The sequence below is a fragment of the Elaeis guineensis genome, chromosome 8, assembly GCF_000442705.2.
Source record: "Elaeis guineensis isolate ETL-2024a chromosome 8, EG11, whole genome shotgun sequence".
NCBI classification, from domain to species: Eukaryota; Viridiplantae; Streptophyta; class Magnoliopsida; order Arecales; family Arecaceae; genus Elaeis; species Elaeis guineensis.
Genome location: NC_026000.2, coordinates 68807030 through 68951208, shown reverse-complemented (window position 1 = coordinate 68951208; position 144179 = coordinate 68807030). Strand labels below are relative to the sequence as shown.

Sequence of the window (144179 nt, the reverse complement as noted above, 5' to 3'; positions counted from 1 at the left end):
GGATTGCGCTTCCTAGGATGTGTGCGCATCCTTTTCGGCCTTGGCAGCTGCTCCCTGACCTCCATCAGCACTTGGGTTTTCGAGGCATTGAGGGGGGCATAGTTGCGGAACCTTCCTGGGGGAGAACCTCGTCGAGCCCGACGATCCGGGCTTCCCTGCCTGCATACCCGGGGAGGAGTATGGGCATGCTTGTGCCCGAGAGGAGTTCGAGAATGCGGTCGAGCTTCTCTCGGCCCTTTTTCGACTGCGGGCTTACTCGAGGTTCCCGCCTGTCGCTCCCTCGCGGTCTCCTCATCCTTCATTTTGAAGGCTTCTTTCGCTCGAGCGTACCCTTCGGCCCGAGCCAATAGGTCAGCAAAATCCCTAGGGTACTTCTTCTCTAGGGAGAACAAAAGGTCATTCTTCTGAAGGCCGCCCTTCAGAGCGGCCATCGCTACCGACTGGTCCAAGTTTCGGACCTCCAAGCGGCAACATTGAAACGGTTGATGTAGGCTCGAATGGACTCCCCCTCCCTCTGCTTGATGTTGATGAGGGACTCCGAACCCTTTCGAGGATGCGGTTGCTAACGAAGTGAGCCACAAACTGGTGGCTCATCTGATCAAAGAAAAAAATGGTACCCAGCTTCAGCGCCGAGTACCAGTTTCTCACCGCGCCCTTCAAAGTGGATGGAAAGGCTCGGCACAGGATGGCGTCGGGCGTGCCATGAAGCAGCATCATTGTCCGAAAGGCCTCCAGGTGGTCAACCGGGTCTGAGGTCCCGTCATAGCTTTCAAACTGGGGGAGCTTGAAGTTTGGCGGGATTGGCTCCTGCATGATCATTTGAGAAAAGGGAGGGTCAGTACAAATATCCTCACCATAAGCGGGGGGAGCGTGGCGGAGTTCTTCGATCCGTCGGTTCATCTCCTGGAGCCTCCGGTCCAGGAAATCCTCTCGACTACGGGTCTCGAGGGTCCTCTGGCAGAATGGGAGTAGAGATCTCCCAGGGATGGAATCGTGATCCGACTGAGGGCTCTCCACCCTCGGATTCATCTTTCCGGGAAAGACGGGGCTGCTGGCCCAAGTGGCCCGCCCCACTACCAGATTCTGGTGTTCCGGTGATGCTCTTTTCGATCGCGCCGATGCCTGCGGCTGTTGCTGCTGTTGCATGGTCTACACAGCTTCAGTAAGACCTCTGACCTACTGTACCAGTAAGTCAAACTATTTCGCACCAACCACCGTAGCTAGGGGAGGGGGAAGAGGCTGGAAAACTGGAGGTGAGGTCGGAGCCTGAGATCTGGCCGCGTAGGCCGTGGATCGTCGCATGGATGCTCTACGGGGAGGCATCGGGCGAAGACTGAGTGGAGGAAGGAGGAGAGGATGCCAGAGAAGACAACTGGAGGCGGTCCCGTTGAGCGCTCCTTTAAGAACAAGGGTACTGTGAAGGTTCAGCCCCTTCCTCTAGCACCAATCCTGTTGGTGCAAAAATCCACCTGCATCGGAGAAGCTGGAGTCAAGGGAGTCACGGTCGCCATCGGGACCTGCAAAAGAAGTCTAAACCGGAGGTGGGGTTGCTCTGGCAAGACCCTCCGATGCTCAAGTCAGTTCTCTGCCTCAACAAGAATGGAGTGCTCGAACGGAAATTTTAGCAGTGTTTCTAGGTAAGAAATGAGAGCTTAGAAAATAACGTATCTGGGGTCCCCCTTTTATAGGCGGAGGGAGAAGCAGATTGATAGCGACGTTTGTAACCGTCTGGCAGTGGGCCACCCTTGGTCAGGAGGAGTTTATTGCGAGGAGTAGTGGAGTGGAATCATGGCTATCACCAGGACACGCCACATGGAGTCTGTCACGGGGAGTGGGGCGGCGTCCGTTGTCGCGACTTGCCAGAGGATGGAGGAATCGTGTGGTATCCGTCGCAGGAAGTGGAGCAGAGTCATGGTCGTTACTGCGGCTCGCCAGGGAATGATGGAGTTGTGCCGAATCCATCGCAGAAAGTGGGGCAGAGTCCTGACCGTTGCTGGGGCCTGCTAGAGGGTCCAGGCCTGTCGGTCGAAGTCTGGCTCCGGCTCCCGTAGGAGTCTGGATGGGGTCTGCCTGCAGCTGGGGTCGGAGATGAGATCTGGCTCCCGTAAGAGTCCGGTCAAAGTCTACCTGCAATTAAAGTCAGGGATGAAGTCTGGCTCCCTTAGGAATCCGGATGAAGCTTACTAGCAATCGAGGTCGAGGATGGAGCCCGACTCCTGTGGGAATCCGGGCGAAGCCTTCCAGCAATTGAGGTTGGGGATGAAGTCCGGCTCCCGTAGGAGTCCGGACGAAGTTTGCCTGCAGCTGGAGTCAGAGACGAGATCTGGCTCCTGTAGGAGTCCGATCGAAGTCTACCTGCAATTAAAGTCAGGGACGAAGTTCGATTCCCTTAGGAGTCCGGATGAAGCTTACCAGCAGTCGAGGTCGAGGATGGAGCTCGGCTTCCGTGGGAGTCCGGGCGAAGCCTTCCAGCAATTGAGGTTGGGGATGAAGTCCGGCTCCCGTAGGAGTCCAGACGAAGTCTGCCTGCAGCTGGAGTCGGAGATGAGATCTGGCTCCCGTAGGAGTCCGGTCGAAGTCTACCTGCAATTAAAGTCAGGGACGAAGTCCGGCTCCCTTAGGAGTCTGGACGAAGCTTACCAGCAGTCGAGGTCAAGGATGGAGCCTGACTCCCGTGGGAGTCTGGGCGAAGCCTTCCAGCAATTGAGGTTGCGGACAAAGTCCGGCTCCCGTAGGAGTCCGGACGAAGTTTGCCTGTAGCTGGAGTCGGAGATGAGATCTAGCTCCCGTAGGAGTTCGGTCGAAGTCTACCTGCAATTAAAGTCTGGGATGAAGTCCGGCTCCCTTAGGAGTCCGGACGAAGCTTACCAGCAGTCGAGGTCAAGGACGGAGCTTAGCTCCCGTGGGAGTCCGGGCGAAGCCTTCCAGCAATTGAGGTTGGAGATGAAGTCCGGCTACCGTAGGAGTCCGGACGAAGTCTGCCTGCAGCTGGAGTCAGAGACGAGATCTGGCTCCCGTAGGAGTCCGGTCGAAGTCTACCTGCAATTAAAGTCAGGGACGAAGTCCGACTCCCTTAGGAGTCCGGACGAAGCTTACCAGCAGTCGAGGTCGAGGACGGAGCCCGACTCCCGTGGGAGTCTGGGCGAAGCCTTCCAGCAATTGAGTTTGGGGATGAAGTCTGGCTCCCGTAGGAGTCCGGACGAAGTCTGCCTGCAGCTCGAGTCAGAGACGAGATCTGGCTCCCGTAGCAGTCCGATCGAAGTCTGCCTACAATTAAAGTCAGGGCCGAAGTCCGGCTCCCTTAGGAGTCCGGACGAAGCTTACCAGTAGTCGAGGTTGAGGACGGAGCCCAGCTCCTGTGGGAGTTCGGGCGAAGCTTTCCAGCAATTGAGGTTGGGGATGAAGTCTGGCTCCTGTAGGAGTCCAGACGAAGTCTGCCTGCAGCTAGAGTCGGAGACGAGATCTTGCTCCCGTAGGAGTCTGGTCGAAGTCTACCTGCAATTAAAGTCAGGGACGAAGTCCGGCTCCCTTAAGAGTCCGGACGAAGCTTACCAGCAATCGAGGTCGAGGATGGAGCCCGGCTCCCGTGGGAGTCCGGATGAAGCTTTCCAGCAATTGAGGTTGGGGATGAAGTCCGACTCCCGTAGGAGTCCGAGTCTATCATTGGTGAAGTTCAGGCGTTGGCGAGGTTCGAGATAGTTTGAATTGGAGTTGAACCTGTTTGGAAGGAGTTTGGAAGGGATTCGGGGAGCAGTCGATGGTCGTAGAAGATCGGCTGGCGGTAGAGCTCAGTGAGTGCTTGGGGTGGCTTGATAGATGACCGGGGGAGCTCATGTTGAAGGAGTTCGGGTCGTGCAGTGGGAGTTCGTCCGTCGGGGGAATTCAGCCAGCACCATAGAAATTTGGCTGTTGGAGAAGTTCGGAAAGATACCATTTGCAGTCGAAAGCCGGAGGAGTCCTGGGAGGGCCAATCCCGTTAAGAACTTCGGCTGAGGGTATTTTATACCCAACAATAACTAAGTCATAGCCTCCCATTAAGTGAGTGATAATGAGTCCATTAGTTTAATAATCATTGGAGGCCCAAAGGCCTGTTGCTTATTGACTAATAAAATTATCATTCATGATATGATAATTTGGTTTGAGTCTTTCTGATGGTGGTCAGGTTGGCCAGCCAAAGTCGGGCCTGATCATTTATTGGTTCGATTCACCAAATCAAATCATGTTGATGGTTGGACCTAACCAGATCTTTTCAGTGGAGGCCAAAGCCTACTGATTAGGTTCTGGGGTAAAATCAATTACTAGAAGTTGTTTAGAGAAACAACTGGTTATGAACCTACCCATAGATGCACATGGGTTGACCAACCAAAGTTGGGCTCGTGTGTAGTCTGTGTGGATTCTAATACCCACTAAAAAATTAATGTAATTTTTCGAACTAGAGGTTGAGGCTACTAGTTTGTAAAAATACTGGGAGAAACTTTAGACTAAAGTCCAAGTCTTTAGTATTTATAATTTATGTACTAATAGAGGTCTGGTTTTCCTTTATGCAGCTATGGCCACTACCTATCCCTCCGATCATTATTAGATAATGACAAGCTCATGGGACCTAATTTTGATAGCTGGTATCGAAAATTAAAAATTATCCTTAAGCATAAGCGGATCTTTTATGTAGTAACGGATCCAGCACCTGAGGAGCCAGCCCCGAACGTTAGAGGGACGGTCCGAGACACTTATCAAAAGTGGCTCAATGACCGCACCACCGTTCGGTGCATTATGCTGGCGGCAATGAATGATGAGTTCAGCCGCAGGTTCGAGAACGCCCAGCCACAGGAGATGCTTCAAATGTTGAACGACTCCTTTGGCACGCCTGACAACGTTGAAAGGCATAAAACTAGTTGTGCCATTTTCAATGCTCGAATGAGGGATGGAGCCTCAGTCACTGATCATGTACTATACATGATCGAAATGATTGAGCACCTAACTAAACTGGGCTTTCCCCTGCACGAGCAACTCGGTAAGGATGCGATCCTTAATTCATTGTCCAAGTCCTTCCTCCCCTTCCTTACTCATTTTCGAATGACAAAGCCTGCAGTGAACTACCACGGTTTGTTGGGGTTGCTGCAGAACTTTGAGAAGGATCACCAGCTCCATAAGGAGTCGGTGAATGTTGTGGGAGGGTCTTCTTCTGGTCATCGACCCTTTAAGAAAGGGAAGAAGAAGAACAAGAAGAAGAAGAATAAGAAGGTGCAGCTGCATACTGGGACATCTGCACAGGGTCAGACCAAGAAGCGCAAGCCCGACCAGAGCCAGGCGGAGTGCTTCTTTTGCAAGAAGCAGGGGCACTGGAAGAGGAACTATCCTCTATACATTGCTTCCCTGGACCCGAACAGGTTGAAGAAGAAGCAAGATACTTATATGATAACATCTTGCAACTTTTTCATTTATGATACTACTGCCTGGGTATTGGATACCGGAAGCCCTTATCATATTTGCAATTCAATGCAGGGTCTGCAGGTCAGTAGGAGATTTGATGAAGGCGAGAGATTCCTGACGTTGGAGATGGAAGCAAAGTTCCAATTCTAGCATTAGGAATCATGAACCTTGTAATCAATTCTCGAAATGTAATTCTAAGTAAATATCACTATTGTCCAAGATTTTTATTAAATATTATTTCTGTAGGCCTTTTGGCCATGAACGGTTATCAATTTTTAATAAAAAAAAATATTTGTAATATCATTTTGAATGGTGTTACAATGTTTGTTGGACAACTTAATAATAGAATTTACTTTCTATCACAACCTATTAATGTGGTTCAAACCTCTGGTAAATGCCCTAGAATAGATAATGTGTCAGAAGTCTACCTTTGGCACTGTAGGCTAGGTCATATCAATAAGAACAGGATAAACAGGTTGGCTCAAGAAGGAATTCTTGAAGTAGGTGATTGTGAATCACTTCCAACCTGTGAGTCCTGTCTTCTTGGTAAAATGATCAAATCATCTTTTACTGGAAAAGGTGAGCGAGCCAGTGAACTCTTGGGTTTGGTACATTCTGATGTATGTGGACCCATGAGCTCAAGTGTAAGAGGTGGATATTTCTACTTCATAACCTTCATAGACGACCTATCGAGGTATGGGTATGTCTATTTAATGAAGCATAAATCCGAGTCATTTGAAATGTTTAAACTATTCTGAAATGAGGTAGAAAAATAAACTGAAAAGTATATTAAAACACTTCGATCTGATCTAGGAGGTGAATACCTTTCCAATGAGTTTCTGACATATCTTGGGAAGAATGGGATTCTCTCTCAATGGACTCCTCCTAGAACACCACAGCATAATGGTGTATCTGAAAGGAGGAATCAGACCTTGTTGGACATGATTCGATCCATGATGAGGTTTGCTGGTTTGTCGATCTCCCTCTGGGGATATGCACTCAAATCAGCTTGTTACCTTCTAAATAGAGTTCTGAGTAAGTCTATAACCAAAATGCCATATGAGATATGGATAGGACGTAAGTCAGTACTCTCGCATCTTAGGGTTTGGGGGTGTCCGGCTTATGTTAAACCTTTAATTACGGACAAGTTAGGACCTAGGTCTGACAAGTGTAATTTTATAGGGTATCCAAAAGAGACCAAAGGGTATTACTTCTACCTTGCTGATGAGCAAAAAGTGTTTGTCAGCCTTAAGGCAATCTTTTTGGAAAAGAAGTTCCTTGGTAAAGGGATTGTTGCCTCTAAGGTTGAACTTGACGAAGTTCGGAAGGTGAAAAAATTGATACAAGTTGCTGAACCTGAACCGGATTTGGTTAGATCAGATCCGGAGCCCATTGTTCAAGCACCCTTAAGGCGATCTGGTAGAGTACCACGTCAACCGGAGAGATACTATGGTTTCTTGGTCCGGGACAGCGATCCTATCGAACTTGATGAAAATGATGAGGATCCGATCACCTACATGGATGCAATGCAGAGACCTGACTCTGAGAAATGGCTGGAGGCCATGAAATTCGAAATGGAGTCCATGAAGGTCAACGATGTGTGGACATTGGTTGACCCACCTGAAGGAGTAAAACCCATAGGGTGTAAGTAGGTCTTCAAGAGGAAGAGAGGCACAGACGGAAAGGTGAAAACCTATAAAGCCCATCTAGTTGTCAAGGGATATCGTCAATGTTATGGTATAGACTATGACGAGACGTTTTCTCCTATGGCAATGCTCAAATCCATTCGGATTATGCTTGCGATAGCTGTCCATCTAGACTATGAAATCTGGCAGATGGATGTGAAGACAGCTTTCCTAAATGAAGAGCTGGATGAAGAGGTGTATATGATACAACCAGAAGGATTCACATCCACAGATGAGTCTAAGGTGTGCAGGCTACAGAGGTCCATTTATGGACTTAAGCAAGCATCACGGAGTTGAAACATACATTTTGATAAGACGATCAAGATGTATGGCTTCGTTAAGAACGAAGAAGAGCCATGCATTTATAAGTGGGCTAATGATCTAGTAGTAGTATTTCTTGTATTGTATGCGGATGACATTCTCTTAATCGGGAATGATGTCCCTGCATTACAGGAATAAAGATTTGGCTGTCGTCACAGTTCTCCATGAAGGATCTGGAAGAAGCTTCCTTCATCCTAGGGATGAGGATCTATAGGGATAGATCTAAAAGGTTGCTTGGTTTATCTTAGTTCACGTACATTGATACTATGCTGAAGAGATTCAGCATGGAGAATTCTAAGAAAGGCTATTTTCCGATAGGCCATGGAATTTCTCTCTCGAAGAGAGATTGTCTGACAACACCTCAAGAGAGAAAACGTATGGGTAGGATTCCATATGCTTCGGCAGTGGGATCTATCATGTACGTCATGACATGTACACGACCAGATGTGGCATACTCACTAGGGATAGTGAGTAGATACCAATCTGATCCAAGAGAGAATCACTGAAAGATTGTTAAAATCATCCTGAAGTATTTAAGAAATACTAAGGACCAGTGGCTTGTTTATGATGAATTAGACTTGAGACTTATAGGGTTTACAGACTCTAGTTTTCAGTCTGATCATGATGACAACAAAAGTGTATCGGGATTTATTTTTACCCTTAATGGTGAGGCTATCTGCTAGAAAAGTTTCAAGCAGCACACAGTGGCTGATTCAGTTTGTGAGGCAGAGTATGTCACTGCATCAGATGCTGTCAAAGAAGCGGTGTGGCTGAAAAAATTCATCACCGAGCTCGGAGTAGCACCCTTCCTTGTTGGTCCAGTTCTGCTCTACTGTGACAGCTCTGGAGCCATTGCTCAGGCGAAGGAACCAAAGGCACACCAACGGACAAAGCATATTTTGCGCCGCTACCATCTCATCCGAGAAATTATGGATCGAGGTGACATCGATCTTCAGAAGATCGACGAAAAGAAGAACCTGGCCAACCCATTCACTAAAGCCATTGCAGTGAAGGAGTTCGATAACTACAATTTGAAGATGGGTATTAATACTGCACCGATTGGCTTTAGGCCAAGTGGGAGATTGTTGGGAATAGTGTCCCAAAGCTAATCGTTAGTCTGTACATGAATTATGAATTAATAAAAATTATTTTTATATTTTTTCATCATAAAATATTTCATCTTCTAATGAACTCCTATGTTGTGGTGAAGTCCTTAGAACTATTTAGACTCGACAAAAGAGGATTTGTCGTTTAGTCCTTAAATCTGTTCACGACCAAATGATACGTTGTTACCAAGGACGACAATGTTTATCAAGCATAGGTCGTTGTGTGCCATAAGGTTAGTTGTCCTCTTAACCAATGAGTGTGGAGACACTCGTATGGCATACAGGTGAGATGTAAGGGTACATCTGCACTGAATGTGACCGACTCCGGAGTTATTTCTATTGTCAAGATTTGCTCTGATGGAATATGGGTATAAATATCCCTCCAACCTGAGACTGCCACGGTGACTTGCAAGCAACTCACTGCACTTAGGCACTGGACTACCTGAATTTCTAATTCAGTGACGGAAGGCTGCTGGGTGTAGTCAAGTACTTGACTTGTCAGTGCGTGTGTTAAGATGGGATTGACCACTCTAGTTCAGGAGCTGTGTACAGTCGTGTTTCAATTTAGCAAAACCTAGGCCAGGGTAGTCCTTGTGAGGAGTCACAAGACTATTTGAGTTGAGCACGATTCGGATGATCTGATCAGGGTTGTGTTGCCCAGCTATGCAACCCAAGAGGGGGGGGTGAATTGGGTTTCTAAAAAATTTTAAGCCCAACAGATTACTTATGAAGATCAAAACAAAGACTTTAATTCAATATTAATTACCTAAAGCCGGAATGCAAGAATATAATAAAGAAATAAAGTGAAGAGATAAAGCACACCACAAACACAAGGATTTATAGTGGTTTGATGCTAACCTTGCACCTACATCCACTCCTCAAGATCCTACTTGGGAATTTCAATCCACTATCCTTTGTATTCAACCCGAATACAAAACGTTGGAAACTCCGACACTAGCTATCCCAAGCTAGAACACTTGTTTTCCGGGTACAAATAAACCCAAAACACTCCGATTTCAGGTTCGGATCAACCTTTCCTTGTTTTGGAAATCCTCCAAAAACAAGAACAAAAACTCACAAAGAGTTAAAAAATTTAGAGCACAGATTAATACAATAACAGCTCCTTTAAATGAGCGAATATAACAATAAAAGCTTTACTCAAATGAAGAACCCCTTTTTCAGAATTTTTCAAAGTGGATGAACGCTTGAATGCTTGAGAAGAGGTTGATTATTGATTGAAGATCTCTTGAAAGCTTTGAACGATCTCTAGATCAAGGTTGAAACAATAGGCGTGAAGAATTCTCTCCTTGAAAGATCTTGCTTTTCTCTTTCACAATCTCTCTGGTATATTGTGGATCCTCTCTCTTTTTTTTTTTGGATTTTTCGTTGATCTCAGGCTTTTTCTTACAAATTTCGGATCCTTTCTTCTGTTCTTCTCTCTTTCTCTGCTCATTTGATTTCACATTTGATCCGCTATTTAATCTGCAATTTCTTTCACCATTTAAAGCATTTTGTAGCATTAGAAGCAAGAGAAAACAATTTAGGTAGATAAAGAGCCGTTAGAGGATTTTTAGGAAGCATAAATGGCAATTAAAATGGGCAAAAAAATAGTCGTTGCTGACATTTCCCGTCGCAGGGGTCGACTCATGAGTCGACTCATGCTTCAGGGGTCGACTCATGAGTCGACCTCTGTTGCAAAAACCAGAGAATGCGTTTCTGGAAATTCTTGGCTCAAATTAGCAGGGGTCGACTCATGAGTCAACTCATGCCTTGTGGGTCGACTCATGGGTCGACTCACAGGTCATGCCAAGCCAGAAAACTAGCGTGCCAAGGAGAATTTTTGCGTGCCAATCAGCTCACAGTGCCATGAGTTGACTCATGAGTCGACTCATGCACTTCAAACCTTCATAACTTCAAAAATATAAGTCCAAACACAATAAAATTTTCACCAATAGATTTCAAATCATTTGTTCTACCAAATGGTACTATCAAATCAGGATTTTAATGAAATTATAATTTTGCCCTTGAAGAGCATAAGGACTTTTTCATTTTAAAATTATTTATATCCCTTCAATCTGCTTTATAATCATCAAAATCAATCTAGGAGCAACAATCTCTCCCTTTTTGATGATGACAAAACATTTGAACAAAAATATTTATGTTAATGCATTAATTTCAAAAGAATCCATTATAGGTGTATATGCTTGAAAAGAGTATGATTCTTTTGGCATGTAATATAAATGCAAAAATAGTTTGTCCATTTTCTTAAAGATTTGAAAAGGGTATTAGATCATTTTGAGTTTAAAATATATCAGAGCAAGAAAAGATAAATAACTTTTGCAATGTATCAGAGCAAGAAAAATAATTTTTACAATGATATCAGAAAAGATTTTACAATGTATCAGAGCAAAAAAAAAATTTATAATATATCAGAGAAAATTTCACACTGTATTAGAGCAAATGTCAGAGAAAATTTCACACTGTATCAGAGCAAATGTTATAATATATCAGAGAAACTTTCTCACTGTATCAGATCAAATTTTATCATGTATCAGAGCAAGTTAAAAGAAATTGTAGGGTGTATCAGAGTAAAACAAATTTCTTAAGATGTATCAAGGTGAATAAAATTTCAAAAGATGTATCAGAGCAAGTTTGAATTTCGAAATATATCAGAGCATATATAAAAAAATACTTATTTGCATTGTACTTATGATTTTGCTTTTGATGGATGATTTTTTTGTTTAAGTTCTGTCTGATACCAAATTTCGATACCAATTTTCTCAAAGTTTTGTTTAATCTTTCAATCCTTGTTTTCATTTAATTTCTCCAATATTTGTTTCCTAATATATATATATTTTTTTTAATCTTCCAATTTTTGTTTAATTTCTCAAGTTTGGTTTAATCTTCCAATCTTTGTTTTTGTTTAATTTCTCCCCCTTTTTTAATTTCTCATAATTTAGGGTTTTGCTATCTAATTTTAATTTTTGTTTTTGTTTAATTTTTCCCCCTTTTTGACATCATCAAACATAGTTAACTCTTCCTTTTTCTGAAATATTCTTTAATTTCTTCCTCTTTAGAGTTTTTCACAGATGTTTGCTCCCCCTTAATATAGCAATTATCAACAGCAAACAACAACAAGGAGAAAACAATATTTCAAGAAGAAAATATATAACCAAAATATGATCATTACAAAGAGGTAGAAATATAGGTAAAAGATGATTCCATTAATATCATAATTATTTCAATACATAGTTCTTAAAATAAAATTCAACCAGCTAATTGTCAATACATGGCCTCAAGGTATAGATCATAGAACAAGATACTAACTCCTAGGACCTAGTAAAGATCAAGATAAGTCAATGATCGGAGTCATCAGATATAGGGTGAGGAGATGATGGATCAGAAGTGCGTCCTCTACCCCGTCTGCCTCTGGCACGAGTAGGAGAACGAGATGAACTGGGTGGCTGAGAACGCTGAGATGCTAGGGACTGAACAGAAAGGGTGAGTCTAATAGAATCAAGTACGTTCAGTGCTCTGGAAACAGATTGAAGTAGAGCAGTGAACTGGATGGTAGCATGCTCACTCGATCCTCGGATTTCTTTCCTCAGTAATTGATATCCACCTTCTAGAGCTCCTCTGAGCCTGCCAGCCTCTGCTGTGAGGTCTGTGACCTCAATAGTAGACTCCTGTGGCTGGGGATGGGCCAATGCAAGGACTTGCCCCTGCAAGTCAAGAACTCTGCCAGTCAGTCTCCAGACTGTGTCCTCAAGCTGCTGGATCCTGATGGACTGATCTGAAATCATCTGAAATACAGTGGAGATATGGGGAGTAATGGTCTGATCAGAAGAGGTAGCTCCAGGTGCAAAAGAAGTACTACTCCACTGGCTAGACAGCAAAGAAGCCACACGCTGTGATATATGCTCGATCTGATCATCAGCCAGTCTGAACTCTGAATGAGGTGCTCTGCTCTCTGGCTGATACACTGGTGTGGGCATCCTAGTAAACTCAGAAGGGCCAGCCTCAGTATCAGGAATGAACTGGGTATCTGGTGAAGCTACCCTGAAGTCATGTACAGGAGAAGATGGACCTTCTTCTTCTACTCTGCCTTTAGTTCTGTCTTCAGCTCTTGTTTCAGCTCTATCCTCAGTTCTTTCTTCAGAGCCCTTGATCCAACCACCAACAGTCTTTGTAATTCCCATTCGGTGCAGGCTGTGTTGGTTGAAAGTGTCCACATGTGAGAGCTTGGTAGGAGCCTCCCCTTCACAACTAACTCCAAACCTCCTAAATACTCTAGTAAGAGCCATACCATAAGGCAAGTGTGCCTTGGATCTGTTCAAAGTTTCTCTCATGGCCTCTATCATAAGTGCGAGGAGGTTTAGGGGGGTCTGAGTGATGATATGAAACATGACACAAACATCTCTGCCGGAAAGTAAGCATGTCTACCACTCCTAGGAAAGAAGAGTTTTGTTACAATTTGATGCAGGACCCTCATCTCAATGGATAATAGCTTTGCTTCCAATTTGTTTAAACTTCCTGAAAAAGCTTCTCCTAAGATAATTCTGATCCCTTCTTCTTTAATTGGGAGTTCCATATATGAGTATCCTTCACTAGGCAACTGAAGTATATCTCCCAATATCCTAGAATCCAGGCAGATATCAATTCCCTTGACTGTTGAAGTCACTGACCCGTTTCCATAATTTAGGTTCTGGTAGAACTCTCTAACTAGATCAACATAGGTGACTTCCTTAAGGGAGCAGTAAAGTTCCCATCCTTGATTTTTGATCTTGGTAGCAAAAGTAAAGCCTTCTTTCTCAAAGAACCGAAAATCTATATTTTTCCCGGTTTCTACTTTTCTATCAGAAAGAAGATTTACACTGGGGCTTATGAAGGATTGAGAGAGACCTTGAGCAGGTACTGAAACTGGAGTGGGAACACTAGAAGACTGAGCATGCCTTTTCTTTCGGACAACTTCTTTAGGCTCACGGATTGATTTCCTTCTTTGGGGAAGCTTCATCTTTGGAGCCATATCCAATAAAATAGCAGACAAGAAGACTTGAATTGAGAGGAGGAGGGATCACAAGAGAGTAAAGAGGAATTTTAGTGGAGAAAAGAAGTGGATTTTGAAAGTTCGGTGAAGTGCTAGGGCACGTTCAAACCGCGCCAAGCAAAGCGAGAAAGCACAGAAAATCCTTTTGAAGGAGGCGATTTTTGGTGGAGAGTAGGAGGGAGAATTGCCTCAGAATTGATCCTTGGATTTGGAGCAAGAAGAGTTGGAGAAGATGGCTTTTGGAAGAAGAATGATGGGAAGATGAGTCGTCTCACAAACAGTAACCCTTATAAAAACAATGAACCCGTTGAAAGTTGGTGGGATTTACAAGTTTGCCATTGAGTCGACTCATGGGGGTCGACTCATGAAGTTCAGAAATTCAGGAAAAATGCAAATAAATTCCAAAAAAATTTGAAATTTTGAGTGAAGGAATTTTGCTCAATGATAAGTTTTTAGAGTGATAAATCTGAGCTTTTGGGACCAGGATAGTTGTTGAAAATTGAGCTCTAAGAGTTTTTGACATCTATTCTTTGGAAATTGAGAAATTTCAGACAAATGGATCTAGAATTCCTAGATTTCTCCTAATTTCACAGAATCTATCCTCACTGAGGGCCTTTGTAAAGATATCAGCTAATTAATTTTCAGTGCAAACATATTCAAGAATTATATTTTTGTTTTGAACATGTTCTCTTATGAAATGATGTCTTATTTCAATATGTTTAGATCTTGAGTGTTGAATTAGATTTTTAGATAGATTTATGGCACTTGTATTATCATATTTTATTGGTGTTTCATTAAGTTTGATTCCAAAATCTTCGAGTTATTTCTTAATCAACAAGATTTGAGCACAACAACTTCCGGCTGCAATGTATTCGGCCTCAGCCGTAGACAGTGCCACCGAATTTTTTTTCTTGCTAAACCATGAGATTAGATTTACTCCAAAAATTGGCAAGTTTCACTTGTGCTTTTTCTATCTAATTTACATCCAGCAAAATCAGCATCAGAATATCCTAACAAATTAATTTGTGAGTCCTTAGAGTACCATAACCCTATAGTTTGTGTACCATTTAAGTATCTAAGGATTCTTTTAACAGCATTCAAATGAGATTTCTTAGGATTAGATTGATATCTTGCACATAAGCAAACACTAAACATGATATCAGGCCTACTTGCAGTTAAATACAATAATGAACCAATTATACCTCTGTAGTATTTTAAGTCTACGCTTTTACCTTCATCATCCTTGTCAAGCTTACTTGAGGGACTCATTGGTGTGCCAATTGGTTTGCAGTTCTCCATTCCAAATCTTTTGAGTAGTTCCTTGGTGTACTTGCTTTGGGTGATGGAGATTCCCTCTTTTGATTGTTTGATTTGGAGTCCGAGAAAGAAAGTGAGTTCTCCCATCATGCTCATCTCGAACTCTCCCTGCATAAGCTTAGCAAAGTCTTGACAAAGGGATTCATTAGTAGACCCAAAAATTATGTCATCAACATAAATTTGTATAATTAGCATATCATTTTGGTTTCTTTTAATAAATAGGGTTGTATCTACATTGCCTCTTGAGAAACCATTATTTAGTAGAAATTTGCTTAGCCTTTCATACCATACTCTAGGTGCTTGTTTTAGTCCATATAAAGCTTTATTTAATCTAAAGACATGATTGGAAAAAGTATGATTTTCAAATCCAGGGGGTTGTTCTACATATACTTCTTCAGAAATATATCCATTTAAAAATGCACTTTTAACATCCATTTGAAATAACTTAAAATTCATAAAGCAAGCATATGCAAGTAGAAGTCTAATAGCTTCTAATCTAGCAACAGGTGCAAAGGTTTCATCAAAATCAATTCCTTCTTCTTGATTATATCCCTTAGCAACCAGTCTTGCTTTATTTCTAATTAATTTCCATGCTCATCTAATTTGTTTCTAAAGACCCATTTTGTTCCAATTATTGAGTAATCTTTATGTCTTGATACTAAGGTCCAAACATTATTTCTTTCAAATTGATTAAGTTCCTCTTGCATAGCATTAATCCAGTTATAATCATTTTCAGCTTCTTCAAAAGTTTTAGGTTCAAGTTGAGATACAAATGCACAATGATTAAGTACATCTCTAAGTGAAGAACGTGTTTTTACCCCATGCATAGGATCACCAATTATTAACTCCTTAGGGTGGTTGTGAACATACCTCCATTTTTTGGGTAAGTCATTTGTACCTTGAGGTTGTTCTTGAATTTCTTCACCTCTTTCATTTTGTTCGTCTTCTTGATCCTTGTCTTTTGGAGTTGCTGAGTCTTTCAGAGTGATCTCCTTCATACTTTCTATTAGTGGCTCTGCATCATCAACACCCTCATTCTTCCTTGAAGGAAGATCGTTAGATTCATCAAAAATAACATGTATGGACTCCTCAACTACTAAAGTTCTTTTGTTGAACACTCTAAATGTTTTACTAGTGGAGGAGTAACCTAGAAAGATTGCTTCATCTGATTTTGCATCAAATTTATCAAGTTTTTATTTGTCATTATTTAATACAAAACATCGACAACCAAAAATATGAAAATATGCAATATTTATTTTCTTCCTTTCCAAAGTTCATAGGGGGTTTTCTTTAAAAATTGTCTAATTAAAGCATGATTTAAAATATAACATGCTGTGTTAATAGCTTCTGCCCAAAAATATCTTGGAAGGTTGCTTTCACAAAGCATGGTACGGGCCATTTCTTCTAAGGTTCTGTTTTTCCTTTCTACTACCCCATTCTGTTGGGGTGTCCTAGGAGCAGAGAAGTTATGGCCAATTCCATTTTCATCACAAAAATTTTCAAAGTCATGATTTTCAAATTCTGTTTCATGATCACTTCTAATATTTTGAATTGAAAACCTTTTTCATTAGTGACTTTTTGATGAAATTTAGTGAAAATTTGAAAAGTTTCATTTTTGTGAGCTAAAAAGAAAACCCAAGTAAAACGAGAGTAATCATCAATTATTACAAATCCATATCGTTTTCCTCCTAGACTAGTGATTCTAGTTGGTCCAAATAAATCCATATGTAAGAGCTCTAATGGTCTAGAAGTTGAAACAGTGTTTTTGGATTTAAATGATACTCTAGTTTGTTTACCTAATTGGCATGCATCACAAATTCTATCCTTTTCAAAATTCAGTTTTGGCAAACTGAGAACTAAATCCTTTTTAATTAATTTTGAAAGAGAATGCATGCTAATATGTGCAAGTCTACGATGCCACAGCCAACTAGTCTCATTTATTTTAGCATTTAAAGAAACTAGGCATTGCATGTCTAATTTAGTTAAATCATTCAAGTCTACCATATAAACATTGCCATGCCTATGTCCTATAAATTTAATGCCATCGTTAATAGGACTCGTCACAATGCAAACAGATGATTCAAAACTTACTTTATATCCTTTATCACAGAATTGACTAATGCTAAGTAAGTTATGCTTTAAACCTTTAACTAATAAAACATTCTCAATATATTTGGAGGGAGTGATACCAATGTTACCTATCCCGATGATCTTTCCTTTGCCATTATCTCCAAAGGTGACCATCCCTCCATCCTTAGCATCAAGCGTGATGAATTGTGATTCATCACCAGTCATGTGTCTCGAGCATCCGCTGTCAAGATACCATTTCCTGTTTCCTTCTTGGGATGCTAGACACACCTGCAAGCAAAGGTCACGTTTCTGTCTTAGGTACCCAAGCTTTCTTGGATCCTTTCAGGTTAGTCAGAATGGTTCCTTTTGGAACCCATATTTTCTTTGTGTTTGCATATTTGTTAATAAGACATGTGTATGATTTATGTCCAATTCTTCCACATTTAAAATAAGTAATATTTGTAGACTTGTTACTTGAATAATTTACATAAATATCCTTCAGAAATTTTTGTTTCTTCAGGGGTTTATAACCAAGTCCAGCCTTATCATATATAGCTTTCTGATTTTCAAGGATCATATTTAGTTTGTTTGAACTTAAGGTGAACTTATCTACTATAGATTTCAGCTTGTTCATTTCATCCTTTAAGTTTTGATTTTCTTGAATCAAGGTGAATTTTTCAATTGAAAGATTTTCAGTTTGTTTCACTAAGGACTGATTTTCCAATTTCAGCTCTTTGTTTTTCTTCCCTAGTTTCTTTAATTCATCAATTGAATCATAGAATGCTTCATGCAATTCTTCAAAAGTAAATTCACTAATGGATTCAGAAGTTACCTCATTTTCATGTGCCATCAGGCACAGGTTGGCTTGTTCTGTTGAGGTTTCCTCGTCGGAGCTTGAGTCATCACTCGCACTCCAGGTCGCCATCATTGCCTTCTTTTTGAACTTCTTTGGACCTTTCTTCAATTGTGGACATTCGGATCTGAAATGTCCTGGCTTCTTGCACTCGTAGCATATAGGGGGTTGATCTTTCTCCTTTTCTTTGCTTTGATCCCCTTTTGTGAATTTCTTTCTCATCCCCTGTTTCCTTTTTCTTAGAAACTTCTTAAATTTTCGAGTGATGAGAGCCATCTCTTCATCCTGATCTTCATCTTCAGAGTCATCCGTTTCATAATCAGGCGAAGTTGTGGATTTGAGGGCAATGGTTCTTTTTTTTTTGACTTCATCCTCTTGATGTTGCTTCATGCTAAGTTCATGAGTCATCAAGGATCCAAGAAGCTCTTCTAGAGGTAGAGTGTTCAAGTCCTTTGCTTCTTGGATGGCAGTCACCTTGGCTTCCCAAGTTCTTGGCAGTGACCTGAGAATCTTCCTTACAAGTTCACTGTTAGTATAAGATTTGCCAAGACTCTTTAAACCATTGATTATATCAGTAAAACGAGTAAACATAGCAGTTATGGACTCATCATGCTCTATTTTGAACAATTCATATTTATGTACAAGCATGTTTATTTTAGACTCTTTTACTTGATTTGTTCCCTCATGGGTGACTTCTAACCTATTCCATATTTCTTTAGCAGATGCACAAGTAGAAATGCGATTAAATTCACTAGCATCTAGTGCACAATAAAGAATATTCATGGCTTTGGCATTTAATTGTGCCAATTTCTTGTCAACCTCATCCCATTCTTTCTCGGGTTTGGTTTACTCCTCACCATCTATAATCTTGGTGGGTGTGTGAGGACCATTCACTATGATACTCCACATATCATAGTCGAGTGCTTGTATAAAAATCTTCATCCGAGCTTTCCAATAGGTGTAATTAGACCCATTGAAAAGTGGAGGTCGGTTTGTTGATTGCCCCTCGGTTAGAGAAATACCGACATGGGTTGCCATAGATCTTTGGCTCTTTGATTGTTAGATCAAAGAAGGGATAGAGCACCGGCTCTGATACCACTTGTTGCCCAGCTATGCAACCCAAGAGGGGGGGTGAATTGGATTTCTAAAAAATTTTAAGCCCAACAGATTACTTATGAAGATCAAAACAAAGACTTTAATTCAATATTAATTACCTAAAGCCGGAATGCAAGAATATAATAAAGAAATAAAGTGAAGAGATAAAGCACACCACAAACACAAAGATTTATAGTGGTTCGGTGCTAACCTTGCACCTACATCCACTCCCCAAGATCCTACTTGAAAATTTCAATCCACTATCCTTTGTATTCAACCCGAATACAAAACGTCGGAAACTCCGACACTAGCTATCCCAAGCTAGAACACTTGTTTCTCGGGTACAAGTAAACCCAAAACACTCCGATTTCAGGTTCGGATCAACCTTTCCTTGTTTTAGAAATCCTCCAAAAACAAGAACAAAAACTCATAAAGAGTTAGAAAATTTAGAGCACAGATTAATACAATAACAGCTCCTTTAAATGAGCGAATATAACAATAAAAGCTTTACTCAAATAAAGAACCCTTTTTCGGAATTTTCAAAGTGGATGAACGCTTGAATGCTTGAGAAGAGGTTGATTGTTGATTGAAGATCTCTTGAAAGCTTTGAACGATCTCTAGATCAAGGTTGAAACAATAGGCGTGAAGAATTCTCTCCTTGAAAGATCTTGCTTTTCTCTTTCACAATCTCTCTGGTATATTGTGGATCCTCTCTCTTTTTTTTTTTGGATTTTTCGTTGATCTCAGGCTTTTTCTTGCAAATTTCGGATCCTTTCTTCTGTTCTTCTCTCTTTCTCTGCTCATTTGATTTCACGTTTGATCCGCTATTTAATCTACAATTTCTTTCACCATTTAAAGTATTTTGTAGCATTAGAAGCAAGAGAAAACAATTTAGGTAGATAAAGAGCCGTTAGAGGATTTTTAGGAAGCATAAATGGCAATTAAAACGGGCAAAAAAATAGCCGTTGCTGATATTTCCCGTCGCAGGGGTCGACTCATGAGTCGACTCATGCTTCAGGGGTCGACTCATGAGTCGACCTCTGTTGCAAAAACCAGAGAATGCGTTTCTGGAAATTCTTGGCTCAAATTAGCAGGGATCGACTCATGAGTCGACTCATGCCTTGTGGGTCGACTCATGGGTCGACTCACAGGTCGTGCCAAGCCAGAAAACTAGCGTGCCAAGGAGAATTTTTGCGTGCCAATCAGCTCACAGTGCCATGAGTTGACTCATGAGTCGACTCATGCACTTCAAACCTTCATAACTTCAAAAATATAAGTCCAAACACAATGAAATTTTCACCAATAGATTTCAAATCATTTGTTCTACCAAATGGTACTATCAAATCAGGATTTTAGTGAAATTATAATTTTGCCCTTGAAGAGCATAAGGACTTTTTCATTTTAAAATTATTTATATCCCTTCAATCTGCTTTGTAATCATCAAAATCAATCTAGGAGCAACAGGTTGACAGTTTAACCCTGAGTCATCCTAAACACAGAGGTCAAAAGGATGAATTATACAGTAACCATATTCACGTAGGTTCTGAGTATTGCGATTGCGACCATTCGACCTATCCAGTTGTCGGGTACCATTGCTAGATGGTCACATCGATTAGTACAGGAATTGATTCTTGTGCTACCGGCTTAGGTTTGAACCTGTGGGGTCACACACATTAGAGGTTCTTATCTGATCTGATGGCTGATGTAGAATCCTACATGTTTGGGACTCAGTGATCGAGAATCAGGATTCTTTGATCATGAGTTTTACACATTATGGGTACCGGGATCTAGAGTCCCACTGGTTTGGATTTTTCGATGAGGTTTACATATTGATGAATTATGATACCTGATTGCCCATCAAATTTGGACTCATTATTTATGAGAGATTTAATTAGTGATTTGATCATTAATTAACTCAATTTGATTGAGTAATTATTTTTGGATCAAGTCTAATTGAATTGGATTCAGTTGGGTTTGACCCGATTAGGTTAAGAATTGACCTAATCATCGAGATGGTTTGGTCCCTGATTTGATCAGGGGTTGGGCTTAGTCAATTTTTGATTTGATTAAGATTTTATTAAGCCTAATTAAGCCTAATTAAGTTGGATTTAAATTAGTCTAATTGGACCTAACTTATTTAGTTCAATTAGGTTGGTTTAAATAATTAAACCACCTTGACCCAATCTCCATGCGCCACCTCACTTCTATTGCACCCATTTGGATTCATGAGAAGGAACTTCTCATGAATTTTTTCCTCACATCAAGCCCTCTCCACACCTCACTTTAATGCATCAAATGGATGGATAAGAATGATTGGTTGGCCATTCAAATTCAAAATAAAGTTTGAATTTGAATGGGCAATCAATCTTTGCACCTTATCCTTTTTTTTATGCCCTATTTATTACATGAGAAAAGGTTTCTCATGAAATCACTCCATGCATAATTTAAGCTACACCTCACACCTTTAGTGGATAAGGGATGAGTTGGTGTCCATTTGAATTCAAAATTTGATTTAAATTCAAATGTGCAATTACTCATCTTTATCTTTTCTTTTGGATAAGACGTTTGACGTTGTTATAAAAGGAGGAGAAGAGTGGGGTGTGCAAGAAGAAGTTTTTTGAAGAAAAATTTTGGGGCGTGAAAAGTCTTGTGCGTGAGAAAGAAGTCCATATCCTTCCAAGAGAAAAAAAAAAAAAAGAAAGAAAAGTTGGTGCAAGGTTTTCGGTGAGTTCCTTAGAGTTTTAGCCTAGGGTTCGGAAAGTGAGAAAGTAAGCTACGAGTATCGTGAACCCACAAAATCTCAGAGAGATCTTCAATATCCTCTCAAGCATATTTGTTGATGATCTGAAGCATCCAAAGAATCGACAGACATCGATCGAAGAAGTTCGATCAGCATCCACCATCAAAAGGACTCTATAATGAGCTAGCACTCATGAGGAGTCGATCAGATCGGGAGCTTCGTGTGGACGATCCACAGAGGTCAGACACACTGTGTGGCTACATCGCGACAATCAGACTCTTCCGATGGTGATCAGATTGCGGTGATCTACTACCCGCACAAAGGTATTGTGTTCTGAACACATTACAGTAAAGTATTTACTGTTCGAATTTGAATTTTAAATTTAAATGAATACATGCTATATATCATATTTAGATCCTAGTATAGGATAAATTCATGTTAATTAATTAGATTAATTAATATTTTTTCACTATAAAATCATAATTTTGAAAAAATTTTAAAATTACCATTTTACCCCTGCACTGAATTTTTCTCACATGTACCTCTTCCCCTAGGTTAGAGTCGATCTTCACCACATGCTTCTCATTCCCATCATTCAAAGGAATTAAGACAAGATCTTCAATTGGCTTACCTCGTTCTTCAGTAAGGTCGTCGCAGGTGTCCAATCCATCAATCGGATAGGGGTCGGACTGACCATTTCTTTGAAGGGCTATATTGTAGAAGTTTCTTGCCTGGACTTGATCTCCTCTGACCACTCTGACTCCTTGGCTAGTAGGAAATTTCAGCTTCAAGTGATAGGTCGATACCACAGCTCGGAGGTCGTTGAGGCTAGGTTGGCCGAGTATTGCATTGTAGGCAGATAGTGCCCTTACTACCAGAAAATCTACTTGCGCTCTTGATTGCTTTGGGTACTGGCCTGCAACCACGGTTAAAGTTATTACCCCTTCCACTGGCATAGCATCGCTAGTGAACACTACCAACGGAGAGTTTATCGGCCCCAATCGACCATCCGAAATGGATATTTTCGAGAATGCATCGTAAAACAGAATATCAACAGAGCTTCCACTATCAACAAGAATGCGGCGTACATCATAGTCAGCAATATTTAAAGAAACTACAACCACATCATTATGGGAGAATTGAATCTTCCGGACATCTTCTTCAGTAAAGGTTATAGACTCTTCAGTCCTCTATCGCTTGGGCGGTACAGTCGATCCACTGGCTGCTCCCCATCGGGGTCCTCCAGAGATGGTGCTGATGATCCCGGTTGGAGGCCGATCTTCAGGCTGTTCCTTCCTCCTTGGCGGCTCTGGCTGTGGTAGGGCCCTCGACCGATCCTCCCTACCTTCAGGTCAGTGTCGGATGAATCTATCGAGCCAACCTCGTCAGATGAGCTCCTCGATCCGTCGGTTCATCTCTTTGAATCTTTGATTCAGGAGGTCCTCTCGACTGCGAGTCTCGAGGGTCTTCTGGTAGAACGGAGGTAGGGATCCTCCGCTGGTGGAATCGTGATCGGACGGAGGGCTCTCCGCCTTCTGCTTCTCCTTTCTAGGGAAGATAGAATGACTGGCCCAAGTGGCCCGCCCGGTCGTCAGATTTTGGAACTCCGACAATGCTCCTTCCAGCCGCACTGATGCCTGCGGCTGCTGCGGCATGGCCTGCACTGCTTCGGTGAGGCCCCTGACCTGCTGGACCAGTAAGTCAAACTGCTCCATGCCGATTGCCGTTACCGGAGAAGGAGGAACCTGAAAAACTAGAGATAAGGCCGGAGCTTACGAGGCTCATTGAGATCTGACCGCAGAGGCCATGGATCGCCTGGTGGATGCCTTTTGGAATGGCATCAGGTGGAGATCTGGCAGGAGAAGAAGGAAAAAATATCAAAGAAGATGACCGAAGACAGTCCCGTTGAGTACTCTTTTAAGAACAAGGGTACTGAGAAGACACAGCCCCTTCCTCTAGCGTCAATTCTGTTGGTGCAGAATTTTGCTGACGTCGGAGAAGCTGGAGTCGAGGGGATCGCATAGGGAAGTCTAAACCAGAGTTGGGGGTGCTCCGGTAAGACCCTCCGACGCTCAAGTCAGTACTTTGCCTCAACAGAAATGGAGCACTCAAATAAAATTTTAGCAGAGTTTCGAGATAGAGTTTAGAGCTTAGAGAAGAACATATCTGGGGTCTCCTTTTTATAGATGAAGAGCGTAACTGATTGACAGCGACATTTGTAACTGCCTGGTAGTGGACCATTCAGGGCCATGCGGAGTTTGTTATGGAGAGTAGTGGCATCAGGGGGCCATTTAGGGCCACATGGAGTTTGTTATGGAGAGTGGAGTGGTGTCCGTTGTCGCAACTTACCAAATAGTGGTGGAGCCATGTGGAATCCGTTACAGAGAGTGGAGTAGGGTAGTGGCCATTGTCGTGACTTGCCAGAGAGTTCAGGCCTAATGGCTGAAGCTTGACTGGGACGTCTGATGGAGCAGAATGGCTCTCTATCTCAGCAATCCAGGAGAAGCTCGAATATTTTCGAGGTTGCTGACGAGTCTACTGTTGTTGGATGCCTTGGGCGCTGATGCTACAGGTGGGAGTCATCTGTTGTAGAAGCTCGGACGGAAACTTTCTGTTGGTGAAGTCCGGTAGAAGTTTGATTGCCAGAGAAGTCCGTCTGGGATTTGCCTGATGTGGAAGCTCGTCTGAAGATTGTCCGTCGGAGAGGTCCAATTTCATAAGGAATCCAGTAGGGGGTCATCTGACAGTGGAGTTCGGATGGCGTTGTGGAGGTTTATCCGCTGGAGGAGTCTTGAGGGCACTGTGGAAGGTCGAACGTTGGAGGAGTCCGAGATTCAATTCAGTTGTAGAAGTTCGGACGGAGTCCGGATGAAGTCCGCTTATTATAGAAGCTCGGATGAAGACTGGTTGCCGTGGAAGCTCGGATAGAGACTTCTTATTGTGGAAGCCCCACTGCTGGAGAAGCTCGGTCATTAACGAAGTTCGAAAGAAGTTCGGAGTAGAGATCCGGCTGGTGAAGCCTGTCCGTCGTAGAAGTTTGTCTGGAATCCGGCTCTTGTAGGAGCTCAGATGAAATTCGAAAGGCGGTCGACCATCGTAGAAACTTGGACGGAGTCTGGTTACTATAGAAGTTCCGCTGTTGGAGAAGCTCGGACATTGACGAAGTCCGAAAGAAGTTTGGAGTAAAGTCGTTCGTGGCCGGAAGAAGTCTGGAAGAGATTCGGAGAATAGTCGATCACCATAGAAAATCAGCTGATAGTGAAGCTCGGAAAGCATTTGGAGCAGTCTGATATATGAATGGAAGATCTCATCATCGGAGAAGTCCGGATGGTATTATAGAAGCTCGGACGGTCGAGGAAGTTCAGAAAGACGCCACACAAGGTTGGAAACCGGAAGAGCCCTGGAAGGGTCGGCCTTTTACAAACTTCGGGTGGGGGTATTTTATACCCAGCAAATAGTAAATAACATTATAAATAGATGGATCATGATCATCTCTAGCATCTCGAATTTGTAATCACTCAGTCCAAATAGTTATGCATTATCTGTATGGGCTGTGGCAATTAATCTTAGATAATGCAGAATGCTAACTACACATGACATTATGTTTTTTCTTTTTTTTTTTTCAAAATAGATGCAAGTATAGCAAGTTAAAATGCACTATTCATCTAAATAAAATGGTAAAAGAAAAAATAGTAGGCTAATCCCGCTTATTGTCATACTACAAATCAACATTTTATACATTGCAAGCAAATTTTTTTTTTTTGATAAAGATTGCAAGCAAAATGTTGGAGGAAGATATATTCTCATGGTGAAATTCTTTGTGCACCCCTCACGATGTAGAAAATTTGATATGAAGTACATCGCTTCATCCTATTGGACTATATGATCGTCGCTTTTCAATACATATTTAATATCTATTTAATACTTACAGTTCTATTTTTTCATTTAAGATTTTAAATGATAAAAAGATTTATTTTTTTTTGAAAAAATTATGACATTCTGTACTGATATTATGGTATTCTGCATTGAAATTATGACTTTCTGTACAGAATGTCATAATTTTTTCACGAAATATCATAAAGAGGAAAAGATATTTTCATTATTGAAAAATTTTTATTATTAAAAAATTTTAAATTTTTAATGATAAAAATATATTTTCTTCTTTATGATATTCTGTGAATTTTTTAGTAATAAAAATATATTTTTCTCTTTAGGACATCCCGTGAAAAAATTATGACATCCCATGTAAAAAATCATAATTTCAATACAGAATACCATAATATCAGTACAGAATGTCATAATTTTTTCAAAAAAAAATATTTTTATTATTTAAAATTTTAAATAAAAAAATAAAATTTTAAATTTTAAATATATTTTAAAAAATAATAATTATAAATTCAGATGGTGTATAAATAATTTATCTGTTCTGTTGTTTTCGCATCGTAAAAGCCCCACATGTATGTTCTCTTGTTTTCAGATTCTAAAAGCTCGACATAATAACAAAAAATAACAAAGATAGTATCAGCGACTTTCCGAGGTTGATGTCCTTGACGAGATTATCAAACGATCACGATACGATAACATCACGACAAAACACCCAGTGACGGCGGTCTTCCGTGCCGCTTTTATTGACCACTTCTTTTCTACTCCAATGATGCTTTGACCGAGACTTTTCTGGGTTCGCGGATCTGGAGTTTTTATTTTTTATTTTTTTTGATACAGGCATAAAGAAATTCCAACCGGGAATGAAACTTATAAACTCCTCCATCATTTCATTTCTTCCAGCAGACAGGCATATAACTTCTGAGAGGGACCCGAAAAGATCCCCATTTCCTACGGCTCTTCCTTCCTCCAGTTGAGATTCCGCAATTTGGTCGTCCTCCTCCTTTATCTACAGAGAGAGAAAGGAGTTGCGAACACTGCCTCCCAATTCTATGGGTTCAGGAGAGATGATGGAGAACGATCGCATCAATCATGGTGCTGATATGAACGCTAGAAACTCTCTGGAAACGGGAATCCAAAAGCTCGATGCTGGAGCTCTCTTTGTTCTCAAGTCCAAAGGTGCTTCTCACAAACCATCATATTCTCCTCCTCTAATCCCTCGGTATTCTGCTTATATAGTCTTCTCGACCTTCCTGCTCTTTTCAATTGTTGGCCACAAGCATGCAGACTTTGTATATAGTTTTGATGCGAGTGAACAGTTTTGGGTTAAAGAAACATCACAATTATTGCTGGGGATTCTCTGATCAAATTAATTTGCGATCCTTGGAAATTTTATTAGGTTGTCAATCCGTTTAGTGACCACCAGAATCCATAAGGTTATGCTATATCAGTCTTCACAGATATTGGCCAGTTCTCCTCGATACTCCTCATCCTTTTAGAGATGGATACCAAACAATAAATAGAAGAGCAAGGGAGTCATCTTTGTTGTCAATTTTATTTATTTCTTCACTTATGATTCAGAATTTTCATATAATAACTTTATGCGATGTCTATATGATGGCTCTGCTCTTTTTCTTGAGATAGAGAGAGAGAGGAGGCCAAAAATATTGGTCATAACTTTGCTGCCCCCAATTATTAGTGGTACCAGCAACAATATTAAGTGGATATGGGGTTCCCACCACTTTAGCAACATTCAGCTTTCTATTTATAACTTTGCTTTCTATTTTTACATCTGAAGAAAAAAAAAAAAAAATGACATGATAAGCTACGTATGCCTAATTGCTTATGCAAGAAGACTATTGCGAATGTGTCACATGGGACAGGTTCATGGTTGCACTGTGGCTACCATCTGACGACTTCAATTGTGGCGCCCGCTCTGCTCAGCCTGCCGTTTGCTTTCGCATCGTTGGGTTGGGCGCCCGGTGTGCTCTGCCTAACGATCGGAGCTGCAGTGACCTTCTACTCCTACAACCTCCTCTCCTTGGTCCTCGAACACCAGGCCCAGCTCGGTCGGCGCCAACTACGTTTCAGGGACATGGCTAATGATATTCTTGGTAACGAGTCTCACCATATATATAACGTAGAAGATTGAATGTTGCCATATTGGCTAATTTTTAAGCTTGTTGGCCGGACGATTTAGCCTAGTTTCTAGCATGATTGCATTAAACAATAGCCACAAAAAACGGCCGATTAGATGATAGTTAATTATTAATATTGATTTTTTTTGTTGGAAAAGTTTATTAATTAAAGCCTTATCTCTACTAGTTGACTGTAGTTGGATGCATAGGTGTTTGGACGGTTCATCACACTTGCATGCATGCATCTAGCTCGATTGATTGTGGACATGTGCGAGCATAAGCTAGAGGAACTATGTTGGACGTGTCTTTACAGCCAGATTGACTTTTAAGATTGCTTATAGAAGACTACCTACGATGATCTCATATCTTTACATTTTTCTCTCTTACCTACAATTTTGTCTCCTTTGCTACTATATATCCCCGTATTTTATTTAATTTAGAAAGGATATTTTCAAGTAAATGGTGGAGATGATCAAGTTAAGACTTCTACATGCTTGTGCCATGCTAGGGATGAGTGTAGCTAAGCCATGGATTAGTTGTATCCTGGAAGGATTAAAGCCAACGACCTTGCACAAGATGGGCAATAATTTTCTTACCACAATGCCTAACATGCCCCAAATCTGGGTTCCACTGTATTTATTCCCTTTTGAATTGTAAATTATTTTAAAACTATCTGTAATTAATCAATATTTGGTATCTATGAATGATTTTAGTTATATAAATTTTTATTTTTCTAATTTATTTACAAATTCCTTAAAAATCTGAGAGCATTATTAGTTTAAAACAATTTATATGCTTTTTGAAAATCATGTTAGTTTAAGTTTTTGTATTCTTAGGTTTTCATTTACATATATATAAATTTAATCCTCTTTGCATATGTCAATTATATTGTTATATATTTCTCCATAAATCTAGTATTAGATTTTTTTTTTTTTTTAAAGAATCAGTTTCAACCAGTTTTCTAATCTACGAACCTCACCGGATTTCAAATTACTACTATTTTACACTGTTTTACATACAAATAAGCACCTCTATTTTGTAGCAAACTTAATAATCTCAAATAGACACCTGCAACTTCAGTTATCTTGCAAACTCAAACAATACATTCTAGAATTTTAATTAGCAGAAATTTATTTCTGATAAATACTTTCTGCATCATGGTAAGCACACCAATGATTTAGTAAATATCCATATTAGTATCCTAGAATTTCGATAATCAGTAAACTATTCTGAACAAAACTTTATGCACCTTAATGAACACTAGATATATTTTGATAAACAGAGGAGCTTAAAGCTCATTTATAGCAATTATTTGCAATCATTTAATATTACTTTTCATCATCTTATTTGCTAATGTTTTTTGAATGCTATTCAAAACCCAAAAACATTAAAAAATAGTAACTTAAAGGATTAAAACTTTTGACCCCTTAATTTCAATCTTAATTACAAGTTATTAAATGTTACACAAACATTTTATTTGATATTGACCATAAACATTGAAATACAATCTTTACTAAGGAAAATTAGCACAATTGTTGATGTTCAAACTAAGACTTGTGATCTAATTGTGCAGATAATCATATCTTCAATTCTTTTAGATATGGTTGTCCATGATTATTGAAACTCAACAAATCTTAACAATTCAATGGATCTTTCTCTAAGAGATGGCAGAGCCAAAAGAGATATTTGTTAACTATACTAGGATTAATATAGCCCTTCTACACCATCTAGTTCAAATCTAAATTCATATTAACTCAAGACTTTCTTAAGAAAAATCTTGTGTAACTTCCACCTCAATCATCTAATTCCAGCTATAAAATCTATTGCCGCAAGACTCCGGAGAGGTACTGATGTGGTTGGAGCTGGACATCACTTGAGATCTACGATGCTAAAGAGTACCTACAAAGAAAGCCTATACTCATCGAGGGTATTCCAGTAGGAAATCCTCCGATGCTTAAATTAGCCGAAGCTTTAGAAACAATAGAGAGAAAAAGAAGTGAGAGTTAAGGAGTGGAGAGAGTTCTCTTTCCTCCTCCATTTTAGGCTTGCCCTAATCTTGACTTGTGCTTGCTTGCCTACTTGAGGGTCCCCTAGTATCTCTTTTGTATAGAGATTGAGCCCATAGGCCGTTAGCTAAAAGTTGTAGGTCTATTAGGCCTAGCTCTATAGGCCGTTGGGCCACGTTTTGGCCTTTTATTAAGGGAGGGATCTTTCCAAGTTCCTTTAAATTGAGATTGTTAATCATGGATGTCAAGCATAGGTTTCACCTGTGTGGCTAGTCAAATTAGTGGGCTTGGGTCCATAGCTGGTGTGACTTCACCATATCATCTTGGGTGCATCTTGATGGAGAATTGATCCCGATTGGTGGGTCTCTCTCCCATAATATATACCCCCCACTTTTGAGTTCGAAGTGATCTTTGGGCTTCAAGTGAAGGAAGTAGTTGCCTTGGTAGTTAAACCATCGACCTGCTTTCTTCTTGGATGTATTCACATTACTGCTCTTGGAAAAAACTCCTGGGAAGTAATGATGCATTATTCCATGACTTGCGGTGCCTTTATTAGGGAGTGAGCTCGATGGATCGCAGGATGATGCTTTCGAGAGAAGAAATCTAAAATTTACTACTGGATCCATCTAGACCTGCCATGTGACAAGTTATGGCAAGTTTCGAGGTTTTGCGAGTTGTCTCATGCGACTCGATTAGTTAAGGATGCATGAAGAGCCGCAAGGTCTATCACTTCAAGGCTAGCCAAATAGCAAGATCCAGTGATTTCATGACCAAATCCACATTGTTGATGGTTTGTGTAAATAGACCATCCATTTGATGGGATTTCTTGCCATGCAGCTACCAGTCACTCTTTTGTCATGGTAGTCTTCAGAGGAAGATTGATCCTTTTCTTCTCTTGTAGCTATGAAACCTTTACTGTCCTCCATAAAACTTGCAGTGAAGAAGAAAATGAGCTCATCGAGAGTAGAGTCCTTATCCAAGAGGGCAAGGTGCACTCAACTAGAGCTTCTTAGTATCAACCCATTGCTATCCTTGGTGGGGACCGAGTTGATTATGGTTAAAAGGCCTAAGGCTACATGTCAGCTACATCGAAGTCACTTCAGACTCCTTTTCTATTAGGTTGGGCCCCACCTACCTCTAAATCAGCAAGGCTCAGGGTGAAACGCTTCTTTGCCCTAGGATAGAGGGGGGTTCACCAAAATTGGAGTGGAGGTTGCCGCCGATGTCAAGTTCAAGCGCATTAGAAAGTACAAAATTTCGATGGATTTTAAGGATGAGCTCGTCGAGGCATCTTTGGTCATGTTCCAGTAGGACTTCGAGGACTGCAAGGCACATATACATTGGATAGCCCCGAAGCTGGACCTAAGATGCCTCCACCTTGGAAACAGTGGTGAAGAGGTTGGGGTATTTTTTTTGGATGAAGACTAGTTCTTCTTTCTCTTTTTGTATTCATTTTCGGTATCTTCTTTTTGGTTTCATTCTACAAAATTTTTTTTGATTAATAAAAAATATATTTTCATTGTGTTTACCTGTCATGTAAAGCATTTTGCTTCTTTGCAATGTTTGTGTTGGTTGGCTCTTTGCCTCTGTCAAGGGCTCGAATAGTTTGGATGGATCGATGTGGTTGATTTCTATGCTCGAGCCAAGATCTCTCTTGATATTATTCAAAATACTCGTTTCGTTAGCATGTGGTAAGTGAACTTTTGAAAATTATGGGCTTGCTTGCATGCCAAGCGCTGGATGTTGATTGGTGCCTTATCATCTTCCACAAATTAGAGAAAATGATTCATCTTAGAGGTTGTGTAGTAGAAAACTATACAATCCAAAGATCTAGTGTGGCTTCACATTTAATGCTGGTACCTGCTATTCAGGAAGTGTAGTCTTTGAGGCCTTTTGGGCAATGACATTTATCACATGATCAGTGAGGCATTTGAATGCACTCGGGCTTCCCTCCTCTATAAGTGGGGGTTCCACCACTTGGGATTGGTCTTGCCTCAATCATCTTCCACAATGTCATGGTGGTGCTACCTTGTCCAATGTCGAAGGATTGTTGACGCTCTTCTTTGTCTTGGGAGATCTCCTTTTTTCTTCGATCACTCAGAGGATGCTTCCAAGGAATGTTTCAGCAAGCATCTTACTTTGGCATGGGAGGTGTTGGAAAGTCTTGGCACTCTGACCACTCCGACCATGGGGCCACGATGGTAGCCATCTAGGAGTTTTTAATGCATTGTCCTCCACAAAAAGGTCTTAGGCCTTTCTAGAGGACCTATCTCTTATCTCCTCCAGTATAGGCTTCTGGCCCTCTTTGAAGAAATATTCGAGGTGGATGGTATTTCACAGAGGAAATAGCCATTTCATCCCCGATATCTTTTTGTGGATGTCGATGCTTGTCGCAAAATGAGAAGTTCTATGCTCTTCGTCAAAGGTTGCATCAGTTAGGGCTTGGTTTGTGCTTCTTTGTTCTAATAAACCTCGCTCAATTGAAACTAACTTGTAATGAATTTCTTCAGAATATACACAAACCTTTTGAATGAAGTGCTCCTTTTATTGAAGTTTTTTTGATGTGTCATGCAGTACTTCTTTCTTCAGGTGAGATCTTTGGATGAGTTGACCCTTCTCCTATTATCATCATTAATTTTTGCTAGCAGTGTGGGGTTCTTAGAGAGTTAGCCCTCATTGGTATTTGGTGGGCCATATGGCTTCAGTAGGCCATGCAGTTTCAATAGGTTTTAGTGGGCCTTGTGTAGAAAAAAAATTTATCCGATCAGATTGGATGTTAGGAAGAAGAAAGAGATTTCTAATTTAAAAATTTTCATAACTCTTATGAAAGTTATCTTGATATGCAGCAGAAAGATGATCAAGGTGGATTGATTCTTGAAGATTGTTACTTCACGAGATCTGGATATCCAGACCCTCTACTTCGCTCACACATCAAGCAATATAGGAGAGAGAGATGAAGAACTTTTCAGGAGGAAAGGAGAGGAGAGCCTTGAGATTTGATCTCGAAGCTAGGATAAAACCCACATGCCACCACACCAAGAGAAGGGAGGACACCCAAGGGAAAACATGCTCAAAGAGAGGATGCCCAAGGGGAGAACACGCCCAAAGAGCGGATGCCCAAGGGGAGAACGGCTTGATGGATTGCTTGATCAATTGCTAGATTGATTTCTCCATCAATTGCTAGATTGATTTCTCCTTCTCCAAACTCCTCCTTAAATAAATAAGAGATTTAGATCAAATCAAATATCTTCATGTACTAGGAATAGGACTCTCCAAGTTTGAATCAAATCCAAACTCCTTAAACCATGAGGATTCTTAAAGAAAGTAAAAGAGGAGCCAACTTGCGTGTCTCTCATTATGCCGCACGTCCAAGGAAACCCCTCTTCCATCTTGGTCAGCCAAAAGGTGAGAGAATATCAGAAAAATATGGCTAAGTGTACTAAATTAAGTTTAGTTCAGATTTGGATTCAATTCGAATCTGATTCGAATCAAATTCGAAAAGACTGCTTATCCTAATCTATTTAGGAATTAGGTCCAAATCCAACTTAGATAATTAATCTAATTTAGTCTTAATCAAATTAAATCTAATTAAATTAGATCTGATCTAAAATAACTAGGACTCAAATCTAATCTCTCATATTTTCTTGAATGATAGATTCGATCAAATTTATCTTCGGAGTCAAACCTGCACCCATGTGCAGTGCTAGTTGGATATAGTTAGTGTGTAATTCCGTAAGATCCATAACTTAATTCTCAATTAAGTAAATCTTTGTGCTTAATCAAGTCTCATACTTTCAAATTGTACATATCGATATTAAGTCAATTTTTTTCTTTGTTGTTTGACTTGGTGCGTAACTCCATAAATTTGAGTACTAAGTCGGTAGTATAGGAACCCCTTCCTATACTAATCGAAGTGACCATCTAGCAATGATACCCGACACCCGGATAGGTCAAATATTTACAAAGCAATATTCAAGAACCTCGACATATGGTTACCGCATAGTTCATCCCTTTGACCCTAATGCTCAGGACGATCTAGGGTCAAACTGTCAACTCTAGATTAGTCATCCATATTATATTGCCATCTTTGTCAAATCCTATGATAGATCACACAGATTATCCTGACCAAAATTTTACTGGATTGAAATATAATGATGCATTAACTCCTATAATCTGGAGAGATCAATCCCACCTTTGCTCACACACCGACTTTATAAGTATTTGATTGTACTCAGTAGCCTTTTATCACTGTATTAGAAGTACAAGTAGTCCGGTACCAAAGCATAGTGAATTATTTGCAAGTCATCATTGGGATCTCAGGCCAGAGGGACACTTATGCCCATATCCTTTGCGAGCTACTCTTGACAGCAGAGTGCTCCATAGTGAGTCACTGTTCGACGATGATGTACTCTTATATCTCATCTGTATGCCATACTAGTATCTCCACACTCCTTGATTAAGAGAACAATTAATCCATATGGCACACAATGATCTATACTCGATAAATATTATTATCCTTATTAATAACATATCATTTAGTTGCAAAAAATTTAAGAACTATTTGATAAATATTTCTTTATCGATTATATTATAGTTCTAAGGACTTCATCATACCACAAGAGTTCAAAGGAAGATGCATTTTTATGATGAACTTATCAAAATAATTTTTATTTATTAATGATTCATATACAAATTACAAAGAGCACAATCATCTACAGATAGATAATTGGCTTCAGAATATATTTTTTAACAACTCTCACTTGAACTAAAGTCAATCAGGACTGTATTTAAGATCCATCCTTCATTTGTGGTCATCGAACTCTTTGCTCTCGAGAACTTTAGTGAAGGGATCAGTTAGATTTTTCTTTCCATCAATCTTTAGTAGCTGGATGTCACCTCGATCAATGATCTTACGGACAAGGTGATACCGATGCTGAATATGTCTGGTTCTCTGATGGGACTTGAATTTTTTTACTTAAGCAATGGTACCAGTGCTGTCACAATATAGTAGAACTGGATCTTCAATTGATTATCATTCCAAGTTCATAGATAAACTTTCTCGACCAAACAGCTTCTTTTGCAGCATCAGATGCTGTAATATATTCTGCTTTGCATACTGAATCAGCTATTGTGTGCTGTTTAAAACTCTTCTAGCAGATTACTCCAACATATAAAGTAAAAATATAGCTAGACACACTTTTGCTGTCATTATGATCTGACCAAAAATTAAAATCAGTATATCCCATAATTTTAAAGTCAGTATTTTCATAGATTAACCATTGATCCTTAGTATTTCTCGAATACTTAAAGATTGTTTTCACAACCTTCTAATGGTTCTCATCTGGATTAGACTGATACCTGCTCACTACTTCTAGTGACTAGGTCACATCCGGCTTCATACATATCATAGCGTACATGATAGATCCTACTGTCAAGACATATAAAATTCTGCTCATATGCTCTATCTCTTGAGAAGTTGTCGAACAATTCTTTTTAGAAAGAGTAATTTCTTGAACTATCAGCAGATAGTCCTTCTTGGCATTTTTCATGCTGAGTTATTTCAGTATGGTATCGATGTATGTGGTTTAGGATAATCTAAGCAATCTTTTAGATCTATCTCTATAGATCTTTATCTCTAAAATGTATGATGCTTCTTCTAAATTCTTCATGGAGAACTGTGATGATAGATATAGCTTTACATTTTGTAAAGTAGGGATGTCATTTTCTATTAATAGTATGTCATCTACATACAATACAAGAAATATGATTACAGAGTCATTAGCCCATTTATAGATGCAGGACTCCTCTTCATTCTTAATGAAGTCATATATTTTGATCATCTTATCAAAATTATGTTTCAACTTTGAGAAGCTTGCTTCAGTCCATAAATGGATCTGTTTAGCTTGCATACTTTAGATTCGTCTATGGATATGAATCCTTTAGTTTGTATCATATACACTTCTTCTTCTAACTCTCCATTAAAGAAAGTGATTTTGATATCCATTTGCCAGACCTTATAATCTAGGTGTACTGCTATAACAAGCATAATCTGAATAGACCTGAGCATTGCTACAGAAAAAAAACTCATCATAGTCAATACCATAACATTGATGATATTCCTTGGCAACCAAACAGACTTTATAGGTCTCTATCTTTTCATCTGCTCTTCTTTTCCTTTTGAAGACCCATTTATATCCTATAGGTTTAATCCATTCAGATGGACCAACAAGTATCCATACACTATTGATCTCCATGGACTCCATTTCGGATTTCATGTTATTTAGCCATTTCTCAAAGTTGGGCCTCTGCATGACATCTATTGTTAGAATTTTATAGTTTCATGCATCCAAAAATTTTTAAAACAAGTATGCAGTAGAATTTAAAAATTTTAAATTAAATCTAATTTAATCTAAGCATGTATAAGATCAAATCTTAAAATCACAAATAGGATCATCATATGTGAGATAGAATTCAGATACATAAATTAAATAAAAAAAATAAATAGAGAACATAACTTGACATGGATCAATCTTCACCACAAACTAATGATCATGGATATCTTCTGAAGGTCCCTTAAAGCCATACAAGTATCCGACCTCTACAGATATCCATACGAGACTCTGATCTGATTAGAAGTTTATTAATCTCATCGAGATGCTAGCTCCCTTGCAGAGATTAAATCTTGATGATTGAAAATCTTCTTTTCTCTCAAGATACTCTTAGAGAAGAAGAAGAACAAAGGAGGATGTTGATTTCTATGTTAGAGATCATGAGAAGAATCTTTTCTTCTCTTTTCTTCCTATAACCCATGCATCAAATCTCTACATTAGAGATGTAAGAATTTTGTTCAACTTTTGGATAAAGAGAAGAGGAGAAACCCATATCTAAACATGGACAAAAGAGAGAGAGATGTCCTAACAACCACCCTTTGGTTGTTTGTAATAAAGAAGAATTAAGTGCAATCTTACCTCATGCCATGGAGCAGTTCACCATGTCCTTCTCCCTTGTTTTTCTCCACACATGTCTCCCCTCTAATTGGCATCTAAAGTTGATCCATATTAGCCCCTCTCAATGTCCCATGTTTAAACAGGTAAGGAGTTTTAGTTTAGGTAGGAGATAAGGGTTTAAGATTAGAGTCCAAACATCTTGGGACTCCTTATTTGTGCCACCCACCCTACAAATATTTTGCGCCCCATATATCTCACAGAAATAAGAGATTGAGAGGCTTCTTACATGTTAAAAATCTCACACAAAAGGGGAGGTTATAGCATCCAAAAATCTGGTGGCGTGGGACCTTGGTTGGCACATGGAAAGGGAGGAATTTAAATCTTATGGGACTTCTCTTTTAGGTGGCTGATTTAAATCAATTTAAATCCCAATCAATCCTAATCATATTAGGAGCTGATTAGACCCAAACAGATGAAAAATCAAATCTAATTTTAAGTCCAAACCATTTAGATTTGATGTCATCTAATTAGAGAAGGAGTTCTAATCCTTTCGGACTCTCACTTGGTGCTTGAGTCAAATTTAATTTAATCTTAATCCAATTAAGATTTGGTACATCCATGAAGAGGAGAATTTTTTTTCCAAATAGAAACTCAATTATTCTTGTTTAGATCTTAGTCTAATTAGAAATTGAGTCAAACCCAAATTCTAATTTAATTAGAAATTATCCTTCCATCCAATTCAGTTATCTTATAACCCAATTAGGATTGATCAAATCAAATCCATATCAAGTCAAATTAAATCTAATTTAATTAGACTTGATGCAAACCCACAGCTCAATCAAATTGAGCCAATTAGCAATCTTATTATTAATTAATCCTCTTATTACTCACTAACTCTTTAGTGAGTTATTTGATTGTAATTTTTATATTGGATTAATCATTAATCAAATTGATAATCATTCTGTCCCAATTTATAATCATAATTCAACTATTTAATTAGTCAAAAATCTCTTTATGTGTGACCTCATAGGTTCTATTCTATCTAGTAGCAAGATATATTGTGATTCCTATCACAATATTATTGAAACTTTTTTTAATAGGTTGGAATCATTCTAACTCTATCATCAAGGATCATCGATAATTAAGATGATGCTCGTGGGTCTCACAATCCATCAGTGATATCTAGCAGTATGTAGTGGCAACCTAACAGAATAAAATATGATGAATGTCTAGGTACAGTTAACGTATGATACAGTCTCTCTATCGTGAGTCCCAACCAGATGGTAGATCATTGATGAATCGTCAAACCTCATGATCAGTCATATGATAGATTCAATCAGCTCGAGTCTATATGTGATTCTTATGAAAACTCTTTTCCATTAATCATACTACTATGGCCATAGACTTAAAGACTCATCTTCTTAAATCCCACAGGACTCTCCCTTCTACTAGGGTCGATTGATCCCATCTAAGTGCACACCCTACTTCTACAGTGGACCAACTGTTACCAATATTCATTATAAGAACTCATTAAGATCCATATTTATGTATCAGTCAAACTCCAGCAGCCTCACTGTGAGTAGCTGTAATACCACAGGTCAAAAGATCAGTCATACAACTGTAGCATCGAAAAAATTACTAACGAGTGAGTAGACATCTATGTGACTTCTCGTGTTGGTCACGCTCAGTGCTAGTTGTTCTCTAACAATCACCTGTATTCTTACTCCAATGTCACTACACCGCAGACTGAGACCTATCTGCTCAAAGGAAGCGATCTATGCACTGGTCTATCTGGATCAATTACCATCCCCATGATAATCCTATGATCCAGAAGAATTTAAGAATTAACCATTAATGACACATGTCTCAAATTCTCAACTCTTTGAAAATATGTGTCATCATCTTGTTAATCTCTTGGATGATTCATAGACATATAAAATATAAATGGTAATATAAATACCCATAAAATTCAAAAATATATCCTAAAAATATAATATGTATCAATCAAGATTGGCTTTTAGGGCATAGATCCAACAATTTCCCACTTGCACTAAAGCCAATCTGCCATCTACCAAGCCCCATCTTCTCAAGACAGGCTTTGGTCTCAGGCTAGCTAAGTGACTTACCAGTGGATTATCTATATCTTTTGTAGAGTTTGCTCTTTGCACTTTTATGTATTTTTACTTGAGGTAGTCGTGTATTCTGCTGCTCTATATGCTTGGATATCTGGTAAGACCTAGGCTCCTTAGCAAGGGCTATGGTGTCATGTCTTTGCAGTATAGTGTCATGGCATCTGATAGCATGACATCCAATTTTGCAACTAATATTAGAACCAAAATACATCCTACACATCTATAGTATACTCAGCTTCCATTGATCGATTACTTGAAACTCTTTCAAGATATCGACATGAACACACCATGATGTAGATATTCTATCATCAATATCAGACATAAAATCTGAAATAATGTATCCTCCCACTCCTAGCTTTGATCCTTTTCTAAATTAAGAATAAATCTTTAGTACTCAAAGATATTTTCACAGTAATCCAGCGCTCTCAGCCTGGATACAACTAATATCTACTTGTGACATTCACAATATTAACTATATCAGTTCAAATATATTATATGGCATACATCTATGCCCAAGAGGGTAGCAGATCTCTCTTCGATATTTCTATGCTGAACCCTTTCAATATCTACTCTTTATACTTTATCTGTAAAAATATAAGTATCCAATTGCATCTATCTCTATAGATCTTTAAGACGCTTGCTTTATATCTTTTATAAAAAATTTTATATTCAATCATATTTTAACCGATGTCAGTATTGGACACTCCCACTGATCCTTTTGGAAACACATAATTCTTCTTTTTTGATGAAATAATTTGATCATATCATCGAAATGAATATTTCAACTCCAAGATTATTATAGTGCTTGTGATCTCCTATCATAAGAAATGAAATCCATGAGCTACTTCATATAGAAATCTTTAAAAGATATCTAGTTAGGAAAGCTAATTCACATCTCTTTCTTAGAGTCAATGTTTCACATCACCTCATTATAGGTTCTGGGATCATCTCTATATTGAGAAATAATTTTTTCTACATCCTCTGTTAAGCATACCTAAGTATCTTTCGAGAGGATTGGATATCCTATTGTATGTATGAGGTGGAGGAGGAATATGTGTATTATACTGGCTTATCATGAATAAGTTTTTTAGATCTTATAGCTCGCTACTCATCAGACACACTCTCTTTGAGTTTAACCTTCCTCCCACTGCTTCATCTTGGTTAAATAATTTTTCAAGAAGGTAGTATGTCGGGTCACAGTCACATTGTAATCCTTTCAGAAGGTAGTATCCCAAACTTTTTTAGGATGAGCTTTATAGACCTATTCTCTAATATATCCACCTACTGTCCTAGACATAGGCTAGATATCCTTGGATCTTAAAATAATCAAGATTCAGTTCTCACCATGCCATATCTTATACGGTGTGGTAGGAATAGATTTAGAGAGAATCCAATTTCATAGAAATAAAGCATGTCCCTAAAGAAATAAATCAGTGAAGTTCATCGTGGATCAGACCATATCTCATATAGTCCCATGACTCTTCTTATCTCGTTGAGCTGAGATGTACTAAGAGCAGTCTCATATGAAACTATGTCATTTTATGAGATAACTGAAAAATTTCTTTTGGTATTGCATTCTCGATCCGATCGAAATACTTTTAGGAGTTTTTGATTTGTTTCTCTATTTTACATCTAAATTATTTGAATCTTTCAAAAATTTTAAATTTGTATCTCATATACTTACTCATATCATAACTGATCATCGATAAAGATAATGAAATAGAGATAACTTCTTTTGTTAGCATATCACATAGGCTACACACATCAAATGTGTACAAAGATAAGTATCTCAGTGGTCTTTTTTTTCTTATCCCACAAGAGTAGCTTGGTCATATTTTTTTAAAGAGATGATATACAAACTAGATATGACTCGACAGTCAATGAGCCCAAAGGCCCATATTTCTCCAATTTGTTAATTATTTCTTCTCCAATATAACTTAGCTTAAGGTTTCACTTATACTTAAGCTTTATCTCAACCCTGGATCTCTCAGATCTAATAACATTCACTGCTTACTCAATTAAGTTCACAGATGCATTTCTATACAAATGATAGAGATTGTCTTTAAGAACTAAATCTAAATGATAATCACAAAGGATAGATATCCATGACTACAACAGCAACTCTTGCCCTATTGTCAATTTTAAGGGTTACTTCCTCAGCCCTCTACCTTCTCATAGACTCTATAAAAATTACTAGAGTCTAAAACTCAATTGAAAGAAGAAAAAATCATATGGATAGTATTGAGTAATTTCAACATGCCTACTTTAGGCGTGTCTTTATTTCTTTAAGCCCTTTAGGTATTTACCTCTGAACTCTTTTAAGGTTCCTTTATTAGCAACAATTTGACCAATTCAAATAAGATGCGAAGATGGTCATTCATATGGTAGTTTACCATAAACTATCCATATAAATTAATCATAGATCGCAGGATTAAATTCATAAGCAATTCCTTATGCATGGTCATGTCGAGCCTTTTTAAGCTCCTTAATATCCTTGATCATTATCAAATAATGATTATAGACTGACTGCCCATCATGCATCACATGCACTGTGTGACTCTAATCACCTCATAACACTTGCAGATGAATCAATGTGTCGTTGGCAGTAAACATATTCTCATACATACGTTGGAGTTCATTTAACATAGACTTCAACATATGGTATCTATCTTAATTGTCATTATCCATCCACTCATCAAGTATAGCTCGTTGATTTTGAGTTTGGACAGGTTGTTAATATTAAAATAATCTGATAGAGAATATTACTTAATTTTTTTAAAATTAAGAATGATTCTTAGGTTTATGAGTCAGTCTATATAATTGATTTTGATTAAATGATTGATATGTAGGATTCAAGCTAGAAGGTTGGAAGCTGACACAATAAATAATAAAGAGCAAAGATTTCAATTAGATATTTGTATTTATTTTATTTTATAATTTATTCTAGAAACTTTTAGATGCAAGAAAAGACTTCCACTATTTTATCAAATCTCCCACACTCTTCGGGTGGAGAAACAAAAATTCTAACGCGACAACTGAATTTTTAGTGAGTGCTGTGGTCCCATCGATGCTGTGCACCTCACCTAACAGTTATTGATAATACGAACGAACATCGATGCATGGATAACTCTTTATCCAGATACTTCTCTAAGTATGTTGCAGCTACTTAGTCTCTAAATCATGTAGGATCACCTAACAGTTATTGCCTACACTCTTTAGTTAAATCAGACCCATCGTTTACAAGTAGGTGCAAAATCATTATTAGGTCCTTCACCTAACAGTTATTAGATCAACTCCATCTTTATCCTAGAGCAACCTTTTACTAATAAAGTGGTTGCATGTTTCTGATGCAACTGGACCATCGTGACCAACCGAGAACAATCAACGCCGGTAGCATGCCCAAACATCTACAACGGTGGAAGACCATTGGACTTAATATTTACAGAGAGATTTGGATTTAGATCTTATCTAATCAGTCATCATATGATTGATCTAATTGATATAGGCTACATCAAACTGCCAAGCAACCATATTTGAGACTCAATCTTCTAAGTTGGCCTGGTAGGTAGAGATTGATGGAGGTCCCCCCATTGTATTTCTTAGACATCAATAAATTAATCAGATCAGTGAATAAAATTAATTAAATAATCACCTTTCAATTGCTTGTCTTAGACACTAATTGATTAATTGATCCGAATAGATTAGCTTAGGTGAATCAGATCGAGCCATAGAGCCGAATTAGGTCCTTAGGTTAATCGATTCTACATATGGGTGTTAATTGATTCGATTAATAATAATTATATGATCTTAAGCTCTATCAACCTCATCCTTGACTAGATTTGATCAACTATTAAGTTAATTTTGATCCAATATGATCAAATCAAAAATTCTAGATGTAATCCAATTACATGACTTAATTTGATCTACCCATGATCAATCCCTCATGTACAAATACTAATTTCAGATCTTAAATCTAAATTTTTAGATCTAAATTCTTTACATGAAAAGTATGTTTGATCTCAAAATAATTTCAGATCATACATACAAATATATATCATATACACGAATAAGTTCAGGTCATAGAAATAAATTTCATCCTTAAACATGCTTTCATATATTATATATATAAATCAAAATAGATCTTGAAACTCTTTTCAAATCTAAATAATAAAATATATATCACATATATGTGGAAAAATTAGATTTAAAATTTTATTTAATTAAAAATTTTAACATCATTCTAGGACAACCATACAGTATAATAAGTTATACTAGGACAACCTTATGTCAGAATGATATCAAAAACTTTTAGATTTGAAAATTTTCTCTACAGATTTCAGATCTAAATCTCAATCTCATGTATATGACGTGGCTCTGATACTACTGTTGAAATTTTACGACTTCATGCATGTAAAAATTTTCAAAATGAATGTACAGTGGATTTAAAAATTTCAGATTAAATCTGATTTAATCTAAGCATGCATAAGATCAAATCTTAAAACCATCAATAGGATCATCATATGTGAGATAGGACTCAGATATAAAAATTAAATAAAAAAAATAAATAAAAAATATATCTTGGCATGGATTAATCTTCACCACGAACTGATGATCATGGATGTCTTTCGAAGGTCTCTTAAAGCCACACAAGTATCCGATCTCTACGGATATCCATACGAGACTCTAATCTGATCAAAAGCTTATTGATCTCATCGAGGTGCTAGCTTTCTTGTAGAGATCATATTTTGATAGTTGAAATTTTTTTTTCTCTCAAGACACTCTTAGAGAAGAAGAAGAACATAAGAGGATGTTGATCTCTATACTAGAGATTATAAAAAGAACCCTTTCTTCTCTTTTCTTTCTAAAACCCATGCATCAAATCTCTACATTATAGATGTAAGAATTTTGTCCAACTTTTGGATAAAGAGAAGAAGAGAAATTCATGTCTAAATATAGACAAAAGAGAAAGGGAGATGTTCTAACAACCAACCTTTGGTTGTTTGTAATAAAGAAGAGATAAGTGCAACCTTACCTCACGCCATGGAGCAATTCAAGGTGCCCTTCTCCCTTTTTTTCTCCACGCACATCTCCCCTCTAATTGGCATCCAAAACTGATCCATATCATCCCCTCTCAACGTCCCATGTTTAAATAGGTGAGGAGTTTTAGTTTAGGTAGGAGATAAGGGTTTAAGATTAGAGTCCAAACATATTTGGACTCCTTATTTGTGCCACCCACCCTACAAATATTTTGTGCCCCATATACCTCACAAAAATAAGAGATTGAGAGGGCTTCTTACACATTGAAAATCTCATGAAAAAGGAGAGATTATAGCATCCAAAAATATGGTGGCGTGGGACCTTGGTTGGCGCTTGCAAAGGGAGGAATTTTAATCTCATGGAACTCCTCTTTTAGGTGGCTGATTTAAACTAATTTAAATCCCAACCAATCTTAATCATATTAGAAACTGATTAACCTAAGTAGATAGAAAATTAAATCTGATTTAGAGTCCAAACTATTTAGATTAGATGTCACCTAATTAGAGAAGGAGTCCTAGTCCTTTTAGACTCTCACTTGGTGCTTAAGTCAAACTCAATTTAATCCTAATTCAATTAAGATTTGATGCACCCATGAAGATGAAAATTCTTAGTCTAAATAGGAACATAATTATTCTTATTTAGATCTTAGTCTAATTAAAAATTGAGTCAAATCCAAATCCTAATTCAATTAGAAATTATCCTCCCATCCAATTCAGTTTTCTTATAACTTAATTAGGATTGATCAAATCAAACCCATATCAAGTCAAATTAAATTTAATTTAATTAGACTTGATGCAAACCCCATAGTTCAATCAAATTAAACCAATTAGCAATCCTATTGCTAATTAATCCTCCTATTACTCACTAATTTTTTAGCAAATTATTTGATTACAACTTTTGCATTGGATTAATCATCAATCAAATTGATAATCAAATTTTGTCATAATTTATAATCATAATTCAACCATCTGATCAGTCAAAAGTCTCTTTATGTGTGATTTCATAGGTTCTATTCTGTCTGGTAGTGAGATATATTGTGATCCCTATCACAATATCATTGAAACTCTTTTTAATAGATTGGAACCGTTCCAACTCTGTCCACCAAGGATCATCTATCATCAAGATGATGCTTGTAGTGGCAATCTAGTAGAATAAAAGATGATGAACCTCAAGGTGTAGTTAACGTATGATACAGTCTCTCTATTGTGAGTTCCGATCAAATGACTGGATATGGATGAATCATCAAACCTCATTATCGATCATATGATAGGTTCAATCAGCTCGAGTTCATATATGATTCTTATAGAAACTCTTTTTCATTAATCACACTGCTATAGCCATAGATTTAAAGACTTAGCTTCTTAAATCCTATAGGACTCTCCTCTTCTGCTAGGATCGATAGATTCCATCTAAGTACATATCCTACTCCTATAGTGGATCAACTATCGTCAACATTCACTACAAGGGCTCATTGAGATCTATGTTTATGCATCAGTCAAACTCCATTAGCCTCACTGCGAGTAGCTATAACACCGCAGGTCAAAGGATCAGTCATACAACTACAGTATCGAGAAAGTCACTAATGAGTGAGTAGACATCCATGTGACTTCTCGTGTTGGTCATGCTAAGTACTAGTTATTCTCTAATAACCACCTGCACTTTTGCTCCAGTGTCACTACAACGCAGACTCGAGACCCATCTGCTTGAAGAAAGCAATCCATGCACTAGTCTATCTAGATCAATCACCATCTCTATGATGATTCTATGATCTGATGCAATTTAAAAATTAATCATCAATGACACATATCTCAAATTCTCAACTCTTTGAGAATATATGTCATCATCTTGTTAATCCCTTGGATGATTCATGGACACATAAAATATGAATGATAATATAAATATCTATAAAGTATAAAAATATGTCCTAAAAATATAATATGCGTTAGCCAAGATTGACTTCTAGGACATACATCCAACATCGATATAGGTGATCGGATCCTCGTTATTCTCATCTAGTTCGACAGGATCATTATCTCAGATCAAAAATTATAGTACCTGTCCAATTGACACGGTACTTATTAGAAATTATGTCCTAAAGTCAATTGACTTATTATAAATAATTAGATTTTGTATATAAATTATTGATAAATAAATAAAAAATTATTTTGACTTTTTCATCATAAAGTATACATCTTCTTTATTAGAAGTCTTGTGTTGTGATGAATTTCTTAGAATTATATTATGATCGATAAAAAAAGATTTATCGTATAGTTCTTAAATATGTTTGTAATCAAATGATACGTCATTAATAGAATGATGATGTTTATCGAGTGTAGGTCATTGTGTGTCATATAGGATGGTTGTTCTCATAATCAAAGAGTGTGGAGACACTGGTATGGCATATAGGTGAGATGTAGGAGTATATTGTTACTGAATAAGTGATCCACCTGTTGAGCGCTCTACTATTAAGAACAGCTCACAAAATGTATGGGCATAAGTATCCCTCAGATCTGAGATCATCATAGTGACTTGCAAGCAATTCACCGTGCTTTATTGCTGGACTATCAACATTTCTAATGCAGTGACGGAAGGTTACTGGATGCAGTCAAGTACTTATGAAGTCTGTGTGTGGATTAAGATGGGATTAATCTCTCCTAATTATAAGAGTTAATGCATTACTATATTTTAATTTTATAAAATCTTGATCAGGATAATCTATGTGATGGATTTGAAAGGTTGACATACGATGTAGATGATTGTTTCAGGATTGACAGTTAAACCTTAGGTCGCCTTGAGCATTAGGATCAAAGAGATGAATTATGCAGCAACCATATGTCAAGATTTTTGAATATTATTTTATAAATATTTAATTTATCTAGACATCATATGTCATTGCTAGATAGTCACTTTAATTAGTATAGGAAGGAGTTTTTATACTACTGGCTTAGTGTTTGAATCTATGGAGTCACGCACAAAAGTCAAGCAATATAGAAAAGAATTGACTAAATATTTATATATTCAATTTAGAAGTATGAGACTTGATTGAACATGTAGATTAACTTAATTGAGAATTAAATTATAGATCATATAGAATTAAACACTGACTATGTTCAATTAGCACTGTGCATAAGGTGTGGATTTGATTTTGGAGATGAATTAAATCAAATCATAATCCAAGCAATTATGAGAGATTTGATTTGAGTTCTAATTACTTTAGATCAGATATAATTTAATCAGACTTAGTTTTATTAAGACTTGATTGTGTTAATTTATCAAGTTGGACTAGGACAAGAATCCTAATTGGATTAGGATCAGCAACTTTTTTGAAATTGGTTCGCATCAGATTCGAATTGAATTCGAATTGAATCCAAATTTGAATCAAATCTGATTTGATCTACTTAGCTATATTTTTCAGGTATTCTCTCATCATGTGGGTGACCAAGATGGTTGGGAAGGGGCTAGAAATAGTCCCCTCCCCTTGGGCATGCGGCATAATGAAGGGAGGCGCAAGTTGGTGCCTCTCCTACTTGGTTTAAGAATTCTTATATTGTATGGAGTTTGGATTTGATTCAAACATGGAGAGTCTTATTTCTATCACCTTAAAAAGTTTGATTTGATCTAGGTTGTCTTATCTATTTAAGGATGGGTGTGGAGAAGGAGGAAAAAAATCAACCTTGGCCAAGGCATGGAGATCCTTTCGGTGTGGACATCCCCTCTCCTTGGGCATCACCTCTCTCTGGGCATCTCTCTCCTCTTGACATCCTCCCTCCCTTTATGGCAGCGTGTGGGCTGTTCCAAGGTCTTGAGATTAGATCTCAAGGATTCTTCTCTTTTCTCTCCAAAGAAGACATTTATCCCTATCTTCTATAGAGTTTGGCATGCACGCGAAGCAGAGGATCTGTGCATCCGGATCTCATGAAGCAAATTAATAGAGGAGCTTCTTCAACCTTGATCCTTTTTTACTACAAATCAAGATGAAAATTTATAAATATTATAAAAATTTTAATTGCTAATCTATTCTATCTTCCTGGCATCCGATGTGATCGGATAAATTTTTTCTTGAATTGATATCAGAGTTAGCCCTATATGCCATAATCACATAGTTTAATTTTGAGATTTTTTTTAATTTTTTTTGATCTAGTTTTGAACCAAAATTTTTGATGTGATTAAACCATTCTTTCACCTAATTTCTTATGTATAATTTTCATCTAGTTTTGACTAGAGTATTGAAGCAAAATGAGCCCCCAAATGCGTTCTGCTGAAAATCTATTTTAGCAAATAATTTTTGTATAGATTTTTATGTTGATTAAATACCTAATTTTGCATGGATTTAAATCTATTTTGATATATTTTTTGTGATATAATTCAATTAAAAAATTGATGTTTGAATCAGATTTAGATCTAAATTTGTTTGACAGAGTTTCATATCTAATTGCAGCATAATACCTATTGTTTGATCACATCTCTAATCAAAATTTTTTTATGCAATCATACATATATTTGGAATAGATTTCTATATTATTTTAGATCTAAATTAATAGTTTTATATGGTATATAAAAGTAGGTTTAGATCTGAAATATACTTTTGCATTGATCTAATAAGATTAGATGCACATCATATTTGTATGACTATGTGCATGTATAGATTGTATGACAATTTACATGTTAGTGTAATTAGTTTAGAATTAGATTTCAGATCTTAGTAGCCCCATACTTGAATTGAGAAGATCACCAAGCAATTCAATCATAAGAGTAAATAGGGTTTAAAGACCCTCTATTCCTATTCGATGGGGTGCTCTTATGATGTGTGGGGGTGCCATTGTGATCAAGTTTTATGATGAAGAACAGCAAAAAAAATTTTAAAATTGTGTTAATCATGAATATGTTTAGATTAGATCTAAAGTGATTTATGCTTAATTGTAATTTTAGCAAAATCAATTTAGATATGAAAATTAGATTTTATGATATGAATTATATGTTGCATATGATGTAAAAATCTGAATTTTCTATAATACATATGATGTATATATGAAATTGATACATGTTTAATTGTTAAACATAGATTTGAAAATTAAATTTTGATTTGAAACATATGGTATGCTTCACATGAAATCTTAGTAGAATATTTTTACAAACTGAAACACACATTTTACATACTTAATTTAGAATTAAATTTTTTAAAAAGATCTAGATTTGAGAATTAAAGATCTAAAAATACCTCATAAATTGATGGGCAATGGGTTAGTACAAACCAAATCATCTAACTGGGTTACATCTAGGGTTAGAAATAAATATAGACTAAATAGAGAAATTGATTAAATCTAATCAAATATTGAATTAAATTAGGTCATAATTTTTCTAGATCAATCTTAATAGTTGTAGCTTGATTAAGTCCATATTTTTGACCATATCAATTAGACCATGATCATAGCTCAATAGTTTAGCCTGAGTCCTTTGACTGACTGAATTGAAACTAATCCATCAATTAGTGTCTAAAAGAAGTTTGGTAATATTGCATGGCAATTTGATCGATGATTTTTAATTGACAGTCTGCTTACCTGGCTATTTTGATAGTGTCTAAAGCAAGCCGAGGCAGACCCTCCATCGATCTTACTTATCTGACCAATTCGATAGATAATATTTTAATTAGGTCACTGATTGATTTGAGCTGACCCATACTATTAAGATAAATCAGTATGACTGATTTAGGTGTCTCTAGACCTACTTGTAATAAATCTTTCTCATGACTTGGTGAAGTCATTGGGAGGACTTATGACTTGCAGGTTAATCTATTCTCTTATTCTCAAATCATTAAATCAAATCTTTTAAATTATTTAGTCCTTAAAATGATACAGTTATAGGGATAACTAGTTCATAGCCTCCCATTAAAGTACATGATAATGCATTCAATATTCTAAATAGACATTGGAGGCACCGCACGCCTGATGTCTATTGGATATTGAAATTATCATTCATCATATGATCATCTTATTGTACCCTTCAAATCAATGGTTAGATTGGCCGAGCCATACTCAGGCCTAGGCATTCGTTTGTTGGATGTACTTAGTGTAGTCATGTTAATGGTTGGATCTAACCAAAATTTTTAGTGGAGGCACCACACGCCTGCTGAAGAGATGTCTGAGGTAAAATCTAATTGCTAAAAATTATTTAATGAAATAATTGGTTAAGAATCTATCCATGAATGTACTAGGATTGGTCGAGCCACACTCAGGCCCGAATACAATCTATGTGGATTCTAGTATCCGCTAAGAGATTAACATAATTTCTCGAAATGGAGATAGAGGCTATCAATTCGTATAAAATAGTGGGAAGACCTTTAGACTAAAGTCCATATCTTTAGGATTAAAATAATTCATATACTAATAGATTTTTGATTTTCTTTTCAGCTATGGCTAATATATTATCGCTCTGATTGCTATTGGACAAGAACAAGCTTATCAAACTAAATTTTAATAGCTGGTATCAAAAGCTTAAGATCATCTTAGAGCATGAAAGAATCCTGTACGTGCTTACGGATCTCGCATCTGAAGAACCTACTATAAAAACATCTTGTGCTATGAGAGACACTTATATGAAGTGGCTCAATGATTGCCCTATAGTGTGTTGGGTCATGAGAGAAGTCATGAATGATGAACTTAGCCATAAGTTTGAGGATACGCAATCTAAAGAGATGATTCAATTATAGAATGAGTTTTTTGGTACCCCCGAGGATGCTAAGAGATATAAGACCTCTTATGCTGTGTTCAATGCTCATATACGAGAAGAAACATCAGTCACAGATCATGTACTGTATATGATCAAGCAGATTGAACGCTTGAGCAAACTTGACTTTTCGTTGTATAAATAGTTGGGCAAGAATGCTATTTTTAACTTGCTACCGAAGTCCTACCTACCCTTCTTAAATCATTATAGAATGATCAAGCCTGTAGTAAACTACCATGATTTGCTAGGATTGCTATAGATATTCGAGAAGGACCATCAGCTCCAAAAGGAGTCGATGCATGTCATGGGAGGATCATTTGTAGATCATCATTCCTCCAAGAGAGGAAAGAAGAAGAAGGTATAAAAGGTTCATGCCACCGATCCAAAGTCGAAGCAAAGCAAGAAGTCGAAAGTCGACAAGAGCTAGGTAGAATGTTTCTTCTGCAAGAAGCTGGATCATAAGAAGAGGATCTGTCCTGGATATATAGCTTTTCTTGACCTAAACAGGCCAAAAAAACAAGAGAAGCAAGTAATTTGTTGCTTCATAAGATACTTATATGATAACTTCTTATAATTTTTCTATCTGTGATACTACTATCTGGATATTGGATACCAAAAGTTTAATTAATATTTACAATTCATTACGGGCACTATATGTTAGTTGGAAGTTTAGAGAAGGCGAGTGGTTCCCGAATATTGGTGATAGAAGCCTTATTCCAGTTCTAGCTTTAGGAACTATGCAGCTTATTTTGAGTCTAGGAATATCATATTAGATGAGTGTTGTTATTGTCCTTCTTTTATGATGAATGTCATCTCTATATGTCTTTTGACCAAATTTGGTTTTAAATTTTTAATAAAGGATGATTTTGTGATATCATTATGAATGACACTAAATCATGTGAGGACAATTGAAATATGGCATATACTTACTATCACAGCCTGTTGGTGTGATATACACATCGAACAAATGCCATAGGATAGATAAAGTTAGTGATTCCTACCTTTAGCATTGTACACTAGGTTATGTGAATAAGAATAGGATAGGCAGGTTAATCAAGGAGGGCATCCTTGAAATTAATTATTGCGAATCATTACCGACCTATGAATTCTGTCTACTTGGTAAGATGACCAAGTCACCTTTTAAAAGAAAAGATGAGTGAGCCAGTAATGTTCTAATTCTAGTACATCGTGATGTATGTGTTGGGTTCTGGTGGTGCAGCAGAAGGGCTGGATGTTTAAAATTTTCATTCAAAATACTTGACGCATCGAAACCCTAATGCTCAGGAACCCTTGATTATAACAATCAAAGCATAAATAAATTAAACTTGGATAAGAAAAATACCTGTAACACTAATCTTAATTTTCATGAGGTGTCCAAGTGTCTGTCTTCTAATGGTGATCTACACAAAAATTGGACCAAGGACAGTGCTCCTCCTTCACCTTGTTTCAAGATTTTTAGCTCTTAGAACTCGACAGGCCTTGTATCGGTCAGGTTTCTCCAAGAATCTGACTCGATCCTCTTAGAACCTTCTTTAAACTTCTGAATTTTCTTCTTTAGGACCTTCCCCACCCTTGTCTAGACCTGATTAGGCTTTGTCTAAAATCTCAAATCTTGTCCTAAAATTAAGATGGGTTGTAAGAAAGAAAGGAGAGAAATCGAGAGAAAAATAGAAAGCAGATTGAATGTTTGGAACATCCGACATGCTACCTATTTATAGGTGTCAGGGGGATGCCAAAAGAGGAGACACACTCCATTTCAAATGCCTTATCTAATCTGCATATCAAGGATTTAAGAGTCTTCAGACAGAAGGACTTTTCAGCCTTGATACGTCAATCTGAATTCTCACCCACGTGCATGTTTGAGGAGGGATGCTTTCATGTCCCATCAAAAATCAAAAAAATTTAGAACTTACTACATGGCAAGATAATTAAATTTTGATTTCAAAACATCAGATAAGGAAAGGGGAGATGCCTCCTTCAGAAGGATTTAAATTTGCATCCATCCACCCTCTTTTCTTAGCACCACGCACGTGCGTGCAAGGGGTCACCTTTGGCATCCATTTGAGCATGAGATATATCTGGAAAAATGCTAGATAATAATCCATATAAAAGTGGATCAAATGAGAAATGTTATTTGATAAGGGACATTTCATTTGGATTAAATTTGATCAGTAGAAGGACTCTCCAAACATGAGAAGTCGCATGAGTCAATCTGCACGTGCACCAAGCATCTAGATTTCTTTCCAACTTTCAACATCCCAAAATATCCAAAAAAATTACAACTCATACTTTGAGATATATACCAGAGGATGGAGGATGATGTGGGTTGCCGCACACATTTGAATCCCAAGCCAGAAGGACTCCATCCTTCTACTCACGCAAATATGCATGCACCCTCTTTCTTTTTGCGCACCAAGAGTCCAACCAAGCTTGGACTCTTGGTTAAGATGCCCCACAAGGCAATGTGACTCCTTCCAAAGTAGCCACACCCTGATCCAAATCCAAATTATCTTATGGCTCAATTTGGTTTGATCAAAAAATAAGATACGAACTGAATCTGAATCCGATTCAAGGAGCTAGGGTTTTCACACATGCTAGCATGCTTATCAAAAATCCTGATTGGATCCAAAATTTCAATCAATCTTATCAAAATGGTCTTTGGCTATTTTTTTTATATGTGTGATCTATTGGGTTTCACATCTAGCTAGCAGTAGATCCGGATGTAAGTTGACCTCATTTGATTAGACTCCAATCAAACCAATTTAGGTCCAATCGAGCTAACCCGAGTTCAACAATTAGAATCCTTTCTAATTGGCGGTCGAATTAAATTTTTTAATTTGATCAAACCTACAAATAAGGATTGATGTCTAGTAATATATCATGACTACTCAAAAGATATAAAATTTAATAAAAATATCAAATATATCCTTCAGTGCTGAGTTACCATATAATCCAATCCTTCGATCATCCCTGCATCCTGAATATGTTCATGAGTATGGAACAATATCAAATTCAAACACACATTCATATTGATTCTCTATCAATCAATGATGACTCTAATGATGAAGCATTAAAAACTCTTTCTAATCTTTATCTCACTTTTGACCAAAAAATTTTTTCGAGTCATCTAGAGAGAGAATTCACAGGATGCGATCTTCTCTTACTAGGATTGATCGATTCCTTATTGATCGACTCATAATTTTCATACATACTCCATCATATCTAGAACATTCCGTACATATCTTAATGCCATACTTGGGTATGAACCAAAATATGAGTTCATGTGCACAAGATTTCATACTAATCTCAGGTTTAAGGATCACTTACACAACTCCTACTTAGAGAATAATCTTTTGATATGTAAGTAAGACTTTCATAAGATGTTCTCTATTGACGAGTTAATTCAGTGGACTCATTTTCAAATAAGCACCTACATCTTTGTATTAGTGTCCCCACACAAGTGGCTAGTGATATTAGCCATCCTTTTCGTTAAGCATATATAGGATGTGCCAGTCTTTCCGAAATATTGATCTCTGACTCAATTCTCCCACGATCAGAAATATTTAAGATTAGAGATTTAGGATTTTAGGTCTTACTGGCATGATTCATTCATGCCTCCTAAATTTATTACCCTAATTTTTGAGGTTCATCATAATCTTAGACATAATAAGATGTAGCTAAAATGATGAATCAAATGCCTCATTTCATTATTAAATGAAAAATATCATTACATGAGTTTGGAAGTTCGTAAAGAAATTTTCCATCACATTACACATGCGATTGATTTGTAGGATACTTTTCTTTCAATCTCTCACTTATACTAAAGTCAATCATCTTTATATTTTAATCCCATACAATCAAGATGGCGATCAAATAGTTATTATGATATAATCTTAGTGAATGTGTCTGCTATATTGTTCTTAGTGTCTACTCGTTTAAGAACAATATCTTGTCTCTCTATAATTTCTCGAATGAGGTGGAAGCGTCTGAGGATATGCTTAGATCTTTGATGAGACTTACATTCTTTAGCTTGAATAACGGCTCTAGTGTTATCACAATAAAGTGGCACTAGTCCTTCAATCTCAGAAATGACTCCTAATTCTGTGATGAACTTCTTTATCCGATAGCTTCCTTAGTGGCTTCACTAGCAGTGATGTACTCCACTTTAGTGGTTGAGTTAGGTACTGTCTGCTACTTAAAACTCTTCCAACTCATTACTCCATCATTTAGGATAAACACATATCCTGATATTGACTTACTATCATCTGGATCAAATTGAAAACTAGAATCTATATATCCCTCTAATTTCAAATCTAATCCTCCTCCAAATATGAGAAAAATATCTTTAGTCCTTCTTAGATATTTTAAAATATTTTTTACAGCTTTTCAATGATCCTTTCTTGAATCAACCTGAAATCTACTAGCTACACCTAAAGCATAAGCTACATCAGCCCTGCTACATAGCATGGCATATATAATTGATCCCACAGTCGAAGCATAAGAGATTTTTTAAATCTTCTTCTTCCTCTTGTGTCTTAGGACATATTTTTTTGGAGAGATGTATACCATGACTTACAGACAGGTAACCTCTCTTACTTGCCTCCATATTAAATTTTTTTAACACGAGATCTCTATACCATGACTGGGATAAGCCTAGTATTCTCTTAGATCTATCTCTATAGATCTTTATACCTAGTATATAGGATACTTTACTCAAGTCTTTCATAGAAAACTTATTCGATAGCCAAGTCTTGATCGATTGCATCATTGGGATATTATTCCTAATAAGTAGTATATCATTGACATACAGAATCAAGAAGATAATAGCACTCCCATTTATCTTCTTATACATATATGGTTCATCCTCATTTTTGACAAAGCTAAACTCTTTGATTGTCATATCAAATAAGATGTTCTAACTCCTTGAAGCCTGCTTCAATCCATAGATGAATTTTTTTAGCTTGCATATTTGATTTGCCCTCTGACTTGAGATAAATTTCTTTGGCTGAGTCATATAGACCTCTTCCTCAAGATTATCATTGAAAAAAACGATCTTGACATCTATCTATCAGATTTTATAATCGTAGTATGTAGCTATAGCAAGCAAAATCTAGATGGACTTGAGCATAGCCACTGGTGAGAAGGTTTCATCATGGTCAATTCCTTGTCTTTGTCTGAAATCCTTCGCCACCAACCTAGCTTTGTAGGTTTCTACTTAGCCATCTGCTTTGATCTTCTTCTCGAAGATCTACTTGCATCCTATTGGGGTTACACCTCAAGTGCATCAACCAAGGTCCATACTTGGTTAGTGTACATAGAGTCCATTTCGAATTTCATGGCTTCCAGCCACTTGTCTGAGTCTCTACTCATGACAGTATTTTTTAGATATGGCTGTATAAAAATGAAGGGTCTAACTTAACTAAAAATACTATAGTTTGTTATGATATCTACAAGGTTATGAGTATTTTTAGAGACAAGAATTATGTTAAGAGTTACATAAGATGCAATTGGATAGGTTTTCCTACCTTTGAACTCATTAAGGTTTGTTGTAATATCTACAAGGCTTCATTGAGAGATTAGGAACTCAATATTAGATGTGTTCCCTAGATGTCAGATTGGCTGACACATTCCTATACAAATATAAGGGCAAATTTATAATTTTGACTATAAATGAATAAAAGGGTTATTCTACTATCACATTGTGTACATTATATCTGTGATACATCCTTTGAGTTAGTAGGAATGTTAATTCATATTTTCAAGAGTTAAAAATTTAAGGCATGAATTTACATAACTAACTCATAAACAGCTCCTGACCATAGGATCATCACGAGGATGGTGATCGATTCGGAAGGTTGGTGTACGATCGCTTTCTTAGGATAGATGTATCTTGAGTCTACGGTGTGGAGACACTAGAGCAAGAGTACAGGTATTCATTAAGAATGAGAGTACTGAGCGTTACCACTTCGAGCAGTCATAAGGAAGTCTACTTTCTCGTCGATGACTAGCTCGATGCTGCAACTGTGTGTCTAGTTCTTTGATCTGAGGTACATCGACAGTTCACCTTTAGTGTGTTATAGTTGGACTATACCATAACTCGATCTTCTAGCCATTCAAAACCCTAAGGTATATGTTGGCTATAGCATATTCATGGTAGGAACCAGATTGCACCAAGATGGGATCTATCAACCTTGGTAGATAAGAGGAGTAATCCTATGATAATCGAAAGATCGAGTCCTTAAGCCTATGGCCATGGCAGAGTGAAATAATGAAAAAGAATTTTCTATTGAGATTTCACATCGGACTCAGATTGATCGATTGATTCATATGACTATGTTGGATTTGACGAGTTCACCTTAACCCTAATTCAGTAGGGACTCATGATAGAGGAACTCAATCACACAGGTAGCTGCACTGAGAGGTTCATCTTCATTTCTGATGGGTTGCCATCATATACTTCTAGGTATCACTAGTGGATTTTGAGAGCAATTAGAATGATCTTGATGATCGATCATTCTAATTGTCTGAATTAGAAGAGTTCTGGTCTATTGAAAGGAGTTTCGATGATGTCGATGATGAGATCACGACATGTCTCATTACCATACGAAAATGAACCTAACTGGGTCACACAAACAAGAGTTAGGGTCTGCATGTCATCAATTGAGCTAGCCTAGTTTGATTGATTTGGATTAGATCCAATTAGATTCAAAAAAATTATGCTAGCACACGATTGAGCCTAACTTTCTCCTCGTGTAATCTTTTCTATCTCGACTGAGCCAAATATGATTTGACTCACCCAGAAAATCTTGAGAAGATTTCTCATAGTCTGACTGGAGCCAGTCCAGCTCAGAAAGGATTTGTCTTAATTTATGAGATGAATTTAAGATAACACCTGCTAATTTCTGTCACCTTCCATTTTTATTTTAGGACATCGGTCAAACATTGACCCATGTACCTTGGACTGAAGGCCACTTGGCAAGAGGTCATTGGAGAGTTTTTGTGGAGTGTCCACCTACTAATTTTACCCTCAAAGTGGGCACCATAATCAGATATGGCGTGCACCCCAAGTGGATAAGGATAGAGTCCCATGAGATGAAGACTCTATGCCTTGATCGACTCAAACTGTTGGGCACCAATCTCACTGTGTTTATCCAGTGTTGGTGCCAACAGTAGGAGGGTTTGGTGGGGTTTTTATCTGATATGATCAGATGATATCACTCCACCAATCAAATTTTTTTTAAAATTAATTGAAATTTTTTGATTGGTCGAATGATGTGGCACTGCATGGCGCAGTAGGGTCTATTTAAACCCTATCTATGCCTAAGGTTTAGAGAATCTGCTCAATACCAAGCAAGAACGTGACACCCCTCCACTTCTCCATGCCTCCTCTGCTCCTCTCCCTCCCCTCTTCACGTCCAAGAGGTTGGGCATCCATCTGGTGCTTGTCCAAGGTGTTGTGGCTCCCTGATTAGAAGGCTATAGGGATTTGTCGAGAAGCTGCTGCTCCAGCTTCAGAAGATCTTTTGAAGATCTTGCAGATCAGGTCTAGATCTGATTTTTGGTGTAAAGATTTGTGAGGAGAAGACAATCCAGATCCTGCTCGAGTGGATACCAGTAGAGGCTAGGTGACTGAGTGGCTATTTTAGAACCTAGGGTGTTGCTGCGATCATCTATAGGGTAATCTAGTTACCCTAGAGGTATTCCTCTAATCCTCAAGTTTTAGATTTAATTTTAGATTAAATATTTGATAATAAGAATTAAATCTAATAGACTTTAGATTTAAAATAAAGTAGGATAATTTTTTATTAAAAAAAATATTCCATCCCAAATCTCAATAAATCTGGAAGATCCTACAAGAAAAAAGATAGTTTTTCCTTCAACTGGTATCAGAGCCAGATTGATGGCTTTATTTTAGATATAATTTATATTTTATCTTTATTTTTATTTATCTGATATTAATAGATTTTAGATGTCATAAGATCTAAAATTAAAAAAATTTAAAATTAAATCTAAGTAGATCTAACATGTATGAGATGCATGACTAGACTAGGAGTAGTTTGATCTATGAATAGTCTTATAGTTTTATATTTTAATATAATTAAAATATAAATTAGATCTAATTTATTCTCTATTTTTTTTATATTATAAATATTATATTTAGATCAAAAAATAAAAAATAAAATTTTAATTAATACATAAGATTGATCTGTTGCATGCCTAGACTAGTTGTAGACTTGTTCTAGTAATTATCTAGAATAAATTTTATATTGAATAGTTTAATTTAAATCTTATTTTTTAGATATTACATGTGATGTATTAGATCTGAAAGCATGCTAATTAGATCAGATTTTAATACATGAGATATATATAAAGCATGTATAAGTTAGATCTGAAATTATATATGTGATATGTAACTTAGATCTAACTAGTTTTGTAGTTAAATTAATATTTCTGATTAAGGTGTTCCTCATGACCGTCCGATCATAAGAATAAAGTAGGGTTTAAGACCCTCTCCTCCCATTCAATGGGATGTTCTTATGGCATGTAGGGGTGCTGCGCATTCATCCTTAAACAGAAATCAAACTTACTTTTTTGCAAAATCCTAGATCCTGAAACCCTAGGATTTATTTTATATATTTTGTTTATGAACCCAAGACTTAATTAATGAATTAAGCTTATGAAATTTAATTAGGTCTAAAATTGAGAATTTCAGATCTAAGTCATTTTCATAAAATTGGATGCGGGCTTGGGTAGCTCAATTAGGTCTAGCGGTTGATCAAATCGAATCAAAAGTTCGTTAGGTGAGATCATGAAAGCTAATAATTGACCAGCCTAATAGGATTAAGTCTAGATCAAGGTCGAATCACATTTAGATGTGACATATTTTATGAAAATAATAAAGTTGTAAATGATTTTCTTATTAATGGTCTCTATCAACTACATATTGATGTATCTGTATTTCATATCGAGCAAAATGTGAATGCCATGATAATTAAAAGGCCTAGAGATAGTCTAAATGATAGGTATCTGTGGCACCTAAAGCTTGGTCATATAGCAGAAGCAGGATTAACAAATTGAAAAAATCTGGACTATTGAGTCCATTGACTTTCGAGTCATATCAGTTTGTGAATCATGCCTTCAAAGCAAAATGATCAAGCTTCCTTTTGTGGGACATGGGAAAAGGGCTACAGACCTACTTGTCCTAGTACATACGGATGTGTGCGGTCCATTTGATGTGCCAGCTAGAGGCAACTATGTCTACTTCATTACCTTTACTGATGATATGTCTAGGTACGGGTATGTGTTTCTAATGAAACACAAGTCTGAAGCCTTTGAAAAGTTCAAAAAATTCAGGCATGAGGTAGAAAAACAAACAGGAAAGCCCATTAAGGTTCTTCGATCAGATCGAGGAGATGAATACCTTAGTCGGAAGTTCCTAGACTATCTTAAGGACAATGGCATAGTCTCTCAATGGACTCCACCTGGAACACCACAACTCAATGAGGTTTCAGAATGGAGAAATCGGATCCTATTACATATGGTCCATTCCATGATGAGCTTCACGAACCTCCCTGAGTTCTTTGGGGACATTGTCTCATGACAGCAATATATATATTAAATAGGATTTCCTCTAAAATTGTTCCTACCACACCGTATGAGATATGACATGATAAGAAGCCAAGTCTGAGTCATCTCAGAATTTGGAGTTGTCCGACTCATGTCAAAAGATAGCGTGCGGACAAGTTAGAGTTCAAGTCTTTTAGAGCTCGGTTCATAGGATATCCTAAAGAGTCATTAGGATACTATTTTTATATTTCGAAAGACCACAATGTGATTGTGAATCGATATGTTATTTTTTTTAAAAAATAATTTATTCAAGATAATGGCATCGAAAGAATAATTAAGCCCAAAGAGAATGTCTCCCAAGAGCAACGAGCTAAAGAACTTGAGAAACCCAATCAATTAGAACCAGTCCTAACACAACCTCTTCCATCTCATAGATCGACTAAGATTTTTCATCCTCCTGAAAGGTACTTAGGTACCATACAAGAGGATGTAGAGGAAATATTCCTCACAGAAAATGGGACTCATGGTGATGACCCCAAGACCTATGATGAGGCGATATCAGATATCGACTCCAAAAAATGGTTAGAGGCAATGAGATCAGAAATTGACTCGATGCACTCAAACCAAGTTTGGACCTTGGTAGATCTACCTGAAGGTATTGTACCTACTAGGTGTAAATAGATCTTCAAGAGAAAGATAGATGCAGATGGGAATGTGGAGACATTCAAGGCTAGGCTCGCAGCAAAAGGTTATAGTCAGCGTGAAGGCATTGACTATCAGGATACCTTCTCACCCGTAGCTATGCTAAAATCCATCCACACATTGCTTGCTGTTGCAGCCTATTTTGATTATGAAATATGACAGATGGATATGAAAATGGCGTTCTTAAATGGATATCTTGAGAAAGATATCTATATGGAACAGTCACTTGGTTTCACATCCAGTGATGATGATCACAAGGTCTGCAAGCTGCAAAGGTCCATTTATGGACTTAAGCAAGCATCTCAGAGCTGGAATACTCGTTTCAATGATGTGATCAAAATATTTGGTTTCATCAAGAATGAGGAGGAACCATGTGTGTTCAAGAAGGTCAGTGGGAGTGTAGTTGTCTTCCTCGTACTGTACGTAGATGACATCCTCCTAATTGGAAATGATATTTTCATATTGACCTTAATCAAAATATGGTTGTCTAAGGAGTTCTCTATGAAAGATCTAGGAGAAGCATCCTTTATACTAGGTATTAAGATCTATAGAGATAGACCAAATAAGATGCTAGGACTTTCACAAAAGATGTACATAGAGGAGATGCTAAATAGGTTTAGCATGAAAAACTCCAAAAGTGGTTTAGTACTTTTTAAACATGGCATTCATCTCTCCAAGAAGATGTGCCCTAGCACACTTGAGGAGATTGAATGCATGAGCAAGATCCCTTATGCTTCGGCAATAGGAAGCCTCATGTATGCCTGCTATGTACACGACCTGATATAGCCCATGCTGTGAGTGTCACAAGCAGATATCAGTCGAATCCAGACGAAGAGCACTGGACTTCTGTAAAATGTATCCTTAAGTACTTGAGAAGGACTAAGGATATGTTTCTAGTCTTTGAGAATGGAGAACTCCAGGTTCATGGATTTACAGACTTAAACTTTATGTCTGATATAGATGATCGAAAGTCGACATTTGGGAGTCTGGTCATTTGCAATGGTGGTGCAATTAGCTGGAAGAGTTCCAAGCAGATGGTGATTGCTGATTCCACCATGGAGGCAGAGTATATTACTGCATCAGAAGCTGTGAAGGAGGCATTCTGGTACAAGAAGTTTGTCGCAGAGCTTGGAGTGATGTCATTGGATGCCATCCCTCTTTACTGCAATAATAATGGTGCCATAGCCCTAGCTAAGGAGCCAAGATCTCACCAGAAGTCCAAGCATATCGAGCAGCGATTCCATCTGATCCATGATTACCTCGAAAAAGGTTATGTCGAAGTTAAGAGAGTCGACTCCACAGACAATATGGCAGACCCACTGACAAAGCTATTAGGCCAGCAGAAGATCAAAGCCCACCTTGAGAAGATGAGACTTAGATATGTAGCCAATTGGCGTTAGGTCAAGTGGGAGTTTATTAGATGTGTGTCCTAGATGCCAGATTGACTGACACATTCCTATACAAATTAAGGGCAAATTTATAATTTTGACTATAAATGAATAAAAAGGTTGTTCTACTATCACATTGTGTACATTATGTCTGTGATACATTCTTTGAGTTAGTAGGAATGTTAATTCATATTTTCAATAGTTGAAAATTTAAGGTATGAATTTACATAACTAACTCATAAACAGCTCCTGACCATAGGATCATCACGAGAATGGTGATCGATCCGAAAGGTTGGTGTATGATCGCTTTCATACATATAGATTTGTGGATAGCATAACAAACTATAGTATTTTAGTTAAGTCATACCCTTCAATCCTATATGGTCATATATGAATAATACTATCCTTGTGGATACCACAACAAGACAGCATTACCAAAATATGCCATAACCTATTGGAGCATGATCCCAGCTCCTCCCATGGACCTTGGGTGCAGCAGAACCAGCAACGAACAAATCTGGAGACTTCTAGACTCGATCGAAGGCCCTTGATGAAATCAGCCTGATTGCTGTCTTCTTTGTCAGCCTTTCGTTCCAGATGAAGAACACCTCTAAGATCACCTCTAAAAAATCTAAGATCTAGTACCCAACCAGATCAGGCCTGAACTGAGGTCTTTCAATTTGTAGATCTTGAATCAGGATATTCTAGATAGGAAAGAAGGTAGATAGAACCAGACCTTGCAGATCTATCCTGCTGCAGCCTTTCCTGTAGATCTGTTGATGGAGATCTCACCTGCACCTCAAACGACCTCAGATCAACTCCAGATCTGAGAAAAACTTGTACCAACCTTATAGTAAGAGATTCCAAGTCCTGGACCTGATATTTGGATGGCTACAAGAGAGAGAGAGGCAATATGGTTGGCAGCACAAAGGGGGAGGGGCTCAAAACCCCAGCACCTCCCCTACTTTTCCTACCTTCGATGGACCTGGCGGCAAGAAACCCTAGGATTTCTTGCTCCTGGGGCATGGAGAATAGCTAAAGAGAGAGGGAGAAGAGAGAGAGAGAGAGACTTGGAAGAAAGGGTTTTCGTATTCCTTGGCTTAATCAAACCTATACAGTGCATGTATATATAAACACAGGGTCAAGTGACCCAAACCCAAAACTCCCTTGAACAACTCTATGGGAGATTAGGTTAACCCAAGCCTATGTACACCCATGACTCAATTTAATCTCACCTATCCTGGGTCCAGACCTAGCCCATAAAGAGTTGGTCCCTTAAGGCCCACATAACCTAGACCTCAAAAACTCGAAAGGCCCACAGCCTTTCAACCTAGGGCCCAACTAGCCCTAGAGCCTCCATGAAGCCCTCATGAATGATGGACCTTGGCCTTAGCCTTGGTCCCCTGGGCCTTGGGCACACCACCTGGATCACAACAATCTCCACCTTGGTGTCCCAAGGCCTCAACCAGCTCCACTCTGTCCATCAGTCGAATCAGCTCAACACATCTCTGAAAGCTGTCCCGTGGAAGTACCTTCGTAAGTGCATCAGCTGGGTTCTCTTTAGTGTGTACCTTTACCAGCTCCACCTCACCATCCTCCACAAGCTCCCTGATCCAATGATATCGAATGTCGATGTGCTTTGTCCTTCCATGATAGACTAAGTTCTGTGCTAATAGAAGTGCACTCTGGCTATCACAGTGCACTCTAATGGCCGTCTGAGTAAGGCCCATCTCCGTCAACAAACCCTTCAGCCAAGTTGCCTCTTTAGCTGCTTCAGTCATTTCGATGTACTCCACTTCTATAGTGGATAGGGCCGTGATAGGCTGCAGACTCGATCTCCAAGAAATAGGACCTCCATACAGGCTAAAGATGAAGCCTGTCGTAGACCTCCGGATATCCACATCTCCATCGAAGTCTGCATCTACCTAACTGCCAATCAGCCCCTGAGCCTCCCTAGACATGTCAGAGTATTCCACTGCACCTCCTCGCTGTTCGTAGCAGATGCCAACTCCAACTGAACCCGCCAGGTATCTGAATATCCACTTTAGAGCTCTCCAGTGCTTCCTACCAGGCTGCGCCATGAACCTACTAACCTGACTCACTGCATGAGCGATGTTTGGCCTATAACAGACCATCGCATACATCAAGCTCCCAACTCCTGAAGCATAAGGAATCGTCTCCATCTCTTGAGCCTCCACCTCAGTCTGTGGCGCCATGGTCTTCGAGAGTCTGAAGTGATCGGCAAGTGGCAGCTCCACCGGCTTTGCGCCCTTCATCCCGAATCTCTCTAAGACCTTCTGTATGTAGCCCCTCTGAGATAGATGCAGCACCCTCCAGGCTCGGTCTCTGAAAATCTCCATGCCTAGGATCTTCCTTGCAGGGTCCAAATCTTTCATCTCAAACTCCTGAGATAAGGATGCCTTCAGATCCTACACAACCTTCCTACTCTTGCATGCTATAAGCATGTCATCCACATACAAGAGTAGGAAAACCCTAGAACCATCCTCAAGAGATTGAACATAAACACAGGGATCAAACTCGCACCTGAAAAGTCCAATGCTGCGTACATAGGAGTCGAATCGCTTGTACCATTGCCTCGGTGACTGCTTCAGCCCGTACATCGACTTCTGCAACAAACAAATCTTTCCCTCTGATCCTGGATCCCTGAAATCGGATGGCTGCTCCATGTAAATCCTCTCCTCCAAATACCCATGGAGGAATGCCGTCTTGACATCCATCTGCTCCAGCTCTAAATCCTGAGCTACTACAATGCTCAGCAACACTTTGATGGAAGTATGTCTGACGATGGGAGAGAAGACCTCGCTGAAGTCGATGCCTTTCTTCTGGGAGTATCCCCTGGCTACTAACCTCGCCTTGAATCTGATACCTCCCTGCTCTGAAGGCCCTTCCTTGTGACTGTAGACCCATTTGCAGCCAATGGGCCTCTTTCCTTGTGGCAACTGCACCAATCACCACGTCTGGTTCTGGTGGAGAGACTGCATCTCCTCGGACATCGTCTGGACCCATCGCTCTCTGTCCTGGATCTCAATAGCCTCCTGATACATATATGGGTCTCCATTCACTGTCACCAGGGCATATGACAGCATCTTCTCAAAGCCATATCGGTCCGGTTGCCTGATGGTCCTCTTGGGCTTGTGTAGGGCAACACCTATATCAGTCCTCGATCCAGCTCGCTGCTACTGGACCTCTTCACCTCGATCATCCATTTGAGTCCTCTCCACCTGTGGAGACACCTTAGGTAGGTTCTCCACCTGAATGTCATGTCCTCCCGTAGTACCTGCAAGAGGCAAAATCAAAGAGGTAAGCTATCCAGCAGCGCCCTGCTGGACCTCCTCCTGCTCCTACTGCTCCTCCATGCCTGCTCGTCTCCGTAGGACTGACTCCTCATCAAAACTCACATCTCGACTAATGATGACCTTCTTTTTCAAGGGATCCCACAGCCTGTATCCCTTAACTCCTCGCGGATAGCCTAGAAACACCATCTTGCATGATCTGACATCTAGCTTGCTCCGCTCACCAGCTCCAATGTGCACATAGGCCGTGCACCCAAATACCCATAGATGGCCCAGCCCAACTATCCTCCCAGACCACACCTCCTCTGGAAGCCTGCCATCCAACCTGGTGTGAGGTGACCGATTGATCAAGTAACCCGCTGCGTCAACTGTGTCAACCTAGAACGCCTTTAGAAGCCCTACCTGCAGCCTCATGCATCGTGCCTTTTCCAGAAGTATTCTGTTCATCCTCTCGGCCACCCCATTCTGCTATGGAGTCCCCATAACTGAGAAGTGTCTCTGATCCCACACTCCTTACAGTATTCCTGGAACTCTCTACTGGTGTACTCCCCATCATTGTCTGACCTCAAACACTTCACGCTCCTCCCCTGCTCCTTCTCCACCTCAGCTCTCTAGATCTTGAACTTGGTGAAGATCTCTGACTTCTCTCTCATGAAGTAAATCCAGAGTTTTCTTGAGAAATCATCAAATAGGGTCATGAAGTATCTGGCCCCATTCTTAGCTGAAATTAGGGCTGGTCCCCACACATCCGTGTGTACTAACTCCAGAGGGGCTGCACTGCAGGTTGTACTAATGTTGAACTGAACTCTCCTCTGCTTTTCCATCTGGCAAGGCTCACAGATCTCCCCTGTAGCACCATCCTCTAGATCAGAGATGAGTCCTCTCCTGCTCAACTCCCTCAGCCCCTTGTCACCCATGTGGCCTAGGTGGTAGTGCCACATCCTATAAGCCCCCTGCTGGTCCTGTGCTACAACTGCTGCATCAGACTCTCTGATCACCACAGATCCCTCCATGTGATAGAGATTATTGTCCAACCTCCTGCCTCTCATCACTACCATAGCTCCATTGGAGATGTTCAGTACTCCGCTTCTAGCCCTACTGCTGAAGCTGTATCCACTGCACTCCAAGTAGCCTAGTGACACCAGATTCTTTTCCAGCTCCGGGACATGCTTTACATTTGTCAAAGTCCTCACAACCCATCAAACATCCTCACCCTGACTGTCCCTATCCCAACCACCTTGCAAGGATGATTGTCACCTAGAGTCACTGATCCCTCATCTGTCTTGGTGTATGTCATAAACCAAGACCTGTGTGATGTGTAGTCATGTGAGCATGCAGAGTCTAGTGTCCACTCCTCTGTGTAATGCCTGTGATCATCTGATACCACAAGTAGATCATCCTCCACCTGCTGCCCAGCAACTGCACTCACTGATTTTGAGCCACTTCTTTCTCCCTTCTTGCTCTTCCATAGTGGACATTCTCGCTTGAAGTGCCCGAACCCGTTGCACTTAAAGTATTTCATCTCTTTCTTTCCCTTCCTGGACTTGGACCGCCCCCTGGACTTGCTTCTGCCTCTACCTCTACCTGTCCTCTCCCCTACTGCCAAACCCTCCTAGGGAGCCCGATCTTTCGTCAACTTTTCTCTTTGCTCATTAGACCTCAGCACCGAGACCATGTCCTCATATTTCAGAGTCTCCTTGCCGTAGAGCAGTGTAGTCACCAAAGAGTCATATGATCCTGGCAGCGAACACAAAAGTAACAGGGACTTATCCTCCTCATCCAGCTTCACCCCAATATTCATCAACTCCGTGCACAACTGGTCGAACCTCTGAATGTGGCCAATCACATCAGATCCCTCCTGCATCCGAAGACTGTACAACCTCTTCTTCAGCATTAGCTTGTTGCACATATTCTTCCCCATATACATGGTGTGCAACTTCGACCAAAGGTGCTTCGGGGTCTTTTCTTCCAACACCAAATACAACGTCACATCCGCCAAACATCCTCTGATCACCGAGCATGCTTTCTTCTCCAACAATGCCCACTGTCTATCTGTCATTCCCTCAGGCTTCTCATCCAAAGCCTGATCCAGATCTGCTTGCACCAGAAGATCCTCCACCCAAATTTTTCACATGAAAAAATTTCTCTTGCCATCAAACTTCTTGAAATCAACCTTCATTTTGCTGCCCATGACTAGATCCAAGCCAAACAAGCAATATAAAATCAAAAAGTATATAATATACCTTGATGGTACCTTATTAAAAATTTTCAGCACTTGGGATCTTCAACTTCTCGTGCTTGGAACCACTTTCTCACCACTGTGACTCTAATACCAACTATTGGAGCATGATCCCAGCTCCTCCCATAGACCTTGGGTGCAGTGAAACTAGCAACAAACAAATCTGGAGACTTCTGGACTCGATCGAAGGCCCTTGACGAAATCAGCCTGGTTGCTGTCTTTTTCGTCAGCCTTTTGTTCCAAATGAAGAACGCCTCTAAGATCACCTCTAAAAAATCCAAGATCTGGTACCCAACTAGATCAAGCCTAGATCGAGGTCTTCCAATTTGTAGATCTCAAATCAGGATATTCTAGATAGGGAAGAAGGTAGATAGAACAAGATCTTGTAGATCTATCCTGCTGTAGCCTTTCCTGTAGATCTGTTGATGGAGATCTCACCCGTACCTCAAACGACCTCAGATCGACTCCAGATCTGAGAGAAACTTATACCAACCTTGTAGCAAGAGATTCCAAGTCTTGGACCTGATATTTGGATGGCTGCAAGAGAGAGAGAGGCAATATGGTTGGCGGCACAAAGGGGGAGGGGTTCAAAACCCTAGCGCCTCCCCTACTTTTCCTGCCTTCTATGGACCTGGTGGCAAGAAACCCTAGGGTTTCTTACTCCTGGGGCATGGAGAATAGCTGAAGAGAGAGGAAGAAGAGAGAGAAAGACTTGGGAGAAAAGATTTTCGTATTTCTTGGCTTAATCAAACCTATACAGTGTATGTATATATAAACACAGGGTCAAGTGACCCAAACCCAAAACTCTCTTGACCAACTCTATGGGAGATTAGGTTAACCCAAGCCCATGTACACCCATGACTCGATCTAATCTCACCTATCCTGGACCCAGACCTAGCCCATAAAGAGTTGGTCCCTTGAGGCCCACATAACCTAGACCTCAAGAACTCGAAAGGCCCACAGCCTTTCAACCTAGGGCCCAACTAGCCCTAGAGCCTCCATGAAGCCCTCATGAATGATGGACCTTGGCCTTAGCCTTGGTCCCCTGGGCCTTGGGCACACCACCTGGATCACAACATAACCATCACTAAGTCAACATCATACCAATTACTATAGCAAGCTTTGTGGATAGCACAACAAACTCACTACAGTTTTTGACATACTTTATTGATCTAATATGAGCTAAAAACAATTAGCTTTATTATGCACCAAGACAGTATTAAATCAATTTCCACAGCAAGCCTAGTGTATAGCATAATAAGCCTACTCTGGTTCTTGACATAATACAGGCTAAGTATGAAGGAAGGCATGGGTAGTATTCTTAACACTTTGCCATTATGACTTAATATAATTTATATAAGGGACTTAGGTCTCATACATATCTAAAATATATACATGCATCATATGCAATTTACATTTTAATTATAACTACCAATATGTAAGAGCATATAAAGGAAGACTAATGGTTATAGACTTTTAAAAAAATCATCCAAGCCCCAAGATGATCGAGGGGTCTAACCCTAGGTGCATCATTGATTGAACCATCTCATGGTGAATCTTAATGCGTCTCTGCTCTTAAGTGCTTGGTAGTCAAGTCTTCATCTCCATGAAATCTGCCATGAATGCTTGATCTTTATTTGAAAATAGAAAGAAATAATTTCTATCTACATTCAAATAATTTTCTTTTATAATTTTACATCAACATGTAAAAATTCCAATCAACAGTTGGAGACATTCAAAAGAAAGATTTAGCTGATAATATAATGCATCAGGCGTACTCAGCGACTATTGCCACTCTTACAGATGCATTTATATAATCAGCTAATAAGGAAGCATTCATGCATACATCCATCACATGGATGAACCCATAGTCCATAACCACTCAACATATATTTTTATAACAATTATAAAATATTAGTTACAATCTTCTCATGTTATCTTAATTGTGATATCATTCATACACATGTTAATGGAGATGTTTGATTTTATGGTCATAAGACTCATCTAGGATTTTTGATTCGGATTCAATACTTGACCCAATTTTTAAGTCAATTCATTTGTCATTCATTTGAGTTGAGTTGACCAAATCTTAGGTTAACCTTAATCCAATTAGGTTAGCATAGATTCAGACAATCAAGACTCAAACCCTAATCCAATTAGGTAAATGATAATTAGATCAACCTAAATTAAACATGATCTCTAATCAAATTAGAACTATAAATTTGATTTTATCTATAATCATTAATTCTAATCACATTAGAATAATAAATTATAGTTAAACAAATCCATCGACAAAAATTCTAATCCATGTCTGATGCTTTCTTTCCATGATCAAAAATTATTTGGCCCTACATATATCTCGGACAACAACCAAGATGGTCGACCCATAATGGTGAATGCCCAAAAGCATGGTGGTTGGCCCTTGGATTTTAGATGAATGCATCAAATGCAAAAACCCTAAGTCTTGACAATGTGCATCCATATGTAGCATTCCAAAGCTCTGTGCATCACATGCACTGGATTTCAATTTCATCAAAAATTAGATCATGGGATCTAATCTAAAACTTGTCACACAAGTCTAAAAACTATGAAATTTTATATCCAAAATTTGAACATAGATTGATAACACATTATTTTAAACAAAAATATATCAAGAACATCAAGTAAACATCAATCAAAAAATCTGATTTGGATATGGTTTGAACTGAATCTAATCCATATCACAAAAATAACATAAAATTTGATTGAATCAATCAAGAGTGGCTCTGATAGCACTGTTGGGTTCTGATGATGTAGTAAAACATAAATTTCAAAAATTTTTACAAGCATTCAATAATTGCAAATAAGGTTTAACAATTAAACTAGAGTACCAAAACTCAAAAGTCCTAGGAACACCTTGATGATTGCAATTAAATATCATAAGCATGCATAACAAAAAAAAATTAGAAGTCATATACCATTATGAAGATCATGAACTGGTAATCTTAATATCTCCATGAGACTCTAAAGTAGAAGCTCTCCAATGGTGATCCACATGGGATTGATTAGGGCCCTTCCCAATTTGATATGGTGATGCAGCCTTCTTCCTAAGTGTGCTATCGATCATCCTTCATAAGAACGAGTTGCACCACCACTTGTATGCCTTCATGATCTCTACTAGGATCTCTTTAGAAATTCTTCCTCAAAAGATCTTATCACATACAAATCAGATTTTATGTTCAATACATGAACAATCTGATTTTTGGACAAGCATCTCATGCTTTCTATTTACTCTCTTCCCTTCCTTTTTTATTTTTCTTTTCTTTTTCCTTTTCTTTTTCACTTCAAATTTTTCTTGACTTATCCTCATCTAATACCACACCTAAACCACTCTTGGGATCAGCTTTTATGCCATATGGGATGCCCCTTATATAAGGTATGAAGGGGTGCCACATATTTTTTTAAGGGGCACGAACTCTTGGCATCCCATCTCCCTTACATGCTAAAATTAATTTTTAGCATCTAATCCAAAGTATCAAGGCATGAAATAAGAGGTGTTTCATTTGCAGAAGGATTCTTCCTCTATATAAAAAAATCTAGACGTCATCTTATGGTGCGTGGAATTAAGGGAGCACGTGAGAATTCAAGAATCCATGACATTAAGAACTCTTCCATAAACTCAATGCATATATGAAAGGGTGTCCCAATTTGTTTTGCATTCAAACTCCTTGCCAAAGAAGGACTTTTCCTTCTCTTCTATGCCCATAATTCAAAGAGCCATCACATGACACGATGAAATAAGAAACGCATGGAGAAATAAAAGGAATTTAAGAGTTTGACATGAAATGGACTCTTCCATTTCTCTTCTCATATATGTAACGTCCCTTTTAATTTATGATGTAGAGTTCCTTCCAAGAGAAGGACTCCTTATCTTCTGCACCCACATATCCCTAGGTTCCATCTAATGGCACACAAAAACAAAGGATGCATGGCATCATGTAAGGAAAATAAGAGAAGTGTGAAAGAAGGACTCTCCTTCTTTAATGCCAAAATTAAATGGGGCGGGGATTAATTTGTGTGCATGGCACTTTGGCATGGAGGAAGTTATTTCACATGGAACCTTTCTATTAAAAGTCAGATAAACCACTTAACAATTAGATGGTTCAAACCCAATCACATTAGGTCAAGGCAACAAGTAAAGGGTTAGCACAAACACTTTTGCACTGAACCCAATTGGAAACTTGGATTAATTCATGTGCTAGCAATTCAATTAACCCATTGGATTTACAATAAATCCAAATAGATTAGATCAAGGCCAAACTTTTATTGTGTGTGATCCATTGGGTTCCAAATCTAGCCCGCAGTGGACTCAGACTCATGACATAACCCTAATCTGATTAGATTAGGTTAGTTCAAGAGTCTCAATCAACTAAGACTCTTCCTAATTAATTTTTGAATTAAATTTTTTTAATTTTGATGAGTCCACAAGTCAAGATTGATGTCTAGTAATATGTCATGACTATTCGAAAGATTTAAAATTTGATAGAAATATCAAAATTATCCTTTCGTGGTGAGTTACTATGCAATTCAATCCTTCAATCATACAACATCCCGTAAAGATCATGGGCATAGAAATATATCAAGCCTAAATATCTATCTATATGTATCTCGATCTGATGATGATGAATCGATAGATAAACTAGTAGAAATCTTTTCTACTATTCATCCCTACTTTGGTCAGAGACTCTCAGAGTCATCATCTGATGAGATCACATAGGATATTCTCTCCTCTTATAAGGAGTGACCAATTCTTTATTGATCACTCACAACCTCCATGCACACTTCACCATACTCAGAATATCCCACATATATCTCAAAGTGGCATGCTAGGGAATAAACTAAAGTAAGGATCCATGTATATAAGGTACAATGGTGATCTCAGATCAAAGGATCACATGCACCACTCCCACTGAAGAACCATCTATTGACATGCTGTAAGGCTCTATCAGATATTTTTTCTATGGGTCAATTCAGTAAACTCATTCTCTAATGGGCACCTACATCCTTGTATTAGTGTCATCACATAAGTAATTGTGAGATCAACTATCCTCTCCATTGAGCATACATAGGATGTACCAGTCTTATTGGTATCTTCAATCTCCAACTCGATGATCCAATGACTGAGAATATTTTAGATTGGAGCTATCAAGATTTTAGATCTCACTAGTATAATCTCATCATGGTCCTAAAATTATTTTCCTAATCTATGAGATTTATCGTAATCATAAAAATATGATGCAATAAATAATAAAACACAATACTTCATAAAAAAAAATAACTAATGTCATGCAAATGAGTAGGAAGATATCGCAAAAAGTTTCTTCGCATCTCCATACGATCGGCTTATAGGCCACTATTCTTTCACCTTGTGGAGGTCAGACTTCCCTCTTTGCAAGTTGAAAGCTACAACGATCAAGGTAATCCAGAGATGCTCGGACCAAATTTGAATCTACTCGAAGTGGTCTGAGAGAACTGATGATGGCTTATCAGCATAGAGTGGTGCGGTACTATAACTCCCATGTCTAAGGCAAAGAATTCAAGGTAGGCGATCTGGTCCTATGCCACACTGAAGTATCATAGCTGAATGAACAAAAAAAGCTTTCTCCTAATTAGGAAGGCCCTTATTGAGTGGACAAGATCGTCAAATTTGGAACCTACCATCGAAAAGTGACTGGATGGAACTCCACTACAATGCCCCTGAAATTTAGGCAACCTACAAATGCAATTTCAATAAACATTTTTAATAAAATCTTCTCTTCTTTGTCCATAAATCTTGTAGATAAACAAGGCCCCTTACCAAATCATCTGGAGAAACAACAAGACCATGAAGTTACATTATCACCTCAACAAATGTGGCCATGATGACTTTTGGGCACTTCATCACCTCGATGAATGTAGCCATAATGATTTTCGAGCATATCGTCACCTCGATGAATGCAGTCACGATGATTTTTGAGAATTTTTTCACCTTGACTAATGCAGCCATAATGATTTCTGGGCACTTTTTCACCTTAACGAACTTAGCCATGATGATTTTCAGGCACTTCATCACCTCGACGAACATGGTCGTGATGACTTTTGAGGGGAAAGGTACTATCAGTCATCAAAATAAGAATATTTTTTAAAAGTATAAAAAGATCAAACTAGGCTAATAGATGGTTCCACCTTTGCTAGGAAATAGGCCACCAAAAAGCCAATAAAAAAATGCCATGAGTTTGGGGCTATCGAACCCAAGGCCATACCAAAGGTAAGAAAAAGCTTAACAATGAAAGGAGGGAGGGAGAGTCTAAGACCAGCTTCGAATGATTGCTCATACAGAGTGAGCCGACTAGGAGGATGATTGTATATCCTACCAGTTGTACTCAGGAGCTCTAAATTAAACTCAGAGGGAATGTTGAACTGGGCCATAAGTATACTAAGGTCCTCTGAGTCCATTATGGAGTAAAACATACCAGGCATGAAGTTCACACATCCATGCCCGACACCAGCATCCCCAAGATCACCTCCCAAGGGAGAATCGAAAGGCTCTCTCACCACTATCTCTTTCCCTAATCCACCCTTCTTGAGGCTAATAGACAATGTTAAACCCAAAGAAACAAGGCAAAGGGAAGAAATGCGGGGATGAAGAAGAAGAACAAACGGATGTAGAGAAATGCAAAGATAGGTGAGAGAATGGCCTAGGGAGGACCCTAAGAAACCAACATGCACATTCAGGAGTTGACCCACTAATGAAGCTTTAGGCTTTCTCAGAGGGGTGCTGCTATCTCAAGGAAGAAGAAGACTCAAGAAAAATAGTAAGGAAAAGAAAAGGGGGAAGAGAAGACCCCTATTTATAGAGGCTATGAAAGGCCCTTGATCCCACATCGATTTGACTCAAGCAACTAGATGACCGCTGTATGGCAAAAACAAATCGACCAAAATGATCTCTTAGAGGTGCATTTATGGGCACCTTTAAAGGTGCACGTGATGCCTCGAATCTAGACAGATCTTTGATAACTGCTGATTGACAACCTTTTGCTTGGTGTCCCTTCACAAATCCTATCGATTCCTTGATGCGATGGTTCAAAGACCACAAACATGCCATTCTACCCAAAGAATGGGGGTTCAATATGTGTCTTCTGTGTGACACAAAGTAGATCGTACTCCCCATGCCTAACCCCTGCTTAGACTGGGGAGTAGGGGGGCATATATTGTGGGTAGAATTCTAGTGCCTAGTCCGAAGACATTGACGAACTTTGGTCATGGCCGATCTATGCATTAGCCATCGATCCTCACATTGGTCACCGACCCTCACATCAGTCGTGACCTTACATGGGCTCCCAACTTCTCACCAGCATTTTCGTCCATGAGCCACTGATCTGCATTGATGCTATTGACCCCAGTGATGATTGCCGACCCTAATATTGGTAGTTGAATCATCTTCAAGCACATCAGATTACTGATCTACACATCATCATCAGAATGACACTTGGACAATGGACATCGATCCAAGAAGGGTCCCGACCCCGAAGTCGTCTTTGACCAAGAAACCTACCATTGATCCTCATCTCCGAGAACACATGTTATGGGATGTTGAGCCACGTTCCCTTCAAACCCTACTGATCGCCATATTCAGAAAGGTCGATGGGAACCCCCATGCGGCCCTATCAGATCACACTACTTGATGTCAAATCATACCACTTAACATCAAATCATGCCACTCCTAAGAACGGCTGATTGTGCGCCAGATAAGGTCCCATCAAGTCACGTCACTCCTAAGAACGGCTGGTTGAGCGATGGATAAGGTATGTCAACAATCGAAAATCAGATCGGACATCTTGGAATGGTGCACCCAGAGAAGTAAGGATGGCCTTCTGCAATTTTTTTCTCTTTATGGTTCTGGCATCGATCTATAAATAGAGATAATCAAGGGATCCCCAAGGTATGATAAAAATTCTCACACACACTCCTTCCCATCTGTTCTAGATTTCTGACTTGAACATCAGAGGATCTCTACTGGAGCCAATTCTAATCAAAAAATTATTTTGTAGGTCTGGTCACTGTCATCTCCGTTGAATGCTGCCGCACTCCAGTAACTCTAGTTTTAGCTAGAAATCTTCTATGACAGTAGTGTTTTAAGCCCTAAGAGTCTGAAGAAGGGTCATAGCCTTATGCGTTCATAGGTTAGAATTCAAGATACCTGAAATGTTTATTTCTGAAAACTACTTATAATGATTAGTCATATATTTTTCTCTCTCATTCAGGAATAACATGTGAAGGATATTAGAAGAAAACCAAGTTTAGTTTAGAAAACATCAGGAGACCATCATAAGAGAAGTTTATTAACCACCCTATTTTATTAACTGATGGCATCTTAATTTTTATAGATAGAGAAAGAGTCCTTCTACTGGTCAATCTATTCTTATTCCACACCATCTCTTTAGTTGCCATGGAGAAAAATTAATTTGTACCATGTAAGGAATAAGGGACGCCAAGAGTTGGCGTCCCATGGTGTTGCCCCTTCTTTCCTATAAATATGGGGTACTACACCTGGTTCTATGTGCCAATTTAAGCTGAGGATAGGTGTGAGAATGAGGAGAAAAAGAGAGGAAAAATCTGGGACAAAGACAAGGAAAAGAGAGAAAAAAAAATAGAAAGAAAGGGATAAGAAAATTGGAAAGCATGAGATGCTTGTCCAAAAATCAGGTTGTTCATGTGTAGAACATTAAATCTGATTTTTGTGTAGTGAGATCATTTAAGTAAAGGTTCTTAGAGTGGTCCTAGTGGAGGTCTCAAAGGCATATAAGTGATGGTACAATCTATTCTTGCAAAGGACAATCGGCATATAAGTGTTGGAGTTTTATGATTTCATACACGTATGATTTTACAAAACTAGTATGCAACAGAATTTAAAATTTTTAGATTAAATCTAATTTAATCTAAGCATGCATAAGATCAAATCTTCAAACCATAAATAGGATCATCATATATGAGATAAGATTCAAATACAAAAATCAAATAGAGAAAAATAAATTTAAAACATACCTGGACATGGATCAATCTTCAACGTGAATAGATGATCATGCATATCTTCTGAAGATCTTTTTTAGCCACACAAGCATCAGACCTTTACGGGTATCCACACGAGACTCTCATCTTATTAAAAGTCTTTTGATCTTATCGGAGTGCTAGCTCTCTTGCAGAGATCACATCTTGATGGTTAAGAAACTTCTTTTCTCCTAAGACACTCTTAGAGAACAAGAAGATGTAGGAGGATCTTGATCTCTATATTAGAGATCATGAGAAGAACCGTTTCTTCTCTTTTCTTCCTAAAATCTATGCACCAAATCTCTACAATAGAGATGTAATAATTTTATCCAACTTTTGGATAAAGAAAAGAGGAGACATTCATGTCTAAACATGGACAAGAGGAAGAGATAGAGATATCCAAACAACCAACCCTTGGTTGTTGCAAGAAAGAAAAGATAGGGACCTACTCACCTCACGCCAAAGATCATGCACGCTGCCCCCTCTCCCTTGTTTTTCTTCATGCCTACTTGTCTAATTTTGGGTGTCAAAATCTGATCTAAATCCCCTATTCACATCCCAAATTGCTGGGTATTTATAGGCTAAGATAGAGTTTGAAATTGGATAGGATTCAAGAGTCCATAACGCCTAGGACTCTTGTCCTTTTGATGCCGCCCATCCCAAAACTATTTCCATCCATATTTACATGAAAATTAGGGGGTTTAAAGCTCCTTTCTTACACACTAAATAGGAAAGAAAAAGTGGCATAAAAATAGTTTGGGGCATGGGTCTTTTGGGCGCACAAAACTTGGTGGACGTGGGACTCCTTGTTGCATGGATAAAGGAAGTGTTTTATTCCCGTGGGACTCTATATTTAAATGGCTGTTTTAAACTAATTTAAAATATCAATAAATTTTAATCATATTAAGACTTGATTAGACTCAAATAGATGGAATCCAAATCTAATTTGGAGCCCAATCTATTGAGATTTAATATCTCCTAATTGAAGGAGGAGTCCTAGTCCAATTAGACTCTTTCTTGGTGCTTGACTCAAACTCAATTTTTAATCCTAATACAATTAAGATTTGGTACACTTATAAAAATGAGGATTCCTAGTCCAATTAGAAATTCATACATGATAGTCTAATTAAGAATTTGATCAAACTCAAATCTTAATTCAATTGGGGCTAATTATCTGATCCTGTTGGGGTTATACTATAACCCTATTGGTGTTATCCTATAACCCTATTGGGGTTGATCAAATTAAATCCATAATGAGTCAAATAAAATCCAATCAAATTAGACTTAAGCAAGACCCATTGCTCAATCAAATTGAGTCAATTAGCAATATTGCTAATTAATCCTCTTATAACTCATTAATTCTTTAGTAAGTTACATAATGCAACATTTGTATTGGATCAATTATCAATCAAATTGATAATCAAATCTTGTTACGATTCATAATCGTAATTCAACCATCTAACCAGTCAAAAGTCTCTTTTGTGTGTGACCGCATAGGTTCTATTCTGTCTGGTATTGAGATATATTATGATCTCTATCACAATATCATTGAAACTCTTTTCAATAGGTTGGAACAATTCCAACTCAGCCCACCAAGGATCATTGATCATCAAAATAATCCTCATGAGTCTCACGATCCACTAGTGATACCTAGCAGTATATAGTGGCAACCCAACAAAATTAATGATGAACCTCTAGATGCAGTTAATGTATGATACAATCTCTCTATTGTGAGTCTCGACTAGATGGCAAGTCATGGATAAATTGTCAAACCTCAACATCGATCATATGATAGATTTAATCAGCTCGAGTCTATATATGACTCTATGAAAATTTTTTTCATCAATCACAATGCTATGGCCATAGACTTAAGGACTCAGTCTCTTAAATCCCACAGGACTACTCCCTTCTGCTAGGATCGATAGATCCCATCTTAGTGCACATCCCACTCTTACAGTGGACCAATTATCGCCAACATCCAATACAAGGACTCATTGAGACCCATGTTGATGTATCAGTCAAGCTCCAGTAGCCTCATTATGAGTAGTAGTATCATCTCAGGTCAAAATATCAGTCATACAACTCAGTATCGAGAAAGTCAATAACGAGTGAGCAGACATTCATGTGACTTCTCATGTTGGTCACTTTCCATGCTAGTTGTTCTCTAACAACCACTTGCACTCTCACTTCAGTATCTCTACACTGCAGACTCGAGATCCATCTATTCGAAGGAAACGATCTATGCATGGATCTATCTGGATCAATCACCATCCCCATGATAATCCTATGACCAAGAGTAATTTAGGAATTAACCATCAATGACATATGTCTCAAATTCTCAACTCTTTGAGAATATGTGTCATCATCTTGTTAATCCCTTAGATAATTCATTGACACATAAATATGAATGATAATTTAACTGTCCAATAAGTATAAAATCATATCCTAGAGATATGAAATGTGTCAGTCAAGATTGACTTCTAGGGCATACATCCAACAATCTTCCACTTGCACTAAAGCAATCTGCCATGTACCAAATCCCATCTTCACAAGATAGGCTTTAGTCTTAGGTTAGCTGCTAATGAGTCAACTACATCACATGTAGAGTTTGCTCTCTACACCTCTATGTATTTCTACTTAAGATAGTCACGTATTCTGCTGCTCTATGTATTTGGATATCTAGTGAGACCTAGGCTTCTTAGCAAGGGCTATGGTGTCATTATCTTTGCAATTAGTATCACGGCATCTGGTGGCATGACAATCAATTCTGTAACTAAAATTAGAACCAAAATACATCTTACACATTTACAGTGTACTTAGCTGCCATCGATCGATTATTTGAAACCCTTCCAAAATATGACACAAGAACACACCCCATGATGTAGACATTCTACCATCAATATCAGATATAAAATCTAAATTGCTGTATCCTCTCACTTCTAGCTTTGATTCTTTTCTAAATTAAGAGCATATCCTTAGTTCTTCTTAAGAGCTTAAGGTCGTTTTATAGCAATCCAGCGCTCATAGTTTAGATACAACTGATATCTACTTGTGACATTCACATTATTTTCTATATCAGTTGAAGTACATTACTTGGCACACTTTTATGCCTGAGAGGATAGCAAACCTTTCTCAGAGATTTCTATACTGAACCCTTTTAGCATCTACTTTTTGTACTTTATCTGTGAAAATACAAGCATCCAATTGCAACTATCTCTATTGATCTTTAGCATGCTCGCTTTATGTCTTTTATGAAAAAATCTATATTCAACTATATTTTAACCGATGTCAGTATTGGACACTCCCACTGATCCTTTCAAAAATTTAAAATTCCTCTTTTTTTATCAAACAATTTGATCATATCATTGAAATGACTATTCCAACTCCAAGATTATTATAGACTTTGTGATCTTCTATCACAAGAAGTAAAATCCATAGGCTTTTCATATAGAAATCTTGCAAAGATCTCTTCTCAAAAAAGCTATTTCGCATCCCTTTCTTGGAGTCGATGTCGTACATCACCTCATTATAGATTCTGAGATCATCTCTATGCTCCTCATCTCCCATGAAAAATGACTTTCTCTACATCCTCTATTAAGTATACCCAAGTACCTTTTGAGAGGATAGGAGATGCTACTATATATACGAGGTGAAAGAGGAATATACGTCTACTGACTCATAGATTCTTAAGGTCCCAAGGCTCGCTACTCTTCAAAGACACTCTCTTGAAGCTTAACTTTCCTCCCACTGCTTTACCTTAGTTAAATAATTTTCCAAGAAGATAGCAATGGGTCACAATCACATTGTGATTTTTTCAGAAAGTAGTATCTCAAACTCTTTTAGGATGAGCTTTATAGACCTATCTTCTAACATATCCACCTACTATGCTCAATACAGATTAGACATTTTTGAATCTCAGAATAACCAAGATTCAGTTCTCACCATGTCATATCTCATACGGAATGGTAGAAACAGATTTAGAGAGAATCTAATTTCATAGAAATAAAGCATGTCCCTAAAGAAACATAAATAAATCAGTGAAGTTCATTATAGACCAGACCATATCTCATATAGTCTCTTGACTCTTCTTATCTCGTTGAGCTGAGATGTACTAAGAATAGTCTAATATGAAACCATGCCATATTATGAGATAACCAAAAAAATCTTTTTATTGGTATTGCATCCTCGATCTGATTGAAGTATCTTTAAAAAATTTTGATTTATTTCTCTACTTTATCTAAATTCTTCAAACTTTTTAAAAATTTCAGATTTGTCTCTCATATACAAAGTAGAGACAACTCTTTGGTTAGCACATCACATGGGCTGCATACATCAAATGTGTACAAGGGTAAGTATCTCAGTAGTCCTTTTTCTCTTATCCTACAAGAGTAGATTGGTCATATTTTCTCAAAGAGATAACACACAAACTAGATTTGATTCAACAGTCAATGAGCACAAGCCCATATTTCTTCAGTTTATTAATTATTTCTTCTCCAATATGACTTAACCTAACGATCCACATATACTTTAAGCTTATCTCAATTCTGGATCTCTCAGATCTAATGGCATTCACTACTTGCTCAATTAAGTTCACATATACATCACCATGCAAATGATAGAGACCATCTCTAAGAACTGAATTCAAATAATGATTGTAAAGGACAGATACCTATGGCCATAGCAGCAACTGTTGTTCTATGGCCAATTTAAGGATTACTTCCTCAGTCCTCTATTTTTTGATCGACTTTACACTAGAGTCCACAGCTCATCTGAGAGAAGAGGAAATCATAAGGATAACATTGAGCAATTTCTACATACCTACTCTAGGTGTGTCTTTATTTCTTTAGGCCCTCCAGGTATTTACCTCTAAACTCTTTCAAAGTTTCTTTGTTATCAACACTTTGATTAATTTAGATAAGGTGCCATGATGGTCTTTTATATGGTAGTTTACCATAAACTATCTATATAAATTAATCAGAGATCGCAGGATCAAATCCATATGCAATTCCTTATGCATGGTCATGTCAAGCCTTTTAAGCTCCTTAATATCCTTGATCATTATCAAATAATGATCATAGACTGACTACCCATCACACATCACATGCACTGCATGACTCTGATCACCTTACAACACTTGTAGATGAATCAATGAGTCATTGATAGTGAACATGTGCTCAGCATACATTGGAGTTCATCTAACATAGACTTCAACATATAGCACCTATCTTAATTGTCATTGTCCATCCACTCATTAAGCATAGCTCGTTGACTATGAGTTGGATTGTTATCAAACATCAGAATAACCTGGTAGAGAAAATTACTTAATTTTTTAAAATTAAGAGTAATTCTTATATCTGTGAGTCAGTCTACGTAATTGGTTTCGATTAATCGATTGATATCTAGGATTCAAACTAGAGGGTTGGAAGCTAACACAATGAACAGCAGAGAGCAAAGATTCTAATTGGATGTTTATACTTATTTTATAATTTACTCTAAAGATTTTTAGATGCAAAAGAGACTCCCACTATTTTATCAGATCTCCCACACTCTTTGGGTAGAGGAACGAAAATTCTGATGCGATAATTGAATTTCTAGTGGGTGCTACAGTCCCACCGATGTCGTGCACCCACCTAACAGTTATTGGTAACACGAATGAACACCAATGCATGGACAACTCTTTGTCCAGATACTTCTCTAAGCATATTGCAGCCACTTGGTCTCTAAGTCATGTGGGCTCACCTAACAATTATTGCTCGCACTCCTTAGTTAAGCTAGACCCACCGTTTATAAGTAGGTGCAAAGTTATCATTAGGTCCCTCACCTAACAGTTATTGAGCCCAACCCCATCTTTATCTTATAGCAACTCTTTGCTAATAGAGTGGTTGCATATTCTCAATGCAACTGAACCACTGTGATCAGTCGAGAACAATCAATACCGGTAGCATGCCCGCACATCTACAACGATGGAAGACCTTGAACTTAATATTTATGGAGAGATTTAGATTTAGGTCTCATCTAATCAGTCATCACATGACAGATGTAATTGACATGGGCTAAATCAAACCACCAAGCAATCATATTTGAGACTCAATCTATCAAATTAGCTAGATAAGTGGAGATTGGTGGGGTCCCCCCATTGCTTTCCTTAGACATCAATAAATTGATCAGATAAGCAAACAAAACTAATTAAATAACTACTTTTTAATTACTTGCCTTAGACACTAATCAGATAATTGTTCCGAATAGGTTAGCTTAGCTGAATTAGACTCGAGCCATAGAGCCAAATTAGGTCCTTAGGTTTATTGATTCTACATATGCGTGTCAATCAATTCGATCAACAATAATTGTATGATCTTAGGCTCTATTGACCTCACCCTAATTAATACTTGACTCAATTTGATCAACTGCTAAATCGATTCTAACCCAATATGATCAAATCAGAAATCCTTACATGTAATCCAATTACAGGACCTAATTTGATCTACCCATGACCAATCCCTCATGCATAAACACTAATTTAAGATCTTAAATCAAAATTTTTAGATCTAAATTCTTTACATGAAGAGTAAATTTTTTATCTCGAAATAATTTTAGATCATGTATGCAAATATGTATCATATGAAGGAAAAATCATCTTTTTTCTTTGTAGGATCTTTCAGATTTCATCAAATCTGGGGTAGAATAATTTAAAAAAAAAAATATCCTACATTAATTTTAGATTTAAATCTATAGATCTAATCTTCATATCTAATATTAATTCTAAAATAAATCTAAAAGGGATGAGAAAATAAGTAATACCTCAAGGGTAATCTGATTACCCTGTAGATGATCTTAGCATAGCCCAACATTTTGATGTAGCCATGCAAGTGCTTGACCTCTACCGGTATCCACTTGGGTAGAACCTAGAACATCTTCTCCTCATAAATTTATGCTCCAAAAATCAGATCTCTATCTGATTTGGAAGTGCTTCAGAACTCCTTCTAAAGTTGGAGCAACAGCTTGTCGAATATGTCCTGCAGCCTTTCTGTTCTAGGCGTCACCATGCCTTTTCCTTGCACCAGATGAACGTCCAACTCTTTGGATGTGAAGAGGGGAGAGAGGAGAGCAGGAAGGATATAGAGAAGAAAAGAGATTCTCATTTTGGCTGGCTATTGAGCAGAAACTTACAAACCCTAGGCGCAAACAGAGATTTTATAGACACTGTATGCTGCACAGTGCCACATCATTCGATCAATCAAAAAATTTTAATAAATTCTAAAAAAATTTTGATTGATGGAGTGATGTCATCTAATTATATCAAATAAGAACCCCACCTTATCTCCAAAAGATGGTGCCAACATTGGATAAGCACAAATAGAGGTGGAGCCTAAGAGTTTAAATTGATCAAGACTCTCCAATCCTTATCCACTTGGGACGCCGACTTTAATCCAATTGGGCTCACACCATAATCTGATTATGGCACCCAATTTGATGTGGCTTAGCTTGTGGACACTCCACAAAAATTCTCCAATGAGCCCTCTTCAGTTTAAGACCCATATGTCAACTTTTGACAAATATCCTAAAATGAAATTGGCAGATGCTAGGAATTAGCAGATGTTGTCTTAAATTCATCTCATGAATTAAGACAAGCCTTTTCTAAGTTGGACAAGCTTCATTTAGACTGAGAGAAACCTTTCTAAGATTTTTTAGATGAGTCAAATCATATTTGGCTCAGTAGAGACAGAAAAGATTACATGAGGAGAAAGTTAGGCTCAGTCGTGTGCTAGCACGATTTCTTTGAACCTAATTGGATCTTATCCAAATCAATTGGGCTAGCCCAATTGATGACATCCAGACCCTAACCCTTATTTGTGTGACCTAGTTAGGTTCAATTCCATATGATAATAAGACATGTCGTGATCTCATCATTGACATCATTGAAACTCCTTTCGATGGATCAGAACTCTTCTGATTCAGACAATTAGAATGATCGATCATCAATATCATTCTAATTGCTTCCAAAATCTATCATTGACACCTAGCAGTATGTGGTGGCAACCCATCAGAACTGAAGATGAACCTCTCGGTGCAGCTACCTGTGTGATTGAGTTCCTCTATCATGAGTCCTGACTGAATTAGGGTTAAGGTGAACTCGTCAAACCCAACATTAGTCATATGAATCAATCGATCGATCTGAGTCCGAGAAACCCCAATGCAAAACTTTTTTTCATTATTTTACTCTGCCATGGCCATGGGCTTAAGGATTCGATCTTTCGATCATCATAGGACTACTCCTCTCATCTACCGAGGTTGATAGATCCCATCTTGGTGCGACCTAATTTTTACAATGAATTTGCTACAGCCAACATACACCTCAGGGTTCTGAATGGCTAGGAGATCGAGTTATGGTGTAGTTAAACTATAACACACTCAAGATGAACTGTCGATGCACCTCAGGTCAAAGAACTAGACACACAACTGCAGCATCGAGCTAGTCATCAATGAGAAGATAAACTTCCTTATGACTGCTCGAGGTGGTCACGCTCAGTACTATCATTCTAAATGAATACCTGTACTCTCGCTTTAGTATCTCCACACCGTAGACTCAAGACACATCTACCCTAAAAAAATGATCGTACACCAACCTTCCAGATCGATCACCATCCTCGTGATGATCCTATGGTCAGGAGTTGTTTATGAGTTAGTTATGTAAATTCATGCATTAAATTTTTAACTCTTGAAAATATAAATTGACATTCCTACAACTCAAAGGATGTATCACAGACACAATGTACACAATGTGATAGAAGAATAACCCATTTATTGATTTATAGTCAAAATTATAAATTTGCCCATAGATTTGTACAGGAATATGTCAGTCAATCTGGCATCTAGGGCACACATCTAACAAACTCCCACTTGATCTAATGCCAATTGGCTACATATCTAAGTCCCATCTTCTCAAGATGGGCTTCGTTCTTCTGCTGGCCCAATGATTTTGTCAGTGGGTCTGCCACATTGTCTGTGGAGTCGACTCTCTTGACCTCGACATAACCCTTTTCGAGGTAATCATAGATCAAATAAAATCGCCGCTCGATGTGCTTAGACTTCTGGTGAGACCTTGGCTTTTAGCTAGGGCTATGGCACCATTATTGTCACAGTAAAGAGGTATGGCATCCGATGACATCACTCCAAGCTCTGCGATAAATTTTTTATACCAGAATGCCTCCTTTGCAGCTTCTGATGCAGTAATGTACTCTGCCTCCATGGTGGAATCAGTAATCACCATTTGCTTAGAACTCTTCCAGCTAACTGCACCATCATTGCAAATGAATAGACTCCTAGATGTCGACTTTCGATCATCTATATCATACATAAAGTCTGAGTCTGTATATCCCTGAATCTGGAGTTCTCCATTCTTAAAGACTAGAAACATATCCTTAGTCCTTCTCAAGTACTTAAGGATACATTTCATAAAGGTCCAGTGCTTTTCACCTGGATTTGACTGATATCTGCTTGTGACACTCACAGCATAGGCTATATCAGGTCGTGTACATAGCATGACATACATGAGGTTCCCTATTGCCAAAGCATAAGGGATCTTGCTCATGCGTTCAATCTACTCAGGTGTGCTAGAGCACATCTTCTTGGAGAGATGAATTTCATGTCTAAAAGGTAATAAACCTCTTTTTGTGAAAGTCCGAGCATCCTATTTGGTCTATCTCTATAGACCTTAATACCCAATATAAAGGATGCCTCTCCTAGATCTTTCATAGAAAACTCCTTAAACAACCATACTTTGACTGCAATCAACATGAGAATGTCATTCCCAATTAGGAGGATGTCATCTATGTACAATACGAGGAAGACAACCGCACTCTCACTGACCTTTTTGAACACATATGGTTCCTTCTTATTTTTGATGAAACTAAACATTTTGATCACATCATTAAAACGAGTATTCCAGCTCTGAGATGCTTGCTTAAGTCCATAAATGGACCTTTGTAGCTTGCAGACCTTGTGATCATCATCACTGGATGTGAAACCAAGTGGCTGTTCCATATAGATATCTTCCTCAAGATGTCCATTTAAGAATGCTGTTTTCATGTCCATCTATCATATTTCATAATCAAAATAGGCTGCAACAGCAAGCAATATGCAAATAAATTTTAGCATGGCTACGGGCGAGAAGGTATCCTGATAGTCAATGCCTTCGCACTGACTATAACCTTTCGCTATGAGCCTAGCCTTGAATGTCTCTACATTCCCATCTGCACCTATCTTTCTCTTGAAGATCTATTTACACCCAATAGGTACAATACCTTCAGGTGGATCTACCAAGGTCCAGACTTGGTTTGAGTGTATCGAGTCAATTTCTGATCTCATTGCCTCTAACCATTTCTCGGAGTCGATATCTGATATCGCCTCATCATAGGTCTTGAGATCATCACTATGAACTTCATTTTTCATGAGGAATATTTTCTCTACATCCTCTTGTATGGTACCTAAGTACTTTTCAGGAGGATGAAAAACCTTAGTCGATCTACAAGGTGGAAGAAGTTGTGTTATGACTGGTTCTGATTGATTAGATTCCTCAGGTTCTTTAGCTCGTTGCTCTTGGGAGACATTCTCCTTGAGCTTAATTATTCTTCTGATGCCACTATCTTGAATAAACTATTTTTCAAAAAAAATAATATTTCGACTCACAATCACATTATGATCTTTCAAAATATAAAAATAGTATTCTAATGACTCTTTAGGATATCCTATGAATCGAGCTCTAAAAGATCTGAACTCTAACTTGTCCGTCTGCTGTCTCTTGACATGAGCCGGACAACCCCAAATTCTGAGATAATTTAGACTTGACTTCTTACCATGCCATATCTCATATGGTGTGGTAGGAACGGTTTTAGAGGAAACCCTATTCAATACATAAATTGCTGTCATTAGACAATGTCCCCAAAGAAATTCAGGGAGGTCTGTGAAGCTCTTCATGAAACAGACCATATCTAATAGGGTCTGATTTCTCCATTCTGAAATCTCGTTGAGTTGAGGCGTTCCAGGTGGAGTCCATTGAGAGACTATACCATTATCCTTAAGATAGTCTAGAAACTCCTGACTAAGGTATTCACCTCCTCGATCTGATCGAAGAACCTTAATGGGCTTTCTTGTTTATTTTTCTACCTCATGTCTGAATTCTTTGAACTTTTCAAAAGCTTCAGATGTGTGTTTCATTAGAAACACATACCCGTACCTAGATATATCATCGGTAAAGTAATGAAGTAGACGTAGTTGCCTCTAGTCGGCACATCAAATAGGCCGCACACATCCGTATGTACTAGGGCAAGTAGGTTTGTGGCCCTTTCCCCATGTCCCACAAAAGGAAGCTTGGTCATTTTGCCTTGAAGGCATGATTCACAAACTGGATATGACTCGAAAGTCAACGGACTCAATAGCCCGAATTTTTTCAATTTGTTAACCCTGTCTTTCGCTATATGACCTAGCCTTAGGTGCCACAGATACCTATCATTTAGACTATCTCTAGGCCTTTTAATTCTTATGGCATTCACATTTTGCTCGATATTAAATACAGATACATCAATATGTAGCTGATAGAGACCGTTAATAAGAAAACCATCTATAACTTTATTATTTTCATAAAAAATATTACAATGATCCTTATGAAAGCTAATCACATAGCCTTCTTGTGCTAAACATGAAATAGAAATCAAATTCCTGCTTACTGCAGGCACATAATAACAATCTCTAAGAAATAAATCTAATCCTAACAGTAATCGCAGAGAGTAGGTTCCCACGACCACAGCAGTAATTTTTGCTCCGTTCTCGATGCATAGGATCATCTCTCCATCCCTCAGCCTCCTGCTCTCCTCAAGACCCTGCATAGAAGTGCACAAATGAGCACTAAAACCAGAGTCAAGCACCCAACTGGATGCAGAAAAAACTGTAAGATTAGATTCTAAAATGAGCATACCTCCAGAAGGACCATCCTTCTTGTTCTTCAGGGTGGCCAGGTACTGAAGACAGTTTCATTTCCAATGGCCGTCTAATTGGCAGTGGAAACATTTTTCCTTATCAGCAACGTTCTTCTTCGATTCTGTCTTCTTCTTCTTGCCATCCACCTTCTTCTTCTTCGTAGACTTCTTTTTCTTTTCAAAAGACTTTCTCTTGGAAGAAGTCCACTCCACAGTAAGAACTGAGCCTTTTGAACCCTTCATGGAAAGCTCAGCCGTAACCAGCATGTTCATTAAGTCGGCAAAGGTACACAGCATCTTATGCATATGAAAGTTCATGATGAACTGACCATATGCATCGGACAAGGACTGAAAGATCACATCAATTTGAAAATCCTTATCTAAAATGATACCGAGCTGCTCAAGCTCCTCAAGATCCTTGATCATTGTCAAACAATGATCTTGGACTGACTGCCCATCACGCATCTTGGCCTTAAAAAGTCTTTGACAGAATTGATACTTGGCCGCACGACTCTGTTCACCAAACAACTCTTGCAGGTGAGCCAACATTTGGCGGGTAGTCAAAATATTCTCATGTTGGCGCTGTAAGTCATTAGACATTGCACCCAACATGTAGTACCTTAGTTTGTTATCATCATCCATCCATTTTTTCAGAGATGCTCTCTGTTCAGCAGTCGGATGTGCTGGTATGGCAGGTGGGTCCTGGTCCAAGATATGAGTCAATTTTTTAAAACTCAGAATAATTCTGTAGTTCCTCAATCAGTCCTTAAAATTGGATCCAGTCAATTTGTGGGTGTCTAGTATTTTGATCAAGGGGTTTGAGGCAGATATGTTTTCTGTAGAGAGTCAAAAGTTTCTAGTTTGATTTTGTAATCAGACTTAACCAATTTATTTAGGGTTTCATTTTTAAATAAATTAAGCTCCCACTATTTTCTCAAATCCCTACACTCCCTTGGTAGAGATGTAAAAATCTCCGTGATCAGTGATTTTTAGTGGGTGGTGCGGTCTCACCTACTGGCTCACCACCTCACCTAACAGTTATTAATGATGGGTCAACCGATGAGTGGACAACTCTTGTCCAATGATTCTCTAATCATGGTGCATCCAAAACTTGGTCTCTAATTCATGAAGCTCACTGTGCCCGGGATATTACTCCAATCCTTAGTTAAGTTAGATCCACCATTTGCACGAACTAGATTCCTGATTGGGTCCCTCATCGTATCCAAAATATTGAGCCCAACGCATCCTCTAATTCGTAGCATCCAATGCCTAATGGACATGGTTGCATCTTCCCGGTGCAACTGAGCCACTGTAACCAGTCAAGAACAATCAACCCCAGGAAGGGCCCGTACATCCACAATGGTGGAAGACCTAGACTAATATTTTATTAGAAAGATTTGATTTAGGTCTCATTAAACTTGACTTAACATAGTCAAATAATTATGACTAACCTAGTGGCATGGGTCAGCTCGAATTGTTAGCCACCTCTAATCAGAACTAAGTTGACACATATGATCAGGTAAGTGAGACCGATGGGAGGGATATATCATTAACTCGACAAGAACGCATTCGAGTCAAGTAGCTTCCAATTAAAAATCAGTCGATCGCATCTGTCTAACTTATCTTAGACACCAAATTGTCGAACCAGAACTAATTGGGTTAGTCTACAATCCAGACTCTAACCTCTGAGCCAAATTAGGTTTTAACTTGATCGGGTCACATCTAAATGTGATTCAACCTTAACCCAGACTTAATCCTATTAGGCTGGTCAATTATTAGCTTTTATGATCCCACCTAACCAACTCTTGATTCAGTTTGATCAACTGCTAGACCTAATTGAGCTACCCAAGCATGAACCCAATTTTATGAAAATATCTTATATCTAAATTTTTAATTTTAGATCTAACTTAATTTCATAAGCTTAATTCATTAATTAAGTTTAGATTTATAAACAAAGCATGTAAAATAAATCCTAGGGTTTCAGGATCTAGGATTTTGTAGAAAAGTAAGTTTTGATTTTTGATTAAGGATGAATGCACGGCACCCCTACACGTTATATGAACACCCCATTGAATGGGAAGAGAGGGTCTTAAAATTTTACTTTATTTTTATGACCTGACGGTCATGAGAAACACCTTAATCAGAAATATAAATTTAACTACAAAACTAGTTAGATCTAAATTAACATATCACATATACAATTTAAGATCTAACTAATACATGCTTTGCATACATCTCATGTATCAAAAATTGATCTAATTAATATACTTTTAGATCTGATACATCACATATAATATCTAAAAAATAATATTTAAATTGAACTATTCAAAATTAAATCTATTCTAGACAAGTTACTAGAATAATTCTACAACTAGTCTAAGCATGCAACAGATCAATTTTATGAAAAAATTAAAATTTTATTTTTTATTTTTGATCTGATTATAACACTTATAATATCAAAAAATAGAGAATAAATTAGTTTTAATTCATATTTTAATCTCATTAAAATATAAGACTTAAGACTATTCATGGATTCAACTAATCCTAGTCTAGTCATGCATCTTATGCATGTTAGATCTTCTTAGATTTAATTTTAAATATTTTGATTTCAGATCTCATCACATCTTATGTGACATCTAAAATCTTTAACATCAGATAAATAAAAATTAAAATCAGATCTAAATTGGATCTGAAATAGAGCCAACAATCTGGCTCTGATATTAGTTAAAGAAAAATTATCTTTTTCTTTTGTAGGATCTTTCAGATTTCATCAAATCTGGGGTGGAATAATTTAAAAAAAAATTATCTTACATTAATTTTAGATCTAAATCTCTAGATCTAATCTTCATATCTGATATTAATTCTAAAATAAATCTAAAAATAATGAGAAAATAAGTAATACCTCAAGGGTAATCTGATTACCCCATAGATGATCTCAGCATAGCCCGAGGTTCTGATGTATCCATGCAAGTGCCTAGCCTCTACCAGTATCTACTCAGGTAGGATCTAAAATATCTTCTCCTTATAAATCTATACTCTAAAAATTAGATCTCTATCTGATTTGGAAGTGCTTCAGAACTCCTTCTGAAGTTGGAGCAGTAGCCTGTCGAAGATGTCCTGCAGCCTTCCTATTCCAGGCATCACCATGCTTTTTCCTTGCACCAGATGAACGTCCAACTTCTTGGATGTGAAGAGAGGAGAGAGAAGAGTAGGGATGATATAGAGAAGAGGAGAGAATTCTCATTTTCGTTGGGTATTGAGTAGAAACTTACAAACCCTAGGCGCAGATAGGGATTTTATAGACCCTGTATGCTGCGCAGTGCCACATCATTCGATCAATCAAAAAATTTCAATAAATTTTGAAAAAATTTTGATTGATGGAGTGATATCATCTAATCATATTAGATAAGAATCACACCTTATCTCTAAAAGATGGCACCAACATTGGATAAGCACAAATAGAGGTGGCGCCCAAGAGTTTAAATTGATCAAGACTCTCCAATTCTTATCCACTTGGGGCACCCACTTTAATCCAATTGGGCTCACACCATAATCTGATTATGGTGCCCAATTTGATGTGGCTTGGCTTGTGGACACTCCACAAAATTTCTCCAATGAGCCCTCTTCATTTTAAGATCCATATGATCTCAAAATTCTTTTCAGATCTAAATAATAAAATATATATCACATATATGCTGAAAAAATTAGATCTAAAAATCAAATCTAATTAAAAATTTTAACATCATTCTAGGACAACCGTACAGTATAACAAATTATGCTAGGACAATCTTATGTCAGAATGATATCAAAACTTTTCAAATCTAAAATTTTTCTCTACAGATTTCAAATCTAAATCTAAATCTCATGCATATGATGTAGCTCCAATACCACTGTTGGAGTTTTATAGTTTCATGTACGTATAATTTTACAAAACTAGTACGCAGTGAAATTTAAAATTTTCAGATTAAATCTAATTTAATCTAAGCATGTATAAGATCAAATCTTCAAACCATAAACAGAATCATCATATATGAGATAAGATTCAAATTCAAAAATTAAATAAAAAAAATAAATTTAAAATATATCTAGACATAGATCAATCTTCAACACGAACAGATGATCACAGATGTCTTTCGAAGGTCCCTTTTAGCCACACTAACGTCCGACCTCTACGAATATCCACACAAGATTCTGATTAGATCAGAAGCCTTTTGATCTCATCAGGGTGCTAGCTCCCTTATAGAGATTGCATCTTAATGGTTGAAAATTTTTTTTCTCCTAAGACACTCTTAGAGAACAAGAAGATGTAGGAGGATCTTGATTTCTACGTTAGAGATCATGAGAAGAACCCTTTCTTCTCTTTTCTTTCTAAAATTCATTCACCAAATCTCTATAATAGAGATGTAATAATTTTATCCAGCTTTTGGATAAAGAAAAGAGGAGACATCCATGTCTAAATATAGACAAGAGGGAGAGATAGAAATGTCCTAACAACCAACCCTTGGTTGTTGCAATAAAGAAGAGATAGGGACCTACTCACCTCACGCCAAAGATCATGCATGCTGCCCCCTCTCCCTTATTTTTCTCCATGCCTACTTGTTTGATTTTGGGCATCAAACTTGATCTAAATCTCCTATTCACATCCCAAATTGCTGGGTATTTATAGGCTAAGATGGAGTTTGAAATTGGATAGAATTCAAGAGTCCATAACACCTAGGACTCTTATCCTTTTGATGCCGCCCATCCCAAAAGTATTTCCATCCAGATTTACATGAAAATTAGGGTGTTTAAAGCTCCTATCAAACACACTAAATAAGGAAGAAAAAGTGGCATGAAAAATAGTTTGAGGCATGGGTCTTTTGGGTGCACAAAACTTGGTGGATGTGGGACTCCTTGTTGCATGGATAAAGGAAGTGTTTTATTCCCATGGGACTCTACATTTAAATGACTGTTTTAAACCAATTTAAAATATCAATGAATCTTAATCATATTAGGATTTCATTAGGCTTAAATAGATAGAAATCCAAATCTGATTTGGAGCCCAATTTATTGAGATTTATTGTCTCCTAATTGGAGGAGTCCTAGTCCAATTGGACTCTTTCTTGGTGCTTGAGTCAAACTCAATTTTTAATCCTAATCCATTTAGAATTTGATACACCTATGAAAATGAGAATTTTTAGTCTATTTAAGAATTCATACATCCTAATCTAATTAAAAATTTGATCAAACCCAAATCCTAATTCAACTTGGGCTAATCATCCGATCCTTTTGGGGTTATCCTATAACCCTATTGGGGTTGATCAAATCAAACCCATAATGAGTCAAATTAAATCTAATCAAATTAAACTTAATACAAGCCCAATTGCTCAATCAAATTGAGCCAATTAGCAATCCTATTTCTAATTAATCCTTCTATAACTCATCAACTCTTTAGTAAGTTACATAATGCAACATTTGTATTAGATCAATTATCAATCAAATTGATAATCAAATCTTGTTACGATTCATAATCATAATTCAACCATCTGACCAGTCAAAAATCTCTTTTGTGTGTGATCCTATAGGTTCTATTCTATCTAGTAATGAGATATATTGTGATCTCTATCACAATATTATTGAAACTCTTTTCAATGGGTTGGAACAATTCCAACTCAGCCCATCAAGATCATTGATCATCAAAATGATCCTCATGAGTCTCACGATCCATCAGTGATACCTAGTAGTATGTAGTGACAATCCAATAGAATTAAAAATGAATCTCTAGGTGCAGTTAATGTATGATACAGTTCCTCTATTGTGAGTCCCAACTAGATGGTAGATCATGGATAAATCATCAAACCTCAATATCGATCATATGATAGATTCAAATAGCTCGAGTTCACATGTGACTCTATGAAAACTCTTTTTCATCAATCACAATACTATGGTCATAGACTTAAGGACTCAGTCTCTTAAATCTCATAGAACTACTTCCTTCTACTAGGATCGATAGATCCCATTTTGATGCACACCCCACTCCTGTAGTGGACCAACTATCGTCAACATCCACTATAAGGGCTCATTGAGATCCATGTTGATGTGTCAGTCAAACTTCAGTAGTCTCACTATGAGTAGTAGTGCCATTTCAGGTCAAAAGATCAATCATACAACTACAGTATCGAGAAAATCACTAACGAGTGAGCAGACATCCATGTGACTTCTCATGTTGGTCATGCTCAGTGCTAGTTATTATCTAACAACCATCTGCACTTTTGCTTCAGTATCTCTACATTGTAGACTCGAGATCCATCTGCCTGAAGAAAATGATCCATGCACTAGTCTATTCAGATCAATCACCATCCCCATGATGATCCTATGACCAGGAGTAATTTAAGAATTAACCATTAATGACATATGTCTCAAATTCTTAACTCTTTGAGAATAAGTGTCATCATCTTGTTAATCTCTTGGATGATTCATAGACATATAAACATGAATGGTAGTATAACTGTCCAATAAGTACAAAATCATATCCTAAAGATATGAAATGTGTCAGCTAAGATTGACTTCTAGAGCATACATCCAATAGAGATCATTTGAGTAAAGGTTCTTAGAGTGATCCTAGTGGAGGTCTCAAAGGCATATAAATGATAGTAGAATCTGTTCTTGCAAAGGACAATTGATAGCAAACTTGCGAAGAAGGCTGTAGCACCATGTCAAATTGGAAAGGGCCCTGATCAATCCCGTGTGGATCACTATTCTAGGGCTTCTACTTTGGAGTCTTGTGGAGATCTCAAGATTATCAATTCATGGTCTTCATGATGGTATATAGCTTCTGATTTCTTCTTATTTTACATGTTTATTTTATTTGATTGTAGTCATCAAGGAATTCCTAGGGTTTTATATTTCGATAGTCTAGTTTAATTGTTAAACTTTATTTTCAATTGTTGATTGCATATAAAAAATTTTGAAATTTATATCTTGCTGCATCATCGAAATCTAACAGTGGTATCAAAGCCATCCTTGATTGATTTAATCAAATATCATGTTATTATTGTGATATGGATTAGATCCAGTTTAAACTATATCAAAATTAGATTTTCTGATTGATGTTTAGTTGATGTTTTTGATATTTTTTATTTATGATAAAATATTATCAATCCATGATCGAACTTAGATATGATAATTCCATGGTCTTTTAACTTGTGAGATAAGTTTAAATTAAATCTCATGATTTAATTATCGATGAAATTGAAATCCAGTGTATGTGATGCACGGAGCCTTAGAATGCTACATATGGATGTACATTGCCAAGACTTAGGGTTCTTACATTTAATGCATTTAACTAAGATCCAAGAGCCAACCACCATGTTATTGGGCACTGACCATTATGGGTCTACCATCTTAGTTATTGTCCTAGGTATGTGTGGAGCCAAAATTTTTTTTTATTATTGTAAGTATGCATCAGACATGGATTAGAGTTTTTATCGATGGATTTGGTTCACTATAATTTATTGATCTAAAGTGTTTAGAATTAATGATTATAGATTAAATCAAATTCATAGATCTAATTTTATTAGAAGTCATGCTTAATTTAGGTTGATCATATTATCATTTACCTAATTTGATTAGAATTTGAGTCATGATTGACTGAATTTATGTTAACCTAATTGGATTAGGATTAACCCAATTAGGTTAACCTATAAATTGATCAACTCAACTCAAATAGATGATAAATGATTGACTTAAAATTGAATTTTGGGTCAAGAGTTGAATCCAAATCAAAAACTCTAGTTGGGTCCTATGACCATAAATTTAAACATCTCCATTGACATGTGTATGAATGAGATATCACAATGAAAATAACATGAGTTATTTGTAACTATGTTGTATAATTGTTATAGAAATGTATGTTGAGTGGTTATGGACTATGGTACTTCCATGTGATGGATGTATGTATGAATGCTTTCCTATTGGCTGTTTATATAAATACATCTGTAAGAGTTGCAATAGGGGCTGGGTGCCCCTAATGCATTGTATTATCAACTGAATCTTTTTTTTATATGTTTCCAACCATTGATTGAGATTTTTACATGTTGATGTAAAATTATAGAAAAAAATTATTTGAGAATAGATAGAAATTATTTTTTTCTATTTTCAAATAATGATTAAGCATTTATGGAAGACTTCATGGAGATGAAGACTAGACTACCAGGCATTTGGAGAGCAAAGGCACATTAAGATTGACCATGAGATGGTTCAATCTAGAATGCACCTAGGATTTGACCCGTAAATCATCCTGTGGCTCGGATGATTTTTCTGAAGTCCATAACCATTAGTTTTTCTTTATTTTTCCTTATATGCTGGTAGTTTGAATTAAAGGTTAGATTTAAAATTATATATGATACATTTTATTATATATGTTTTGGATGTGCATGAGACTTAAGTCCCTCATTTACATTATATTAAGTCATAATGGCAAAGTGTTAAGAACACTACCCATGCTTTCCTTCATACTAAGCCAGTATTATATCAAGAACCATAGTAGGCTTGTTATACTATCTATAAGACTTATTGTAGGGACTGATTTGATACTATTTTGGTACATAATGAAGCTAATGATATTTAGCTCATACTAAGTTAATAAAGTATGTCAAAAACTATAGTGAGTTTGTTGTGCTATCCACAAGGCTTGCTATAGTGATTTGTATGATATTAACTTAGTAATACTTATGGCATATTCTGGTAGTGCTATCTTATTGTGCTATTCACAAGAGTAGTATTATTCAGATATGATCATATAAGATTGAAAGGTATGACTTAACTAAAATACTATAGTTTATTGTGCTATCCACAAGGCTATAAGTATTTTAAAGGTAAAAGTTATATTGAGAGTTGTATGAGAAGTAATTGGTAAAGAGTTACCTATCCTTGAACTCATAGGAGCTTGTTGTGCTATCCACAAGGTTTTTTATGAGAAATTAGGATCTCAACTCTACTAAAAAACTTCATGATAAGATTTTTTATTTTCATACTTGAGGGCTATAAAATTTACTAAAATAGTGAGAGACACATTTAGATAAAAATCTCATCTAAATTGTGTATGTCATCATGAGTAGTCCTTTTATGTTCTTATATACACATTTACATCTTCACTATCACTGCGTAGGATTTTTTTAAAATTGATCGAACATTATGGAATGGTTGAGAAACTTAAGAAAAGTTCTCATATAGGAGATAGTCTCCTATTCTCTTAATTTTGATTTGATCAGAGTTGATACTATATAGAAGGAGAAACTACGTATAAAACATGACGGGGTGATAGTTTGACTGTCAAAATATATCCTGATTGACTTAATCATGTAATTAAGTCAATATCATGGATGGTGAGTTAATCTAGGATTAGATCCTACTAACTCTCCTGGATTCTTTCTTTAGTATCTTCTAGGAGAACAAGGTGAAGAATGTCTTCACTATGGGTATCTAATATTATTACAGTAATGATGAACTTTAGAAATTAAATGCAAGAGTTGTCTTGAAAGTGTAAAGCAGTAGCGGGATGCAAAAGTTGTATCTGCTAATGGTTTGTATGTGATACAAACAAATTTATCATTAAGTATTTCAGCTTTAAAATTTTGGATATATAATACCTTGTATAGGTTCTACTTATGCAAAGTGTTGCTGGACCTATAAAGCTAAAGTAAGGTGACTACTTGCCCTTTGGCACTGATGGATAGTCCATTCATGCTAAAGCTGTAGAAACCTACTTATTTAGAAACTAGTTGACCATTGTTGTATACCTAAATTTATCAAAAATATTATTTCAAATCTTTTGCTATTGTAGCATGATTTTGAAATTAATGTAAAGATTTAAAGTTACTCTCCTTCTGATAAATTTTTTGACTATGGTCTTATGTTTCTATCACTCAATAACATTATTTTTTATGTTGATGAGAATAAGAAATAAATATGTGATGGACACATATCTCTGACATTACAAACTTGGCTGTTTATGTGAGTCAAAAATAAACAAGTAATACAAAAAAAAATTCTTTATCTGTATGATTATGAATCATGTAGAACTTATAAATCTTGTCTTATGGATAAAATGACCAAGACCCTATTTACTTGACATGAGAAAAGTCGAGCAAGGTATTAAGTCTCGAACAAGTGGATGTTTGAAAACTAATAATATCTTGACCTAGCGATGGACACCCCATATGAGATATGGTGTGTTCTCAATATGCTTCACAAATTTTGATTCTCATTCTGAGGATATACCCTAAAAATTGCTGCATATATTTTTGAATTAAATACTAACAAAATCTGTTACTATCACTCCATATGAGATATAGAAAAGGATAAGAGGTAGGTTGCCCAGCTTATGTGAAAACAGTTGATGTACATAAGTTTTATGCTAGAACAGGTTTATATAAATTCATAGGTTATCCTAAAGAATAGTAGGTAATACTATTTCTTCCATCCTACTGGACAAAAAATATTTTGTTAGTAGGTATGCCACCTTTTGAAAAAAAAATAATTTTAAGAAGGGGATAGTGGGAGGATAATTAAACTTAAAAAGTTCAAGACGTATGAACTATCCTAACCTGTGGTGTCCACAAGTTGATCCTCGACCAAATATGCACATTCATGAGGCACAACCATGGCACACACTTCCTCACCGAAGGTCAATCTGAGTGTGTAATGTACCACTCAAATATGGGTTTGTCATTGAGAATGATGATATACCAAACATCATTGAGTACGATGTTTTTCTTGACCTATTCAGAGATTGTCATGAATAGAGACTCTGACAGATGGTTTGAAACTATGACATCCGAAATGAACTCTCTGTACATCAACCAAGTATGGACTATGTTTGAAGCACCTATGGATATGCCCAACAAGTTGCTAACAGGAATGTCAGTCCAAATTTTTGCTATTGCCACACATCATCTAAAGAGTTTGTCTCTAGTGGAAGGGCAAATGCATTTATGGATTCAAGCAGGAATTGAGGAGATGGCACTTCTATTTTTGATGAGATAGTCAAAATATTTGATTTATCAAAATATAGATGAACCATGTGTGTGTGCAAGAAGATAAGAGGGAGTCTCACTAACTTCTTGGTTATATATGTAGATGACATACAACATATTGAAAAGATAGTCCCAATATTGCATTCGATCAATGACATGCTTGTCACAAAAGTTTTCATGAAAAAGACTTAGGTGTAGCATCCAATATATTTGGCATCTATAGTGATAGATGTTAGTGGATGTTAGGCTTGTTTTAGTCTAGATATATGAATTTTATGTTGAAGAGATTCCACATGAATGGGTGTAAAGGTGTTTACTTATCCATATATTCAATGTACCAAGCCTGATGTGATTTATGCCTTGTGTATAATCATTAAATTCAGGCAGGTCCATGATGAAAGAATAGTGCCCTATACGCCAGTCGCATGGGGATGCGATGGAACTTTTCTTTATTATCTTTCTACTTATTTGCATGACATAGTTATTCTTATTTATGAGGTATTATATTTTATCATTTGCTGCATCATATTTATATGATTATGATAAACCTCATAGATTAGGGTAATGATTTTAGAGCCACAATGAGATCATGCCAGTGAGACCTAAAATCTTGATAGCCCTAATCTAAAATATTTTTAGTCATTGGATCATCGAATCGAAGATCGATGACTCCGATAAGATTGGTACATGCTATATATGCTCGATAGAGAGGATGGTTGATCTCACAACCACTTGTGTGGTGACACTAATACAAGGATGTAGGTGCTCATTAGAGAATGAGTTTATTGAACAAACTCACAGAAAGAACATCTGATGGAGCCTTACAGTATGTCAACAGATAGTTCTTTAGTGGGAGTGGTGCATGTGATCCTTTGACCAGAGATCACCATGATACCTTGTATGCAGGGACCCTTACTTTGATTTATTTTCTAGCACACCACTTAGAGATGTGTGTGGAATATTTTGGGTATGGCAAAGTTTGCATGGAGGTTATGAGTGGTCAACAAGAAATCGATCACTCCTTATAAGAGGAGAGAACATCCTATGTGATCTCATAGGATAGTGACTCTGAAAGTCTCTGGCAAGAGCAGAGATGAACAGTAGAAATGGTTTCTACTGGTTCATCAATCGAGCCATCATCATCTGATCGAGATACATACGATTAGGTATTTGGGTTTGACGTATTTCTACACCCAAAATTTTTTTGGGATGTTGTATGATCGAAGGATTGAATTATATGGTAACTCATCATGGAAGGATAATTTTGATATTTTCATCAAATTTTAAATCTTTCGGATAGTCATGACATGTTGCTAGACATCAATCTTGACTTGTGGACTCAACAGAACTAAAAGAGCTTAATTCAAGAATCAATTAGGAAGAGTCCTAGTTGATTGGGACTCTTGAGCTGACCTAATCCAATTGGATTAGGGTTACGTTGAGAGTTTGGATCCACTGCTGGCTAGATTTAGAATCTAATGGATCACACATAATAAAAATTTGATCTTGATCCCATCTATTTAAATTTATTATAAATTCAATGGGTTAATTAAATTACTAGCACATGAATTAACACAAGTTTTCAATTGGATTTAGTGCAAAGATTTTTATGCTAACCTAATCTTGTTGCCTTGACCTAATATGATTGGGTTTGAACCATCTAATTAATTAGTTGGTTTAATCTGATTTTATGAAAGTGTTCCATGTGGAACCAGCCTCCTCCACATCAAAACCATGTAAGAAATATTTTGGGCACCCCATTTATTTGGCATTATTAAGGAAGAGTCCTTCTTAATTATTTATCTTAATTTTCTTTCCATGATTCCTTGCATCCTTTGTTTTGTGCACCATCAGATGGTGCCTAAGGACATATGGGTGTGGAAGATATGGAGGAGTCCTTCTTTCGGAAGGAACTCCACGTCATAAATTAAATGGGGTGTTGATTTTATGCGATGTGAAATGGAGAGTCCATTTCACATTGGACTCTTATTTCTTTCCATTTATTTTCATGCATTTTTTAATCCATTGTGTCATTAGATGACCTTTGAAATTATGGGTGTAGAAGAGAAGGAAGAGTCCTTCTCTGGCAAGGAAACCACATGCCAAAATATTTTGGATGCCACCCTTTGTGAGTTGAATTTTTGGAAGAGTCCTTAATGGAATGGACTCTTGGTTTCACAACTTTTCTCCTTATTCCACATGCCAAAAGTTGGCGTCTTAATTTTTTTCAAGTAGAGGAAGAGTCCTTCTGCTAGCTAACCTCTTTAGTTTCCATGCAAACTCTTTGGATCACACAAAAAAAATTCAATGGTGGTGTGTAATAATTAAGGGACGCCAAGAGTTGGCATCCCATGGTATGTCCCTTGTTTCTTATTTAAACGGGGTGCCACAACTAGATTCTATGTGCCATTTTTAGCTAAGGATGGGCACAAAAATGAGATAAAATAATGAAAAAAATTAGAGAAAAAGACAAAAAAAAGAAGAAAAAAAATGGAAAGGAAGGGAAGAGAGAAAATGAAAAGTATGAGATACTTGTTCTGAAATCAGATTGTTCATGTGTTAAATATAAAATCTGATTTGGGTGTGGTGAGATCTTTTAAGAAAGGGTTCTTAAAGAGGTCTTAGTGGAGGTCATGAAGGCATACAAGCAATGGTGCAGTGAGTTCTTGCAAAGGACGGTCGGCAGTGCACTTGCGAAGAAGGCTGCAGCACCATGACGAGTTGGGAAGGGCCCTGATCAATCCTATGTGGATCACTATTGGAGGGCTTTTGCTTTGGAGTCTTATGGAGGTCTTAAAATCATCAATTTGTGATCTTCATGGTGGTATATGACTTCTGATCTTCTCCTCATATGCATGTTTTTATAATTTAATTGTAATCATCAAGGGATTCTTAGGGTTTTGAATTCTGATGGTTGAGTTTAATTGTTAAACTTTGTTTTCAATTATTGAATACATGTTAAAAAATTTTTAAATTTATATTCTACTGCATCATCGAAATCCAACAGTGGTATCAGAGCCACTCTTGATAGATTCAGTCAAATTTCATGTTATTCTTGTGATATGGATTTGATCCAGTTCAAACTATGTCAAAATCAGTATTTTTGGTTGATGTTTAGTTGATATTTTTGATGTATTTTTGTTAATGATAAAGTGTTACCGATCCATGATCGAATCTTGGATATGAAATTTCATGGTCTATAGACTTATGTGACAAGCTTAATTTAGATCTTATGATTTATTTTTTGATGGAATTGAAATCTAATGCATGTGATGCGTGGGGGTCTTGGAATGCTACATATGGATGTACATTGCCAAAACTTAAGATTTTTGTATTTGATACATTTACTTAAGATCCAAGGGCTAACTACCATGTTATTAGGCACTCACCATTGTGGGTCGACCATCTTGGTTGTTGCCCGAGGTATGCATGGGGCTGAAAAATTTTGATCATGAAAGGATGCATCAGACATCGATTAGAGTTTTTGTGTCGATAGATTGGTTTAACTATAATTCATTCTTCTAATGCAATTAGAGTTTAATGATTATAAATTAAATAAAAAGAATCATGGTTCTAATTTGATTAGAAGCCATATTTAATTTTAGTTAATTAAATTTATCATTTATCTAATTTGATTAGGATTTGAGTTATAGGTGACCGAATCTGAGATAACCTAATTGAATTAGGTTTAACCTAAGAATTGGTCAACTCAACTTAAATGAATGATAAATGATTAGCTTAAAGTTAATTTTGGGTCAAAGGTTGAACCTGAATCAAAAACTCTTAATGGGTCCTATGCCCATAATTTTGAACATCATATTTGACATGTGTTTGAATGATATCGTAATTGAAATAACATGAGTTATTTGTTATAATATTTTACAATTGTTATGAAATATTATGTTGATTTGTTATGGACTATAGAATATCCATGTGATGGATATATGTATGAATACTTACATACTAGTTGATTATATTAATGCATCTGCAAGAGTTGCAATAGGGACTGGGTGTCTCTGATGCATTATATTATCAGCTGTACCTCTCTTTTCTATATTCTCAACTGTTAATTGAGATTTTTTACATAATGATGTAAAATTATAAAAAAAAATATTTGAGAACCGATAAAAATTATTTCTTTCTATTTTCAAATAAAGATCAAGCATTCATGGTAGACTTCATGGTGATGAAGACTGGACTATCAGACTGTTGGAGAGCAGAGGTGCATTAAGATTGACTATGAGATGGTTCAATCTATAATGCACCTAGGGTTAGACCCTTAGATCATCCTGTAGATCAGATGATTTTTTCAAAATCGATAACTATTTATTTTGTTTGATATGCTCATATATGCTAGTAGTTAAAAAAAAAATTAGAATTTAAATTGCATATGATGCATGATTCAAAATTTAGGATGTGCATGAGACCTAAGTTCCTCATTTAAATTATATTAAGTCTTAATGGCGAAGTGTTAATATCACTACCCATACCTTCCTTCATGCTAAGTTACTATTATGTCAAGAACCATAGCAGGCTTGTTGTGCTATCTACAAGGTTTGCTGTGGGGACTGGCTTAATACTGTTTTGGTGCATAATGAAGCTAATGGTATTTGACTCATACTAAGCCAATAGAGTATATCAAAAATTGTAGTGAGTTTGTTGTGCTATCCATAAGACTTGCTATAGTGATTGGTATGATGTTGACTTAGTGATGCTTATGGCATATTCTGGTAGTGCTATCTTATTGTGCTATCCACAAGGGTAGTATTATTCAAATATGACTATATAAGATTGAAGGATATGACTTAACTAAAATTCTATAATTTGTTGTGCTATCCACATGTCTATAAATATTTTAGAGGCAAAAGTTATGTTGAAAGTTGCATGAGATGTAATTAGTAAAGAGTTACTTATCCTTGAACTCATAGGAGCTTATTGTGCTATCCATAAGGCTTTTTATGAGAAATTGAGATCTCAACCCTACTAAAGAACTTCATCATAATGTTTCTCAATTTTATACTTGAGGGCTATGAAATTCGTTAAAATAGTAGGAGACACAATTAGATAAAATCCTCGTCTAACTTATACATGTCATCATGAGTAGTTTTGTTTTTGTTCATATATACACATTTGCATCTTTACTGTCACTACTTAGGATATTTTTAAAATTTGACCGAATATCATGGATTGGTTGAGAAAAAGAAAGTGAAGAATATCTTCAGTAGAATATCTAATATCGTTACAGCATTGATGAGCAAAAAATTATAAAAATTATCTTACAAGCGTGAAGCAATAGCAGGATGCAAAAGTTGCATTTGCTAATAGTTTGTATGTGATACAAACTAATAATCATTGAAGGTTTCAACTTCAAAATTTTTAGATATGTGATACCTATTATAGGTTCCTCATATGCAAAGTATTGCTAGACCTATAAAGCTGAAGTGAGGTGACTACTTACCTTTTGGCACTGATGGATAGTCCATTAATGCTAATGCTATAGGAACCTATTTATTTAGAAACTAGTAGACCATTGTTTTATCAAAAATTTTATTTCAATCCCTATGTTATCGTAAGATAGATTTGAAATTAATGTTAAAAGAAAAAGTTACTCTCTTTCTGATAAATTTTATGGCTATGGTCTTATGTTTCTATCACTCAATAATATTTTTTATATTGATGAGAATAAAAAATAAATATGTGATGATCACATATCTCAGGACAACAAGGTACTAGGTCTTGAAATATGGATGTTTGAAGATTAATAGTATCTCGATCTAGAGATAAACAGTTCATATGTGATATGATGTGTTCTTTAAAATACTTCACAAATATTATTATCTCATTCTAAAAAATATCCTATAAATTATTGTATAAATTAGACTCTATAAAAGTCGGTTATGAGCACTCCATATGAGATATAGAAAGGGCAAAAGGCAGGTTGCCTTCTTATATGAAATGTGTTGATGTACATAAGTTTATGCTAGAACAGAATTTTTATAAGTATATAGGTTATCCTAAAAAAATAGTATGTGATACTATTTCTACCACCCTACTTGACAAAAGGAGTTTTGTCAGTAGGTATGCCACCTTTTAAGAAAAAAATAAATTTTAAAAGGGGACAGTGGGAGGATAATTGAACTTGAGGAGTTCAAGACCTGTAAACTATCCTATCTTAACCTGTGGAGTGTCTACAAGTAAATCCTCGATCAAGTGTGCTCATTGATGAGGCACGACCATGAAACACACCTTCTCACTGAAAGTCAATTTGAGTGTATAATATACCACTCAAATATGAATTTGTCATTGTGAATGACAGTACACCATACATCATTGAGAATGATGTTTTACTTGATCCATTCGGAGATTGTTATAAGTAGAGACTCTAACAATTGGCCTGAAATTTTGATATCCAAAATGAACTCCTTGTACTTCAACTAAGTTTGGACTATGGTTGAAGTACCTATGGATATGACCCAACAGGTTGCTATCAGAGATGCCAATTTGGATTTTTGCTATTGCCATACACCATTTAGAGAAGTTGTCTCTAGTGGGAGGACAAATACTTTTATGAATTCAAACAGTTTATGAGGAATACGTACTTCTATTTTTGATGGGACATTCAAAATATTTGACTTTATCAAATATAGATGAACCATTTATGTGTGCAAGAAGATAAGAGGGAGTTCCACTAACTTCTTGGTTATGTATGTGGGTGACATACAGCCTATTGGGAAGGTAATCCTGATATTGCACTCGATCAATGACTTGCTTATCATAGAAGTTTTCATGGAATAGACTTGGGTTAAGCATCCAATTTTTGGCATCTATAGGGATAGATGTAAGTGGATGCAAGGCTTGTCCAAGTCTAGGTACATGAATTTTAATGTTGAAGGGATTCAACATGAATGGGTGTAAAGGAGTGTACTTATCCATATATTCAATGTACCATACCTAATATGGATCATATCTTGTGCATAATCATTATTTTCAGGCAGATCCATGATAGGATCTTTTGAAAACTCTGAAAAGCATTCTCAAAATATTTGAGAAGTACTAGAGGAGCAGTGAATTGAAAGAGTTTCAAGCAGCAAACTATGTTTGACTCAGTTAATTGCTGTTAGTAAAGAATGCTAAGGAAAGTTGCTTGATGAAAGGTTCATTACTAAGTTGGGTGTCGTCTCATCGAGTATCCACGCACATCCTAAGCACTTTCACCTCATTCATGATATGATCATAAAATGAGTTAATATTAAAGAACAGTATAATAGGATCAATTCACTAAGCTTTACATAGCAATAGTGTAATCGCCACCCTGATTGCATGGGCATCAGTTACAGGGACGATTGGCCTTAGTGTAAGTAGAAGATTAAAAGAATAGTGCTCTACAAGCCAATCACATGGGGATGCGATGGGACTTCTCTTTATTATCTTTTTACTTATTTGTATGATATTAGTTATTTTTATTTATGAGGTATTATATTTTATTATTTGCTACATCAGATTTATATGATTATGATAAACCCCATAGATTAGGGCAATGATTTTAGGGTCATGATGAAATTATGCCAGTGAGACCTAAAATCTTGATAGTCCTAATTTAAAATATTTTCAGTCGTTGGATCATCTAGTCAGAGATCGATGACTCTGATAAGACTGGTACATCCTATGTATGTTTGATGGAGAGGGTGGTTGATCTCACAACCACTTGTGTGGTGACACTAATACAAGGATGTAGGTGCTCATTAGAGAATGAGTTCACTGAATAAACCTACAGGAAGAATATCTGATGGAGCCTTACAACATGTCAACAGATGGTTCTTTAGTAGGAGTGGTGCATGTGATCTTTTGACCTGAGATCACTATGGTACCTTGTGTGCGTGGACCCTTACTTTGGTTTATTCCCTAGCACACCACTTTGAGATGTATGTGAAATAATCTGGGTATGGCAAAGTATGCATGGAGGTTGTGAGTAGTCAACAAGAAATCGGTCACTCCTTGTAAGAGGAGAGAACATCCTATGTGATCTTATAGGATGGTGACTCTAAAAGTATCTGGCCAGAGTAGGGATGAATAGTAGAAATGGTTTCTACTGGTTCATCAATCGAGTCATCATCATTTGATCGAGATATATATAGTTAAGTATTTGGATTTGACATATTTCCATATCCATAGCCTTTTCGGGATGTATGATCGAAGGATTGAATTGCACGGTAACTCACCATGAAAGGATAATTTTGATATTTTCATCAAATTTTAAATCTTTCGGATAGTCATGACATATTGCTAGATGTCAATCTTGACTTGTGAACTTGATAGAATGAAAAGAGTTTAATTCAAGAATCAATTAGGAAGAGTCTTAGTTGATTGGGACTCTCGAGCTGACCTAATCCAATCAGATTTGGGTTACATCGAGAGTTTGGACTACTGCTGACTAGATTTGGAACCCAATGGGTCATACATAATAGAATTTGATCTTGGTCCAATCTATTTAAATTTATTATAAATTTAATGGGTTAATTAAATTGCTAGCACTTGAATTAATCCAAATTCTCAATTGGGTTCAGTACAAAGGTGTTTGGGCTAATCTAGTCTTGTTGCCTTGATCTAATATGATTGGATTTGAACCATCTAATTAATTAGTTGGTTTTATCTAGTTTTATGGAAGTGTTCCATGTGGAACCAGCCTCCTCCACATCAAACCACACAAGAAATATTTTGGGTGCCCCATTTATTTGGCATTATGAAGGAAGAGTCCTTCTTAATTACTTATCTTAATTTCTTTCCATGATTCCATGTATCCTTTGTTTTGTGCGCCATCAGATGGTTCCTAGGGGCATGTGGGCATGGAAGATATGGAGGAGTCCTTCTTTTGGAAGGAACACGATGCTATAAATTAAATGGGGCATTGATTTTATGCGATGTGAAATGGAGAGTCCATGTCACATTGGACTCTTATTTTTTTCTATTTATTTTCGTGCATTTTTTAATCCATCATGTCATCAAATGACCCTTGAAATTTTTGGTGTAGAAGAGAAGGAAGAGTTCTTCTCTGGCAAGAAAACCACACGCCAAAATATTTTGGACACCACCCTTTGTGCATTGAATTTTTGGAAGAGTCCTTAATGGAATGGACTCTTGGTTTCACACCTTTTCTTCTTATTCCACAAGCCAAGAGTTGGCATCTTAATTTTTTTGAAGTAGAGGAAGAGTCCTTCTACTGGTTAACCTCTTTAGTTTTCATGCAAACTCTTTGGATTACATGAAAAAAATTCAATGGTGGTGTGTAATAATTAAGGGATGCCAAGAGTTGGCATCCCATGGTATGTCCCTTGTTTTCTATTTAAGGGGGGCACCACTACCAGATTCTATGTGCCATTTTTGGCTGAGGATGGGCATGGAAATAAGGAAAAATAATGAAAAAAAAATTAAAAAAAGATTAAAAAAAGGAGAGAAAAAATGAAAAGGAAGGGAAGAGAGAAAATAGAAAGTATGAGATACTTATCCTGAAATCAAATTGTTCATGTATTGAATATAAAATCTGACTTGAGTGTGATGAGATCTTTTGGGAAAGGATTTCTAAAAAGATCTTAATGGAGGTCATAAAAGCATACAAGCAATGGTACAACGAGTTCTTGCAAAGGATGGTCGGCAGCGTACTTCTAAAGAAGGCTGCAGCACCATGACGAGTTGGGAAGGGCCCTAATCAATCCTGTGTGTATCACTGTTGGAGGGCTTCTACTTTGGAGTCTCGTAGAGATCTCAGAATCATCAGTTTATGGTCTTCATGGTGGTATATGACTTCTGATCTTCTCCTCATATGCATGTTTTTGTGGTTTGAATGTAATCATCAAGGGGTTCTTAGTGTTTTGAGTTTAATTGTTAAACTTTATTTTCAATTATTGAATGCATATTAAAAATTTTTGAAATTTATATTCTGTTGCATCATCGGAACCCAACACATGATAGAATTTTTTGAAAACTGTGAAAAGCATTCTCAAAGTACTTGAGAAGTACTAGAAGAGCAATGAATTAGAAGAGTTTCAAACAACAAACTATATTTGTCTCAGTTATTTGCTATCAGTTAAGATTGCTAAGAAAAGTCGCCTGATGAAAGAGTTCATCACTAGGTTGGGTGTGGTCTCATTAGGTATCCATGCACATCCTAAGGCACTTTCACCTCATTTATGATTTGATCATAAAATGAGTTTATATAAAGAACAGCATAATGGACCAGTTCACCAAGCCTTAACACAGCAGTAATGTGTTCACCATCCTGATTGCATAAGCATCAGGTGTAGGGGTGATTGATTTTAGTACAAATGAGAGATTGAAAGAATAATATCCTACAAGCCAATCACATGGGTGATGGGAAGGGCTTTTCTGTATTTTTTTTCCTACTCATTTGTATGACATTAGTTATTTTTATTCATGAGGTATTATGCTTTATCATTTACTGTATTATATTTTTATTATTATGATAAACCTCATAGATTAAGAAAATGATTTTAGGACCATGATGAGATCATACCAGTGAGATCTAAAATCTTGATAGTTCCAATCTAAAATATTTTCAGTCGTTGGATCATCGAGTCGGAGATCGATGATACCGGTAAGACTGGTACATCCTATGTATGCTCGATGGAGAAGGTGATTGATCTCACAATCACTTATATTGTGATGCTAATACAAGGATGTAGGTGCTCATTAGAGAATGAGTTCACAAAACTGACCCACAGGTAGAACATCTGATGGAGCCTTACAGCATATCAACAGATAGTTCTTCAGTAGGAGTGGTGCATGTGATCCTTTGACCTGAGATCATCATGGTACCTTATGTATATGGATCTTTACTTTGATTTATTTCCTAGCACACTACTTTGAGATGTGTGTGGGATATTCTGGGTATGGTGAAGTATGCATGGAGATTGTGAGTGGTCAATAAGGAATCGGTCACTTTTTGTAGGAGGAGAAAATATCCTATGTGATCTCATAGGATGATGACTTTGAGAGTTTCTAACCAGAGTAGGGATGAACAGTAGAAATAATTTTTACTGGTTCATCAATCGAGTCATCATCATCAGATTGAGATACATATAGATAGGTATTTGGGCTTGACATGATTCCATGCCCATAGCCTTTTCGGGATGTTGTATGATCGAAGGAATGAATTGCATGGTAACTCGCCATGGAAGGATAGTTTTTGATATTTTCATTAAATTTCAAATCTTTTGGGTGGTCATGATACATTGCTAGATGTCAATCTTGACTTGTGGACTCGTCAGAATTAAAAGAGTTTAATTCGAGAATCAATTAGGAAGAGTCGTAGTTGATTGGGACTCTTGAGCTGACCTAATCTAATCAGATTAGGGTTATGTCATGAGTCTGGATCCACTGCTGGCTAGATTTGAAACTCAATGGATCACACACAATAGAAATTTAGTCTTGATCCAATCTATTTATATTTATTGTAAATTCAATAGATTAATTAAATTACTAGCATATGAATTAACCCAAGTTTCCAATTGGGTTCAGGGCAAAAGTGTTTGTGCTGACCTTAACTTGTTGCCTTGATCTAATGTGATTGGGTTTGAACCTATACTTAAATAGGTGGCTGATCTGATTTTTATAAAAGAGTTTCATATAAAATCAACCTCCTCCATGCCATCACCACATGCCCACAATTAAATGTGTTGCCCCATTTATTTTGGTGTTAAGAAGGAAGAGTCCTTCTTAACGAAGACTCTTAAATTCCTTTTATTTCTCCATGCATTTCTTCATTCTTCGTGTCATGAGATGGCTCTTGGGATTGTGGGTGCAGAAGAGAAGGAAGAGTCCTTCTCTGGCAAGGAGTTTGAACACCAAAGTTAATTTGGATGCAATATATTTTTGTGCGTTATGGAAGAGTCCATCTTGTTATGGACTCTTGGTTTTTCTCATGCCATTTTCTTTTCCCACGCACCATGTGATGACGTCTTAATTTTTCTAGGCAGAAGAAGAGTCCTTCTACTGGTCAATCTCTTCTTATTTTATGCCATCCCTTTAGTTTCTACAGAGAAAAATTAATTTGTACCATGTAAGGAATAAGGGACGCCCAGAGTTGGCATCCCATGGTGTCGCCCCTTCTTTCCTATAAATAGAGGGTGCTACACCTATTTTTGTGTGCCAATTTGGGCTGAGGATAGGATTGAGAATGAAGAGAAAAAGAGAGGAAAAATCTAGGATAAATACAAGGAAAAAAGAGAAAAAAAATAGAAAGGAAGGGATGAGAAAATAGGAAAGCATGAGATGCTTGTCCTAAAATTAGGTTATTCATGTGTTGAACACTAAATCTAATTTTTGTGTGGTGAGATCATTTGAGGAAAGGTTCCTAGAGTGGTCCTAATGGAGGTCTTGAAGGCATACAAGTGATGGTGCAATCCATTCATGCAAAGGACGATCGACAGTGACCTTGCGAAGAAGGCTGCAACACCATGTCGAATTGGGAAGAACCCTAATCAGTCTCGTGTGGTCACCGTTGGAGAGCTTCTACTTTGGAGTCTTGTAGAGATCTCAAGATTACCAATTCATGATCTTCATGATGGTATATGGCTTCTGATTTTTTCTTGTTTTACATGCTTATTTTATTTGATTGTTCGATAATCTAGTTTAATTGTTAAACTTTATTTTCAATTATTGATTGCATATAAAAATTTTTAAAATTTATGTTCTGCTACATCACTGAAACCCAACATTAACCACCCTACGAAGTTCTTCCATTTTCTAGATCATCCTTCTTGTTGTTAATAGTAATATAAATTAAACTCAAAAGTTGTGGTCTTTGCCAAGTATTCCCCCGAAACAATCAAATATCATTGCTGATTATTAACACCAACTCTTGAACAAATGAAGTTCAAGGGTGTGAAATTATCTGTTGAGAAATGTGTCCCAAAAACCAATCATCAGCCTGTTGACGGTTGAGCAATCTTGTATGGTAATTGATTTGTTAATAAATAAAATATATTTGATATTTTCATCATAAGCATTCATTTTCTAATGAACTCCGTTGTTATGATAAAGTCCTTAGGACTATTTAGATTCGATAAAGAGAGGATTTATCGATTAATCCTTAAAATTGTTCATGACTAAATGATAGATTGTTAATAAGGATGATAGCTTCTATCGAGCATAGGTCGCTGTAGGCCATATGGGTTGGTTTTCTTAATCAAGGAGTGTGGAGACATTGGTATGGCATAGAGGTGAGATGTAAAGGTACATCATCATTGAACATGACCAACTCCAGAGCATTCTGCTATCGAGAATGACTCTGATGGGATATAGGTATAACTATCCCTTATACTTGAGATCACCTCAGTGACTTGCAAGCAACTCATCGTGCTTTGGTACTGGACTAGCTGAATTTCTAATTCAGTAACGAAAGGCTTCTGGATATAGTCAAGTACTTGCGAAGTCAGAGTGTGATCGAGATGGGATTGACCACTCCAAGAGTTGGAGAAGAACGAGTCACTGTATTTTAATTTAGTAAAACCTTGGCCAGGGTAATCCATCAAATGGATTTGATATTTTGAAATACAACGTGGACAACCTGATTAGAGTTGACAGTTGAACTCTGAGGTATCCTATGATCATTTTGGTCAAGGAGATGAATTATATGGAAACTATATCCGCATGGATTCTAAGGATGTTGTTCCACACATTCGATCTATCCGGTCATCGGGTACCATTGCTAGATGGTCACTTCGATTGGTATAAAAAATTATTTCTGTACTACTGGCTTAGGTTCAGACCTATGAGGTCACACACATTAGAGTTCATGATCCGATCGGATGGTTGATCAACGATTAAGAATCGTTCTAGGGTTAAATGATCAATACGATTGACATTTAATCTAGTGCAAGTATTGCAGGAGGATCGATTAGCAATTCGATTGCTAATTGACTTAATTTGATTAAGCCAATGGTCTAAGATTAAATCTAATTGAATATGATTTAATTAGAATTAGTTTGGACTTGATTGGATCAAGTCCAATTGGTTTATTGGATAAGCCAAATGCAAGGAAAAGACTAGTCCTAGTTCAATTAGGACTTGGGTCAACCTAATTTTTAATTTGATTAAAAAATTAAATCAGATTTAAATCTAATTTAATCTGATTAAATTAGATTCTTAATTGGGTTAAGATCTATTTTAATTATATTGATCTAATTTTGGTTTGATTTGATTTGAGAAACCAAATTAAAACAAGTCATAAGATAGAATCCTCGTAAGACTAGGATTCCACCTTGCGCCACATAAGCCCCCCCATGCCCTCTCTCTTATTCCGTGCCAATCCCCTCTTATTTTGTGTGACAAAAGCCCTCTCTCAGGTCTTTCCTATGCCCAAAAGGTTTCCTCCCTTCTTTCATATATGGAAAGTGGTTGTGGATCAAATCAAAGTAGGAATAAGTTTGGATTTCAAATTCTATGAGATAGAGTTTTAGAAATCCAAAACTCTTTTCTTTTAGCACCAAATTTATCCAATTTTTTTTTGAAATTTTTGTGGCTTTTAGGGCACACATTGTGCACCCTTTTCTGGTGGTCCATGCACAAAAATAAGGAGGAGGTGCCCAAGAGTTGGGTGCCCCTTATCTTGCCATGTTTGGATAAGCCTTGACTAGGTATTTGACCTAGACAAGGACTCTGTCATATCTCTCTCTATAAAATGAGTTTATTCATAAAATTTTTGAAGATTATAGAGATTTGAGAGACCTTTAGGGCATCCAAAAATTAGAGATAAAGACCTTTGGGTCATGGAGATATAATAGACACAAGACAAAGTGTCTAGGAGAGAGAAAAGAGAAGAAGAAGAGGATCTTCTTCTAGGGTTGTTAGTTTCATCTCTTTCCTTCCTCCATCTTGAGTTTTTTGAGAGTGTCTCAGATCTAAAAATCCTCTTCCTACTTCTCATCTTTAGAAGAGCCCAAATCAAGAAGAAGAAGGTACCTGATCAACCATCGAAGAAGGATCAGTGCAGTACTAGCATACTGTGCTGATTTTCTGAAGCAGGACTTCTGGTCGAGATTCGTGGGCTCGTGTGGATGACTCCTAAAGATCGAACGTGAGTGCGGTTTATAATATCATCCTCAAGCCTAGATCAGCAATGTTAGAATGTCTAACTTGCAAGATAATAGATCTTGTTGGTGCAAAAATCGGCCTGCGTCGGAGAAGCTGGAGTCGAGGGAGCCACGGTCGCCGTCGGGACCAGCAAAGGAAGTCTAAACCAGAGGTGGGGGTGCTCCGGCAAGACCCTTCGACGCTCAAGTCAGTTCTCTGCCTCAACAAAAATGAAGTGCTCGAACGAAAAATTTAGCAGAGTTTTGAGATAGAAAATGAGAGCTTATAGAATAACGTATCTGGGGTCCCCATTTTATAGGTGGAGGGTGCAATAGATGATAACGATGTTTGTAACCGTTTGGCAGTGGGCCGTTCGGGGCCAGGAGGAATTTGTTATGAAACGTAGTGGAGTGAAATCGTGGCCATCACTGCGATCTGCCACGTGGAGTCTATTGCGGAGAGCGAAGCGGCATCCATTGTCGCGACTTGCTAGAGGGTGGAGAAGCCGTGCGGTATCCATCACAGGAGGTGGAGTAGAGTAGTGGCCATTACCGTGGCCTGTCAGGGAGTGATGGAGCCGTGCGGGATCCGTCGCAAGAAGTGGAGCAGAGTCGTGGCCGTTACTGTGGCCTGCCAGGGAGTAATGGAGCCGCGCGGGATCTATCGCAGGAAGTGGAGCAGAGTCGTGGCCATTACTGTGGCCTGCCAGGGGGTTCAGGCCTGTCGGCCGAAGTTTGGTTGGGGTGCCTGGCGAAAAGGGGTAGCCATCATCCGAGAGGAGCTCGGATGCTACAAATTCGGTTGGGATGCCTTGGGCGCTATGGCGGTCGGCGAGGACCTCTTGCCATAGGAGCTCGGTCAGAGGCTTTCCGCAGATTCAGTTCGGTTTCGTGCAGACTTCGGCAAGGGGTCGACCGACGGTGGATGTCAGATGGCGCTGGAGGGGTTCATCCGCAATGGAAGCTCGAATGAAGGCTTACGGTGGGAATCTGGCACGGATCGCTCGTGGTAGAAACTTGAAGTAGATCATTTGTAGTGAAAACTCGGAGTGGGTCGCTTGCGGTAGGAGCTCAGGATGAGATCTACCCATAGTCAAAATCGGGGGCGAAGTCCGGCTCCCGTAGGAGCCCGAATGAAGTCTACCTGCGGTTGGAGCCGGGGATGAAGTCTGGCTCCCGTAGGAGTTCGGATGAAGTCTACCTGCAGTAGAAGTCGGGGACGAAGTCCGGCTCTCGTAGGAGTCCGGATGAAGTCTACCTGTGGTTGGAGCCGGAGATGAAGTCCAGCTCCCGTAGGAGTCCGGATGAAGTCTACCTGCAGTAGAAGTCGGAGATGAAGTCCGGCTCCCATAGCAGTCCGGATGAAGTCTACCTGCGGTTGGAGCCGGGGACGAAGTCCGGCTCCCGTAGGAGTCCGGATGAAGTCTACTTGCAGTAGAAGTCGGGGACGAAGTCCGGCTCCCGTACGAGTCCGGATGAAGTATACCTGCAGTAGAAGTCGGGGACGAAGTCCGGCTCCCGTAGGAGTCCGGATGAAGTATACCTACAGTAGAAGTCGGGGATGAAGTCTGCCTCCCGTAGGAGTCCGGATGAAGTCTACCTGCAGTAGAAGTCAGAGACGAAGTCCGGCTCCCGTAGGAGTCCGGATGAAGTATACCCGCAGTAGAAGTCGGGGACAAAGTCCGGCTCCCGTAGGAGTCCGGATGAAGTCTACCTACAGTAGAAGTCAGGGACGAAGTCCAGCTTCCGTAGGAGTCCGGATGAAGTATACCTGCAGTAGAAGTCGGGGATGAAGTCCGGCTCTCGTAGGAGTCCGGATGAAGTATCCCTACAGTAGAAGTCGGGGACAAAGTCTGGCTCCCGTAGGAGTTCGGATGAAGTCTACCTGCAGTAGAAGTCGGGGATGAAGTCCGGCTCCCGTAGGAGTCCGGATGAAGTATACCTGCAGTAGAAGTCGGGGATGAAGTCCGGCTCTCGTAGGAGTCCAGATGAAGTATACCTGCAGTAGAAGTCGGAGGATGAAGTCCGGCTCCCGTAGGAGTCCAGCTGAAGTCTAGAAGGTGGTCGACCACCGCCAGGACTTGGGCGAAGTCCGCTCGTCGCGGAGAATCCGGCCTACACTGGTGGCGGTTTATCCGTCGGCAGATCTTGGGAACGTTAAGAGGCTCGACCGTCGGAGAGGCCTGGGAAGATGCCGTCGAAGGTCGGACGTCGATTGAACCCCCGAAGGGTCACACTTGGCGTGAACTTCGGCTGAGGGGGTATTTTATACCCAACACCAGTCCCCCTACTTTCGAGTTCGAGTTTCGAATGGAGGAAGTACAGAGAAATTTCACAGCCGAAGTTATCCCCTTGGATCCTGTGCACAATCGTCTTCAGATATTTTGGCATTTAATGCACGCGTGCCAGAGTCTTTTCAAATAGGGGCGATCCGAAGGGACCTTTCGAAATTTCCGCTGGAGCGCTGGCCCAGGTACGACGAAGTAATGGCCCTGTCAGCTGTCAGCCACTTTTAGCCGCCTGCTGTGGCGAGTGGGACACGTGGCGAGCTCGGGCCGGTCTGGGGAGATCCGCGATCATTATAGCGCCGGATCCCAGGGGCTATTTAAACCCGCCTTTCCGCCTTCGAGAGTCTCACTCCGTCTGAAAGTTTCGTCGGTGTCTACCTTCCCTTCGAGAGCTCTGACCCTCTTTGGCGTCCATCTTGGCCCTAGGCGTTCTTCGAGTCATCCCTATCCTCGCATCTCTGCATCTTTCGGAGCGACTTAGGTTAGTCCCGAAACTTTCGTCTCTCTTCCTGCCATCTAGGTGCCCTTTCTCCTCCATTTTTCTTCTACCGCGTTCCCTTGGTTTGGTCCCCCGTGAACTTTTTGCTTCTTATTTCGCCTGATTTCTCTGAGATTTTTAGGGTCCGTATTTGAAATGTCTTCTGGCACTTCCACCTCTAGTGGTTCCGAGAGTTCATCCACCTCAGCCCCCCAGGACCCTCATACTATAGACGAACCCTCATCTAGGACTGAGTCCTGCCTGGTTTTTGCACCAGGCGCCATTCCTTGCTCCTTGACTCCGGATGAGCTTTTGCTGATAAGAGTTCAATACGGAGTTCCTCCGGAGTACAATCTGGAGCTTTTTGATCCTGCCGACCGGGCCAGCACCCCTCCGTCTGGCCGTTTCTGCCTGTATCAGGAGGCTTTCTGTGCTGGGCTCTGCCTTCTGCTTCCGCCCTTCGTCGTCGCTCTTTTCCATTTTTTAGACATCTCCTTGGCTTCAGTCGTGCCTAATTCCTTTAGATTTCTGATAGGGTTCCTCTCCCTTTGCCACGTAGTCGAAGTTTAGCCATCTCTTTCTTTGTTTAGACATTTTTACACTTTCAAGCGCCACCCCTCGATCAAGGACTGGTGGTACTTCTCCCCCCAGTTCGGTAAGAAGGGGTTACTGAAGGGTGCTCCCTCTTCAATCCATAATTGGAAGGGGAAGTACCTCTACGTCCAGTGCCCGACCTTGAAGCTGGGACTGGCCCCTTGGGGCTCTCTGAGGGACTCTATCCGCTGGGCCCCCAGCCTGGGGGAGGACGATCTTCAGGTCGCCCGAAAGCTTCTCAGTTATTCGGCTCCTTCCCTTCCTAACCTTCTGAAGGAGTAGTTTTTGTTCAACATCGGCTTGAGCCCCCTGGATCCTACGAGTATCCCATCTTTCCTTTCTCCTTCCTTTCGCCTGCTCTTCTTCTCTCTTCTTTTTCTTTCTTTTCTTTTTTTTTTCTCTCTTTTTTTTTACGTGTCACTTCTTTCTTTTTCACTCCATTACTGATCTCCTTTTTTTTTTAGGAATGGACGCCGAAGCAGCACGGATGCTCGCCAGGGGTCTCAAGGCCCACAAAAGAAAAGGTGCTGCGGCCTCTGGATCGGCAAAGAAGGCCAGAACGGAGGAGATGAGCTCGGTCACGCCTGCCCAGGCGGCCTTCGCAGTCGATGTTCCTTCGGATGTTGAACCTCCGGCTCCCCGGGCCTCTTCAAGGGGTCCCCCCACTGAGGTTCCTGCTTCGGGGATCCGCTTCGAGGAGGTGTCTGGGGTCGAGAGGGGGAGGAGAAGAAAGTCGGTGGCCCACAGGGTGAGTAGCCATCGGGCCGCCATTGAAGATTCCCACAGTTTCGAGGAAGAGCCAAGGTAGAATCCCTTCAATGATAGGGACTTGATAAAGCGGCTGATCGACGGCTGCATCCTGCCCAAGGTCGTCCAGAGGATTGATCGCGCCGATCCCGAATAGCGGGTTTGAGACTCCCTAGGATCCTTTCTCGAGGTAAACAGGTTCACCTTCTCCCATTTCCTCGCTCTTTCATTTAATTAATTCCTCAACTTTCATTCTGACCTCTTGGCCGCCCTTGCAGATCGGACACCAGCTCCTTGCCAACATCGAGGCGACGAATCGGGCGAGAAGGGATGCCATCCAGATGGAGGAGAGTCGCCAGGCCGAAGTTGCCCGCTTCAAAGAAAAGGTTGCTGAAGTAGCCAACCTCTAAGAGGCCCTTGAGAAAGAAAAGCAGACCTCGAAGGAGACGGTGAGGAAGGCGGAGGCCGAGGTTGCAAATTTGATGGAGCAGATTTCGGTCCTGATCTCGGAGGCCAGGATTCTAGCAGTGGAGGAGTTCAAGGCCTCCACGGAGATGAGGGACCTGAACATCAAATTCGGCCAAGAAGCATTCATTAAGGGGTTCGAGCTCTGTCAGGAGAAGGTGGTTAAGAAATTTTTCGAGCTCGACCTCAGCTTCTTGGACGAGGCGTCTGAAGATGCAGTCGGGCCCTCTCCCACTGCCACTGCCACCACAGCACCCCTTCCAGGAACACCGAGCTCCCCGACTCCTACCTCAGAGGTCTGAGACCTCTGACTTTGTATTTTTTTTTATTGTATTTTTTTTTCTTTTTTCTCTTGTCTTTAAGAAACATTCAATCAATAAAATTGGGTTTCTCCTTATAGAGGGCTTCTCCTCTCTTCTTCCCCCCTCTCTCCCCCCCTTTTTTTTTTGCAATGAGATGCGCCTTGACGCTTTTGTCTCCCGATGGCAGTGTCCTGCCGAAGCGCTTTCCTTGCCACAGAGAATTCCACTGAAGTCATTGATCCAATGTCTGAAGAAGAAAGTTCATCATTTGACAAAGAGGTCGAAGGAGATGGATGGCGAACTTCGCAGGTTGAGGGAGAGTCACTCTGAGGCTACCGTGGAGGCCACCCACTTTTGGAACCTCCACGTGAAGGGGATCATGGAGTATAACCGGAGGAAAGCAAACTTTGAGAAGGAGCTCGAGGAACACAAGAAGCGCATCATGAAGCAGCATCATTGTCCGAAAGGCCTCCAGGTGATCAACTGGGTCCGAAGTCCCATCGTAGTTTTCAAATTGAGGGAGCTTGAAGTTTGGCGGGATCAGCTCCTGCATGATCATTTGAGAAAAGGGGGGGCCAGTACAAATGTCCTCACCATAAGCGGGGGGAGCGTGGCGGAGTTCTTCGATCCGCCGGTTCATCTCCTGGAGCTCCAGTCCAGGAAATCCTCTCGACTACGGGTCTCGACGGTCTTCTGGCAGAATGGAGGTAGAGACCTTCCAGGGGTGGAATCGTGATCCGACTGAGGGCTCTCCACCCTCAAATTCATCTTTCCGAGAAAGATGGTGTGACTGGCCCAAGTGGCCCGACCTACCGCCGGATTTTGGAGTTCCGACGACATTCTCTCCAGCCGCACTGACGCTTGCGGCTATTGCTGCTGCTGCATGGCCTGCACCGCTTCAGCGAGGCCTCTGACCTGCTGGGCCAGTAAGTCGAATTGTTCCACGCCAACCGCCATAGCCGGAGGAGGGGGAGAAGGCTGGGAAACTAGAGGTGAAGCCAGAGCCTGGGATCTGGCTGCGGAGGCCGTGGATCATCGTGTGGATGCTTTGCGGGGAGGCATCGGGCGAAGATCTAGTGGGGGAAGGAGGAGAGATCATCGAAAAAGATGACTGGAGGCGGTCCCATTGAGTGCTCCTTTAAGAATAAGGGTACTGCGAAGACACAGGTCCCTTCCTCTAGCGCCAATCCTGTTGGTGCAAAAATCCGCCTGCGTCGGAGAAGCTGGAGTCGAGGGAGCCACGGTCACCGTCGGGACCTGCAAAGGAAGTCTAAACCGAAGGTGGGGGTGCTCCGGCAAGACCCTCCGAGGCTCAAGTTAGTTCTCTATCTCAATAAGAATGGAGTGCTTGAACGAAAAATTTAGTAGAATTTTGAGATAGGAAATGAGAGCTTAGAGAATAACGTATCTGGGGTCCCTTTTTTATAGGTGGAGGGTGCAATAGATGATAGCGACGTTTGTAACCGTCTGGCAGTGGGCCGTTCGGGGCCAGGAGAAATTTGTTATGAAACATAGTGGAGTGAAATCGTGGCCATCACTGCGATCTGCCACGTGAAGTCTGTTGCAGGGAGTGAAGCGACGTCCGTTGTCGCGACTTGTCAGAGGGTGGAGAAGCCGCGCGGTATCCGTCACAGGAGGTGGAGCAGAGTAGTGGCCATTACCGTGGCCTGTCAGGGAGTGATGGAGCCACGCGGGATCCATCGCAGGAAGTGGAGCAGAGTCGTGGCTGTTATTGTGGCCTGCCAGGGAGTAATGGAGCCGCGCGGGATCCGTCGCAGGAAGTGGAGCAGAGTCATGGCCGTTACTGTGGCTTGCCAGGGAGTAATGGAGCCGCACGGGATCCATCGTAGGAAGTGGAGCAGAGTCGTGGCCATTACCGTGGCCTGCCAGGGGGTTCAGGCCTGTCGGTCGAAGTTCGGTTGGGGTGCCTGGCGAAAAAGGGTAGCCATCCATCTGAGAGGAGCTTGGATGCTACAAATCTGGTTGGGGTGCCTTGGGCGCTACGACGGCCGGCGAGGACCTCTTGCCGTAAGAGCTCGGTCAGAGGCTTTCCGCAGATGCAGTTCGATTTCGTGCAGACTTCGACAAGGGGTCGACCGGCGGCGGATGTCAGACGGCGCTGGAGGGGTTCGTCCGTAATGAAAGCTTGGATGAAGGCTTATGGTGGGAATCCGGCACGGACCGCTCGTGGTAGAAACTTGAAGTAGATCGTTTGTAGCAGAAACTCGGAGCGGGTCGCTTGCGGTAGGAGCTCGGGATGAGATCTACTCGTAGTCAAAATCGAGGGCGAAGTCTGGCTCCCATAGGAGCCCGGATGAAGTCTACCTGCGGTTGGAGCCGGGGACGAAGTCTGGCTCCCGTAGGAGTCCGGATGAAGTCTACCTGCAGTAGAAGTCGGGGATGAAGTCCGGCTCCCGTAGGAGTCCGGATGAAGTCTACCTGCGGTTGGAGCCGGGGACGAAGTCCGGCTCCCGTAGGAGTCCGGATGAAGTCTACCTGCAGTAGAAGTCGGGGACGAAGTCTGGCTCCCGTAGGAGTTCGGATGAAGTCTACCTGCGGTTGGAGCCGGGGATGAAGTCCGGCTCCCGTAGGAGTCCGGATGAAGTCTACCTGCAGTAGAAGTCGGGGATGAAGTCCGGCTCGCGTAGGAGTCCGGATGAAGTATACCTGTAGTAGAAGTCGGGGACGAAGTCCGGCTCCCGTAGGAGTCCGAATGAAGTCTACCTGTAGTAGAAGTCGAGGACGAAGTCTGGCTCCCGTAGGAGTCCGAATAAAGTATACCTGCAGTAGAAGTTGGGGACGAAGTCCGGCTCCCGTAGGAGTCCGGATGAAGTCTACCTGCAGTAGAAGTCAGGGATGAAGTCCGGCTCCCGTAGGAGTCCGGATGAAGTATACCTGCAGTAGAAGTCGAGGACGAAGTCCGACTCCTGTAGGAGTCTGGATGAAGTATACCTGCAGTAGAAGTCGGGGACAAAGTCCGGCTCCCGTAGGAGTTCGGATGAAGTCTACTGCAGTAGAAGTCGGGAACGAAGTCCGGCTCCCGTAGGAGTCCAGATGAAGTATACCTGCAGTAGAAGTCGGGGACGAAGTCCGGCTCCCGTAGGAGTCCGGATGAAGTATACCTGCAGTAGAAGTCGGGGATGAAGTCCGGCTCCCGTAGGAGTCCGGCTCCCGTAGGAGTCCAACTGAAGTCTAGAAGGTGGTCGACCACCACCAGGACTTGGGCGAAGTCCGCCCGTCGTGGAGAATCCGGCCTACACTGGTGGCGGTTTATCGCCGGCAGATCTTGGGAACATTACGGAGGCTCGGCCGTCGGAGAGGGTCGGGAAGTGCCGCCGAAGGCCGGACGTCGGTTGAACCCCCGGAGGGTCACACCTGGCACGAACTTCGGCTGAGGGGATATTTTTAATACATATATTCGATGTAGTATAGAAACATGTTGATATGATCAACATGTAGTTCATGCTCTATATATTTTAATTTCTGATTTAATGCTATGTAATAATCATGTAATAAAATTTTAGATCTAGGGATTCTCTGGTTTTAGAAAATAAATTTTGATTTATTTTAGTCTTCCGCTGCCTAATCTTGAAAAAGTTTCAAGATCTAACCCTGAAACCCTAGATTTTGTTTCTTCATTATCAATGCTAAATGTATCCACAATGTAGCTTTCTGACCTTTTGTATCTTTTAGTTTATTATTTTTGTCCTGTGGACCTAATTACAGTTATCTGGCAATCAATGGAAGAGGCTCCTATCCTGTCAATGATACAATATGTCCAATTAGAATTATTATGTCTAGGGAGAATAGTCCCCAATCAGCACAATCTAGAAAAATATTGTTAAATTGGAAATTATAGTTCTTCATTCAATGTCTCATTTATGATATCACCAGGAGATATATTGATTCATTAGAGTATAGACCATAGAAATACTCTGCTTAAAATTATTTGTCTTCCTTTATCGAATAACTACATTTCAGAGAAAGCAAGAAGTAATGTATCGGTCTTCCTGGAACAGTCATTAATTTTATATAGTGTGCTTGAGAATCTGTCATAATTTTTGGACATCTAGTTGTGCAACTTTTGGGCAATACTCATAATGCACACGGGTAAACTAATATACCATTTTCATCGTTTAAATTCAGTATACCCCAAATTACACAAATAGTTCATGCATGACTCATCAAATCTCAGGAGAAACTAGCCAAAAGTTCAATTTATGTTCATCAGAGGTGATCTTTCCCTATATGTGTCTTAAGTTCATTTTAGCGATTATATATCCTGCTAGCACTAGCCATTCTTTGTGTACTTGCTTCCAATACATGCCTTCTTTTATAAATTCAAGGAGAGATATATTTACTCTATAATATATATGTATGTATGTATGAGCAAGAGTACAATTCATGTAAATAGGAGATTCTCTTTTTCTTTTTCTTCGTTTCTTTAGTTTGCTTAGTAGAGATCTTAACACGCAACATACATTTGAATCTTCACAGGGCCAGGCTGGGGGCGTTATTGCGTCGGCCCGATTCAATTCCTGGTGTGCTATGGTGCAGTCGTTGGCTGTACACTATTGGGAGGCCAAACAATGAAGGTTGGTTAACTCCTAATTTAGATTCATGTTATTCATGGAATAGGATGAGTTTGAATTCACCTAAAGTAAGCATTTCTTGATTGCTTCTTGCAAGTTGGAATTCAGTCCATATACTTGATCTCGAGACCAAATGGGATGGCGAAGCTTTATGAATTTGTAGTCGTCTTTGGGGCCTTCATGCTGACTCTAGCACAAATCCCATCATTTCACTCATTAAGGCACATTAATCTCGTATCCCTCATGCTTTGCCTTGCCTACAGTGCTGCTACCACCGCAGGTTCCATCTATGCAGGTTGGCTCTTCTTATACCATTCACTGGCACTCCCTCTCAGGGAATTGATCATATGCTTCCTTTTAGTCAAATGAATAAAAGCCTACAGCAATGTTGCATACATTTTGATTAGAGAGAATTTGTCACAGGACACTCAGCCCATGCACCATCAAAGGACTACTCAGTTTCAGGCGATAGGCAAGACCGTGTCCTTGGTGCATTCAGTGCTATTGCCATCATTGCAACCACCTATGGGAACGGAATCATCCCAGAAATACAGGTAAGTTACCTTTCTAATCCCTCATCCTCAGTGAATTTTGGTAATTAAGCGGTGATGCCAGATAGCCTATGTAAAATCTCCTGCTACTAGTATTAGGTAAACTGAGGTTGGATTCACCTTAATCAGGGATGAGGTTCAGTATTTATTGAGGTAGTTCTGTGCACAATGTGTAGTCCAAAATTGTCTGTAGATCACATCCACGGAGAGAGGGTTATCTCACAATATGCACTCTGGTTTATCTGACATTAAACTAATTGCAGGCAACAGCTGCTGCTCCTGTGAAAGGAAAGATGTTCAAGGGCCTCTGTCTTTGCTACACAGTCGTTGTAACTACATTCTTCAGCGTCGCAGTGTCAGGGTACTGGGCCTTTGGGAATCAAGCAGACAGCATTATTCTAAGTAACTTCATCGTTGGTGACACCACTCTAGTCCCCAAGTGGTTCCTTGTGATGACGAATGTCTTCGCCCTCCTCCAACTCGCTGCTGTAGGAGTGGTATGTAATGACATGCACAGAGTTGACCAAATTAGTTCATGCTAATTTCCTGCATCACGAAAAATAGTTTTATTTAGCTGTCTTTATGGATGGCATGCAGGTCTATTTGCAACCAACAAATGAGGTGCTGGAAGGGCTGTCTTCAGACCCAAAGATGGACCAGTACTCTGCTCGAAATGTAGTGCCAAGGCTCATCTTTCGGTCACTGTCCATCGTCATAGCAACAACCATTGCTGCCATGCTTCCCTTCTTTGGAGACCTCAATGCACTTATTGGGGCCTTCGGATTTTTGCCTCTAGATTTTGTGATGCCAGCAGTTCTATACAATGTCACTTTCAAGCCATCTAAAAGAGACCTGGTGTTTTGGTTAAATGCTACCATATCCACGGTCTTCTCAGGACTCGCAGTGTTGGGGTCTATCTCTGCTGTTCGGCAGATTGCTTTGGATGCGAAGAACTACAAATTGTTTGCCAATGTGTCATGAGTAGGAAAAGTGAACATTCGTGCACATTACTCAGCCTCAATCTCGATTGCCCCATTGCAAGCAACATGTGCCCTATAAAAGAGTTAACAAGGCAAGGACAATCTATTTCAGACTGCCAATTTTCAACACTATCCTACTAGCTGATGATTCTTGTATTCTGAGAAATGGTGTAAAAAATTTGTACGTTTCTCCCAGCTGTGACACTTAGATTAAAATATATATATATAGTTAATTTAAAATAATCCTGGATTTTGTGGGAGACGTAGCTACGAGGTTGGGTTGGAAATTTGAGTCATTATAAGTATCTGGGGTAGCCGTTGTCTGTTCGGAATTTGGGACTGATTGGGAAGTCTGTCATCAAGTTAGCAGGATGGAATAATAAAATGCTGTGCATTGGAAGCCGGCTAGTCATGCTCAATGCTGTGTTTACCTCCTTCCCAGTGTATTTCAGGTCCATATTTAAGCTTTCAACCTGGGTAATATGGAGAATACATAGAATCATACGTGCCTTTTTCTGGAAAGGGATGAAGAAGACCTCGGTCTTTTACTGTTTGGTTGCTTGGAATCCTTTGTGCAAGTCTACGAAGCAGCGAGGCTTAGGAGTTGAGAAAAAGTTTAATATGACTCTTCTCTGCAAATGGTATTGGAGATATTTCAGGAAGTCATAGTGGAGAAATATTGTGTGTTCCTATCTTTTGGGGTAGGCTTATCCTTGTCAAGGCTGTCGTCTCGGCTATGCCACTCTTTCTGTATGTCCCTATTCAAACTCCTTTCATGGTTAGCTAAAAAATTAGATTTTATTAGGAGGCCCTGCCTTTGGAAAGGGGCTAAGAATGTTGATTGTTTGCATTGCAGTAGTTTGAAAAAGGCTTGTCTTGTTAAAGATAAGGGTAGGTTTGGCATGAAAATCTAGAAGATTTCAATGATAGTTTGTCAGCTAAATGGGCTTGGAAATACCTCAGGAATGAAGAAACTCCCTAGAATGGATTAATATCTGGCTTCTACTTTAAGAGATGTGAACTTGCTAATGTTGAGTTTTGGTGGCGTAGCGGAAGGACTAGGTGTTTAAAATTTTCATTCAAAATATCTGATGCACCAAAACCCAAATGCCCAGGAACCCTTGACTATAACAATCAAAGTATAATTAAATTAAACTTGGATAAGAAGATTATTTGTAGCACTAATCCTAATTTTCATAAGATATCCAAATGTTCGCCCTCCAATGGTGATTCATACGGAAGTTGAGCCAAGAACAGCACTCCTTAAACCTTGCTTTTAGCTCCTAGAACTCGACTAGCCTTGTATGGATCAGGTTTCTCCAAGACCCAGACTCGATCCTTTTAGAACCTTCTCTGAACTTCTGAATTTTCTTTTTCAGAACCTTTCCCACTCTTGTCTAGACCTGATTAGGTTTTATCTTAAGTGCCAAAGCCTTGTCCTAAAACTAAGAGGGGATGTAAGAAAGCAAGGAGAGCAACCGAGAGAAAAATGGAAAGAAGATTGAATGAATGGAACATCCGACATGCCACCTATTTATAGGTGTCAGGGGGATGCCAAAAGTGAGGACACGCTCCATTTCAAACATCCTATCTGATCTGCATATCAAGGATTTAAGAGTCTTCAGATAGAAGGACTCTTCAGCCTTCATACATCGATCCAAATTTTCACCCATGCGTGCGTCCGAGGAGGGATGCTTTCGCATCCCATAAAAAATCAGAAAAATCCAGAACTTACCACGTGGCAAGAGGATTAAATTTTAATTTCAAAACATTAGATAAGGAAAGGGGAGACACCTCATTCAAAAGGATTTAAATTCGCATCTGTCCACCCTCTTTTCTTTTCACCGCGAGCACGCGCGCAAGGGGTTGCCTTTGGCGTCCGTTTGACCATGATATATCTGAAAAAATTTCAGATAATTATCCATATATAAGTGGATCAAATGAGGAATGTTATCTAATAAGTGGCATTCCATTTAAATTAAATTTGATCAGTAGAAGGACTCTCCGAATGTGAAGAGTCGCGTGAGTCAATCTACGCGCGTGTGCCAAGCATCCAAATTTCTTTCCAACTTTCAACATCCCAAAAAATTTAGAAAAATTACAACTCATATTTTGAGATGTATACCAGAGGATGGAGAATGGTGTGGGCTGCCACACACATCTAAATCCTAAGCTAGAAGGACTCCATCCTTTTGCTCACGTGAATACGTGCGTGCCCACTTCTTTTGCATGCCTAGAGACCAATCAAATTTGGACTCTTGGTCATAGCACTCCACAAGGCAAGGTGGCACCATCTAATAGCTGCCACACCCAGATCTAAACCCAAATTAGCCCATGACATAATTTGGTTTGATCATAAAGTAAGATTCGAACCGAACATAAATTTGATTCAAGGAGCTAGGATTTTCACACGTGCTAGCATGCTTACCAGAAATTCTGATTAGATCCAAAAATTCAATCAACCTTACCAAAAGGGTCCTTAGCCAATTTTCTTATGTGTGTGATCCATTGGATTTCGTATTTAGCTAGTAGTAGGTCTTGATATAAGTTGACCTAATTTGATTAGACTCCAATCTAACTGATTTAGGTTCAATCGAGCTAACCTGAGTTCAACAATCAGAATCCTTTCTAATTATTGATCGAATTCAACTCTTTAATTCAATCAAACCTATAAGTCTAGATTGACGTCTAGCAATATATCATGACTATCCAGAAGATATAAAATTTGATAAAAATACCAAATATACCCTTCAGTGGTAAGTTACCATGCAATTTAATCCTTCAATCATTCCTACATCCTGAATATATTCATGAGTATGGAATAATATCAAACTCAAACACATATTCATATTGATTCTCCATCAACCAATGATGACTCCGATGATAAAGCATTAGAAACTTTTTCTAATCTCCATCCTGCTTTTGGCCAAAAAATTTTTCTCGAGTCATCTAGAGATAAGAATTTATAGGATGCGATCTCTTCTTACTAGGAGTGATCGATTCCATGTTGACCGACTCATAACCTTCATACACACTCCACCATATCCAAAATATTTCATACATATCTTAATGGCATGCTTGGATATGAACCAAAATATGAGTTCATTTGCATAAGATTCCATGATGATCTTAAGTCTAAGGATTACTTTCACAACTCTCACTTAGAGAACCATCTTTTGACATGTAAGTAAGATTTCCATAAAATGTTCTTTGTTGGCAAGTTAATTCAGTGCACTCATATTCAAATGAGCACCCACATCTTTGTATTAGTATCTCCATACAAGTGGCTAGTGAGATTAGCCACCCTCTCCATCGAGCCTACATAGGATGTGACAGTCTTTTCGAAGTACTGATTTTTAACTCAATGCTCCTACTATCAAGAATATTTAAGATTAGGATTTTAGGTCTAACTAGCATGACCCATTCATATTTTCTAAAATCATTATCTTAATTTTTGAGATTCATCATAATCTTAGACATAATAAGATGCAGCTAGAATGATGAATCAATACCTCATTTTATTATCCAATAATAAATATCATTACATGAGATAAAAATTTACAAAGAAAAATCTCATCACAACATACATGTGATTAGTTTGTAGGATACTCTTCTTTCAATCTTCCACTTGAACTAAAGCCAATCGTCTCTATATTTCAGTCCCATACAATCAAGATAACGATCAAATAGCTGCTGTGGTATAGTCTTAGTGAATGGGTCTGCTATATTATTCTTTGTATCAACTCTTTCAAGAATAACATCTTATCTCTCTATAATTTTTCGAACGAGATGGAAGCATCTGAGGATGTGCTTGAATTTTTGATGAGACCTAGGTTCCTTAGCTTGAATAACGATCCTAGCATTATCATAATAGAGTGGTATCGATCCTTCAATCTCAAGAATGACTCCTATTTTCATGATGAACTTCTTCATCCAGATAGCTTTCTTAGCGGCTTCACTAGTTGTGATGTACTCTGTCTCAGTGGTTAAGTCAACTACTATCTGCTGCTTGAAACTTTTTAACTCACTACTCCACCATTTAGGATAAACATATATTTTGATATTGACTTGCTATCATCTGGATCAGATTGAACTAAAATCTGTATATCCCTCTAGTTTTAACTCTGATCCTCCTCCATAAATGAGAAAAATAACTTTAGTCCTTCTTAGGTACTTTAGAATATTTTTCATAGCTTTCTAATAATCTTCTCCTGGATCAGCTTGAAATCTGCTAGTCACACGTAAAATATAAACTACATCAGGCTTGGTACATAGCATGGCGTACATAATTAATCCCATAATTGAAGCATAAGAAATTTCATTCGTCCTCTTCTTCTCCTCTGGTATCTTAGGACATTTTTCTTAGAGAGACATATACCATGACTTATAGGCAGGTAACCTCTCTTACTTGCCTCCATATTAAATCTCTTTAACATGAGATCTATATACTATGACTGGGATAAGCCTAGCATCTTGTTAGATCTATCTCTATAGATCTTTATACCATGTATATAGGATGCTTCACCCAAGTCTTTCATAGAAAACTTTTTCGATAGCCAAGTCTTGACCAATTATAACATTGGGATATTATTCTCAATGAGCAGTATGTCATCGACATATATAATCAAGAAGACAACAGCATTCTCACTTGTCTTCTTATTATACACACATAGTTTATCCTCATTTTTGATAAAGCCAAACTCTTTGACTGTTATATCAAATCGGATGTTCAAGCTCCTCGAAGCCTGCTTCAATCCATAGATGAATTTCTTTAGCTTGCATACTTGATTTGCCCTCCCATTTGAGACAAATCTCTCTGACTGAGTCATATAGACCTCCTCAAGTTTACCATTGAGAAAAGTGGTCTTGACATCTATTTATCAGATTTCATAGTCATAGTATGCAGTATAGCAAGCAAACTCCAAATGGACTTGAGCATAGCCACCGATGAGAAGGTTCATCATAGTCAATTTCTTACTTTTGTCTGAAATCCTTCACCACCAACCTAGCTTTGTAGGTTTTCACTTGGCCATCTGCTTCGATCTTCTTCTTGAAGATCCACTTGCATCCTATTGCAGTCACACTCTCAGGTGCATCAATCAAGATCCACACTTGGTTGGTGTACATGAAGTGCATTTCAGATTTTATGGCTTCCAGCCATCTATCTGAGTCTCTACTCATGATAGCTCCGAATAGGTCAGTGGATCATCATCCTAAATGATATTAATTGAATTATATTCTCAATGATAAAATCATATCTGAAAGGTACTTGACACACTCTATTTGATCTTCAGAGAGGAGGTGTGTATTGTGGATGTACCTCATCATTGGATACTTCTGGTTGAGGATCCATAGGTATTTCTAGATTGGTTTACAGATTTTGAACTTCATCAAGTTTAATATTTCTTCCACTACCTCCTTCTTGGATGAATTCATTTTTCAAGAAAGTGGCATGCTCACTAACAAATACTTTTTATTCAATATGATGGTAGAAGTAGTATCCATTAATTTTTTTAGAATACCCAATAAATCTGTATTTGTCTGTTCTAGTACTAAGCTTATGTCTAAAGATATTTTTGACATAAGTAGGACAGTCCCATATCTTAAGATGTTTAAGATTAGGCTTCCTTCCCTTGTATATCTTATATGGTGTACTAGTGATAGACTTTGAAGGCACCCTGTTCAATATGTATGCGGTAATTTCAAGAGCATATCTCCAAAATGATACTAGAAGATCTGTGAAGCACATCATGTACTACACCATATCCATAAAAATATGATTTCTCCTTTCTACTGTACCATTTAGCTATGGTGTATAAGAAGGGATCCATTTAGAGAGAATACCATAATCTTTAAGATGATCAAAAAATTCACTGGATAAGTACTTTCCTCCTTGATCAGATTAAAGAACTTTGATACTTTTTTTAGTTTATTTTCTAACCATACTTTGATACTCTTTGAGCTTATCAAAGGCTTTGAATTTATGTTTCATAAAATACACATGTCTGAACCTTAATAGTGAAGGGAAAACTGCCTTTTTCCTTGTAGGATCTTCCAAATCTAATGAAATCTGGGGTAAATATTTAAAAAAAAAATATCTTATGATATTTTAAATCTAAGATCTATTAGATTTGATTCTTATTATCTAATATTTAATCTAAAATTAAATCTAAAACTTGAGGATTAGAGAAATACCTCTAGGGTAACTAGATTACCCTGTAGATGATCGCAGCAATGCCCGAGGTTCAAAAATAGCCATGCAGTCGCCTGGCCTCTACCAGTATCCACTCGAGCAGAATTTGGATTGTCTTCTCCTTGCGAATCTCTACTCTAAAAATTGGATCTGGATCTGATATGGAAGATCTTCAAAAGATCTTCTGAAGCTGGAGCAGTAGCTTCTCGACAAATCCCTGCAGCCTTCTGATCAGAGAGCCACCATGCCTTGGACAAGCACCAGATGGATGCCCAACTTCTTGGATATGAAGAGGGGAGAGAGAGAACCAAAGGGGCCATAGAGAAGTGGAGGGATATCAGGCTTTTGCTGGGGATTGAGTAGATTCTCTAAATCCTAGGCACAGATAGGGTTTAAATAGACCCTGCTGTGCCATGCAGTGCCACATCATTCGACCAATCAAAAAAATTTTAATTAATTATGAAAAAATTTTGATTGATGGAGTGATGTCATCTAATCATATCAGATAAGAACCCCACTAAACCCTCCTACTGTTGGCACCAACACTGGATAAACATAGTGAGATTGGCGCCCAACAGTTTGAGTCGATCAAGGCATAGAGTCCTCATCACATAGGACTCTATCTTTATCCACTTGGGGCACACGCCCAATCTGATCTTGGCACCCACTTTGAGGTCTAATTTAGCAGGTGGATACTCCATAAAAAATATCCAATGACCTCTTGCCAAGTGGCCTTCAGTCCAAGGTCCATGGGTCAACGTTTGACCAATGTCCAAAAATAGAAATGGCAGGTGACAAGAATTAGTAGGTGTTATCTTAAATTCATCTCATGAATTAAGATAAATCCTTTCTGAACTGGACTGCCTCCAGTCAGACTGTGAGAAACCTTCTCAAGGTTCTCTAGGTGAGTCAAATCATATTTGGCTCAGTCGAGATAGAAAAGATTACACGAGGAGAAAGTTAGGCTCAATCATGTGCTAGCATAAATTTTTTGAACCTAATTGGATCTAATCTAAATCAATCGAACTGGACTAGCTCGATTGATGACAACCAGACCTTAACTTTTGTTTGTGTGACCCACTTAGGTTTATTTCTGTATAGTAATGAGATATGTCGTGATCTCATCATCGACATCATTGAAACTCCTTTCGATGGACCAAAACTCTTTTGATTCAGATAATTAGAATGATCGATCATCAAGATCATTCTAATTGGTCCCAAAATCCACCAGTGACACCTAGCAGTATATGGTGGCAACCCATCAGAAATGAAGACGAACCTCTCGGTGCAGCTACCTGTGTGATTGAGTTCCTCTATCATGAGTCCCAACTGAATTAAGGTTAAGGTGAACTCGTCAAACCCAACATCAGTCATATGAATCAATCGATTGATCTGAGTCCGATATGAAACCCCAATGGAAAACTCTTTTTCATTATTTTACTCTGCCATGGCCATGGGCTTAAGGACTCAATTTTTCGATCATCATAGGACTACTCCTTTCATTTACCCAGGTTGATAGATCCCATCTTGGTACAATCTGGTTCCTACAATGAATATGCTACAGCCAACATACACCTCAGGGTTCTGAATGGCTAGGAGACCAAGTTATGGTGTAGTCAAACTATAACATACTCAAGGTGAACTATCGATGTACCTCAGGTCAAAGAACTAGATATATAGCTGCAGCATCGAGCTAGTCATCGACAAGAAGGTAGATTTCCTTATGACTACTCGAGGTGGTCACGCTCAGTACTCTCATTCTCAACGAATACCTGTACTCTCGCTCTGGTGTCTCCACACCATAGACTCAAAACACATCTATCTTAAGAAAGCGATCGTACACCAATCTTCCAGATCGATTACCATTCTCATGATGATCCTATGGTCAGGAGCTATTTATGAGTTAGTTATGTAAATTTATGCCTTAAATTTTCAACTCTTGAAAATATGAATTAACATTCCTACTAACTCAAAGGATGTATCACAGACATAATGTACACAATGTGATAGTAGAATAATCCTTTTATTCATTTATAGTTAAAATTATAAATTTGCCCTTATATTTGTATAGGAATGTGTCAGCCAATCTGGCATCTAGGGCACACATCTAACAAACTCCCACTTGACCTAATACCAATTGGCTACATATCTAAGTCTCATCTTTTCAAAGTGGGCTTCGATTTTCTGCTGGCCTAATGGCTTTGTCAGTGGGTCTGCCACATTGTCTGTGGAGTCAACTCTCTTAACCTCGACATAACCTTTTTCGAGATAATCAGGGATCAGATTGAATCGTCGCTCGATATGCTTGGACTTCTGGTAAGACCTTGGCTTCTTAGCTAGGGCTATGGTTGAAGGAACCAGATCTAGGGTTTCAGGGTTAGATCTTGAAACTTTTTCAAGATCATACAGTGGAAGACTAAAATAAATCAAAATTTATTTTTTAAGATCAGAAAATCCCTAGATCTAAGATCTATTACATGATTATTACATAGCATTAAATCAAAAATTAAAATATATATAAATATAGTATGAACTACATGTTGATCATATCAACATGTTTCTATACTAGCTACATCTAATGTATGTATTAAATAATAGATCAGATCTATTACCTTGCAAGTTAGACGCTCTAACCTCGTTGATCCGGGATTAAGGATGATGTTGCAAGCCGCACACGTGTCCGACCTCTAGGAGTCGTCCACACGAGCCCACGAATCTCGATCAGAAGTCCTGCTTCAGGAAATCAGCACAGTATGCTAGTACTGCGCTGATCCTTCTTTGATGGTTGATCAGGTGCCTCCTTCTTCTTGATTTGGACTCTTCCAAAGATGAAAAGTAGAAGGAGGAGTTTCAGATCTGAGACGCTCTCAGGAAACTCAAGATGGAAGGAGGAAAGATATGAAAATAAAAATCCTAGAAGAAGACCCTCTTCTTCTTCACGTTTTTCTCTCTAGACACCCAAACTTGCATCTTTTATATCTCCACGACCCAAAGGTATTTCTCTCTAATTTTTGGATGGCAGAAAGACCTCTCAAAAAACTATCTCCCCTTAAAATTTCTCAAAGAAACTCATCTTATATAGAGAGATATGATAGAGTCCTTGTCTAGGTCAAACACCTAGTCAAGGCTTATCCAAACATGGCAAGTTAAGGGACGCCCAACTCTTGAGCACCTCCTCCATATTTTCGTGCATGGATCACCAGAGAAGGGTGTACAATTAAACCCTAAAAGCCACGAAAATTCCAAAAAGAATTTGGATAAATTCGGTGCAAAATTGAAAGAGTTTTGGATTTCTAAAACTCTATCTCATAGAATTCGAAATCCAAACTTATTCCTTTTAGATTTGATCCAAATCACCTTCCATGTAAGAAAGAAGAGAGGAGACCTTTTGTGAACGTGGGAGAGATCTGGGAGAGGGCTTTTGTCGCACAAAATAAGTGGAGATTGGCGTTGAATAAGAGAGAGGGCGTGGAGAAGGTTTATGTGGCGCAAGGTGGAATCCTAGTCCTACTAGGATTCTGTCTCATAACTTGTTTTAATTTGGTTTCCCAAACCAAATCAAATCAAAATTAGATCAACCTAATTAAAATAGGTCTTAACCCAATTAAGAATCTAATTTAATCAGATTAAATAGATTTAAATCTGATTTAATTTTCTAATCAAATTAGAAATTAGATTGACCCAAGTCCTAGTTGAACTAGGACTAGTCTTTCCTTGCACTTGGCTTATCCAATAAACCAATTGGAATTGATCCAATCAAGCCCAAACTAAATTTAATTAAATCATATTTAATTAGACTTAATCTCAGCCCATTGGCTTAATCAAATTAAGCCAATTAGCAATCAAATTGCTAATCGATCCTCCTGCAACACTTGCACTGGGTTAAATGTCAATCGTATTGATTATTTAACCCTATAATGATTCTTAATCGTTGATCAACCATCCGATCGGATCATGAACTCTAATGTGTGTGACCTCATAGGTCCGAACCTAAGCCGGTAGCATAGAAACAAATTTCTATACCAATCGAAGTGACCATCTAGCAATGGTACCCGACGTCCGGATAGGTCGAATGTGTAGAATAACATCCTTAGAACCCATGCGGATATAGTTCTCATATAATTCATCCCCTTGACCAAAATGATCATAGGACACCCCAGAGCTCAACTGTCAACTCTGATCAGGTTGTCCGCATTGTATTTCAAAATATCAAATCCATCTGATGGATTACCTTGGCCAAGGTTTTGCTAAATTGAAATACAGCGACTCATTCTTCTCCAACTCTTGGAGTGGTCAATCCCATCTCGATCACACTCTGACTTCGCAAGTACTTGACTGTGCCCAGAAGCCTTCCATCTCTGAATTAGAAATTCAGTTAGTCCAGTACCAAAGCACAGTGAGTTGCTTGCAAGTCAATGAGGCGATCTCAAGTCTAAGGGACATTTATACCTATATCCCATCAGAGACATTCTTGACAGCAGAATGCTCTGGAGTTGGTCACGTTCAATGACGATGTACCCTTACATCTCACCTGTATGCCATACCAGTGTCTCCACACTCCTTGGTTAAGAGGACAACCAACCCATATGGCCTACAGCGACCTATGCTTGATAGAAGCTGTCGTCCTTATTAACAGCCTATCATTTGGTCGTGAACAGTTTTAAGGACTAATCGATAAATCCTCTCTTTATCGAACTTAAATAGTCTTAAGGACTTCATCATAACAACGGAGTTCATTAGAAGATGAAAGCTTATGATGAAAATACCAAATATATTTTATTTATTAACAAATCAATTACAATACTTGGTTGCTCAACCGTCAACAGCTTGACGATTGGCTTTTTGGGATACATTTTCCAACAACTCCCACTTGTCCTAAAGCCACTCGGCACAGTATCTAATACCCATCTTCGACTTGTGGTTGTCGAACTCCTTTATTGCCAGGGCTTTAGTGAAGGGGTTGGCTAGGTTCTCCTTTCAGTCGATCTTCTGAAGGTCGACGTCACCTCGATCCACGATCTCTCAGACCAGGTGGAAGTGGTGCAAGATATGCTTCATCCACTGATGTGCTTTGGGTTCCTTCACCTGAGCTATGGCACCAGTGCTGTCACAGTAGAGCAGGACCGGACCATCGAGGGAGGGTGCTACTCCGAGCTCATTGATGAATTTCCTCAGCCACACAGCTTCCTTCGCGGCATCTGATGCTGCGATATACTCTGCTTCACAAACAGAGTCTGCCACAGTATGCTGCTTGGAACTCTTCCAGCAGATGGCTCCACCATTCAGAGTAAAGATATAACCCGACACACTCCTGCTGTCATCATGGTCAGATTGGAAGCTAGAGTCTGTGAACCCCACAAGTTTCAGATCTGACTCGCCATAAATCAACCATTGGTCCTTAGTATTTCTCAAATACTTAAGGATGGCTTTAACCACTTTCCAGTGGTTTTCTCCAGGATCAGATTGGTATCTACTCACTACTCCTAGTGAGTATGCCACATCTGGTCTTGTACATGTCATGGCGTACATGATAGATCCCACGGCTGAAGCATATGGGATTCTACTCATACGCTCTCTCTCTTCAGGAGTTGTCGGACAATCCTTCTTAGAGAGAGAAATTCCTTGGCCTATCGGTAGATAGCCCTTCTTGGAATTCTCCATGCTGAACCTCTTCAGCACAGTATCTATGTACATGGACTGAGATAACCCAAGCATTCTTTTAGATCTATCCCTATAGATCTTCATCCCTAGGATGTAGGATGCTTCACCCAAGTCCTTCATGGAGAACTGTGATGACAACCAAACTTTTATTCCCTGTAGTGTGGGGATGTCATTCCCGATTAAGAGAATGTCATCTACGTACAAGATAAGGAATACCACAACTGGACCATTTGCCCATTTATAGATGTAGGGCTCTTCTCCATTCTTAATGAAGCCATACGTTTTGATCACCTTATCAAAACGCATGTTCCAACTCCGAGAAGCTTGCTTCAATCCATAAATGGATCTCTGAAGCTTGCACACCTTGGACTCATCTGTGGATGTAAACCCCTCAGGTTGTATCATATACACCTCTTCGGTCAGCTCTCCATTAAGAAAAGCTGTCTTTACATCCATCTGCCAGATCTCATAATCTAGATGGGCAGCTATTGCAAGCATTATCCGAATAGATTTGAGCATTGCCACAGGAGAAAATGTCTCGTCATAGTCAATACCATAACGTTGACGATACCCCTTGGCAACCAGACGGGCTTTATAGGTCTCCACCTTTCCATCTGCGCCCCTCTTTTTTTGAAGACCCATTTACACCCAATGGGTTTAACCCCTTTAGGTGGGTCAACCAATGTCCATACATCGTTGACCTTCATAGACTCCATTTCGAATTTCATGGCTTCAAGCCATTTCTCAGAATCAGGTCTCTGTATAGCATCCATATAGGTGATCGGATCCTCATTATTCTCATCAAGTTCGATGGGATCACCGTCCCGGACCAAGAAACCGTAGTATCTGTCCAGCTGACGCGGTACTCTACCGGATCGCCTTAATGGTACAGGTATATTGGGCTCCGGATCTGATCTAATCATATCCGACTCAGGTTCAGCTATTGGTGTCGGTCCTTCTACCTGTTGAACTTCATCAAGTTCAACCTTAGAGGCAACGGTTCCTTCACCAAGGAACTCATTTTCTAAAAAGATTGCCTTAAGGCTGACGAACACCTTTTGTTCATCAGTATGGTAGAAAAAATATCCTTTTGTCTCTTTGGGGTACAGATATAATTGAACCTATAGGATCACACAATAAAGAAATTAGGCCTGGAATAAGAAATTGAGCTTATGAAGTATCAATTGGGTTTAGAGAAACCCATTGAGTTAATGGTAACCTTGCTAGCATATGGTTGGATCCAATTTCTCTTTCTATTGAGATTACTTATTTGATAAGTTAATTCTAAATTAATTATCTACTAATTATCTATATGAATAAGATTAATGAGACTCCAATTATTAGGTGTCTAAGGTTATGAATCATATAAATTAAGGATGCAAGTCCCATATGAATCTCCTTGATAGTTATTATGGGGCGCCACTTTGAATTGTTCAATTTGGGCATGTCCATTAATCAGAGGACCTTTGGTTTTCATATGAGATATCTCTTAGGTGCAAAATAGAATGTCTAATTATGGGTGCAAAGGATCCAATAGTTGACTACTAATGGGCTTCCTAATGTAAGTTGGATAACTTAAGTTAATAGAAATCCTAATGTAAGTAGGACTTGTATTATATGATTGAATAGGATTCAATCTTTATGCCTATAAAAAAAGACCTCTCCTAAGGTCCTAAGATCATCCAAGCCAGCCACTCTCCACCTCAAGAGAACCTCCCATGCCCTCTCTTCCTCCCTCTTTCCCTTCTCCTTAGGCATCCTCACGCCATACTACTTGGGATGCGCATCTCAAGTTTTGCACATGCCCAAGGTGTTGGGCGTCCATTGATTGCTGGTTTCTAGTGATGGTAATAGTACATAAGCAATGAAAAAAGATTAGAGAAGAGAAGAGGAAGAAGATTAAGGAGAAAGATCAAATGTTGATTGTGATTTAGGCTTTGTTCAGATTCAACAGGCTGAATTTTGGAGAATCAAAATTTAAATCTTAGAAGATTGTTTCAGACTGATCCTGAGTGGATACTCATAGAGGTCAGACACTTGTGTAACTAATAAAGAGTCTCATCTCTTCTAGATCCAGATTTGAAAAAAGAGAATACGAAAAAGGTATGTGATTTGATAACAATTTAAATTTCAGCATATATCAATTTTAGCATATGAAATAGATCCATGTGGTTTTATATTTTTATGCATATAAAATTTAGATTAAAATTATTTTAATCTTATTCTCCACTATAGTGTTTAGAAAATTAAATTTTTGAAATACATATGCATGCTTCAAACCCCAAATTCCAACACATACATGCCTCTAATTCTTAACATATGAGAATATGTATTATAATGTCAATTCTAAGGATGATTCAAGGATACATAACACTTAAATGAAAAAAAAAAATTATCCTTTATTGATTAAATTAATAATTTAAGTATAAATTTATGTCATAGAATAAAAATATATTAGCTAACAATTGACTTCTAGGACATATATCTAACAATTTGATCATCCTTTTTTGGTCCACAAATCACCAACCTATATTTGCGTTGATCTAAATTTTAATTTAAAATCAATTAGACATTGGCCCCTAAGGACTCTCAATCTCAATAGGATAAGAAACCCTAAGAGTTGGACCGAGTAAAGGTTAGTCAGTTTAACTAGTGTCTAAAAATGTGGCTCAAGGATAAGATCCCGAAAGAAGATGGTTATTTAATTGGTTCTACACTTATCTGGTCAATTTTAATTGGTATCTAAGGAAAGCAACGGGGGACATCCACCAACCTTACACTTACCTGGCCAGTTGAGTGGCTAGTCTTTTACTTAGAGTGCTCAAAAGTAACTTTGGTAGTTAGGAGCTGTCTAGATTTAGGACAATCCTTAGCTTGGATTAATTGACCTATTTATTTGTTAATTAAAAACATCTAACCCAAATTAAATTCTTTACGTCTATCATCTCTAGGTCTAGGACTCTCTTAGGATTCTCATCTTTAGAACTTTTCTCTTTCTTCCTCTTCTCTTCTTCTTCTTCTCTCCCTCTTCCTTTTAAAAAAAAAATAATCAGAGCAACCCAATTCTATCATATGGCTGCACCCCTAAAAGATACAATAAAGGAAGCTAGTCCTAAAAGAATTTCTCAGGACCCATTGCATACATGTTGGGATCTTTTTGGAGTTTGGATGATTTTGACCAAGATGGGTATGTTGAAAATATGCACACATTACTAGAGCCATCCAATTTTAGCACCACTCTCCTATGGGCTGAGAAATATTAGTCTTTATCTGAAATATCTGTTCCAATAGCTCCCTCTTTAGAATTGCCATGGGTCCTAGAACTGAAGACACCCTCGATCACACCTAAGTATGTATGTATAGGACCATATGACATGCTCCCAGTAATCAATGCATCGGATCCTACTCCTAATCCAGAAATCTAATTTAGGAGCATTTTAGAAGAATATATATAGAAACAACACTTGATAAACAAGAGACGAAAAATTGGGTCGCAGACCATCTTCCAAAAATTGATAATAATGAAAGAGTGAAACTTATCAATAATAGTATTGTGAACTACTTTTTGAAAATTGACGATGAAGAAATAATAAACTTTATCAGATGGTATCCCTCCTTTTATATTTGCAAACAACAGCAAATCAGATGGTATCCCTCCTTTTATATTTTTTTAAAGTTTTTTTCTTCTTCTATTGGGGATAATGGAAATTAAATTAGGGGGGAGAATAACTAATAGTAGTTTGAGTGAGTCCTCAAGTATGATAAAAAATAATTAGCTTTATATACCCAAACATTATCTTGATTAGAAGTTAATTAGGCACCCTAATCAATGATTGATTAATGGTTTAGATAATCTTAGAGATACTGAGGGATAAATTATTAAGAAAATTCAATGAATGGTAGGGTTAGATTAGACCAAATTATGGAGTGATTCTAAAATCCTCTTCTTACGTATCTCAATAAAAAATCTACTTCATGCGGATTGGGTGGAAAGGTCGATGCATGCAAAAGTTATCTTTAGTATTTGCAAAAAATAAAAAAATCCATCTTAATAAAATAGTTTTTTAGCATTTCTCACTGAGTAACTGGATCCTTTCGCTTAAGCAAGTATTGTTGTTCGCATCAAAAGGTGAGAATGTGAAAAAATCTCTTATAGAGTCAGTCTTAACTCATAATCTTTTTGACTTGAGTCAGTAAGCCTGAAGAGTATTCTATACTTAATATCCTAAAGCCAACTGGTTTGAGAGTCATTGGCCTAAAGCTCGCTACAAGAGTCAATTAGAAAGCTTAAGGGGTTAGAACATTGCACTGACTGTGCATGTAAATATTTAGAAAAAAAAAATAATGGATAATAAAGGGACTAAATTATAAGAAGACAATAAATCCAGCTCAGATCAAATTAGAGAATTTAAAGAGTAAAGTGGAGAGTTGGTGAAAGAAGATCTTCAATAATTTTTATAGCTAACACCTAACTACTAATTGGATCGAATTAGTAATTTGATGAAGTACCTCTTCAATAGTCTGATCAAATATCGACTATCTTTAGAGATGTCTAATCTAACTTTTAATTCAAGGTCGAGTCGGTATCTATTGCTAATTTTTCTATTTTATATGAAAATGAGTAAAGTTCAAATTGGGGGGTATGATGAACACTTAAATTAAATCACTAAAGATATTAAATATTATAATAATTAAAATTATTTTATTAAAATTTGATATTCTCTAGTCTATTTTATAGGTAATTAGGAGTTTGGATTTATACAATTCAAATTGGACTCAAATCGAATCAGATTTGAGTGAATCAGGCAACCAGCTCCCATTCCAATGTGAATGCGATTTAAAGATCAAGGATCAAGAAGCAACCTCTCCAATCAAGGACCCAAATTAGAAGATAAATAAAATCAAGTGTGAAGATGACTTAAATTTTAAGGGCTCAGATTAAAAGATCACTCTTCATGAATGCGACTTATTAATCAACGTAAGAAAAGCAATATGAAGATCTAAGGATCCTTATTCATGCTCCCACCTCTCTTCTCATGAAACTCTAGATCTCCAATACCTAAAATTCTCTTGAAACCCTAGCCTCCACTCTATAAATACACACCCCGCCTTCTCATTCAAAGGGACATTAGCCCCCTTATGGAGATCATCTCCCTCTCCTTCCCATAGCCTTAGGTTCCACGCCACAGCCCTTCCTCGCACTAACCTTATCTTCCTAAATTTTTTGCTAGCTATAGGTACAACCTTTTTTCTTCAAATATTTTCATCCCAAATTACCATCAGTTTCCTACAAACCATAAAAATTTCACATTAAAAATCCTTTGAAAAGTCCTCCAAATCCTTTTCTTTTTCCAGCCCTGCAGACTGCATCCTAAAAATTTTAGCAACCCTCTTCCACATTCCAACCTCTTCCAAACCCATTTCCCTCAGCCCATTCTTTACCAAATCTCTTTCTCATACTGCTGAAGGTCTTCTCCAAGTCTTAAGAAAGAAATCTCTAGAGTCTAGGATGCAAATCATGATGAAGAATCTTTCGATGGTTGGCTAGACGTCACATCTCAGAAAATTACAGGACTACTTGTTATGATAGTATTTTTATTTTTTCATCTTTTATATTTCCTTCCTATTATGCAATAAAAGATTTAATTTTTTTTTTATATTTTATATCTTTTATTTATTTTATATATGATATAAATCTTTGAATAGCCTATGACTATGTAAAGATGGATTGTGATCTAAAGATACAATCCGTGCTCAGTCAGATAGGCTATGCTTAAGAATCGATCATAGATTTATTGATTTATGTATCTAAATAATTTTGACTAATCTATAACTTTATAGGATGGGCTATGATCTAAGGATATAGATCATGCTCTCTAAGATAGGTTATATTTTTATCGATTAGATACCAATCTAAAGTATGTTAAGAAGAGTACCGACTGTTTAACAAGAAAATAGTTAAGATCCTAAGAATCTATTTTCATACTTGTATCTAATTTTTAATTAATTCTCTTTATTTATTTATTTATTTATTAATCTAAGTAGACTTCTAATCAGTGTTCATACTACTATCTAATCTAAAACTAATCGACTCAATCGTAACTAACATGATCCTTATGGATATAATCATGACTCACACTTTCTATATAATAGAAAATTAGGTTTATTTTTGACCCCTTACTATAGTGATCAAATGGTAAGGTAGAGACCTAAAGCTAAGGCTGGTTATGAAAGGTGATAGTCAATTGCAGCTTTTCATGATTATGAAATTTGATAGATGGATGTGAAAATTATCTTTCTAAATGAATATATTAAAAGAGATATTTATATGGAGCAGTCTTTGGATTTCACATCTAGTAATAGTGATCACATGGTCTATAAGCTGCAAAAATCTATATATGGACTCAAGTAAGCATCTCAGAGTTAGAACACTCGCTTTAATAATCTAAT

General features: G+C 38.3%; 2 protein-coding genes and 1 long non-coding RNA gene across 7 annotated transcripts; 1 reads left to right on the top strand and 2 right to left on the bottom strand.

Annotated features, from left to right (window-relative positions):
• Positions 1–26448: 26448 nt before the first annotated feature.
• Positions 26449–126118, top strand: LOC105035610 (GABA transporter 1). 4 transcript variants are annotated; one of them, XM_073262270.1, is made up of 8 exons: positions 26449–26725; positions 27430–27660; positions 102452–102616; positions 124250–124347; positions 124453–124639; positions 124768–124898; positions 125159–125392; positions 125493–126118. In XM_073262270.1, the coding sequence occupies exons 1-8, from the start codon at positions 26599–26601 to the stop codon at positions 125874–125876; spliced, it is 1557 nt and encodes a 518-aa protein (XP_073118371.1). In that variant the 5' UTR covers positions 26449–26598; the 3' UTR covers positions 125877–126118. The 4 variants fall into 4 exon arrangements, with proteins under 4 accessions (XP_073118371.1, XP_073118374.1, XP_073118372.1 ...); XM_073262271.1 differs by lacking the exon at positions 102452–102616 and having other exon boundaries at positions 26451–26725; XM_073262273.1 differs by lacking the exons at positions 27430–27660; positions 102452–102616 and having other exon boundaries at positions 26450–26725.
• LOC140859623 (uncharacterized) lies at positions 62488–71517 on the bottom strand. Its single transcript, XM_073261512.1, has 3 exons — positions 70697–71517; positions 64731–68804; positions 62488–64591 (listed from the first exon to the last, which is right to left on the bottom strand). Exons 2-3 carry the CDS (start codon positions 65211–65213, stop codon positions 64112–64114), a joined length of 963 nt encoding a protein of 320 aa, XP_073117613.1. The 5' UTR covers positions 65214–68804; positions 70697–71517; the 3' UTR covers positions 62488–64111.
• On the bottom strand, positions 88474–93544 carry LOC140859747 (uncharacterized). Of its 2 annotated transcripts, XR_012143475.1 has the most exons (4): positions 92196–93544; positions 91680–92089; positions 88777–89479; positions 88474–88681 (listed from the first exon to the last, which is right to left on the bottom strand). It is a non-coding gene; the product is annotated as an uncharacterized lncRNA (long non-coding RNA). The 2 variants fall into 2 exon arrangements; XR_012143474.1 differs by having other exon boundaries at positions 91680–93543.
• Positions 126119–144179: the final 18061 nt, after the last annotated feature.

What these genes read in the sequence shown, in the direction of transcription:
- LOC140859623 (XM_073261512.1), bottom strand. Translation starts at nt 65,213, where the DNA reads ATGGGTCCAGACGATGTCCGAGGAGATGCAGTCTCTCCACCAGAACCA. An exon ending in CGCAGCATTGGACTTTTCAG is followed by an intron (nt 64,592 to 64,730) that starts GTGCGAGTTTGA and finishes TCCTTATCTCAG; the next exon opens with GAGTTTGAGATGAAAGATTT.
- LOC105035610 (XM_073262270.1), top strand. Translation starts at nt 26,599, where the DNA reads ATGGGTTCAGGAGAGATGATGGAGAACGATCGCATCAATCATGGTGCT. An exon ending in CGCAGGTTCCATCTATGCAG is followed by an intron (nt 124,640 to 124,767) that starts GTTGGCTCTTCT and finishes AATTTGTCACAG; the next exon opens with GACACTCAGCCCATGCACCA. An exon ending in AACTCGCTGCTGTAGGAGTG is followed by an intron (nt 125,393 to 125,492) that starts GTATGTAATGAC and finishes GATGGCATGCAG; the next exon opens with GTCTATTTGCAACCAACAAA.